This window comes from Nomascus leucogenys, chromosome 19 (assembly GCF_006542625.1).
Source record: "Nomascus leucogenys isolate Asia chromosome 19, Asia_NLE_v1, whole genome shotgun sequence".
Classification (NCBI taxonomy): domain Eukaryota; kingdom Metazoa; phylum Chordata; class Mammalia; order Primates; family Hylobatidae; genus Nomascus; species Nomascus leucogenys.
In genome coordinates this window covers 3,189,258-3,311,153 of record NC_044399.1, presented here as the reverse complement: position 1 = coordinate 3,311,153, position 121,896 = coordinate 3,189,258, and the positions used below count along the sequence as shown (strand labels likewise).

The window sequence follows — 121,896 nt, the reverse complement described above, 5'->3', positions numbered from 1 at the left end:
AATTTCTCTTCAAAGAATCAATATGTCAGTATGTTCAATTCTTTGCCTTCTACTTTTAAACTTAACTTCCTCATAAAGCAACCTCTTTTGATCACCTGCTCCACCCTGACTCATTCCGATTTCCTGCTCTGCCATAACCATTTTTCCCACCAAACCACTCACCCCATCACTCTCTTTAAATTAGCCAGTCGGAATTAGTTTAGCCTGTGCGGTCTAACCCTAGCCAATAGGGGAATGACACAGCAGCAGGGGCCACGTGCGTCAGCAATTAAGAACCCCTTCCCCTCCCTTGTCCAGGTGTGCGCTCACCATTGCTCCATCTGAGAGGGCACACTCTTCTATAGAAGTAAATGGTCTTGCCAAGAAGAAAAAAAAATTTATATTCAAGTGCTGTTTGTTTGGCAGCACCGAAACTTTATTTATAACAACAGTAAAGGCATCATCATCTCCCCAAATATTGAAAAATTTATTATCTGTGTTCTCCCAATGTCTTAGCCTATTTGTGTTGCTGTGAAGGAATGCCTGAGGCTGGACCATTCATAAAGAAAAGGGGTCTACTTGGCTTACGGTTCTGCAGGCGGTACAGAAAGCACAGTGCTAGCATATGCTTCCAGCGAGGGCCTCAGGCTGCTTCCACTCCTGGTGGGAGGTGAGGGGAGCCGCCTGCAGACACCACAGGGCAGGAGAGGAAGCATGGGAGGGATGCCAGGCTCGTCCTAACAAGCAGCTCTCACCGGACTAACAGAGCAAGAACCGTCTCACCACCTCCAGAAGCCCTTCATGAGGGATCCGCCCCCATGACCCAGACTCCTCCCACTGGGCCCCACCTCCAACACGGGGGATCAGATTTCACCATGAGGTTTGGGGGGACAAGCATCCAAACCATAGCACCCCACAACCTCAAAGGCTGTTACGTGAGAAGTCTCCCCACCCCTAAGATAAAAAAATGTGAGAAAGAAGAGAGACGTTTAAAGGTGGGCCCTCCAGGCCACAGCACAGGCCCAACCAGTGTCTGCTGTGAAAAGGGCCCTGACATTTGTCTTTCCTAAATTTCTCTCCTCAGCCACAAATCCCAAAAGTATCCACAGTGGCCTGTACTGTGCAGGGCCCCGTGGAGGTTCCGGAGAGATTCCAGGCAGCCAAGAGCTGGCGTATAAGGGGCCGTTCTCCGCCCTGGTGGAGGTCACAGCTCCAGGACTCTTGCGCCATGAGCTTGCTGAGCTCTCTGCTCACTGGTCCCTGCCGTTTCTATTGATAAAATAGCCAATGTCTAGGCAAGAAAGGAAGGAGCCACGCGACCTCGGCTGAGGCCACTAGCTCAGCAGCTCACAGTGCTCAGATGGCCTGTGGCAGCTGCTTCTGGGCCCATTGCTACAACCCCTCCCACTGCCTGCTCAAGGGAGCTCTTAAATACATTTTCTGCTGTGGCTGAGACCAGACCTAGGGTCAGCTCTGATGTTTGAGGAACATGCTAAATCTTTACCTGCAAGTTTCAACTTAATCACCGCAAATGACGAGCATTATCATGGGTTACGGCAAGGCGACGAGGCAATGACTCTCTAAAATAGAGTCATGAAATTTCAGGCAGTCAAGTGGTGCTCATACTACTTTTTTCTTTTGAGATTAGCCTTAAAATAAGAAAAGGCATGACCAGGCTACTCTAGCAAGCACAAGAAAGACAGACCTTCCTCTGACAAGCAGGGAAGGCTGTGCTGGTGGAAGAGTTACTCCCTCGTAAAGAAGAAAACCTTCAGGGGCTTTGTCATCACTGTTAATAAGTTCCGAAGAAGGCTTTGGCCAAAAGTATGAGATTTATGGTAAAATAACAGAAGCGGTTTGTTCAAGTTTGGGACAAAACTGGAGTGAGCTTGAGCAGGGACTCCGAGCAGCCCAAGGTCAACTGCACGAGACCCCTGGCTACCGGCAACTCTTGGAATATATTTACATTTAGTTCTACTTTGTGATTCTTGTTTTGAATATAGATTTAGTTCACCATGGCCTTAGTTGTTTAGATTTTTTTTTTTTTTTTTTTTTTTTTTTTTGGAGACAGGGTCTCACTCTGTCATCCAGGCTGGAGTGCAGTGGTGTGATCTTGGCTCATTGCAACCTCCACCCCAACCCCATCCCGGGCTCAAGCAATTCTCCCATGTCAGCCTCCCAAGTAGCTGGGACCACAGGCACGCACCGCCATGCCTGGCTATTTTTTTGTATTTTTGGTAGAAATGGGGTCTTGCCATGTTGTCCAGGCTGATCTCAAACTCCTCAACTCAAGCAATCCACCCACCTCAGCCTCCGAAAGTACAGGGATTACAGGCATGAGCCACCGTGCCCAGCCTCTTTAGATTTTTTTTAAAAAGGCCAAAGTCACATGATTTGAAATCAAACAGAGCAGTGACCAGAGCCCAGAAGCCTGACCCGCCTCTGGGGCCCCTCCAGGTGTTTGGGCCATGCCCGATACCAACACAGTTCAACGGCACAAAGTGGTGTCTGCCACCATCTACCCTCTGTCACCCTCCAAGTGTCGAGGGTTCGTTGCATTACTGAAATTCATCTCTGTCACCCTATTCTTTTTGCAAAGCCAACCTTAAAGATAGTAAGGTATTTATAAACCACACTCCAGCTCACCCAGGAGTCAGAAATCCAGTATTCAGAAATGGATCTCTTGCTCCCCAGAAGCCAGCCAAGGTCCCACTGTGCTTGAGTGCCAGCTCAGAGAGAATGCATAGGGGCCTGAGGTAGAGACAGAACTTTGCAGAGATTGGCTGTGCCTGTGTGATGTCACAAGTGTTGCAGAGAGACGGAAGTAAGAGGGGGAGCAGCCCCTCCCCGGAGAAGCCAAGCAGGCCCCTGCAAGACCCTCGCACAAGGCCCGAAGCCACACGTGGTCCCTGCTGGTCCCAGGGCCCTTCCCTACCCCTAACAAAGCTGCCTCCAGCCACTGGCCTGGGCCTGAAACCCCCACCTTCCTGGTCCGGCCAGTAACCTGAGTTAAAGTTTTATCTCTAGACATCACCTATTCACTAATCATTATTAATTGGGAAAACATTGAGCACACCCAGCAGTGGGTCCTGACCTACTAGAGAAGACAGGGGCCCTTGGGAGAGGTTGGCTAGGGCCCCTCAGCCCCAGAAAAAGTAAATACACACAAAATTTTCATGGAATTTAAAGAAGCCCACAGATGCTTAAGAAAGGGCACCTTGCCACGCGGATGCTAGGCCCATGGCATAAAAACAACACATGCCGCCCGCCTTTAAAGGCCCCACTGTCTGCAGAAGAACTTTCCATGCAGAAAGAAGCCGCTGAGCCCGGCTTCGAGGTGCAGTAACAGACGTTGCCTTGCTGCGCCACAGCCACCCTGCAGGGCAAGCTATCCACTCTGCAGATGAATCAGCTGGGGCCCTGAAGGCAGGCAAGCCGCCCGAGGTCACCTGCGCAGGGAGGGGCTGAGCTGGAACCAGAACCCAGCACAGCGGATGGCGCACAAAGGGGCCTTTGGGGCTCCAGAAAGACAACCTGCGTCCCGGGGAGATCCATCACCCACACGCTTCTTTTTCCTTCCTGGGTTTTCTTTCCCCAGGGCCTGACCCGGCCTTCTCCTCCTGAACTCCAGCTTTCCCAGAGGAAAGCAAAGCCATTTGAAAGGCCGGCTCAAGGCCACCTCCAACTGAGAACCCCACCCCCAACCCCAACCCGTCTCTCAGCCCCGCCATCCAGCCATAGTTAGGACGCGTCCAGCCCCTGTTGTCTGATCTCAGCTCCCCCAGCCTTCGAGTCCATATTTACACATCTGTCTCCCCATCCAGATGAAATTCTTTAAGAACAAAACCACATCCTATGCTGCCTTCCGTAGCTGACTGTATTTTAATGAATTAACGCACGTGGCTTCGTCCCTGGCAGTTCTTGTCACCCGTGACTTCCCCGCCACAGCAGCGTAGTGCCCCCGCTCGCCCCCTCGGATCAGTCACAAAGCTCACGGTGCGGAGAACAGAAGGGCCTATTTTTTTCCTTGTGGTTTCACTAAGCCTAGGCCGCAGCACAGATAAAGCCATGGAGGAAGGCATCCTGACCTCTGCCCTCCACACCCTGACCCCTGCCCTCCACACCCTGACCTCTGCCCTCCACACCAATCTGGCTCCTACAATCTAATGTGCTTCCAAATCACCTAGGAGCTGGTTGAAGTGCAGATTCTGACGCTGCAGATCTGAGATACGGCCTGAGGCTTGAGATTTCTCCAAGCTCCAGGGCGATGCTGGGGCTGCTGGGCCGTGGCAGAGGTTGAGCATGGGGCTCTGCCAGCTAGCTGCCCCATCCACATGGCAGCCACTAGCTATGCTAAATTCAGTACTTCTCTAATGCTAAAATCAATTTAATTTAGTGAAGTTGAAAGTTTGGATACTCTGTCTTATGAGCTAAGTTTCTGGTGCCCAACAGCCACATGCAGCAGTGGCGACAGGCTGGGCTGCACAGCTACAGAACTTTCCATCGTGGCACAGCAGACATCCTGTGGACCCATCTGTGGGGTGGGAGGAGAACAAGAACTGGCAGAGAGGTGGTCCCAGAGCAGTGGCCTGAGCCACACGTGAGGCTGTTCTTGGAGCTCTGTAGGGGCTTCAACACTCCTGCCTTGGTCTTGCCAAGACATGCGGATTCTCATGGAAAGGGCTGGAGCAGCCTCAGAATAATGCCGCCATCCACGGCCTCCCTGGGCTCCCAGGAGGCAAGGAGATCAGCCTGTTGTGATGGAGTGCTGGCTCCCTGGACGGGCTCCTGCAGACCCCCGTGCAGCCCCTGCCTGAAGCGGGTGTCCGCTCACTAGATGGGGACCTGATGTTGAGGAAATGTCCGCTCTTCAGGCACAACAACCTCCCACCTCTTCTTCCCCCCGCCCCATTCCAGTGGGAGCTCGCTCGCTCTGCTGACAGCAGGCCACCCACCGCCCCCGCCGGAGCGGGCGACAGGCTTGGCGGGGCTCCAGCAGAAGCACGGGGCAGCGCTCGGGGGCAGCAGAAGCACGGGGCAGCGCCCAGGGGCAGCAGAAGCACGGGGCAGCGCCCAGGGGCAGCAGAAGCACGGGGCAGCGCCCAGGGGCAGCAGAAGCACGGGGCAGCGCCCAGGGGCAGCAGAAGCACGGGGCAGCGCCCGGGGTCAGCAGAAGCACGGGGCAGCACCCAGGGGCAGCAGAAGCACGGGGCAGCGCCCAGGGGCAGCAGAAGCACGGGGCAGCGCCCATGGGCAGCAGAAGCATGGGGCAGCGCCCAGGGGCAGCAGAAGCACGGGGCAGCGCCCAGGGGCAGCAGAAGCACGGGGCAGCGCTCAGGGGCAGCAGAAGCACAGGGCAGCGCTCAGGGGCAGCAGAAGCACGGGGCAGCGCTCGGGCAGCAGAAACACCGGGCAGCGCTCAGGGCAGCAGAAGCACGGGCAGCGCTCGGGCAGCAGAAACACCGGGCAGCGCTCAAGGGCTCCAGCAGAAGCACGCGGCAGAGCTCAGGGGCAGCAGAAGCACCGGGAAGCGCTCAAGGGCTCCAGCAGAAGCACGCGGCAGAGCTCAGGGGCAATGCTCCAGGCTTGTCTTATGGCTCCAGCTGCAAGAGGCTAGTGGTTTCCTTAATGCTGTCCCTTTAATTAGGCAGATACTTAAAACTTGTCATTCTAAGGCTGGGCACAGTGGGCCATGCTTATAATCCCAGCACTTTGGGAGGCTGAGATGGGAGGATCTCTTGAGCCCAGGGGTTTGAGACCAACCTGGGCAACACAGTGAGACCCCATCTCTGAAAAAAAAATTTTTTTTAATTAGCCAAGCATGGTGACATACACCTGTAGTCCCAGCTACTTGGGAGGCTGAGGTGGGAGGATCGCTTGAGCCCAGGAGTTCAAGGTTGCAATGAGCTGTGATCGCACCACCGCTCTCCAGCCTGGGCAACAGAGTGAGACCCTGTCTCAAAAAACAAACAAACTAGTCATTCCTTTGACAGTCACATGAGCTGTGCATGTTTTCCATGTTGCCCACCCACATATCACACTCCTGGGACACATGTGCCAGCCTGGGCAGGGTGACTTCGAGGTGCTGGGCCCCCTCCACCTGCATCTGTGCCCAATTCTTCTCCCCCAATGTGGGTGGAGCCCAGTGGCTCACTTTTGGTGAACAGGACACAGCAAAGGTGATGGGTGTCACTTCCCAGGCGAGGTTCCGGAAGCCTGTGACTTACATCTTGACCCCCACCCCTGACTTTTCTCCTTTATTGCCCTGAAGGAGCAGCTGTCATGGTGCAAGCTGCCCTGCAGAGAGGACAGCAGCCAGCACGGAGCTGACCCCACCAGTGACCTGGGGAGTGCACGAGGAAGCAGGTCCTGTCCTCAGAGGGAGGAGAGCAGCCCACGGATGCCTCAACTGCAGGCTGAGAGAGGGTCCAGGGAGCGGCTCAGGCACTGACCACAGACACAGGGAGGTCACGGATGCGCTTTAAGCCTCTAATTCGTGCTAGCTTGCTGTGCCGCATTACACAGCCAATGCAAAGCCCTTCTTATCCATAGCAACCTTCGCCTGAAAACAGTCATGCAGTCTTCTTTCTGCGCCTTCCAGGCAGAGTTGCAAATGCCCTGTCTGTGACACGACCCCAGGGAAATGGGGCATGAAGTCCAGAACTGGCTGAGAATACGTTTCTTCCACTCAGCTGAATGGAAACACGCAGAAAAGATAGTCACGTTTCCTGCGCACCGGAGGGTTCACTGAGAGTCACATGCACTGACTGTGTCATCCCAGAGCTTCTGGCAGTGTCTGGCTCATGACAAGTGCTCAGGGAGTGTGTCTTGAGCTCTTCAGCTTCCATCAGACGATAACCTGAATGTGTGGGTCGGATGAACTAGCTTTTATCTAGAAAAAGCACAACCCTAAGGAACGGGCTTGGGTAGCCTCCTAGACGGCCCCAATGATCCTCACCTCCTGGCACTCACATGGTGGTAAATCCCTTCCATGCTGAGCAGGGCCACCCAGTGCAGCCAGCAGGGCCTTACAGAAATGGCAGCGTGTGATTCCGAGGCTGAGCCATCAAAGCCGCTGCAGCCATTGCTTTTCCCCCCATGTGGGGGATGCAGCCACAGTCACAGCCCACCGCCTCTCCTCACGCCCACTCCTCTTCGCAATGTGACTTTGCAGCTTCTCCCATCAAGGGCTCTTGGATCACTCACATGGAGGGAAGCCAGCTGCCTTGTCATAAGGTCATGCAGCAGCCCTCTAGAGAGGCCCACGTGGCAGGATCCGAGTCCTCCTGCCAACAGCCAGCAATAACTCGCAGGCATGTGAGCAAACCACCTTGGAAGCTGATCCTCTGGCCCAGTCAAGCCTTCAGATGAGACCGTGGCACCAGCAGATGTCTTGACTGCAATCTCCTGAGACTCCTTGAGACAGAACCACCCAGCAAAGCTGCTCCCAAGTTCCCGGGCCACAGAAACTATGCAAGCTAAGATCTTTTAATCGTGGAATAATTTGTTACACACCCATAGATGATGAACCCAGGCAGGGAAGCCTGATGGGGGATAAGGGATGAGAAAGGCTTAGAATACGACTGAGGACTGCAATGCAGGGGTAGCAGGAGTGGGAAAGATACACAGGACATGTTGGAATAGGCTTGGCCCTCACCAGAGTCTTCCCTCAGCTCTGCCACGCACCATCATGGCCCACGGGATGAGGGAAACGAGGTGACCGTGGGGTCATCAAGGATGAGCAGAGCATCTCGGTGTGGCCTGGCAGCACCCTCGTGGTAGCTGAGCCCAAGAGCAATGCCAGAAACTGTCTTCTTGACACCCACTGCTTCCACAATCTCCCAACAAACCCTGATGGAATTTTTTTAGCAAAAAGGACCTACCCCAGCTCACAGTGCCTGGCACACCTTCAGGGAAAGAGGCAAGGGCTGGATTGTAGCTGGCAGGAGGCGGGTCCACTTGGGCCACGAGGCCTTCAGTTCAACACATGCCCAGTCCTTGCCGATCACCTGGAGTGCCCTTCCCTCTCCTCCCCAAATCCTGCCACAGTGGATGTCTGTCCTGATTCTGGCCACATCTGAACTTCCTTCACACAAGTGGCAAACTGCAAACGTGGCCACAGTCTCTCACACCCCTGTGCAATGGAACTCCACAGCTTCTCCTGTCATGGGCGGAGTCTATTTCCTGACCCCTGGGCTCACCTCATGACCAACTTTGGGCACAGAAGGAGACAGAGTGATGCTCTAGCTCTGAGTGGAGGCTTCGGGGGAGCCCTGTGTGCACCCACTCTTGGTTTTGAAGCAGCGCCAAAATGCTGTTGCCACCCTGCAGACATGCTCAGGCCAATTACTTGAGGTGAAAATCTGCAGGCTGCAGACAGGCCTCCCAGCTGAGGCACTGGAGACCAGCCACCCCACCAGCTACCCAGAGACACCAGGGTGAGCCCAGCCAAGACCACAAGAACTGCCCAGCTTATCTCAGTCCAAATTGCTGACTACAGAGTTAAGATTAATGGTTAAATGGATGGTTATTATTTAAAATCACAAAGTTTTGGCCAGGCTTGGTGGCTCACGCCTGTAATCCTAGCGTTTTGGGATGCCAAGCCGGGCCGATTGCCTGAACTCAGGAGTTCAAGACCAGATTGGGCAACATGGTGAAACCCCATCTCTACTAAAACACAAAAAATTAGCCGGGTGTGTGGCACGCGCCTATAGTCCCAGCTACTTGGGAGGCTGAGGCAGGAGAATCGCTTGAACTGGGAGGTTGCAGTGAGCCGAGATCATGCCACTGCACTCCAGCCTGCCAAACAGCCAGACTCCATCTCCAATAAAAAGAAAACAAAACCAAATCACTAAGTTTTGGGGTGGTTTGTTACACAGCAAAAGCTAACTGATGTACAACGTTTGGGATATCTCCATCCTTAGGAAGCACATTTTCTTCCCACCATAGAAATGGAAAAATATGTGCTTCCCAGCCTCCTTTGTATCTAAGGCATGGACGCCTACAAAGCTTCCATGTAGAATTGTGCAGATTGTAGCTCTACGAATAGTGGCTCTGGATTTGTGCAGTGCACAACCTGTGCAGGCCCACAAAATGGCCCCGAGCTCTAGGTACCAGATAGACCGGCCCCCAGGCTCTGCATAGGAAGCTAGTGAAATGCAAACACAGCAGCACAGCCGCTTCCATAGCAACAGCGGGCAGCCTAGCAACCACCGGCATCTGCTGCCAGCAGCCGAGGGGCCCTTGCAGGCAGCATGATCCATGGGAGGGGCCCTTGCAGACCGCGGTCGGCAGCATGATCCATGGGCTTTGTTCCCTTCCACACGCACCGAGGCGGGGCTCCGGGCCTCCCAGAATTCCTGCGAGCTCCCAAAGCGCTTTCAACAAATTCCCTTTGTGCTTAAATTAGCCAGACTGCGATTTTTCTGCTTGCAACTTAGAAACGTGTGATTCTTGGTTCCGAACTGCTGAACCGAGCCGGGTTGTGTCTGGTGACCTCAGCCCTCACCGGCCACAGACCCTGATGGGCCCACAGGGGAAGCGAAGGGCACGGTTTCCATGCAGTGCCCTTGAGTTGCCTTCTACAGCGTGGGCAGAGCGCGAGAGCAGTTTCAGGCCTAAGGGAGGAGGAACATCCGGATGAATAGCTGCCCGTGAATAAGGACAATTGAGAGCCACGCGACATCTGTCAGGGACCTGGGCCTGCCCCTGACGAAACGCCGGGCATGTTTCCCGCCTCCCGGGCCGATGGAGCTTTGCGTGGGGTGGGCCCAGCCTCCACCGGGAGCTCGTCTTTGCCATCAGCGGCCAGAGTGACCTTTCTTTCTCCTGACTGCTCTTTCGGTCGTCAGGTCTATGTGGCTGCTGTCACCATAGGGGCACAATGTGGGTGTCACTGAGGATGAGAACTCATGCGGAGCGAGGCCGGGTGCTTTCTGAAGAGTCTGACACCTCGGCCTCTGCCTCCTGCTCCCGCCCGCTCTTTGTTCTTTCTATGCCTCTAACTCGTCTCCCCTCCTACCTCATGCACACACATGCACATGCACACACACGTGCATGCACACACATGCACACACACATGCACACATGCATGCACATACACACACACGTGCATGCACACACACACACACACACACGCACACACACACAGCCATCCAAAAGAATTCCTGCAAGCATCCGCGGCGTGAGCGCCCTCCTTGGCTCTGCAAACCTCCCCGTGCCTGTGTGGCGCCGCCGTCCTCGTCCTCCTTTCCCACTAGATGGCAGTATGGAGCCACGGATCCGCAGCCCCCGCCAGGCAGCCCCAGGCTGCATCTCTGCGTTCATCCATCTCAGCCCACGCTTCAGAAAGGGCTCTTTGAAATACATGCGTGCCAGCTTTCCGGTCATGCCTCAATGCAGCACCTAATAAATCCCGGCTCTCTCCTTAACCAAACCGTTTCCCTCCTACTTTGCAGATCAGACTCTGCAGTCTACACAATAGGTCCCCTCCTCGAAATTTATGGGAATTAAATCAGGGCAATGGTTCTGCCTTCACGCCCAGTGTTTACAGCCCCTCACGTTTGCTTTAAAGCAAGCATAATCCTACACTGCTGAATTAACCAGATACAAAGAAAGGCCCCGTGCGCCTTCACTGTGCCTGCTATTAACAGACTCCCCTCCATGAAGTCCGGTGGAGGGGCTGCGGGGCGGGGACTGCGTGACAGTGGGTACCCACATGCGAGGGGTAGTGTGAAGGCAGAGGTGTTTGTATCCAAGCTCCTCGCCTGTATGCGGAAGAGACTGAGCCCCAGACAGGTGCGAGGCGCCCCAGGAGCAGAGTATCTGGAAGGGAGGTGCACGCACTGCTGACCCCCACAGAACTACAGGGCAGGCGGCTCCCAGGGCCCACACGTGCTCACCGGGCCGAGGGGCTTCAAGGTGCTGCTGGGGCTGGAGCTGCAGCTGCCCGCTTGCCCAGGCCTCACCAAGCTTCCACCTGACAGTCACTGTGCTGTGCCGTTTCTCTCACCCAGTAGCCAGCAGACAGTGCTCAGCATCGGTTCTGGCAAGGCAGGGTGCCTGAGTCAACTCAGGGGCCATCGGCCTGGTGGCCGGCCACAGACAGGGAATCCTGGCTGCCGCGACAGCCCTGTGGATGCCACTCCGGCCCCCAGGAGGAGCAGTGGGCGCTCCTGCAGGAACCTGGAACAGGGCTTTGCTGTCTAATTCCCTAAAGCCCAGAACCCAGAGAGTGTTCCCTCCTCCAGGAGGTGGCCCAGCTTCCTCTGCCCTCTCAGCCAGTGCTGCCCTCTTCCCTTCCAATTGAGGGCACTGTGCAGCCAGTGCCAAATGGCTCTTGTTTTCTGCAAGAATCAGACGTAAGAGGGAAGAAAATGGTGAAGACCCACAGATGACGGCTCCATGCCTTTCAGGGCGCTAATGCATCATGTCCAGTTCATGACAGATCAAATTTGGAAAACATCTTAGATGCTGCTGAACAGCTGTAGCTAGGGAAGCTACGGGCAGCAAGTCCTCGAATTGTTTCATCCAACCTTGCTTCGTTGTAACACTGATGAGGAAAAACGCTGAGTCCCAGCCGGGGCCACCGTCTGCGGTGTCTGCTTGTTCTTCCCATGTCTGCGTGGGTTGTCTCTGGGCACTCTGGTTTCCTTCCGCGTCCACACGTGTGCACGTGAGCCCCTGGCGTGTCTGCACGGTCCTTGTGTGAGTGCAGGTGTGTTGCCCTGCGATGGGACAGCGTCCTCTCCAGGGCTGGAGCCCACCCTGCACCATGAGCTGCCAGGTCAGGCATGGGCCACCCGCACCCCTGAACCAGAATCACTGGGTAACACGGATCTTATTTCTATTAATGTTTCTTAAATGTATGTGTAGACCACATTTACTTCAGTATTTAATACTAGAAGTGTTTGGGGGCCAGGTGCGGTGGCTCACGCCTGTAATCCCAGCACTTTGGGAGGCCGAGGTGGGCGGATCACGAAGTCAGGAGATAGAGACCATCCTGGCTAACACGGTGAAACCCCATTTCTACTAAAAATACAAAAAATTAGCCAGGCATGGTGGCGGGCGCCTGTAGACCCAGCTGCTCAGGAGACTGAGGCAGGAGAATGGCGTGAACCCGGGAGGCGGAGTTTGCAGTGAGCCGAGATCATGCCACTGCACTCCAGCCTGGGCAATAAAGCGAGACATCTCAAAAAAAAAAAAAAAAAAAAAAGAAGTGTTTGGGGTCTTTTTTCAAAGTCTCGTGATGACCCTGTGACCAGAATGACACCCTAGGCACTTCAGTGTTGCTCCATCTTCTCCTGATGCCCCTGGGGGTCACTCACCCATCCTCTCCTGATGCCGCTGGGGTTCACTCAGCCATCAACGCGCCCATTGTGGAACTGGTTTCATTAGTTGCCATTTAACCTAAGCCTGCCGTTTCCAAGAACCTGTCTGTGACGTGTGTTGCCGTTTCTATGAACCCATCTATGGCGTGCCTGAGGACGTACTGTCCCGGGCTATGTTCACTGCTGCCTTGCACCCAGGCTTCTCTACGGGGCCAGGTACCCCGTACTCAACATCCAGTACTCCGCCATGCCGACCACCCTACACACATCGTGCCATGTAATCCTCACAAGACCCCAGTGGGAGGCATGAAAATCATTCACTCCACCAATGAGGAAACCGAGGCTTAGGACATTTCAGTAACTTCATGAAGATCACACTGTCACTTGAAGGCGTGTTCCAGCCTGGGACACAGAGGGTCGTGTGATGCGCTGGTGGAAGAGGCAGCTGTCTGCCTGAATGGATTTGCAGGAGGACAGGGGTTGGTGTTGGAGCAGAGAATGGGGGGCAGTGGACAGCCCACGGCCCCGTGGACACTTGGAAAAAGATGCTGCGGGCAGCCCTGTGGGAATGGAGGCCCAGCTGGCAGGACTTCCCTGTGGCCAGGAGTCCACACATGGAAGCAGGGTCTCCGCCCACTCTGTGGGCAGCACCCCAGACCCTGCAGGATCCCCAAGGCCAGCTGCACCTCCAGGACTGGTGGACCTGGGGCAGCCAGGGAGGCTTCGTGGGCAGTGGATGCCGCCGTGCAGGTGAGGAAGAGCCAGCCAGCCTCATGTGCACAGAGCTGACACCCTATGTATTCACGAGAGCTTTGCCAGTGTCAGGAGAGTCTTGGCTCCCCCAGCCTGGGCAGAGCAGCCTCGAGCATGTGAAAAAGCCTCATCAAAGACAGATGGCAAGACATGCTTTCCTGTGTGACTGGGAAACATATCAGGGAGAAGCCACTCCACATAATGAATAAGACTCATCCATTAAAATAATTACCTCTGCTCCTTAATGGGGGGAGAAATGGAAAAGAGGACAAACCTCTCTAGGCCAAAGAACTCTCCCGCTCCCATCCTGAGGGCCCAGACTCATCGGTAGCAGAGGAGTGGGAGAGGCTGGCAGGGCTGCCGGGCTCCCTGACGCTGCTGTCCCCAGGACACCCACTGCCCATTGCCCCACACCTGCCCACTGCACCATCATCAGCAGAGCCTGGTCTCTCCTCTCCTGCCTGTAACTCACAGGCCCAGACTTGGCATTGGATTGGTTATCAAATTTCTAAGTGCAGCCATTCAACCTCCAGGTCTGTTTCTCCCCTACAGATAGGGTCTCACTGGCGCACATCAAGGTGCAGTCAAGGAGCCTGACCGCAGCTGGGTTGCAAGAGTGAAGGCTGCGACAACGCTGGTGTCCATCAGGAGAGGATGTGTTAATGACCCCAGAGGGTGAAGGCTGCGACAACGCTGGTGTCCATCAGGAGAGGATGCATTAGTGACCCCCAGAGAGTGAAGGCTGGAGACGCTAGTGTCCATCAGAAGAGGATGGGTGAGTAACCCCCAGGGGCATCAGGAGAGGATGGGTGAGTAACCCCCAGGGGCATCAGGAGAGGATGGGTGAGTGACCCCCAGTGGCATCAGGAGAGGATGGGTGAGTGACCCCCAGCAGCATCAGGAGAGGATGGGTGAGTGACCCCCAGCGGCCACACTCTGGAATACTCTGCCGCAGGATGGGAGGAGTAGGCAGGCCCCATGGGCAGCATGGGAATTGCCCCAAGACAGGTTGTTGATGAAGAAGGCAGAGTGAGAAAGAATGCCCACCCTGACCCATTCTCCAGGTATGTTTTAATCGTGTGTGTGTGAGTGTGTGTGTGTGTGTGTGTGCATGCTCTTGAAAACGGCCTAGAAAGACTGACCATCAACTAGAGCAAAGTTGATTGAAGAAAAGGAGAATTTTTACTTCTTAGACGTATGTGTGTGTCGCGTTGAACATATAACAAATTACATTCACATGGTCCCTGTGTCATCACACGTGCAACCCCTGCAGCCTGTCTGGGGCCCTATATTTCAAGGCCACCTCAGTGAACCAGAGAGTTCAGAGGCAATGGGGGGATGAGGGGTGTGGGGGCTGAGGGAGTGGCTCTGCGTCCTCAGGGGGATGATGGACAGCAGGGCACAGCCTGTGAGACCAGAAGTGGGGACCACTGAGGACTTGCCCATTCAGTGAGATGACCTGCTCAGTGACAGCCCTCCCCACACACAGCCTGACCCCCCAACACACACACACAGCAGCATCCCCCAATTTCTCAGCTATACTCCAGGCATTGGTGGAACTGCCACACACACAGAAAACCATGGGTCTGACAGAGTCAGAAACAGAGAAATGTTCAAATTGACTGCTTAGTAAATGAATGCATGGGTGAGCAGATAGAGGGGTGAGTTAATGGCTGCAGTAGCTCGTAAGCACCAGAAGGATATACGCACCAGTGGGAAGACTCCATCTCTCATACACAGAGTCTGCGCCAATGAAGTGAAAGCCTGGCCGCTCTGACAGGCTCCCTTCCAGCAGGCGAGGCAGCGGCACCTGCTTCTCTGGCTGTACATCATTCCCTGGAACCCTCTCCATGAAGACAAGGTGCTCCTCTTCCCATCCAACCAAACCAGGGACTGCTCAGGTCTGGAATAAACTTGTTTGCTATGTCCTTCCAATGAGATGAGAATTAAATACAAGGAGATAACAAGAAATTCCTGTCAAGAACTGTGAAGGGTTTGAGATTTTACCCTACTTACAGCCCCAGGTTCATGGGTGCTGGCTGAAGACATGAGACCTCTGGGTCAGAGACAAAGGACTTTGTTACTTACAGCAACAGCTGTAGCCAGGGTATTGGCATTTCTGCACCAGTATCCTGGGCTCCACTCCCTTCAGGGGTTCAGGAAGAAGGCAGACAGCACCTGCACATGCAGCGGGTCCGTTACAGGGAGGACCCTTGAGCCTAGGGAACCCGGTTCTTCTCTAGCAGGTAGTACACACGCCTGCACTCTTTCCTGGAGGGAGATAGCATCTTTATTATGCTGGACAGTAACCATGCCTGCCCATTGCCACAGAACAAGACACTCTCTATTTTCCAAGGCTGCAGGCAAACCTGCCCTTTTCTCCGGTGGGGAGACGGGGAAGGGAGACACTATCTTTATCTTCCAAGGCATTTCACTGTACAAACACCCAGAACAGATAACCTAGAACAAAGGGCCGTCGGGGCCTCCCTCGCAGGATGTGCACAAATACACCCGCCCCTGGGAGCCGGCTCCACGGCTCCCTCTCGCCCCACAATACCAGCTGGGAGGGAATGTGCGTGCACGTATGTTCTATTTTAAAAATGAAGATATTTGTTATTTTTATTGGGATTCTGAAATACAAAAAAAAAAAAACCTAAGGTACTGTGGCAGGCAGCTTCTGAACCAACCCCCAGTGGTCCCCACCCCCTGGTATTCACCCCCATGTATGGGCTGCACCCGGTGCCTCGCCTCGAGCTGGTAGAGCACCGCAGAGGGAAGGCACGTGCTGTGGTTTGCTGCTGGGCCTCTCCGGATCTCATGTTGAAATGTGACCCTCATTGTGGAGATGGAGCCGAATAGGAGGTGTTTGGGTCGGGGGCAGAACCCTCATGAGTGTCTTGGGTGCCGTCCCCAGTCCTCACCCTAGTGAGCGGGTTCTCACTCTGTTAGTTCCCTGAACTGACTGATTATGCAGAACAGCCCAGCACCTCCCTCTCTCTCTCTGTGGCTTCCCTCTCCCCACGTGATCTCTGTGAGTGCCGGCTCTCCCTCCCCCTCCACTGAGGGTGGACGAAGCCTGAGGCCTCACCAGGAGCAGATGCTGGCACCACGCTTCTGGTGCTGCCTGCAGAACCGTGAGCCAAATAAACCTCTTTGTTGATCTGTTGCCCAGCCTCGGGTTTTCCTTTGTGGCAACGCAAATGGACACAGACAGCAGGATACGTCCAGGTGAGCTTAGGAAAGGCTGTGGCTCCTCTCTTCAGCTCTTCTCCTGGGCTGCTCTGAGGAAGGTGCTGTCATGTTGTGGGCCGCCCAGGGGAAGGGCCCCTGTGACAGGGAACTGCGGGAGCCTGTGACCCACAGCTGGTGGGAAACTGAGGCCCTCCATCCAACAACCTGGGAGGATCTGAGCTCTGCACAAAGCACGCGAGGAGTGACCTTGCTTCCAGCTTGGGAGAGGCCCTGAAGTAGAAGTCCGAGCTAAGCCCTGTGCCGATTCCTGATCTGGGAGGTAATTAATCTTTCTGTCTTAGGCCACTGAGTTTTGGGGTAATTTGTTAGGCAGCAATACATAACTCATACAAGCCGGGTGTGGTGGCTCCTGCCTGCAGTCTCAGCTATTCAGGAGGCCAAGGTGGGAGGATCGCTTGAGCCCAGGAGTTCAAGGCCAGCCTGGGCCACAAAGCAAGACCTCACCTCTACAAAAGTTAATTAAAATAAAAAAGATAACTAATACAGCTATTGAAAAAATTAAGAGAACAAAATAACTCCACACATTTAGTAGTAAAGTTTGGAGAATTTTGTTGTCGTTGTTTTCCTGAAATCTGGGTTTGAAGCAAAGCAACATGGATAACAGTGTGAAGGAACCTATATTTTAATGTAATTTACAGAAGCGTTGGTCAAAGTGAGTTCTTTTCCATATAGAAATTAAAAGGTAGTAATTCAAGACCCCATTGCCACTATTTGGACTTAACTACTGCACTACTTAAAGATTTTATTGTATGGCTTGGACAAAGGCAAGAGCTTTCTGGAAGAGCAATTCTGGGTAATAATTACATAATGACATTGGGCTACAATACAGGTAATGAAACTGCTTCTTCAGAAACAGCACCCCAGGAACACGTTCTCCTTCCTCTTAAGCACAGGCCATTCTCTCAGTTTAGACAACAGCCCTCTACTCGGTGAGCCTCCACCCTTCACAGAGGGACAGCTCCCCGGCTGGCACCGGGGGCTGGGCTCTGTCCCTGCCAACCCTGCGGGGACACGTGGGGCCCCCAGTGGGCAGCCCCAGCCTGAGGCTCACATGTTCTCCTTGTCGAACTCACACATGAAGTACATGGTGGTGTGGCAGGCCACGTCGTTCCAGCCGCCCGAGGCCACCATCTCCACGCAGTCCTCCTCGTCGTAGGCGTTGTTGGGCTCGCCGCTGCGCCATTTGTTGAAGGTGCGCATGGGGGAGCGGTCCGAGTACACGAAGGCGCCCTCCCTCTCCAGGTCGTTGATGCCGATGAAGACGCGGGCCAGGCCGGCTTGCGCCAGGTACGCGGCCATCAGGCCATTGGCAGCCTCGTCCTTGGGCATGCTCAGCGTGCCCCCACGGCCCTGGCAGGACAGCTGGGCGTCCGCGTAGCGCTTCTCCTCCTTCACCAGCAGGTAGATCTTGCTCTCCGTCTCGCGCACACCGGCGACAGCTGTGGGGTAAGGCAGGGTTGAAAAGCGAGCACTTGTATCTCTGCAACAAACTTAAGGCACAGCCACGCACAGCAGGGGCCGGCAGGGCAGCAGGGGCCGGCAGGGCAGGCGTGGGCACGGCAGAGCCCTTCCTGGGGGGCTTCAGACAGGGCCAGGAGGTGGGAGGGAGTGAGGGCGGCGCCGGGAGCCACATACCATTCTTGATGAACTTGAGCTCGCTGGTCAGCTGAGAGACCTGGTTGTCCATCTCCCCGATGGCCTTGCGCAGCTGGCTGCACTCACACGGGAGGCCTGTGGGGGCCAGGCCCGCGCATTACAAAGGCTGGACGAGGACTCCACCTCAGAAGAGAGGCGAGGACCCCTCCCCGGAAACACACATTTTACTCAACAAACATGCCCCATGGGCCTTTGAGGCCGCAATAACCATCTCCCATTTCATCCTAAAGGCAGGGGGAGCAGGGAAAGACCTCCACAGGAGGGGAGGGAGGGCAGACACGTGTATTTCAAACCTCGCCAGCTGTAGGGGGAAGAGAAATGGAGGTGCAGGGGGTGGGAAGCAGCCCAGGGCAGAGTTGGGACCCAGGGAAGCGGGTCTGGCTGAGAGCATGCAGTGAGAAAAGCTAGAACATCTGAGGAAGACAGTGGGGATGGCCAGCAGGCCTCCATGGCTTGGGGGCACTGCAAGGCTGAGGGGAGCTGAAGGGGGCAGCAGCATCTGTCAGGAATGGAAGAGGCATTGGGGCCATTCCATTCCTGGCTGGGCACAGGAGGTGGAATCTGCCTACACTCAGGTGCCTGCGGCACGTCCGGTGGGGAGTGGGGGCCAGGGCAGAGCTGGGCATCGTGGGCACACACAGGGCGTGAGGGACGGCTCAGGGAGGGAGGACAGGGCAGCATCACTGCAGCACCTGCAGGCCGTGGGTGAGGCCTGGGAGGAAGCGAGGAGGGCAGGCCGCACCCACAGGACAGGCGTTGCCGTGGTCTGGTGAGAAGACAGCTGGAGCAGCCCTCGGACTGACCACCTAGGGGTCAGGGGCTGTCCCAGCTGGACGATGGGGCAGGAATGCGGAGGGAGGCACAGAGGTCCGGAGTACAGAACTCTGGGGAGCTGCAGACATGCGGCTGCCAGAGAGGGGCTCTGGGGCTTTGCTTTAGGCCATTTTGCTTTAAGACAGGAATTGCTTGCATGTATTGAAACAGTGGTGAAAAGGAGCTGATAGGGAGGGAGGGATGAAGCCGGTGTCTGTCCTGACACACAAGAGGGAGCAACACACGTGGCCTGATGAGGGGGACATGGGTGGGACGCAGAGCCGTGGTGGGAAGCCACCTCCCGCACTGAAATAACAGGGAACACCTCACAGGCCTTTCTGGCAACAGATCTCATTCTCAATGAGCTCATTCCGTTCCCACACGCCTGTGACCACGTGCTGCTCCTATCCCTGCATCACATCTGACGTCACTGAGAGCCACGGGGCATGGAGAGCCTGAGATCTGGGCCCAGGCAGACAGTCTGGGCTCCAAAATCGAGTATCTGTGCCCCTGCGGCTAGGCGGGAAGTCCCTCTGATGCCTGGCAGATGGCACGGTGCCCAGAATACGGAGCTGTCCTAAGTCCTCTCTGGCTAATCAACTGAGCTACACTCTGCCCTCCCAGTTCTGCCAACCATTCCCTCAGGCTGCGAGTTTGTTCCTAGTTCCTGGACGGACCCTAGCCTTCCTCCTGTGAAGAGTGACACCTGGTCATCGCCTCCATGGTGCTGGGGCTCCCCATGGCCCAGCCACCTCTGCCTTTCCCCAGGATCGGAGCCTGGGCCTGCCCAGCACCCCACCATCCACCCCCATCTCTGTGGCGTGCTGGTGGGCTTCACGCCTTTTCCCACAGTTTCCAATGTGCAGAGTCTTAGCCCACCCTGCAGTCTGGCATATCCTGCAGAAGTTCAATCCCCTCTTCCTGGACATCGGCAATCACATAGAGCAGAGCCCAAACCACCTTCCTCGCCATCATACGTGAGACCCCCCCCACTCACACTTGCACATTTGAAACTCAATCTTTCTTGGGGTTTGCCTTGGCTTTGGGGGTTTTTTTTAATGGAAGTTTTATCTAAGATAAAATTTTTTAAATATATTTTATCTTCAAGCTCACTGAGGTTTGAGGTAATAGAGGCTTTCTGCAGAGACCCCCGTCAGGGGAAGTGGACGGATTCCTCTCCTCATTTAACCTCCAAACTCTCTGACCACGCTAGGCCTGATGATAGCAGCTCAGCCGGATGGGACGTCCCCTCTCCTTGCCCCGCCCTCACCTGCCTCCAGGTCCTTCTGTCTCCCAGAGGCTTTGTCCAGGCCCCTCAGGTTGGCTGAGGGCCTGGAGGTGCCCCGAGCAGATGGTGCTTGGCCACTCAGTGACGCTGATCTCAGCGCACTCATACTGAACAAAGTCACATGGGCAAGGACACCTTCCAAGCAGCTGTTCCTCCTCATCTCTGTGTGCTGGAGGAGCTTTTAAAACAAGGACTTTGATTCAGAAATCTAGCCCCTCTCTTTTCTTCCCAGTTTCCAAGGGTCAGATCCTCCTCAGAGAGCACCTTCTGAATGGTGCTGTGAAGCGAGTGAGATCACAGAGATACAGCGCGTCTGGGGGAGAAAGGCTGGCTCCAGCAAGCAGACGCCTGCGGAAGGGACGCTCCCCGCCACCCCATGAACACACTGGACGCACCGAATTCTCTTCCACGGTCCAGCTGTCGAGCTTCTTGGTTGAGGGAGAAGGGGAATGTTGGAGTCTGACTGAAAGAATATTCTAGTTACTTAAACACTATCTTCCACCTAAATCTAGTATCTCTTAAGCATCTTTTGTGGTCAGTAAAAAAGGACTGGAGGGCACAGAGCCCCATCAGCATGTTATTTCAGGAATTCAGCTGGAAAGCAATGAGGCCTGAATGAGGGCGGGGGTGGGGTAAGAGGGGGGCAGCCTGTGGGGGCAGCAACAACCCCCGCCTGGAGGCGCTGAAGCAGGAGAAGGAAGATTAGAGGACGCCTGACATTGTCATGGGGGATGAGTGAGCAGCTTAGGAGTTGGTGCGGGGGGGACGGGAGTATCGTGTGGAATGTGCATGGGGGTGGGCGTGCAGTGTGCGATCCACGTGGTGGGTGGGTGTCCACTGTGGGATCTATATGGCGGGTGGATGTCCACTGTGGATGTGACGGGGGTGGGCGTGCAGTGTGGATGTACATGGTGGACGAGTGTCCAGTGTGGGTAATCCAGGGTGTGAGGGAAGGGCTCCAGTGAGACAGATGGGGCCCATGAGGCCCCCAGTGGAGACGCCCACCAGACATGGGCCCTTTGGGGCTTGACCTCATGAGGGCCACTGTGTAGGGGCATGGGGGTGAGGGCTGTACCAGGGCTCAGAGGAGGTCACTGTTCTGGGTAGGGAGCTGCAGAAGAAGCTTTGGGAGGAAGAGAGCAGAGTGGGGGACATGAAGGCGGGCAGAGGGCAGGGGCAGAGGACAGGGCACGACGTGTCCTGGTGACTTGGTGGTGGGAAGCAGGTGCCCCACAGGGAAGCCACATCCACCTGGGCTGGATCCGAGCTCCCTGGGACCTCTGAGGGGAGCCGTGTCGGTGGAGCACCATTGTGGGAGTCAGATGCAAGGACGTCTGAAACCAGGGAAAGAGCCACAAAATCCAGATGTGCTTTCTGAGAAGTCTAGAGGTAAGAGGAGACCCCTAGTGCCCACAGAGGTGAAGAAGTGGAGAATGCTCACCCCAGGACGGGTGTCACTGAGCCCAGCTACGCACACAGATAGAATAACACAGTGGACAGGGAGATGACATTCCTAAGAGGTCATTAACATTCAGGTAGAAGGAAATCAAACGCTGCAGCATCTCAGAGTATCACTGACACAGGGACCACATGGCCGGCATATGCGCTCTGTTCCCCAGCCCACCGCAGTTCCATTTAACGATCTACGTTGTTTTCAAAAGTGCAATTTGTAATACATTTTATTAAAAATCCTTGGACCCTTTATGCCATACCTGGTTCTCCATTAGGACCAGGGGGTCCTATGTCACCAGAATCTCCTTTCTCACCTGAAAATGAAAAACAAGGTCCAAGTCACCAGGCAGAGGTGGACGTGTTCTATGAGTTAAAAACATCAAGACTGAAAATGTGATTTGTCTCACGGATTTCTCCCAGGCCCTCTTGTTGCTATGAAGTAGCGGAGCTCCATTTGGCAGGTAATTCCTCCTTCCGGCACTGTTTATGTGATACGAACCGTATACACGTCATGGGGTAACAGGGATTATCGGGTGATCATGCTTTAAATCAGTTCTGGAAAATCCAGGATATCTGATAGAACACTCTGCAGACATCACCTCATGAACCCCTGGTGCCATGAGTGAGTGGCCACTTCTCCCAACAGCAGCGCCCGACATCTCTCACGACAGCAGGAAAATCCAGATCGAGCATGATGTGAGCGCCGCGCAGGCCTGAGAGCTCATCTAATCCAAGAGTCGGCGCGCTCCTTCCTGCCCTGGCTCAAGGTCCTTCCTGTCCCCGCTTGCGGCAGCCTGGTGTCTCGGAGGGCCCAGACGCCAGGAGCCCTGGGCTCCATCCTGGCCTGGACCCAACCTCTGGTTAGATGGGACAAGCCACCTCACCACCCTGCCCCTCAGTTTTCCTCAACATACGAAACAAGGGGGTTGAACAAAATGATGGCAACAGGGCTTTCTAGCTGCTCTAAAATTAAGTCATGTGACTTAATAGAAATAAGTTCTAATGCATTCTCTTTATTCTCACAGAGAGGCCCCAAATGCCTCTGCAAAGACTTGTGTAGATTCAGATTCCATTCGCATAAGGAGGGAAGGAGTGACACAGTCTCCACCCACCTGATCTTTATGTTCCTTTGTCAGCATCGGGAGCTTGGAAATGAAAGTACAGTTTGACCAGAACCCAGGATGACAATCTCAGACACGAAGCAAATCAAATAAGCAAAGCCAAACAAGGCCAGCCTGGACCAGCTGCCCCTTAGGAGACGCCAGAATCTGCCCAGAGCACACACTGCATGGTAAAAGTATACACATTCCCATGTGTGAGTCAATACGCAATGTGGAGTTATTCACAAAAGGCAACAGGTGGAAAGAACCCATGTGTCCATCGACAGGTGAATGGATAACAATTGTGGTCCATCCGTACGGTGGAATATTATTCCCTAAAAAGGCAGGGGATTCTGACCCACGGTACCACACAGTAGAAAACACTACACCAAGTGAAATCAACTAGACACAGAAGGACAAACATCGTTATTCCACACATGTGAAATATCTAGAATAGGCAAATTCAGAGACAGAAAGCAGATTGGAGGTTACCGGGGCTGGGAGGAGGAGGAATGGGGAGCCATTGCTTAGTGGGAACAGAGTCTCTCTTTGGAGAGATGAAAAGGGTTTGGAAATAGTGGTAATGGCTGTACACCATTGCAAATGTACTCAATGTCCCTGAATTGTACACTTAAAATACTTAAAATGGCAAGTTTGGGGATGTAACTATTTTACCGTGATGTTATTCGGGTTTGTGAAGCCTGCGCCTCCCTCCGGATCCCGTGGTTCTCTGCGTACTCTTCACTGGATTGGCCATGGCAGGGAAGGTGCCTCTCACGGGTTTTCCAGGAGGAGGCCCGCAGCTGAGCTAGGCCCCTCCCCATCGCTCTCCTGGCCACAGAGCCCTTTCTACCAGGTACAGGCTGGGCTAGGGGGAGGTCTGTGACCGTGGATAGAACAAACCATGAGAACCCCCTCACAGCTCAAACCCCAGACCGTAGCCTCTTGGTACCTGGGCCAACCTGCTCCGAGGCAGATGAATGAGGTAGAAGAACCTGGCCCCAGAATTGGTCAGACCACAGCAGACTCCCTTCTCCGCCAGTGCTCAGGGCAGCTCAGCCGCATTGCTGCACCGTGCGGGACCCCAAGGAGACTTCATGGGTCCACACCTGCAGAGCTCAGGGACGGCCAGCTCCTTGCCCTCCCACGGCTCCGTCCCCCAGAGCCCAGCATAGACCTGGAACAAGCCAGGCGCTCCAAAGACATCCACTGACCAGCTGGCTGGCGGGGGCAGAGGAGCAGCACCTTCTGAGCAACGCTTTGGCTGTCCTGGCCTCAGTCTCTCATCATGGGAGGCACGGCTGATCTGCCCACCTTACCAAGGCTGTGCAGCCAAATGCAGCAGCGGAGACAGTGCGATTAGAACCTGCAGGTGTAGACTGAGCCTGGGTGTTGGCACCATAGTTGCTGCTCACACCTGCTGCTGCCATCCCATCCCCTTGAAATGCCTGAGACCTGAGCTGGGGGAACAGACGCCTCCAGAGCAGGGTCCGTCCGCTCCTTACGTGAGGCTCTAAGTCTGTTACCAAACTTGTTAAGGACGTTGTGGCTACACAGCCAGAGTCTTGCCCAAGCACACTAGCTGCAGCCCCTCCATCCTGGGGCGCTGTGAAAATCCCACAGAATGGGGAGCACTTTGCCACACCCTGTAAGCACAGAGCCAGCAACTAGCTCCAAGCACCCCAAAAATGGAAGCACTGCAGTAGACTTCTTATCTGCCATGCACAGAACATAAATAAGAGCACCCGACGAGACAATTCAGGCTACAGTTTTTCTCAGGGTATGCAGACACTGACCCTAGGGGCGGGGGTGGGGGGGAAATGAGGCAAGAATCACATCGCAAATACCTTTAGAGCCAATGGGACCGATTTTTCCATGGCGACCCACACTGCCTTTCTGTCCTTTGTCCCCCATGTCTCCTGTAGAAAACAATAAGAGCAAAGTTGGTTGATGCACAGGTGACACCGTGGCCTCCTCCATCACACATGTGCATGGGTGACCCGACCACCCTCCTTCCTAACATCACAGGCACATAGAAGAGACTAAGACAGCTCCAAATCTCTTCAAGGTCATGTATGTGACTGTCACAGGCAGGTAGCCTGTTGATACAGCTTCCAAAGGAAGATGCACTTCCCCCAGAAGTCATACACACTATAGAATGGAGGGGCCGAGCGGGACATCCCCAAGTTCCGAACTCAACCACGGTCCATCCCGTCCGTGCCTGTGTGAGAGGAGAGCTTGTCTTTCCTCCATCCCAGCAAGGCAGTGCCTCCCAGCTCTCACTCCTGCACCCCACCAAATCACGCACCCACAACTCTGTAAGAATGGACATAACCGGCACCATCAGGAACACGGTCTGGTGGGTGGGTGGCAGGTGGCAAAGCCCCTGGCTCCTCTCAGGTGTGTGAACTTGAGCCAGGGAGGAGGGTCCTAGGACACTTCATCAGATGCCTCCCGACTTGACCTGCTCTACAGCAGAATGCCTGATCCCCGTGACCTGCTGGCCTCTGTCCCCAGATTGGGTGTGTGCAGCGGTGGTGGGTGGTGTGTGTCCCCCACCCTTCTCTCATTCATAGCAAGAGAGACACCAAGATCCCACGGGATGTCTCTCTGATCACTGGACCAAGCCGGAAGAATGCCGCTGTCACCCAGTCCCTAAAACAAATTAAGCCAGAGGGTGGAGTTCCTCAGTGCTCCCTCCCGCAAAGTGATAAGCCCTCAGCAACTGCTCCTACCTGTCTGCTGGTGATCACCACTGACCACCAACCCAACCAGCAAACAGCAAACAAGTACACAGGGAAAAACTGGGAAAAGAAACAGGCAACCTGATTTAACTCAGTAATTCTTTTTCATGGACATGTTTACACACTATTAGGACTTCATGATCAGTTACAACCCACCGTTGCAGGAACCAAATGAAATTCAACGTGGGAAATTCAATGTGGGAAATTCAATGTGGGCAATCCGGCAAGACAGCGGGTGGTGGGAAGGGCTTTCTTTTTTTTTTTTTTTTTTTTTTTGAGATGGAGTCTTACTCTGTCACCCAGGCTGGAACGCAGTGGCGCAATCTCAGCTCACTGCAAGCTCTGCCTCCCGGGTTCACGCCATTCTCCTTCCTCAGCCTCCCGAGTAGCTGGGACTACAGGCGCCCGCCACCACGCCCAGCTAATTTTTGTATTTTTAGTAGAGACGGGGTTTCACCATGTTAGCCAGGATGGTCTCGATCTCCTGACCTCATGATCCGCCTGCCTCAGCCTCCCAAAGTGCTGGGATTACAGGCGTGAGCCACTACGCCCAGCGGTGGCGACGGGAAGGACTTTCTATTGCACTCAGATAACGCTCTGTCCCGCAGTGAGGCCACCTGCCTCCTTAGAACCAAGGACTTCCCTGCCAGGAACTCCTAGTCTTGTTTTGTGAAGTAGATGTAACGTTCCCCCAATTCAGAATAGATAGAAACCAGAGGACGGAACACAGACTTCAGTGAGCTTTGCTCACACACGCCCCTGCAGAGAGTGGCTTACATTGCAATAAAATGCAGCCTTGATTCACAAAGCACATTCACATGCATTCTCTTATCTGGCTACAAAAATGACATGGCCTGGCATGGCAGAGCCAGGACAATAGCCACACTCTGCTGCTGTGAGGCCCAGGCTGCTCTCCTGATGCTGGCACCTGGGGGCCACATCCAGCCTGGGGGACGATGCGGGGACGAGGGAGGCAGGGGGAGACCCTAATGGCACCTAGGCTGGAGCTGGACAGCCAGGACAGAGGCGACTTTGCTTTGCACACCAGGCACTGTGTGTCGCCAGCTGTGCAGGGCGCTGGCTGCAGGAGTCAGAGCTCAGGGTCTGCTGGTAAATCGGGACAGCGGTCCAGCAACTGCAGTGCATGCGAGAGGAAGGGAATAGGAAAGGGACAACGAGGACACCGCTTCCTCGTCCGTCCTCAGAGCCTAGGAAAGCATCGGAGAGGGTGTGGTGCGTGCTCCGTGCTGTGGGAGATGCGGAGGGTTGGTGAAGAGGGCGGTGAGATCAGACTTGTGTTCAGGAAGCATCTGGCAGCACTTGCTGGAAAGACTGAAAGCCGCAAAAGGAGGCCAAGGGCAGAGCAGGCCGGGGGTGAAGGGGGTCATGGCAGGCGGGGTCTGGGAGGATAAGAAAAATGCCCAGATCGGGGAGACACCCAGGAGGCAGTGTTGGCAGAACCTTGTGCATGATGGGACGTGTGGATGAGGCGCACACAGCTGGCACTGGGTGGCGAGCCCTCCCCGAGGCGGGGGCAGGGAGACACAGCTCTGAAAAGGCCAGAGGAGGATGCCACGGGGCACATGGGTGGAGGGGGACAGGCAGGGGAGAGGGGTCATCATGTGATGGTGGCATGGGCCAGGAGGGCACCTGAGAGAAGTGTCCAGTGGGAGGCAGGGGCCCACGTGAGGAAGAGGAGCTTGGGGAGGACCCCGAGGGCAGCGGGGCAGGCAGGGGCACAGCAAGGCGGTGAGAGGCACTGTCGCTGGGGGGCACCCAGTGAGGACAGGGCCCAAGACATGGGCAGGGCCGGGACCAGGTGGACAGCCAGGAGGTCTCACGGGAGGGGGCCCCGCCAGAGCGCTCAGTGTGTTGCCTTCATCGTCAGGGGGCCAGCCCTGCCCTCCTCTGAATCCCTCTCCACGGCAGCCTGTGAGTCCAGCGCCTGCTGGAGCCACCTGGCCTGCTCTTCCCGACGGCAGGTGCCAGGTACCCGTTCCTGCTGTTCTGAGTCATGACAATTTCAACCTGAAGATTTCTGTAACAGTAAAATGCCAGAGCAGGGAGAGAGAAGGGCAACTGGAACAAACAGCTTCAATCAACCAGCCAACCCATTATACATGCCCAAAACTCGCTGCAACGGAAGCAATTTGCAATTCTCCCTGGAATATGCCTGAGGGGCCGTACTGCGCTGCAGGAGGAGGCACGGTACGGTCAGTTCTCACGGCCGGAGGAGCTGGGAAGTTACCGCTCTGCTGGGTCCGCCCAGCCAGCCTGGTTTTGCACCCATAGAAATGCAAAGCTAGTTGAATTCACCTTCTTCAAGAGTCCCCCAAACATTTAAAAACTGTTATCTGTCTGAAATCTTCCCTTCACCCAGCTAGAAACCCTCAGTCCCTGCCCCGTCCTGGCTGCTTTCCCCAGGACATAACCCTGGAGTGTCTTGCTTCCTCGGAAGGATGGACACAGACACCCACACTGAGTGCCCAGTCACGGCCCGAGCACCGTCATCTCCTGCAGTGGATGGAACTGTGTCCCCCACCAAATTCCTCTGTTGAAGCCCTGGCCCCAAGGTGCCGGTATTTGGAGACAGGGCCTTTGGGAGAGAGTTAGGGCAAGATGAGTTTGTGAGGGCAGGTGTCCCTCACCGTGGTCTGAAGCTGAAAGGTGAGCCCCGTGCTTCTGCTCGGCCTCCCACAGAGGGTCCTACAGAAAAGCTCATGTTCCCTGAAAACGCACATCTGCTGTTTTGTGTTGTCCCAGGCCCTGTCTGCGCACCATAGGGAACATGTGACTTCCTCAGGCCTCCTGTACCCAGCTCTCCACCGCGCCGGTCCTGAGCTTCTGTGCTGACCTCTCCCAGCTCTCCACCGCGCCGGTCCTGAGGTTCTGTGCTGACCATGAAGAGGAAGGTCGGGGCAGCCTCGGTGTTTATGCTTCTTATTTCCCCCTCCACGTCTTCACGCTGCTCCCCCGTCGGTCAGCTGTGGTCCCCGCTCTGTCCCCTTGCGAGGAGGTTCAGGCTGCCAGATCAGGCTGGACGCACTCACAGCACCCTCACAACCGGCAAGCAGCCAGAGCAGGGGTTTCTCAGAACCCCCTACGGCAGGGACTGGGTCCCACACTTCTCCAAGGGCAGGAGCTGAGCGCTACTCACCGGAGACAGGTACCAAGTGTCAGCTATGACCTTGGATTTGCATTAACATCTGGCCGTGTGATTCAGAGATGGCTAAAGGCCAAATGCTCTCAACTCACTCTCAGGTTTTAACTTGTCTACAGCAGCAGGACGCGTGCCTCCCCCAGCTGATGGACTGAACCACTAATAAGTCTTTCTCAAAGGTGGGAGGAGCCTCCCCAAGTGCATCTGCGCCCAAGGGCTTCTCCACCGTCTCCTGGGCCTCACCATCCTGGTCTACTCGTCAGCCTAGGGGCCTGGCCTCGTCCTCCAGGGAGGAGCTGTGTGGGTGGGAAGAAGGGAAGGCGGGGTCTGTGGGCCGCTTCTCTCTCCCCATCACTGTCCTTGAACAGCTTCACATCTCATATCTCAGGGGTCTCAGGGAGAAACAGCTCCCAGGTGGGGAGGAAGCGCCTCGCGCCCGCCCCATCTTTTCCAGGTGGAAGCTTCTTAGCAAATAGTTGGCTCTTCATTCAGCTGAAGGGTCACAATCCGCCTCTGCCACGTCGCTCCCCAGCCCCTTGTGGTGTTTGAGCTTTTTCATGGGAAGGTGATGTTCCTAGGGCTGGGACTTTGGTTTTCTTTCCTGTGCTCTGACGCTGCCCCTTTCCAAGTGGGGACTCGGTGGGGGTCCCGGGATTCTGCTCATTTTTCCATCTTTCAGAAATAAATTAGAATACTCCCAGGTAGACTGTGTGCCAGGAAAGCACATCCACACGTACATGCTGATTTCAGCTTCACAACGTTCCTAGCAGCACCATCTGTTAGGGCTGAATTACAGCCTCCAAAATTCCAACGATGGAGCCCTAACCCCTGTGTAACTCCTAATAGAATCAGGGTCGTTAAAGAGGTCACACAGGTGGGCCCTGGTCCAACAGGACTGTGGCTTTACACGAAGAGAAAGAGAGGCCAGGATTGTGCATGCACGGAAGAAAGGCCGCATGAGACATAGCTGGAAGACACCGCCTGTAAGCCCCAGAGAGCAGCCTTGGGAGAAGCAGCCCTGCCGGCACCCAGATCCCTGACTTCCAGCCTCCACAGCCGGGAGGAAATCATCTCTGTCCTTGAAGCTGCCCACTGTGTTGTACTGAGAGACGGAGACACTGCCCTCCGCTCCAGAAGAGGAGTTCAGAGAGTCAGGTGACCACCACAGGTCACACAGTGAGCCAGGAAAGAACACAGTGCCCCGTGATTCAGAGCACAGCCTCTGTGATCAGACAGGCCTGGCCCCAAATCCCAGTGCTCCACCCATGAAACCCTGCACAAGTTACAGCCCTCTGTAAGCCTCAGTTTCCCTGTCTTTCAAGTGGCACCTCAGGGCATTCCGTGCCTCGGGTCACAGCGAGCATCAGGAGCAGGAGCGCACACTGATGGCGTGGATTTCACTCAGACCAAGGCCTCCTAACCCTGCACCTCCACTGTGGGCAGGCCCTAGCCTGTGGGACTTCCACCCCTGGGTACAGCCAAAGCCACCCTCCACGGGCCAGGAACTGCGGGAAGCCTGCATTTCTAAGAGCCAGGGGCTGGAGGCATGGCGCAGGTTTGTGCTCCTGTGGGAGGACAACCAGTGCCCCACTCCCAAGCCCGGGGGGTGGGAGACAGAGACCGAGAGACCGGAGTGTGCAAAGCAGCAGGCAGAGCCCTCCTAGCAGAGCCCTCCCAGCAGAGCCCCCTCCGAGCCCTTTCGCCTGTGTCAGCCGTGACCAAGCACACTGGGCTGGTGGGGAGTTGGGGTGGCTACAGGTGGCCCAAACCCTCCCGTCCCTCCTTATTCCCTTCTGCCCTAAACCCATAGCTTGGACCACCAGACCCCCCTCCACAGTCCCCTCAGCCTTGCAGGGAGGCCTTTGGGGGAAGGGCCAGGCACTGGGCACAGCTGGGCCTGGGGGTGGAGAAACACTCCCCCCACCAGATGAGCCAGTGCCAACTTTCTGTAAACACCCTGATAGCAGGCAGATGTTATTGTTCTTTGGCCCTCCAGAGAGAGAACAAGCAAAATGCCTTGAGCATCCAAAAAACCTGTTGCCGTGACCTTTGTTCTTGGCCAGTCTGCTTTGCTTTACTGTTACAATTCTTTGAAGAATGCCTCAGAATCATTTTTTAAAATTTTTTCTTAACTTTTTTTTTTGATACAGAGTCTTGCTTTGTTGCACAGGCTGGAGTGCAGTAGTGCAGTCTTGGCTCACTGCAACCTCTGCCTCCCAGGTTCAAGTGATTCTCCTGTCTCAGTCTCCTGAGTAGTTGGGATTACAGGCGTGCACCACCATGTCTGGCTAATTTTTGTATTTTTAGTAGAGACGAGGTTTCACCATGTTGGCCAGGCTGGTCTCGAACTCCTGACCTCAGGTGATTCACCCACCTCTGCCTCCCAAAGTGCTGAGATTACGGGCGTGTATTGTATTGCATTTCTTCAAAATTGTAACAGAAGATGAAACGTGGCTTTACCAGTACAATCCTAATGACAAAACAATCAAAGCAATGGCTACCAAGAGGTGGAAGTGGTCCAGGAAAGCAAAGCAGACTGGCTGAGAGCGAAGGTCATGGCAACAGGCTTTTCGGATGCTCAAGGCATTTTGCTAGTTCTCTTTGTGGAGGGCCAAAGAACAATAACATGGGCCTACTATCAGAGGGTTTTGAGAAAGTTGGCCAAAGCCTTAGCAGAAAAATGCCCAGGAAGCTTCACCAGAGCCCTTCTCACCCCAACAATGCTCCTGCCCATTCTTCTTATAAAACAAGGACAATTTTGCAAGAGTTTCTGTTGGAAATCATTAAGCATCCAACTTGCCCAGTTTGGCCCTTTCTGACTTCTTTTTGTTTCCTAATCTTAAAAAATCTGTAAAGGGCACTCATTTTTCTTCAGTAAACAATGTAAAAAAGATTACATTGACATGGTGAAATTCCCAGGACCCTCAGTTCTTTAGGGATGGACTAAATGGCTGGTATAATTACTTACAAAAGTGTCTTGAACTTCATGGTGCTCATGTTGAGAAATAAAGTTGATATATTTATTTTTATTTTTAATTCCCATTTTTCCACAAACTTTTTGAAGTCCCCTCACACATTATATACAGACATGTGCACACATACACACATACATTCATGTACACATGTACATACTACACTGATATGCATACACATACATATGCACACATACATACTATACACATGCATGCAGACATCTACATGCATACATACACACACGTGCATGCATACATACACACATGCACATGCATATACACATACAGAGATGTGCATATTCACCTCCACATACATACATGTGCATGCAAACATACACATATTAACAGAGATATGCAATATGCAAACACATAACATGCACACATAAATACACACATACATACACATATGCATGATGCATGCACATACATTCCTGCAAATATGCATGTATAAATACAACCACACATAGCATGTATCTGCACATCATATATATGTACATATAAACATACCCATATACACATACATAAAACTTACAAACCTACATACATGGATACATGTGTATACACACAAACATACATACATGAATACATATACATAGATATGTAAGAGCACTTGGAATTCAGCTTCCTCAGCGATTTTTAACAGCTGGGCTTTCTCTGGACCCATGGCCTGGCTTTGTTATCTCAAAACAGGGCATCCAGCAGCACATAGATAGACGAAGGCATACTCACATGACATACCCATGCATACTATAGGAACACACATGCTGTGTGCACATACACACAAATGTTCATATGCACATACACACATGTACATATACATATACACACGTGCAAGCAAATATATACATATATGTATGTGTCCATACATACAACTATACATGCACAAACATACATGCTATGTGCACATGTATGCATGCACACACTATATACACGTGTGTACATGAGTGCATGTACATAAGCCTACTTTTATCCTCACACAACTCAAGCTTGTACAGCTGGTCAGCACTTAGGCTTAAACTGAGAACCCCAGAAGCACCTAGGAGATCCTCACTACACCCCAACCTCAACATACCAGCCACACACACTGGAACCTATTGCTGTGAGCTGTTGTTTCTGACAGAAATATTCTATTTTGGGGTGTCTGGAGGAAGAAGAAAAGGTGCGAACCCTTAAAATCCACTGAGATTGTCAACACATTCTCTACTTCATACCACAACCTTTTTTGTAGCCGACTTGTTTCAACTTGAAGACATTTCTTGGAAACTAACCCTTGGGCAGAACAGTAGTGTGGTTACAAACCCAGAGGTTCTCTAAGGAGAGCAGATTAGAACAAGAGCCCTAACACCTTTTTCCCTCTCCCAAGGCCTCGTGCACCTCCAAGTGACAGAAAGCTTTTTGCAAGAGGCAAGCAACGCCCCCTCCCACTGGCTGCGTGAGACAACAGGAATGCACCTGATGCCCCTGGATCCCTTCCCTCTCTGCCATAGGAGCTTCTGGCTGCGGCACCCAGAGCACTGGGCACGAACGCCACAGCCCATCCCACATCTCATCACCATTGTGAGCAGTGCTGTGCCTCCCATCTGTCCTCTGGACACGCATGAGGATTGAGGGCAGCTCAAAGCAGGTGCAGAGTTCTTATTAATTTTAATGAACACACAGTCCTCTGAAGTGGAGAAGAGGCAAAAAGAGCATTTGAAATTTAGCTTCCTCGGTGATTTTTAACAGCTGGGCTTTCTCTGTGCCATGGCCTGGCTTTTTATCTCAGAACAGGCCATCCAACTGCACCACCTCCCCGAGTGGGGGGTGGGGGGGTCTCACTTTCCCAACAGGACACGCCCTCAATGCCCCCAGCGCACACTCAGCCGGCCTGTTCAGGGCAGCCCCCACTGCAGCCAGCTCCCCATGTGCAGAGCATGCACTTTGTGGAAGCAGAGGCATCTGGACCCCCACCAATGGGGACAGCCCAGGCCTGCAGCAGCAGCACCTGGGTGCTGCTAAGACCAGTGCAGGGTCTCAGGCCGCCCTCCTGGGCCAGAAGCTGCATTTAAACAAGAGCCCCTGGGGAAACCTGAAGCAGAGCCCCGCCTCCATAGACAAGCAGAGAACACAGCCCCCGCCCGGCATGGCCGGAAGCCTCGTCCCACAGACCAGCTCTCTAGAACCCGGCGGGGCAGCCACTTCACCTGGGGAAGGGAGGATGACACAGATGGGGGGCCCTTGGCCATAGACTGAGATCACCCACAGATTGCAGAGGTATTTGAAGATATGAAACCTCAGGATATTTTTCCAACAGTGGACGGAGGGCCTTCCGAACACCAGGTTTCGTGCTAGGACCTGAAGACGCAAGGATGAGAGCGGAACTGCAGACCCCAGGCCCACTCATGGCAGCAATGCCCTGTGAAGGCTGTGATTTTGATGTCAGTAGTTGAAAACAATGGTTTAGGGTGGTCACAGGCTGGGCAACAGCAGGACTGGCATGGGAGCAGGGCTGTCACACCCAGGCCCCACTCTTCCCAGGCATGCTCCTCCCCTTCAGGAGCCCCTTCAAGAAGCACTGGGACAGGTGCTGAGACCCACTTTGTCATCATGCCCAGCGTTATGCCCAGCATCATCGTGTGCAGCGTTGTGCCCAGCGTCGTCGTGCCCAGATCCACGCTGTTGTCATGCCCAGCATTGTCATGCCCAGTGTCGTCGTACCTAGATCCACCACCATCATGCCCAGCGTCGCTGTGCTCAGCGTCATCATGCCGAGTCATTGTGCCCAGATCCACCCCATCATCGTGTCCCCTGTGTTCATGTCCAGTGTCATAGTGCCCAGAGCCATCATGCCCAGATGCAGCCCATCATCATGCCCAGTATCATGCCCAGCGTTGTCGTGCCCAGATCTACCCTGTCATTATGCCCAGATCCACCCTGTCGTCATGCCCCCCATCATCATGCCCAGTGTCATTGTGCCCAGATCTACCCCATCATCATGCTCGTCGTGCCCCCCATCGTCATGCCCAGCGTTGTTGTGCCCAGCATCATCATGGCCGTCATCATGCCTAGCGTCATGCCCAGATTCACCCCACTGTCATGCCCAGCATCATCATGCCCCCATCATGCCCAGATCCACCCCATCATCACGCCCCCCATCATCATGCCCAGATCCACCCCCATCATCATGCCCCCATCATCGTGCCCAGTGTCATCGTGCACAGCATCGTGCCCAGCGTCATCATGCCCAGATCCACCCCATCGTCATGCCCCCCGTCATCATGCCCCCATCATTACGCCCAGCGTCATTGTGCCCAGGGGAAGTTGAGTTGCAGCCCCCAGTTTGCCCAGGACTGCAGTGGTTCCTAGGACCCTAGAAACCAGGAAGTCTTGGCCCCCAAGTTCCCGCAGAGGTCGCTGTTTTTCTCCAGGTGAGTCTCTGCAGCGTAATGCCATGGAAGCCACAGATGTCAGTGACCGGACATCAGGGAACTGCCACTGTGCCCCCGCTGCAATGAGCTAGAAAGCTATCCACTAGCACCCAGCTAGCAAGCCCACGAGCAGAAGAGCCAGTGGGCCAGGGGAGCTGGCAAGGCTGTGTCCCACTGGAGAGTGAGACTCCAGGGAGAGTGTGTGGAGGGTGGTGGTGGCTGAGGTCCTGGTTCCCAGCACATCTGCGCCCCCTGGGGCCCGGGCACCACCTACCACACAGGCAGAGCGCCCAGGGTGTCCTACGTCTCAGGGAGGAGATTCATTCCAGGTTGCGTATAAAAAGTCCTAAGTTTATTCCATTCTCTCTTTGACCTAATGTCCTTGTAAACATATTCCATTCTCTCTTTGACCTCATGTCCTTGAGAATAAACATTATCTAGAACAGAGCACTTATAGCTGACAGAAACAGCCAGGATTATCAGAAAGAACGTCAGTTGGTTATTGCAGAGCCCGGAAGTCATGCTCATTCCCTAGTGAGTTCCCATGAACAGAAGCACCAGGGCCCAGACTTTCTTCTGTGCAAACAGAGAATAATAGCAGCAACCACCAGGCCACCAGGCACCGGGCAACTGCCGCATCCAAGACACTGTGGGTCTATCCTTCCATTTAACCCTTCTGGGAGTGCTGGGAGGTAGATCCCCGCCCCCCACCACCCTCCATTTTACAGTTACCGAAAAAGGGGGCTTGGGAAGACGAAGTGGATTCCAGAAGCTGACATGACTGACAGATGGTGGAGCCACGATGCAGACAGGCCCAGTGTGCCCAGGACTGTCTGGCTCCGCATCTGTGGTCTCCGCACTGCTCAGCTGAGGCCAGGACCACATTGTGCCTAACAATATTCCTCCCTCCCAGCAAACCATGTCCATCTGGAGATGGGGCTTCTGCTCCAGTTCTGTCCAAGCCATGTGGCCATGGGCAGGGTGGTTGCCTATTCTCTGCATCTCAGGGTCCAACTTAAGTGTGAAGGTGGGATTTCCAGATCCATTACCCTGTGATCCCATTTCTACAAAGGACGAGGTGTGCTTCCTTTTGGAGATGTCAGAAGCTGCCACGACTGGCTGTGACTGTTGGAAAAGGTAAATACAATGTTATGACTATCCCTGCTTGACAACTCAGATAATAGAGATGTTAAATAACTTTGCAAAGTCTGCCAGGTATGGCAGCTCATGCCTGTAATCCCAGCACTTTGGGAGGCCGAGGTGGGCGGATCTCTTGAGGTCGGGAGTTCGAGACCAGCCTGGCGAAAGTGGTGAAACCCCGTCTCCACTAAAAATACAAAAATTAGCTGGACGTGGTGGCGGGTGCCTGTAATCCCAGCTACTCAGGAGGCTGAGGCAGGAGAATCACTTGAACCCGTGAGGCAGAGGTTATAGTGAGCCAAGATTATGCCACTGTACTCCAGCCTGGGCAACAGAGTGAGAGCGAGACTCTGTCTCAAAAAAAAAAAAAAGAAAAAAACTTTTCAAAATCATGAGTCCAAGCTGAGGCACAGCGTAGACCCTTGAGTGCTAAATGCCCCTCCCCTAAGCTGACTCCCTGAGATGCCAAATGCCACATCTATTTATGGGCTCCTAGCAGCCCTCCCCGTTTCCAGATTTCGGAAACCTTGAATTACCAGTAGCCTCCCGAATGCCCTCCCTAACCCCCACCCTCGGCTGGGTCCATGGCCCCACACCCACCACAAGGCAGCCAAGGACGCTGTCTCAGCAGTCGCCGTCCTGCACATCCTGCCTCAGGCTCACCCTCCATCCGTGCCCACCCCTCAGCAGGGACCTGAGCCCTGCTTGAGCATGGAAGCCTGGCCCACACCTGAACATCAGTGGGGACAGGCCTCGGAGCCTGAAAAAGCCTGCTGCCACTTCCGAGTGGGAGAAGGAAGTAAGAAAGGAGGGAGGGAGAAGGGAATTCCTCAGAGGTTTTAATAGAGAATCCTTGCAGCCTTGGATCAGCAAGCCATTGTGTTTGTGGATCCTTTTGTTAAGATTCTTTGAAAGGTAGAAATGAAAAGAGTCTATCAGAGTTTAACCCCATATCTCTGGGGTAGTAAATGTATGTTTTATGACCCTCTGTAAATCTATCAATCTAATACTTAGGAATAACTACTACGTCAGGGACTTTGAAGCACTTACTTGCAGGATGGCAGAGTGTGGTCCACAAATCCCTACCCTTGAGGAATGTATAATCTAATTAGGAAGACAAGACATGCACGCATGGGTGATGTTAGGAGGATGGCAGAAGAGAAGCTTTCTACCATAGTCCCCCCAAAGAAGCTTCCATTTTGACAACTCCCCATGAACAAGAGTGTCTTTGTAGGAGTCTGAAAGTCCAGTGGAGAAGTTCCAGCATACTGTTAGAGAAAAAAAATCCAAGAATAGATGCACTGATGAGGGTAAGAACAGTTTCATTTTACCCGTGTGACCCTTTCCCACAACTGTGAGCTGAGCAACTGTGAGCTGAGCAACACAGCTCAGTGCCCAGGGAAACCCCCTTGTCCCATGATTTTTCCCACTGGAGTAAGTGAAAGTATAGTAAGTGAGCTTCCAGCTTCCCCAGCCATGCAGGATGCTGCCCAAAAATGGCCTGCTTCTTTCTTGTCTCACCTATAATACCGAGGTGACTGACATGGAGGAGAAGTTGGGAGAGACTGGGAGCTGGGAAGAAAGGCTATGGACCCTAATAATTGCTCTGCAGATTGTATTAGGAGGCACCCCCAATAAGCCAATTGAGATGCCTTTCCTGTGAACCATCTCAACTGGACCATGGGCACCCAAATGCTCACATGCTTCACACAACACTCTGCCAACTCCCCAAAGGCACCCCCACAGATGGCAAGTGCAAGCATCTCACACAGACAGATAGCTTGACTGTGTGGGATGGGGAGGGAGAAGGCACAAGAACTTGAGCTTCAGAGCACTGCCCTAGGGGAAACTAATGAGAGGCTTGTAGCACCTAGACTGCCTTTGTGGGATCAAGAAAAGGCATATACTCTTTAAAAATTCACCCCTCTCCAAGAGAAGCAAAAGGTGTGGAGCAGGTGAATCCATAGAAATGGACTGAGAGAGCCTCAGAATCCCTAGCCAGGCTGTTTCGTAAAGAAATTTCTCCTCCAAAAAAAGTCCATAAAGACTAGAGGTGGTGACTGCTTTTGCAAATGAGAAAACAGCAATGCAAGACTTCAAGGAATATAAAGTATCAAGGAAACATGACATTACCAAACAAACACAATAATACTCTAGTAAACCAAGCCCAAAGAAATGGAGATCTACAAATTGCCTAACAAAGAACTCAGAATAATCAGTTTAAGGAAGCTCAATGAGATACAAGAGAACATAGACACACAACTCAACAAAATCAGAAAAACAATATATTAAAAATGAGGAATTCAATGAAGAGATAGAGATTTTTTTTTTAAAAAAAGGACCAAACAGAAACTCTAAAGCTGAAGAACAGAATGAATAAAATTTAAAATGCAGTAGAGAGCATCAACTGCAGAATTGATCAAACAAAAGAAAAGAAAGAATATGTGAGCTTGATGACAGGTCATTTAAAAATATCCAATCAGAGAAGAAAAGAGAAAAAAGGCATTAAAAGAAATTAAGAAAGCCTATGAGATCTAAAGGACGCCATCAAGAAAGCTAACGTTCACATTATGGAAGTTGCATGAGGAGAATATAGAGAGAAGGTAATAGAAAGCTTATTTAAAGAATTAATGCCTAAAAAACTTTCCAAACTTGGGAGTGATGTGGACATCAAGGTACACAAAGCTTAAAGTCTCCAAATAGGTTCAACCCACAGAAAACTTCAGCAAGATACATTATAATCAAACTACCATAAATCAAAGACGAGAAGAGGATTTTGAAAACAGAAAGAGAAAATAAACTCATCACATACAAGAGAACCCTTATAAGGCTATCAGCAGACTTCTCAGCAGAAAACTTGCAGACCAGGAGAAAGTGAGACCATATATTCAAAGTACTGAAAGAAAAAAACTGGCAATAAGATTATGTACTCGCAAAGCCATCCTTCAAAAATAAAGGAAACATAAACAGTCTCCCAGATGCACAAAAGCTAAAGAAGTTCCCCACCACTAGACTTCCCTTACAAGAAATGTAAAGGAAAGTTCTTCAAGCTGAAACAAAAGGATGCTAATTAGTAACATGAAAACATTTAAAAGTGTAGAGATAACTGATAAAACTATATACTTGTCTTTGTCTGTTTTCTGTTGCCATTACTGAATATCTGCAATTGGGTAATTTATAAAGAAAAGAAATTATTTTTTACAGTTCTAGAGGCTGGGAAATCCAAGGTCAAGAGGCCACATCTGATGAGGACTCTCCACAGAGTCTTGAGGTAGCACAGGGCATCACACAGTAAGGCGGCTCATGAGAGAGGCCACCTGGCTTTTATAATAGTCCCACTCTCATGATAACTAACCCACTCCTGTAATAACCCATTAATCTATTAACTCATAAAAGGAGCAATCCATTCATAATGTCAGAGAACTCATGATCCAATCACCTCCTAAAGGCTCAATCTCTCAATACTATTACATTAAAGATCAAGTTTCAACGTGAGTTTTGGAGGGGGCAAACACTCAAATGATAGCAATAGTCAAATTCAGAATACTCTGATGGTGTAATGGTTATGCATAAATCATATGTAACTCTAGTATAAAGGTTAAAAGACAAAGATATTAAAAATAACTATAGCCACAATAATTTATTGTTGTTGTTGTTTGTTTTTAGAGACAGGGTTTCACTCTCTCACCCAGGCTGGAGTGCAGTGACATCATCATAGCTCACTGCAGCCTCCAGATACTGGGCTCAAGCAATCCTCCTGCCTCAGCCGCGACTACAGGCACGTGCCATCACACCCAGCTAATCTATTCTACTTTTTTTTTTCTTGAGATGGAGTCTCACTCTGTCACCCAGGCTGGAGTGCAGTGGCACAATGTCAGCTCACTGTAAGCTCCACCTCCCGGGTTCAAGCGATTCTCCTGCCTCAGCCTCCTGGGACTACAGGCAAGCACCACCACGCCCAGCTAATTTTTGTATTTTTAGTAGAGACAAGGTTTCACCATGCTGGCCAGGCTGGTCTTGAACTCCTGACCTCGTGATACACCCACCTCAGCCTCCCAAAGTGCCAGGATTACAGGTGTGAGCCACTGCACCTGGCCCAATAATTTGTTAATAGATGTACAATAAAAAAGATGTAAATTGTGATATCAAAAACAAAAAATGGGGGGTGAGTGTAACATTGTAGAGTTTTGTGTGTGATCAAAGTTAAGTTGTTATCAGTTTAGCATAGACTGTTATAACTATAAAATGTTTTATGTAAGCCTTGTGGTAACCACAAATAAAAAACCTAGTACATACACAAAAGAAAGAACAAGGAATCAAAGCATACTACTACAGAAAATTATCAAACCGCAAAGGAAAAGAGCAAGAGAGGAAGAAACAAACAAAGGATCTACCAAGTGACCAGAAAACAATTAACAAAATGGCAATGGCAAATCCTTAACTATCAATAATTACTTTAAATGTAAATAGATTAAATTATCCAATCAAAAGACACAGAGTAGCTTAATAAAAAAGAATAAAAAGAAGACCCAACTATATACACTGCCTACAAAAGACACACTTCAGCTTTAAGATCACACATAGACTAAAAATGAAGGGATGGAAAAAGATATTCCACACAAATTGAAACCAAAACAGGAGTAGCTATATTTATTTTATATCAGACAAAATAGACTGTGTCAAAAACTGTACCCAAGAGTAAAAAAAGGTTTTTATATAATGATAAAAGGTCAATTCATCAAGAAAACGTAATCATTACAAATACATACACATTCAACATTGGAGCACCTAAATATGTAAAGCAAATATTAACAGATCTGAAGGGGAAATAGATAGAATACACTGAGTAGGGGACTTCAATACCTCACTTTCAACAATGGGAAGATCACCAGACAGAAAATCAGTAAGAAAACACTGCACATCAACCACACTTTAGACCGAATGGAGCTAACAGACATACAGAGAACATTCCATCCAACAGCAGCAGGAAACACATTCCTCTCCAGTGCACACGGAACATTCTTCGAGATAGATCATACGTTAGGCCACAAAACAAGTCTTAACAAATTCAAGGAGACTGAAATCATATCCAGCATCTCTTCTAACCACAACAGTATAAAACTAGGAATCAGCAAGAGGAGGAAAACTGGAAAATTCACAAATATGAGAAAATTAAACAACACATTCCTGAACAACCCATGAGTCAAAAAAGAAATCAAAAAATATCTTGAAACAAATGAAAATGAAAACACAACATACAAAAACTTATGGGATACAGCAAAAAGATATTCTAAGAGGAAAGTTTATAACAATAAATACCTACATGGAGGGAAAATAAAGAATACAAATAAACAATCTAACTTTACATCATAAGGGACTAGAAAAAAACAAACAAATGAAGCCCAAAGTTAGCAGAAGTAAGGAAATAACAAATATCAGAGCAGAAATAACCAAATAGAGACTAGAAAAGCTATAGCAAAGTGACAAAACTAAGAGTTACTTTTTGAAAAGGCAAAAAAAAAAAACTGACAAAACTTTAGCTAGACTAAGAAAAAAGAGATAACTCAAATAAAATCAGAAATGCAATGGAGAAATTACAACTGATACCACAGAAATATGAAGGGTCATAAGAGGGTAATATGAATAATTATACCTCAAAAATTTGAGTAACCTAGAAGAAATGGATAAATTCCTAGAAACATACAACCCACCAAGACTGAATAATGAAAAAATAATAAATTTGAACAGATCAGTAACGAGACTGATTCCATAGTCAAAAATCTCCAATCAAATAAAAGCCCAGGACCTGGTATCCTCATGCCAAACTTTACCAAAAATTTAAATAAGAATTAACACCAATCCTTCTAAAATCTTACAAAAAATTGAAGAGGAGAGAACACTTCTGAACTAGCTTTACAAAGCCAGCATTACCCTGATACCAAAGTCAGACAAAGACAGGACAAGAAAAAAAAATTATAGGCCAATATCCCTGATGAACATAGCTGCAAAAATCCTCATCACAATATCAGCAAACTAAATTTAACAGCCCATTAAAAGGATTATACACGGTCGGGCATGGTGGCTCACACCTGTAATCCCAGCACTTTGGGAGGCCGAGGCAGTGGATCACCTGAGGTCAGGAGTTCAAGACCAGCCTGGCCAACAAGGCAAAACCTCACCTCTACTAAATATACAAAAATTAGCCGGGCGTGGTGGTGCATGCCTGTAACCAGCTACTCAGGAGGCTGAGACAGGAGAATCGCTTGAACTCAGGAGGCAGAGGTTGCAGTGAGCCGAGATCACGCCATTGCACTCCAGCCTGGGCAACAGAGCGAGACTCCATCTCAAAAAAAAAAAAAAAAAGTATTACACACCATGATCAAGCAAAATTTATGCCTGGGATGATTCAACATACATAAATCAATAAATGTGATATACCACACTAACAGAATGAAGAATAAACATCATATTACCATCAGGAGATGCAGAAAGAACATTTGACAAAACTCAATGTTGTTTCATGATAAAAGTTCTCAAGAAAGCACATATACAAAGAATGCACCTAGACACAATAAAGGCCATATATGAGAAGCCCACAGCTAACATCATACTCACTGGTGAAAAGCTGAAAGCTTTACTCTAAAATCAGAAACAAGACAAGGATGCCCATCCTCACCTCTTGTATTCAATATAGTGCTGGAAGTCCTAGGCAGAACAATTAGATAAGAAAGAGAAAAGGAAAGGGGAAAGGAAAGAAAAGAAAAGGGAGAAAGAGAGAGAAAGAAAGGAAGAGAAAGGGAGAGGAAGGAAGGAAGAAAGGAAGGAAGGGAGGAAGAGGGGAGGGAGGGAGGGGCCATCCAAATTGGAAAGGGAGAGGTAAAGCTGGCTCTGTTTGCAGATGGCATAATCTTATATAAATAAAACCCTGAAGACTCTACTAAAAACTGGTTAGTACTAATAAACAAATTCAGTAAAGTTGCAGGATAAAAAATCAACATACGAAAATCAGCAGCACTTCTATACACTAACAATGAGCTACCTGAAAAAAATTAAGGAAACAGTCTCCTTGACTCTAGCACCAAACAGAATGACATATTTAGGAATAAATTTAACCAAGGAAGTGTTGTGTACCTGTACACTGAGAACTATGAAACACTGAAGACACAAATAAATGGAAAAAAATCTCACGCTCATGGATCAAAAGAATTAATATTTCAAAATGTCCATACTACCCAAAGCAATCTACAGATTCACTGCGATCCCTATCAAAATTCCAAAGGCACTTTTCACAGAAATGGAAAAAAAATCCTAAAATTCATGTGAAACCATGAAAGGTCATGTATAGCCAAAGCAGCCTTGAGCAAGAAAAACAAAGCTGAAGGCATCACACTTCCTGATGTCAAATTATATTACAGATAGATGGTAATCAAACCAGTATACTTGCTCAGACAAGCGCTGGCATAAAAACAGACACGTAGACAATAGAGCAGAATAGAAAGCACAGAAATAAGCCCATGAGTGCATATACAGTCAACTAACCTTCAACAAAGGCACAAAGAATACACAATGCTATTGGGAAAACTGAATATTCACATGCAAAAAAACAAAACTGAATCCTGTCTTATACCATACATAAAAATCAGCTCAAAATAGAAGACTTAAATGTGATACCTGAAATCACAGAACTCCTAAAAGAAAATGTAAGGGAAAAGTTCCTTGACATTGGTCTTGGCAATGATTTTTTTTGGATATGACTCCAAAAGCACAGGCAACAAAAGCAAAAATAAACAAGTGGGACTAACCTATCCAACTAACAAGTTTCTGCAGAGCAAAGAAAGCAATCAACAAAATGGAAAGGCACCTATGAAATGGAAGATAGTATTTGCAAACCATATATCTGATAAGAGGTTAATACACAAAATATATAAAGAACTTGTACAACTCAATAGCCAAAAAACAAAGAACCCAATTTAAAAATGGGCAAAGAAGCTGAATAGACATTTTTCTATAGGAGACATACAGATGTCCAACAGGTATATGGAAAGGTGCTCAACGTCATCAATCATCAGGAAAATAGAAACTAAAGCCACAGTGAGACATTACCTCACACCTGTTAGGATGGCTGGTATCAAAAAGTCACAAGAGAGTAAGCATTGGAGAAGACGTGGAGAAAGGCGAGCCCTTGGACATCGCTGGTGGGAATGGAAAACAGTACAGAGGCTCCTTGAAAAAATCAGAAGCAGAACTACCACATGATCCAGCAATGTCACTACTGGGTTCATAGCCAAAGGAATGGAATCGGATCTTGAAGAGATCCCTACAGTTTCATGCTGACTGCAGCATTATTCACAATGGCCATCACATGAAAACAACCTAAGCATCTGTTGACCAATCAGTGGATAAAGAAAACATGGCATATATATAACGGAGTATTATTCAATCTTGAAATATAAGAAAATCCTAGCATTTGTGACCTGGATGAACCTGGAGGGCATTACGCTAAGTGAAATAAGAATGTTCCAGCTCTTGCTTAGGACGAGGGTACGGGTGAGTGCAATGGTCAAAACTGATTGCATGGTAATCTCAAAATGAGAATGTCCATAAATTATACCTCAAAAACGTTTCAAAAAACAGTGCATGGGCTTAAATATGTATTTAATTATCTTTGTGTTCTTATAATAATTTTTTTAATTGGAAACAACTTAACTCTCCAATGTTAAAAGATTGGTTGGGGGGTTGGCTAACTGTAGTATATGTTCTCTTAAAATGATGTGTACATACTGAGAAAGCATTTCTAGAGACAATCTTTAATGACTTGGAAAAAAATGTATTACTTGAGGCCAGGAGTTCGAGACCAGCCTGGCCAACATGGTGAAACCTTGTCTCTACTAAAAATACCCAAAAAAAAAAAAAAATGCTGAGCGTTATAGCACATGCCAGCTACTCAACAGGTTGAGGCAGGAGAATAGCTTGAACCTAGGAGGAGGTGGTTACGGTGAGCCAAGACTGTACCACTGCACTCCAGCCTGGGCAACAGAGCAAGACTCCGTCTCAAAAAAAAAAAAAAAAAAGGAAAAGAAAAAGAAAAAAACACTTAAAAAATTTTAAGCAGTAACAAGGAGTATATAAAGATAACAGCCACCATATATTTAACCTCTGCCATGTACTGTGCAGCTACTTTACACATGATACATTTCCCTTACATGTATGATCTAGCTCCCATGAGCCTCGGCACAGTCCCACAAGGCAGGCAGAATCACGCGACTTTACGAAGGAGGAGACAGACGCAAAGTGATGAGGGTCCTATCTGTGTACCCTGCCACGCCGCCTTCATAACGACACTGACTCACTTAGCGCTCACAAATGATCTGGAAGCTGTTATTCCCGCCTTACAGATGAGGCTTAGAGGGGCCAGGAGCCTCTGCTGAGTTCCAGGACACACTTTCTTTCCTAGGGCACCACAGGTCAGCACAAGGAGCACTGTTGAAGGAGCATTCTCCCCTCCTTGCTCCCGAGCCGAGTCCCATGCCGTCTGCCTCCCTGGGACCCAGAGGGCAGGGCCTGTCCTCTCTGGAACCACCACCCCCACCTCCCCACCCGGCTCTAGCAGGAGCGGTGCCTCCATCCTCAGAGCTCTGAGGGCCGGCCCAGGGCTGCAGGTACCTTTTTCTCCCGTGGGGCCGACTCTTCCAGGCCGTCCTGGGGCGCCTTTGTCTCCCTTCTCTCCCGCATCCCCTGTGGAAGAAGTCACATCCATTTAGCAGCTCGTCTGGCCAGCACAGCGTCCCAGAGTGATTTGTGGAGGAAGAACAGTTAGAAGGGCTCTCCCCGGGTCCCTGCAGGTGGCCAAGCCCCTTCTCTCCCCACCTCCCTCCCTGCCTGCAGCCCAGCCCCTACCCTGGGTGCCCCTGATTCTGCTTTTAGGGCTATTTCTCTCCCATCCCTATCTTCTGTCTTAGAAAGGGCCTGTGTTTCTCTCACCAGTTACCCCTCTTGGTGGTCTCCTAGTCTGTCCCTGGGCACACAGTGCCTCATCTAAATGCTGGCTCTCCCCAACCCTAACACCAACGAGAAGGGCAGCACCATTTCCAGGCGCCCCCCATGGGAAGCGTCACCCCGACCTCTCCCTGAGCTTCATCTGCTTGGTACTCAGGGAAGGATGAAATATGTCAGCATCCCCCTGGCCCCATCAGTGTGAGCCCCCCAGGGCACAGGCTCCTGCTCAGCCAGGGCCTCCACCATGGGGGCTGCCTGTGACCAGGTGGGCACATCCACCCGCTTCCAGGGCTCAGCAGGTGCAGGAGACAGAGGGTGAATCACTGGTGGAGACACCCTACAAGGCACAGTTCAGAGATGTGTGCAGTGAGGCCAGGGGCCTCAGGAAGGCCTGTGGACACCAACACCTCCACTCCAGTCTGCTCCCCCCACTCTAATCCACACCAAAATGATTGTCCTGAAACAAATGGAATTCTATTATGTCTCTAGATTCAGCCATAAATGACATCCAGTACTTGGGTCTCTCCTCAGTGTGGTCTCTACATCGGACCCCGGTCTTTCCCTACTCTGTGCCCTCTGCCCAGCCTGCCTGGTCAGCGGGCTCCTGTCCAGGGTCTGCCTTCTCACCTGGTTCTCTGGGAGGCTCTTCCGGATTCTCTCAACAGGGCCACTCTGCTGGCTGGGACTCGGCTCTGTAGTCATTTTTATAAGGCCACATTTCTTACCTGTTGCACTATCCCTCCTCTGAATGGTTGCAGAGAGGGAGTGTGTGTGCATGTGTGTGCATGTGTGCATGTGTGCGTGTGTGTGCGTGTGCATAGGTGTGCATGTGTGTACATGTGCATGTGTGTGCGTGCGTCCGCATGTGCATAGGTGTGCATGTGTGTGTGTGCATGTGTGTGCGTGTGTGTGCACTGATATGCTACAAGTTCACCTTCCCTCTCTGCACAATCATGCCCACATTCACGTAAACTTTAGTTCTCTATAACTGTCCATTTGCACCTTTGTGGGCGGCAAGCCATCCAGTTGCCGAGGCAAGAGACCGAGGGCACGAGCTGTTCCAGTATAATAAAATATATAAAACAACTCTATATATATAGAGAGAGTATATATACTCTAGTATAACTCTTGTTGTTTTATATATTTTATTATACTGGAACAGCTCGTGCCCTCGGTCTCTTGCCTTGGCACCTGGATGGCTTGCCGCCCACACACCTTGTCTTGGAGAGAGGCTCAGTTGAGATTACAGATCCCTCCACAAAATCCCCAAAGCTGATTATCTGGCCTCACAGAGGGGACATTCCATTTAAATCCAAGTAACAAAGAGAAAAGCACAGCGACGGCAGCGGGCCCATCCCCACATCACCCCCGTGCCCCAGCCCCAGCCCCGCAGGGCCACCTGCTGAAAAGCCTGTGGGCTGCCCCTGGGCTGACCCACGGTTCACACTCACATGCTGCTCTGAGGCTCCAGGTAGTTCTCAAGTTTGCTTTCCTATCTTGTAAGAAGAAAGGAGAAGTATTGACAGTTTAGCAAGAAATATCCACTAACAAGATAAACTCAGCATTAAGAATCCCCAGAGGTTTCAAGGGGCACCAGCATGGTGCAGAAGAAAGAACAGAGAAGACGGAACGGTGAAGCAGCTGGACGCTGACTGTGCAATCAGTGAACTCAGGTCCTCATGACATGGGAGAGGCCAGTCCGTGAACAACAGCGCACTGCAGCGGAAAGAGCCGAGCAGAGACGCTGTGCGGGAGCCACTCGGCAGAAAGGTCAGTCCCCAGTGGCCAAGGGTGAAGAGGCCTCGTGGAGCCAAGGGTGAGGAGGAAGCATTGTTCACAGGGCAGCACTAATAGGAAATGCAGGCTTTGTTTGTTTGTTTTGAAGTTATGAAGTTGAGAGTTGAAGGAAAAACTCACAAATGCCAATGCCTGTCTTACAGCAGTTCTGGAAAGAGAGGAACAAAACCTCCATGGCTGTGCAGATTTAGTAGCTGCCATTTCCCAGTACTAAGGAAAGCCATGAAAGAACTCTGTGAAAGGGTCTGCGGAGAACCACACAGGGAAAATCAGAGAAAAGTAACTCAGACATGACAGAGCGACACCGCAGAACACCAAGAATAAAGAGAAAATGCCGTCAGCTACCCAGGAGGGAAAAACAGTTTTAAAGACTGCATACCTGTGAATGAGAATCAGACTGACATAAGAATTCTCATTAGCAACACCGGACGCAAGAATAAAATGAGGCGATAACCTCAACAAAGGAGCCATAATTTAGACGGCAAGATCTGAAAAGTCCCTCTGAGGGGTGGTTCTCAGGCTGAGCTTCTGAGCAGGGGTAGCCAGGCATAGAGTAAGAAGTGTTCTGAGGACAGGGTCAGCAGGTGCACAGACAAGGGGGAAGGGCTGGAGGGGATGACGGGAAGCCAGGTGGTTGGGCAGAGCAAGCCACGAGCCTGAGGCAGCAGACAGCCCAGGGACTTCATGCCTGGAGCTCATGGGGATAACCTGACCACCCATGCCGCGGTCCAGGCCAACAGTGATCGTGGCTGAGATGAGGGCAGAAGAATGCTTCCTTCATAAAGCATTTCACGCCACCTACATGACAGCAGTCTGCTCTTTCTCCCACGGGCTGAAAGCTCTGAGAAGACACAGCTCCATCTCACCCAACCCTCGGTCCCTCAGAGCACCAGGAAGAAGGCGGGTGCTGCATCAGTACTCGTAAAGAATTAACACTAAGCAGGTCTGCCAGCTCTTCTCATACTGCTTAAGAAAGCTCCTGGAGTTTGTACATGGCATACTTATTTGCATAATAATTTCACCTCTCCCCCTGCGTGGGGCGGGCACTATGTCCACTCTACAGGTGAAGACACAGCGACAAGAATAAAGTGACATGTCCAAGCTGGGATGTGCTGGCACACCAGTGTGTCTTTACCACGCCTTGCTCAGGCTTCAAAACCTCAGAGCGAGACTCACTAACCAGCAGGACTACTCACCCTCATCTCCTCTCCTCCTAAAGAGAAAGCAGTAAGGACAGGTTTGTCATGACAGCTTCTGACCAACCTCCACCTGCATCCATCTGCCTGTCTCTAATCTGACTTTTAAAAACTGGTTGGCCAGGTGCAGTGGCTCATGCCTGTGATCCCCGGCACTTTGGGAGGCCAAGGCAGGAGGATCATTTAAAGGCAGGAGTTTGAGAACAGCCTGGGCAACATAGCAAGACCCCATCTCTACAAAAAAATTAGCAAGGGCTGGGCGTGGTGGCTCACACCTGTAATCCCAGAACTTTGGGAAGCCAAGGCGGGTGGATCACCTGAGGTCAAGAGTTCGAGACCAGCCTGGTCAACATGGGGAAACCCCGTCTCTACTAAAAATACAAAAATTAGCCAGGCATGTAGCGGATGCCTATAATCTCAGCTACTCTGGAGGCTGAGGCAGGAGAATCGCTTGAACCCAGGAGGCAGAGGTTGCAATGAGCCAAGATCACACTATTGCACTCCGGCCTGGGCAACAAGAGCAAAACTCCATTTCAAAAAAAAAAAAAAAATAGCAGGATGTGTTGCTGTGCACCTGTAGTCCCAGCCATTCAGGAAGCTGATGTGGGAGGAGCTCTTCGGCCCAGGAGTTGGAGGCTGCAGTTAGCTATAATTGCACCACTGCCCTCCAGCCTGAGTGACAGAGCAAGATCCTGTCTCCAAAAAAAAAAAAAAAAAAAAAAAAAAAAAAAAAAAAAATCAAAGAAAAGCAAAATAGTTCATAGTAACAACTGGAGGCACGGAAAGACCCTGAAAAGCACCACACATTTCACTGTGTCCCACAAACTCTCGTTACTAAAGCAGGAGAGAAAGAATAATAAGTCATTAAAAACAGCAAGACTTTCTAAAGAAGAGGATTTAACATAGGTTTTCTCTATATCTCTCAGCTAATCACAAAATCCACTTACACGCCATCTCCCAAGGGCTCTGCTTAATGGGCCTGTGTCTGTAGTTGTACAGGGCCAGGCGCATTTCAGACAGCGCTGGGCAGCAGGTACCCCAAATACCTCATGGCTGTGCCTGCAGTGTGGGGAACCCGAACCTGGAGTCAGAGACTGCTTTCCTCCCCGTGCAAAACCCAGCGTAAGCCCTCCCAGCCTGGTCCTCCTCAGCTCTGATGAGGATTGAACAAAATATGCCCTGGAAGACACCGTGCTGGTTGTCACGAGAAAAAGTATTTTAATCCCTGGTTCAGGACCAGCAGCGCTGAAGACCAGAGAGTACAGAGGCCCATCCACGGCGGGGCTGCCCTGGTTTCTCTGCGGTCCCCGTCGCCTCTGCCTTGTAGACTTGCCCTGTCCATGCATCTTAAGAACCAAGGCTGTTTTCAAGCACTGTTCACAGTTTGGCAGGGTTGTTTTTTGTTTTCCAGAGATGGGGTCTTACTATGTTGCCCTGGGTAGTCTCAAACTCCTGGGCTCAAGTCATCCTCCCACCTCGGCTTCCCAAAGTGCCGGGATCACAGGCGTGACCCGCTGCACCTGGCCAATTAGGCAAGGTTTGAAGTGTTCATTGTGCACTGGTCCCAGGGGTCATAAAGATGCACGTCCCTGCAGGTAATGACTGCAGAGCGGGGTTTCTATACACCTCCCCGCTCAACTCTCCATGCATTTTGTAATGTAGACCCAGCGAGCACAATGACATTTTTCCCACATCCTTTTCATTTTCAGGATGATTGACTACATAAAGTTCTAATGACAAGTTATTCTCTACCAGGAGAGGCTAACATTTCAACTGCTGGCTCACTTCCACCATCGTCACAACACAGCTCTCTCCTCGCTCAAAGAAACAAAACGTGGCTGGCATTTACTATTTGCTTGGCTTCCCCGCAAATCATGTACAAATCTACAAACAAAAATCTTTTACCTTGATTGCATTTGGGGTCATTTCCAACCCAGCTAGGAAGGCGCATGTCAGTTATTTTATTGAGAACCTAAGATACTTCGACATATTTATAGCCAGTTGAGGAAGATCGGTGGACAGTGCTTGACGGTCATGCCACCTGCTTAGAAGCTGAACAAACTCGCGTGCCAGCGACTTCACATCCCTGCTTGCCACAGCAAGTGCCACAGCACCCCAGGGCCATGGGAAGTCAGAGAGGAGAAAGCCAGGACCTCAGCCTGCCTGGTTTGTTCTACACAAGGGAGACGGCACAGACAGGCCGTCAGGTGCCAGAAGAGCAAACCTCCCACGGCTCATGTTATTCAGGCCCCATTACTGGTTTTATCAATGTTGTTTTAAAGAATGGCAGTAAATGATCTTAAAATTAATTTGATAGGCCAGGCGTGGTGGCTCACACCTGTAATCCCAGCACTTTGGGAGGCCGAAGCGGGTAGATTACCTGAGGTCAGGAGTTCGAGAACAGCCTGGACAACATGGTGAAACCCCGTCTCTACTAAAAATACAAAAATTACCAGGGCGTGATGGTGCATGCCTATAGTCCCAGCTGCTTGGGAGGCTGAGGCAGGAGAATCGCTTGAACCTGAGAGGCGGAGGTTGCAGTGAGCCAAGGTCGCATCATTGCACTCCAGCCTGGGCAACAAGAGAGAAACTCCATCTCAAAAAAATAAAAAATTAATTTGATAAAGCCTTCAAGAAGAACTATGACCTTTCATATTTCTGGGAAACACATTTGTTAATACAGATAAATGTTTTCTCACCTACAGCCATTTTTTTAACCATTAAAAAAAGACATTTTTCCCATTAAAAGAAGTTGTCATTCTCTCTAAATGTAAAGATAATATATTATTCTCTCTAAATGTAAAGATAATATATTATCATTATCTGGAATGGCAAATAAATGTCATCTCAAACACCACCAGCAGTCAGCAGCAGCCTGGCACGTGTGCCCAGGAAGATTCTTCAGCCAAATGTGGAGTTGGCAGAGGTTTCAGGATCCAAAACACAAGGGGTTGTGGGGGTTGGGGGGTGGTGCGTGCCGTGTTTCGCAGACCAGATGCCACTCCATGTCCGGGGCTGAACGGCGGGACTGTGAGGAGACAGGCCGTGGCTTCTTCATCCCAGCCCTGAGCCTGCCTGGTAGATTCTCAAAGGGCATTTGTCTAATGAATGAATGGTGACTGCGTGTGTGTCTGTTTCCTTAGAAGCTGGCACTGTGCTGCACGCTGCCTCTCCTCTTTGACCTCCAGCGACCCTGGGGTGCTCTGGCACATGCTGTGGCCGGCAGGGATGAAGTCTGCTGGCACACACCATTTTCTCTATTGAGTAACCCAATTCCTGACATGCTGGGTATCCTGAATCCTTTTAAACCGTTCCTTGCCCCTGGTGCTCGCCTCTCGCTTGCGGACTCGCGGGGCGTGTGCTGGACGGACACCTGACCTGCTCCCTGGTCGGGCTTGCTGCCTGCACAGGGTTAGTGCTTTGTAAGTCACTGTCCCAGAGCCGGGAGCAGGGGCTGGGTCCCCCGTCACTCTGTGCCCACTCCTGGTGCCACCACTGTATCCCCACAGAGCCCAAAGCTGGCATCGCCTTCCCAACCTCACGGACCAGGAGGCCGAGGCTTGGGAGGACAGGTGACCCGTCACGCAGCACGGCTGACCCACAGCACACTCAGACCTGCCCTACTTCCCAGCCTGCGAAGGTTGGGAAGGGACCCTACCCATGTGGGAAATGACAGCACATCCAGGGGACCCAGGACGTGAACGGCTAGGAAGGACCCTCCCAACAGCACCTGGGAAAAGCAGCATCCAGAAAGGACCCTGGAGCCCACTCCACGGCCCCCACCAGTGCGGGCCACAGACCTGGCAGGGCGCAGGGAAGAGAACGGTAGGGACTCAGAGGCACCCACCACATCGGGCAGGGACGTGACCTCCACAGCCAGAAGTCCAGCCCTCCACAGCCACGGTTTCGGACCTAAAGCTAGAGGTTCCACTCACAAACCCACACACGCCACCACAAAGTCAAGGCCAAAGGCACTTTCACCAACACTTCTAAGAAAGCCCTACGCGTCCAACAGTTTAAGTTGCTTCCAACAGAATTAAACATTTTCTAAAGCAGGCACATTTATCAGAATTAAAAGCACAAAGGCCACTGGGCTTGTCTGGGCTGCAGGACGGTCCACTTGGTTTCCAACACCGGGGTGAACATAGCCGGAAAAGAGACCCCGCCAGAGCTGCGCAGCCTGGCAGGGTGGCCCCGAGCTATCCGTACCCTGTGCCCCGGGAGAGGGCTGATCTTTTCATTTTGTCCAAGACGGGCCAGCAGGGTTTGTCTTTCGTGGTGACTGTTTTGATCATGGGTTTGAATCCACTTTTCTCTAATGTTTCAATAAAAAGAGCTGCAGACGCTCCACAAGAGAAGCTGAAGGTCCAAGCAGCCCGCGAGGGGATGAGGAGGGGGTGGACCTGATTCAGGTTGCAGAACGTCAATATGCCCCCCCAGTACCCACGTGACTCCCCCTCCCCATCCTCAGCACCCACGTGACTCCTCCTCCCCCTCCTCAACACCCACGTGACTCCCCCTCCTCAGCACCCACGTGACTCCCCTCTCTCCTCAGCACCCCCGTGATTCCCCCTCTCCCTCCTCAGCACCCACGTGACTCCCCCTCAGCACCCATGTGACTCCCCTCCCCCTCCTCAGCACCCACCTGACTCCCCCCCAGCACCCACGTGACTCCCCCTCCCTCCTCAGCACCCACGTGACTCCCCCCCCCAGCACCCACGTGACTCCCCCTCTCCCTCCTCAGCACCCAAGTGACTCCCCCACCCCCTCCTCAGCACCCACGTGACTCCCCCTCCTCAGCACCCACGTGACTCCCCTCCCCCTCCTCAGCACCCACGTGACCCCCCTCCTCAGCACCCACGTGACTCCCCTCTCCCTCCTCAGCACCCACGTGACTCCCCCTCCCCCTCCTCGGCACCCACGTGACTCCCCCTCTCCCTCCTTAGCACCCACATGACTCCCCCTCCCCCTCCTCGGCACCCACGTGACTCCCCTCAGCAGTGGCCTGGACTCTGCTGCCGCCAGTGCTGCCCCGGCCCTGCCACCTGACACTGGCACACACTCTGCTGTCCCTTCTTGGGTTCTGTAATTTTGAACAAGGGGCCCACATTTTCATTTCACGCCGGGATCCCCCAGGCTTGGTGTGGGGACCTGTTGCCTCTGCTTTGTAGAAGCTGGTGATTTTCTTACTTGAAGATGCTGCTGGGGAGGCTTCAGATACCACAGCCTCAGGGACTTTCTCACCCAGGCCTGACCTGCAGAACTCTCTCTATCCGGGAGATTACAGGGCAAAGCAACAAGAACAAAAAGTTTCTTTTTTTTTCCCCTAACCACTAGACTACCAGGGATTTTTTAATTTTTAAAATATAATATTAAGAGCTCTCAGGAAGCAACGTAGAAGCACACTTTGGGAACTTACACAAGTTGCAAATTTTCTCTGACCCTCAAATTTCCTTATCTGTAAAATGGTCCACATGAGATCATCTCATGGGGAGGATCACACGAGGCCATGTGTGCAGAGTCTGACGCAAAGCCAGGTGCCTTGCAGCAAGGTCCCCCTGGAGAGGGCTGAGTTGCAAATAAATTGCTATCTTCAGAATCAGGAATTCCATGGCCAAAGACAGTTTAGACATCATGTCGCCCAGCCCTTGATTTCCAGATGGGGAAACTGAGACCCAATGGGGTGAGCAGATTTGCTCGGGCTTTGTGCTTCTCTGTGGAACGGCCCAGTTGCATGGGAGTCTCTCAGCTGGCCTGGAGGCCACTGCCCAGCAGCCCAGAGTCCAGGGAGCAGTTACCTTTGAGGCCAGGGACGAGGATCTGCACAGAGCAGGCATCATCGCCAGCCGGCTGAGGATGTCCAGATGGCAGCAGTGACAGGAAGGCCAGGCTGATTAGAACGCCCACCAGGGCCAGATCCCCCCTCATCCTGAGCGCAGGCAGGACACCAACTCCTACACAGAGGAAGGAATAAACAGTGATGGGAACTGCAACAGCCAGGCAGCCAGTGACAGTGAGCAGGCCTCGGAGGAAAGGGGTGTAGCCCTCCTGGTGTCTGGAAGGGCTGTCTGGGCCCCCATGGCGGGTGCTCCTCACTCACTCAAGCACCAGTCATGAGCCTCCACTGAGAAGCTTCCACAGCAGCCCCAGGGTCAGCACCAGGCACCAAGTGCGTGCCAGCCCCGGTCAGTAAGCCTTGATTGAAGGCCTATGGCTCGCCCACCCCAAGGAGTTCCATCTGATCTCGGGGACAAACGATTCCTACACAGAGTGGAGTAGGGGTCTCCACACAGCATAGCCAGCCACAGACATGGAGCCTCTGCAGAGCTGGGCACAGTGGAGGGAGGCTGAGATACAGCTAAAGGAAACAGCCAAGGCGCCTGAGGAGCCCCAAGCTTAGCAGCTCCATTCACAGACAAGGAATCCACGCCCCACATCGCCTTAGGTGGCAGGAGACAGGCACCTGGACTTCCTCGGTGAGATCAGTAAGGAGAGAGGAGCCCCGGCCTTAGGAACCCAGGTGCCTGCGGAGGTGGGGGCCGAGCCCACAGGAAGAGGGGTGGCATGGACCTCTGACCATCCCAGGAGGGGCGGGTATATGCTGACCTCTTTGTTTCTTCATCGTGAAGGGCATTAAAACTTGGAAAACAAGGCCAGGCGCAGTGGCTCACACCTGTAATCCCAGCACTTTGGGAGGCCGAGGTGGGCAGATTACCTAAGGTCGGGAGTTCAAGACCAGCCTGGACAACATGGTGAAACCCCATATGTTCTAAAAATACAAAAATTAGCCAGGTGTGGTAGTGGGCACCTGTAATCCCAGCTACTTGGGAGGATGAGGCAGGAGAACTGCTTGAACCCAGGAGGCGGAGGTTGCAGTGACCTGAGATCATGCCACTACACTCCAGCCTGCATGACCGCGAGACTCCGTCCCCCCAAAAAATAAAATATAATAAATAAATAAAACTCGGAAAACAAAGAGGGCAATGGAAACTACTAAACTTGAAGGGAGAGGCCCAGGAAACAGAGGGAGAGGGACGGGAGGGGAGAGAGGGACAGGCCAGAAGAGCAGAGTGCAGACGGAAGCCCCGGAGCACAGCCGATAAAGAGCCATGGCGAGCTGGGACTGGGGCTCCGCAGAGCATCGATGCCACAAGAGCATCTGTCCATCCCAAAGGCCATGCTTCCGGATACTTCCCGGCAGCCTTTCGTTTGGTTAATCATTCGTTCAAAAACATCTGTGGATGCCGACCAAATGTCAGGCACAGCTCTAGGCGCCAGGAGTAGAGCAAAAACATTTATGTTTTTATTCCTACTGGAAGAGACAGACAGACAGACAGAGACAGACAAAGCAGGGGTAAGCGCCGTGGGGAAGAGTGAGGCAGAGTACGGTGGCCGGGACACATGCTGCTGTTTAGGATGGTTGCCAGGGAAGCCTCGCTGACAGGTGGGTGAGGGCAGCTCAGAGAAAGCCCTGAGGCAGTGCACGCTGGACAGTGCGGGGAGAGGTGGGCTGGCCTGGTGGGCACAGAGGAAGCAGAGAGCAGGAGACAGGAGCCGGCACCCAGAAGCTTTGGGGGTTGCTCTCTATGAGACAGAGGGTCTGGATCAGGGAGCGGCTTTACAAAAGGGTCACCCTGCTCTTGAGACGGGACTTAGAGGAACAGCAACAGAAGCAAGGAGACCAAGCAAGGGTAATCACAACAGCACAGTGGGCGAGGACGGCAGCTGGACCCCCACGCGTGGGTGGAGGTGATGACAGAGGTCTGGGATGCAGTCTGGCAGCAAAGCTGACAGGTTTTGCTGATCAGTTATGTGGGAAATGACAGAGAGAAGTCAAAGATTAAAGCTTTTGTTCTGAGCAGCCAGGTGAACAGTGCAGCCAGCTGCTGAGAAACAGAACTGAGGAGGTGAGGTGAAGTCAGGGGCTCAGGTTCAACTTTCCGAGTCTGAGACACCTATAGACTCCTGTGTGACCCGGTGGGTGGAGCAGTGGTTCGGTTTGCAAGGCTTGGGGGTCAGGGCACCCTGCATTTTCTCTCCCTCAATTCCAGGCCAGCTGGCCCTCTCAGGCACAAAATGAAGGTTACCTTAGCTGCTAGAGAAAGGCCATCTGTGGTGGGGGGATTCCCACATCAATAGCCCCATGAGAGCCCTGCTACAAAAGCCAGGGGAGGGTGGTCCGGACAGATCCCGAAAGCCAGGGCCCCATGGAGTCTACAGCGTCCCCGCCTCTGGCTGGAGAGAGGCCACCTTTACCACCTGACATCCTGCTGCACGAGGAGTTCTCCCAGAAATGTGTGGAGGTCAAGATGCCCAAGACAGCCCTGCAGCTTGAAGGGAAGTCATTTGAAATCCTTCTCCCAAATCTGAAAAAAGTCCCCGCTAATGGTAACAGACAAAAAGAAGTGGAGACGGCTAGCGTTACTGCCATGAACATTCCATGTTAAATGTCCATTTCCACTGAGGCAAGGGTTGATGGAGGGGCGGGGTGGGAAGGGAGAGAGGGTTAGAGTTAGGGCAGAGTCATAGCTTGGGCTTGTGGGTGGGAGAGCTTCACTTGCCGAAGATGACAAAACTTAAATCCTACCTCTGTGAAAACCTACAGACCTTAAAGCTGAAGCCGCCTCTCATCCCAGATGTCCAAGAATGGCTCGGGAAAAAAGGTACTATAAAGCTCAATGTCACGGTGGCTCACACCTGTAATCCCAGCACTTTGGAAGGCAGAGACCAGCAGATTGCTTGAGTCCAGGAGTTTGAGATCAGCCTGGGCAACATGGCTAAACCCCATCTCTACAGAAAATTAGCCAGGTGCAGTGACACGCACCTGTAGTCCCAGCTACCGGAGAGGCTGAAGGGGGAGCATCACCTGAGCCCGGGAGGTTGAGGCTGCAGAGAGCCGTGATCGCACCACTGCACCCCAACCTGGGCAGTCAGAGTGAGACCCCGTCTCAAAAAAAAAAAAAGAAAAAGAAAAAACAAAAAGCTCAAAGTTACAAAAAGTAAACCCATGAGCTTCAGCTACATCACGACGGCCTATGTAGTCGACACGCCGCCCTGTCCACAGAGACCCTACTCAAACCCCGGCTCCACTCCCACCACTCCGGGGCCCCCTGCCCTTGTGGGAAGGGTGGTGGAAAAGGGGGTTAATTCAGGAACTGCCCACACCCCTTTCTTCAAACATCCTGCAAGAATCCATGAGGAATCAGAAGTAGAGGTGACTTAACAAAGCATAGAAGTGGGAAGGCCAGGAGGAAAGTGGGGGCTCCCGGCTCTGCTGAGAAGGGGCATGGATGGGAGCATCCCGCCCCGTGCAGTGACGCAGCCATCATGGGGCCCGGCATTGTCCTGCTGAGGCTCTCATCATTATTAACATTTATGATGGAAAATGTCAGATACACACAAAACCAGTACTATGAACTTCCACGTACCCGTTGCCCAGCTTCAACAATTATTAATATCTCGAAGTGTCATTTTTGATGTCCACTTTCTAGTTCATTAGGAGTTAACGTGTGTATTCAACTACACGATGACGAGGTCTAACCACACAGCAGACACTGGTGAGCGCACCTGCCTCGCCAGCCCCGAAGCCCCAGCCCCACTCCCATCCACGCGCCCTCCCCTGGGGGACACCATCCCGAATGTGAACTTCTCCTCTGGCGGGGTTTAAGCAGCATTGCTACACATCATGCGTTCTTACACCATATTCTGTCACGTTTTGCTTGTTTTTGGTTTTGGGACAGGACTGGAGTGCAGTGGTGCCATCTTGGTTCACTGCAGCCTCAGTTTCCTGGGCTCAGGGGATCCTCCCACCTCAGCCTCCCTGGTAGCTGAGACTACAGGCATGTAGCACCATGCCTGGCCAATTTTTGTCTTTTTTGGAGAGATGGGTTCTCGCCATGTTGCCCAGGCTGGTCTCAAACTCCTGGGCCAAAGTGATCTGCTCGTCTCGGCCTCCCAAGGTGCTGGGATTACAGGCGTGAGCCACTGTGCCCAGCCTTGGTTGCTTTTTTTTTTTTTTTTTTGAGACAGAGTCTCACACTGTTGCCCAGGCTGGAGTGCAGTGGCGTGATCTCAGCTCACTGCAAGCTCCGTCTCCTGGATTCACGCCATTCTCCTGCCTCAGTTTTGCAAGTAGCTGGAACTACAGGTGCCCGCCACCACGCCTGGCTAATTTTGTGTATTTTTAGTAGAGAAGGGGTTTCACCGTGTTAGCCAGGATAGTCTCAATCTCCTGACCTCATGATCCACCCACCTCGGCCTCCCAAAGTGCTGGGATTATAAGCATGAGCCACCGTGCCCGGCCACTTTTGAGTTTTAGAAGCTATCACAGCACAGTATCCATAGTCCTCAGTGTCTTTATAGCCAACTGTATGTAGTTGTAGCTTATGGATTATCTAATCTTATTAAGGCAGACTGCATGCCACTGACGAGTGCTGGGAGAGGAAAGGCACAGCTGGTGGCGTGGAGCTCACCCTCATGACTGTGGGGCCCGTAGGCCAGTGCTTGCCTCCCTGGGCCATGGCACTGCTCAGAGACCTCCCAGGAGTTGGCATCCTGAGGGCAGTGGGTGAGGGACAGCTACAAATCCGCTGAACCACTTACCAGCACCTTGGCCACACCACATGCCCTTTGCGAGCCCCTGCCCTTCTCTTAATATGGAAATAGGCTGTTTGAAGGGATAACAGAGGTAATTAATGCGTGTGGCACCGTGACCCAGTGTGGCATATAGCGAATGCTCACCAAATGGCAGCTCCTGATCCTACTGTGATCACATGCGTGGGCTCCCAGTCCAGGGAAAGGGCTAGAAGCCAGGGTTCCTCATCTGAGAATGCCTGTCCCCCGCAGAGTGCCTCTGCGTCAGTCAATGCTCCCACAGAATGGGTACAGGGAAACCCGCTTCCATTCAGTGCCATCCTGCAGCGTGGGTCATCATGCACCAAATGAAGACCTGGCTTCTTCCTGCAGAGCCCCTTGCAGAAATGACTTTGTAAAGGACAGGGGTGCAGAATGTCCACTGGGTTGGAGGAAAATAACTCCCATACACTGCACAGAGATCAGCACCATCACGCACTCGTCACAGATGAGGAAGCCAAAGAAAAGAAAAATGAAGAACATTGCCCAGCATCGCGCAACCAGTGTGTGGCGAGGGTGGGACTGGAATCCAGGGCTGCCCAGCATCACGCAACCAGCATGTGGCGACAGTGGGACTGGAATCCAGGGCTGCCCAGCACTGTTGGCTGCTTTCCTCTTTCTGCCCAACTACCCTCTCCCCATTCATCAAAGGAAGGGCTCACCTTCCTCCTTCAGTCGTGATGTAAGGGATTTTTAAAAATAGGTTTTTGATGGAGAGAACAAGGAGCCAATATACATTGTATACCAAATTTGGACACATACCTGATTTAATTCCCAAAACAACCTGGTACATTATTACAGTTCCTCACGCTAAAGCCAATGCAATATGGAGAGTTGAACAATCGGCGCCAACTCCACCACCAGGCCATGCAGCTGCGCACTCCGCCTCCAGCCGCCTCTCCACACCCCACACCCACTGCCCGCCTCCAGCCTCCTCTCCACACCCCACACCCACTGCCCGCCTCCAGCCTCCTCTCCACACCCCACACCCACTGCCCGCCTCCAGCCTCCTCTCCACACCCCCGCACACATAGTCTGCCTCCAGCCTCCTCTCCACACCCCGCACCCGCTGCCTGCCTCCAGCCTCCCTCCCCCCCCCCCCCCCCCCCCCCCCCCCCCCCCCCCCCCCCCCCCCCCCCCTCCAGCCTCCTCTCCGCACCCCGCACCCACTGCCCACCTCCAGCCTCCTCTCCACACCCCGCACCACAGCCGCCTCAGCCTCCTCTCCACACCCTCACCCACGGCCCGCCTGCAGCCTCCTCTCCACACCCCGCACACACAGTCTGCCTCCAGCCTCCTCTCCACACCCTCACCCATGGCCTGCCTGCAGCCTCCTCTCCACACCCCGCACCCGCTGCCTCTGCCCACACCCTTCTCCCCTGCGCTCACGTGGATATTAGAACAATAAGGGCAACTGAAAAGCGGAAACCCAGGACCCCAGCAGCTGACTTCACTTCTCCCACCTTCCTTGTTCCCTGCAGGCTTGGGTCCACGTGCGAGTGATCTGTGCAAACTACAGCTTCGTAAAGGTCTCTGGGCACGCAGAAGCCTGCATATTAGCAGGCACCAAACCGAGTGAACAAATGAATGAGTAAATAAAGGAGCAAACAACAGAATGAAAGTTCACAATTGCATCACAAATAGAGCCTTCTGCTCTTCTCCTCGTGGTGTTTCCATGTTTCCAAATCTTTATTATATCTAATGTCTATGCAGTATTTCCAGGGCAGGCAGTCTGCAGACATGGGTTACTGCCCTGCTGTCATTGTCCTGAAATTCCTAATAATGTTGAAATGGGCCAAACACAGTGGCTCACGTTTGTAATCCCACCACTTTGGGAGGCCGAGGCGGGTGGATCACCTGAGGTCAGGAGTTCAAGACCAGCCTGGCCAACATGGTGAAACCCCATCTCTGCTAAAAATACAAAAGTTAGCCGGGCGTGGTGGCGGGTGCCTGGAATTCCAGCTACTCGGGAGGCTGAGGCAGGAGAATCGCTTGAACCCGGGAGGTGGAGGTTGCAGTGAGCCGAGATCACACCACTGCCCTCTAGCCTGAGCGATAGAGTGACAGTCTCAAAAAAATGAAATAAATAAAATAAAATTAAAATTAAAAAATACAAAAATAATGTCAAAACAAGGGGCACCACAAGGTTTGTAGCCAGACGTGCTGGTCCACTGGGCTCATAGCCATAGTCTCCCTGGCTGCTGCCTGAGCAGCAGTATTTTGGCTCCTTCTGATATGTGGCTTCTGAAAGCAGTAATAAACTCTTGCTCCCCACCCACTCAGTGCGCAAGTCGAACCTCACTTCTCAGTGTTTGTTGGATGCAAACTGGGTTTAGATTTTCTTTTTTTTTAATGTCTCAGGAATCAAAGGCTGACATGGGAATTTCCTCTCTAGCTAGAAATGATTCTGTTCAGGTATAACCAGGTGTTCAGCAAGGCTTTTACTGCCCTCACTCCGCAGATGTCCCAAGAGTGGCTTCAACAAAGATCAGCCTCCATCTCCCAAGAAAAGGGGTGAGTAGTGAGCAGAGAAACCCAGAGCAGCCCGGGGGGATTTCTCGTGCCTTCACTCACTCCACTAACTCACTGACCCGGGAGCAGCCCAGGAGGGATTTCTCGTGCCTTCATTCCATTCATTCACTGACCCCGGAGCAGCCCAGGCGGGATTTCTCATGCCTTCCCTCACGTCACTCATCCACTAATCCCTGGAGCAGCCCAGGCCGGCATTTCTCATGCCTTCACTCACTCCACTCATTCACTGACCCCGCTGCCCATTCACAGAGTTTCTGTCCACTTTCCTGCGACAGGTCCTATCTAGGCCTGTGGGCACAGAGGAGGCACAGGCCCTGCATCGGGGCACTCTCAGACGCACAGCAGGAACCAGGGCAGGTAGGCACAGGGTGAGGGCACCCAGGCCCCCGAAGGAGTCTGCTTCCTAGAGGTCTCGCCCTCTGACTGCCTTCTTAGAAGAGGAATTCCATTTTGTAAACGGAGAAGCCACAGCTACCCCCAGGACCTCTTTAAGAACAACATCCTTACCTCCCAGCCAGGGCCCAAGACGGTTAGGGCCCTCCCATCAATGGAAGGGGCAGACTTGACAAGCAGGGGAGAGGAAACAATGGGGCCAGGCCCGGTGGCTCATGCCTATAATCCTAGCACTTTGGGAGGCCAAGGTGGGCAGATCAACTGGTTAGGAGTTTGAGACCAGCCTGGCCAATATGGTGAAACCCCCTCTCCACTAAAAAATACAAAAATTAGCTGGGCGCCGTGATGCACACCTGTAGTCCCAGCTACTCAGGAGGCTGAGGCGGGATAATCGCTTGAACTTGGGAGGCGGAGGTTGCAGTGAGCCAAGATGGTGCCATTGCACTCCAGCCTGGGTGACACAGCCAGACTCCAACTCAAAAAAAAAAAAAAAAAATGAATGAAATAGACAATGAGAAAAAATCATGGCTTCAGTTGCCAAACATGCTATTCTGCTTTTTCATTAAGTATTTACAGCAATGCCCAGCATCTTACAGGCACCGCAAATGCCTCCTGAGAACCACATACCTGAAGCATGAGGAGGCTCCTCTCACTGGCGGCTGCCCCAACCCTGCCTTACCGTTTCCCTCCCTACAGTGACAGGGCACCTTCTGGGGCGGCTTGGATTCCACCCCACAACAGCACACGCTCCTCTGAGCTTCTTACCAAGAGCACAGAGTAAGAAGGGACCTCTCCCCTCTTTTCTTCCCCCAGCAGTCAGCACATTACCGGGGTGCTCTCTTCTCCGGCACATGGATTTTTCAAAATTGTAAACAAAATCGAACAGCTGTGAAAGATTGGGGCAGTGCTCTCCTACCACAGGCAAAGTGCTTCTCATCAAACCAAAATTCCAGCTATGCACGTGCGATGGCTTTAAACGTTCATCTTTAAATTGAGAAGGACCACATCACCTCAGCTCTAAAAAGACCGCCAGTTCCTAGCGCAAGGCATCCAGGTAGGAGGCAGCGGCCCTAGGAAACTTTCCTCCTTTCCACTTCTGGAGACAAGATGACCCCACGTGGTTTTAGACGACCCCATCTGAACTCAAAGTCTCTCCCTTGAAAGTTGCCAATGCAAGGCCCACCTTTCCCCCAGCTCTCTGATCCCCGTTCCTGAGCCCAACACAGAGCCGCTGGTCCCTGGGAGCAGTCGTGGCTGCTGTCCGCCTGGCCCCTCAGACGCTGCTCAGCTCAGAAACAATCTTCAGGTTGTGCGACCAGGTACTGCAGTGCGGTTTGGAATTAGCAAAGACTGTTTCGCCCTCTGGGCCTTGGGCCGTTTGAAATCTGCCACCCAAGAGGGTGACTTCATCAGCCAGCAACTCTCATGGGTCTGAACCCATCTCATCAATAGAATTAGTTCATGACGAATTTCCGCCATGAACTAATCAAACTTTGGAACTCTGGTGCCAGATTTATTGAGACTCAATCTTTTGCCTGGATCTAGGGACAGATTCCCATCCTCCTCGCTCAGCCGGAGCCCACCTCGCGCCCCCACCTCGCGCCCCGTTTGGAACCCTGCCTGCCTCCCCTCTCCACTGTCTTAGCCGCCGTCAAACCCTCAGGGGCAGCCCGGGGCAGCGTCTCCTACCTGAGCACGCGCGAGGCGGACGGGGCGTCCTGCCCTGCCCGTCGCTGGCCGGCGAGGACACTGCCCCCAGGCGCCTCATGGCTGCTATTTAGAGAGGCGGCCGCAGTCCCAGGCGCAGGGAGAAGCCTCGGCCTGGGCCATCAGACAGCCCAGCAAATCAGGCCGCCCGGCCGCAGCGTTATCTCGGGCAGCTTCCTGTCTGCGCTGCGCCCACCGTCCTGCATGGGGAGTGTGGGAACGCCTGGAACTCCCTGAGGCCGGCTTTGGGGTGGGGGGCAGGACCCTCCCCCCGGAGATGCCCCTGCTAACTCTCCAACCCCAACACCCCAATTTTGTTTCTTCTTTGGCTTTCTCTTCTTTCTTTTTGTTTTTTGAAAAAATAAGCATGACTACTGAGGACATTCAGAAGAGCATAAAGAGGAGGGACGCTCATCACCTGGCTCCAATCAGACAGAAACCAGGGCAGCTGACTGATCTCCTTTCCTTTGTTCATATGGGATTTCGCTTCAAAAGTCAGCAAGAGCTTGACCACGGCCTGTGGAGACCTGGCCACACGTGAGTCCCGAAACTCACTCCACGCATTTAAGTTTCATTTAAAGGCAAGTTTCATTTAATGCCAGAAACAAATCTTAGTCAGGGGCTAGACAGACCCAGCTTCTGTGCAGCCTGAATCTTGCATGTTTTGGGGAATAGAGGAACATTCTTTAAGAAAAAGATACATATAAAATTACAATCGTAAGAAGCTAGGATCAAAAGTGAATATTTATTTAGACTCAAAAATCATAAAATAAAAATGTAACAACAGACGAATTTCATACACATAATAAAATTCAGGAAAAATAACGGATTATTTAAAACGTATTATTGAAGTTATACATAAATTTGACAACTTAGACAAAATGAACCACTTCTTGAAAACACAAACTACAACATGCCCAGCATGAAACAGATAATTCAACAGCCCTATACCAAGGAAGAGAATTGAACTTGCAATTTAAACACTCCCCAGAAAGACATTTCAGGGCCAGATGGTTTCACAGGAGAGTCTACAAAACGTTTAAAGAAAAATTAACACCAATTCTACACATCCTCTTCCAGAAAATAGAAGAGGAGGGAATATTTACCAATTCATTTGATAAAGTTGATTATTACCCTGATACCAAAACCAGACAAAGCACAAAAAAACTATAGACCAATAACCCTCATGAATATAGATGAGAAAATCCTTAATAAAATATTAACAGACAGAATTCAGCAATATAGAAAAAGATTTATCAACTATGACCAAATGGGGTTTCATCCAGGAATGTGAGGCTATGTCAATATTCAAAGCTCCTTTGATAAAAACCCATTAACAAGCTAACAAAGAAAATCAAATGAATATGTCAATTTATATAGAAACAGCATTTGGCATAAACCAACACCTTTCATGATAAAAACTCTCAGAAAAATAGGTGCAGGGGACCTTCCTCAACTTGATAAAGAGCATCTTTTAGGCCCGGCGCAGTGGCTCACGCCTGTAATCCCAGCACTTTGGGAGGCCGAGGTGGGTGGATCACGAGGTCCGGAGATCGAGACCACAGTGAAACCCTGTCTCTACTAAAAATACAAAAAATTAGCCGGGCGCGGTGGCGGGCGCCTGTAGTCCCAGCTACTCCGGAGGCTGAGGCAGGAGAATGGCATGACCCCGGGAGGCAGAGCTTGCAGTGAGCCAAGATCGCGCCACTGCACTCCAGCCTGGGTGACAGAGCGAGACTCCGTCTCAAAAAAAAAAAAAAAAAAAAAAAAGAGCATCTTTTAAAGGCAAAGCCACAGCTAACATCATACTTCATGGGCAAAAATGGAATGTTTCCTTCCTGAGATCAAGACAAGGCAAGGGTGTCCACTCTTACCTCTTACTCAATGCAGTGCTAAAGTTCTAGGCACACCAGCAGGGCACGAAAAGGAAATAAACAGCGTGTAGATTCGAAAAATAAATTAACTGTGTCCCTTGTTGCAGATGACATGGTTGTCTACTTAGAAAATCCCAGAGTGTACAAAAGAGCTCCTGGAAACTATTAAATCAGTGCAACAGGTGACAGGATACAAGGCAAACATTTAAAAAACCAAGTAGGCCAGGCATGGTGGCTCACACTTGTAATCCCAGCACTTTGGGAGGCCAAGGTGGGAGGATCACCTGAGGTCAGGAGTTCGGGACCAGCCTGGCCAACAAGGCAAAACCCCGTCTCTACTAAAAATACAAAAATCAGCCGGGCATGGTGGTACATGCCTGCAATCCCAGCTACTCGGAAGGCTGAGGCAGGAGAATCGCTTGACTCCGGGAGGCAGAGGGTGCAGTGAGCTGAGGTTGTGCCATTGCACTCCAGCCTGGGTGACAGAGCGAGACTCTGTCTCAAAAAAATAATAAAAATAAACTATGAAAAACCAAGCAGATTTCTATAAAATAACAATGAACTCATAGACACCAAAATTCAAAATAATATCATTTACAATCGCTTTAAAAAAGGAATACTTAGGTGTAAATCTAACAAAACATATATAGAACTTACATGCTGAAAATTACAAAATGCTGCTGAAAACCTCAAAAAAGATCTGAATAAACAAAGAAACACATTGTCTTTATAGATTAGGAGACTCACCCAAGCACGGTGGCTCATGCCTGTAATCCCAGCATTTTGCGGGGCTGAAGTGGGAGGATCACTTGAGTCCAGTAGTTCAAGACCAGCTTGGGAAACATGGTGAAACCCTGTCTCTAACAAAAACAATACAAAAATTAGCCAGGCATAGTAGCATGGTCCCAGCTACTCAGGAGGCTGAGGTGGAAGGATCACTTGAGCCTGGGAGGTGGATGTTGCAGTTAGCTGAGATTGCACCACTGCACCCCAGCCTGGGTGACAGAGTGGGACCCTGTTTCAAAAATAATAAAATAAAAATTAAAAAGTATAGATTGGGAGACTCAACAGAGTAAAAATGTCAATTCTCCCCCAAGTTAATACACAGTACAAGCATAACACAATTTCTATCAAAATCGTAACAATAATTTTTGTAGATATAGACAAGGCTATTCTAAAATGTATATGAAAAGAGAAAGGAACTAGAATAGCTAAAACAATTTTGAAAAAGAATAAAATAGGAGGAATCAATCTACCCAATTCTAAGACATTATACAATGGAACAGAACAGAGAACCCGAAACTAGATCTACACCGATACACTCAACTGCTTTCTCACAAAAGTACAAAAGCAATTCAGTGGAGGGAAGACAGCATGTGCCATGAACAGTGTGCAGCAACAGGACGTCCATAGGCAAAAAAGATGAACCCCAGTATAAGCCCCACACCTCATACAAAAACTATCTCAAAATAGATCATGGGCTTCAATGTAAAATGTAAACTTGCAAAACTTTTCGAAAAAACGGAAGAAAATCTTCAGGATCTAAGGCTAGGCAAATCATTCTTTGAAATTCTAACATCAAAGTACAATCTATAAAAGCAATAACTGATCAATGCAACTTCACCAAAATTAAAACCTTTTGCTCTGCAGAAGACCCCGTGAAGAAGATGCAAAGACAAGCTACAGGATGGGAGGAAGCATCTGTCAGCCACAAATCCAGCAAAGGAGAGTGTCGGGAATACAGAAAGAACTCTCCAAACTTAACAGGAAAATAACAAACTGCCCAAGTAGAAATGGGCAAAAACATGAAGAGACATTTCACCAAAGAGGATACACAGTTGGCAAATAAGCACATGAAAAGATGTTCAACGCCATTAGCCATTAGAGAAATGCAAACAAAACCCACAGTGAACTATCATGACATGTCTATCGAGGTGGCTAAAACAAAATCCCAACACCAACTGCTGGCATGAGGGGAAACGGGGCAATGGGAAATGGTGCAGCCAGCTGGGTGTGGTCGCTCAGGCCTGTGATCCCAGCACTCTGGGAGGCCGAGGCGGGCGGATCACGAGGGCAAGAGATAGAGACAATCCTGGCCAACATGGTGAAGCCCCATCTCTACTAAAAATAAAAAATTAGCCAGTTGTGGTGGCGCATACCTGTAATCCCAGCTACTCCAGAGGCTGAGGCAGGAGAATCGCTTGAGCCCAGGAGGCGGAGGTTGCAGTGAGCCGAGATCACACCACTGCACTCCAGCCTGGACGACAGAGTGAGACTCTGTCTCAAAAAAAAAAAAGAAAAGAAAAAAGAAATGGTGCAGCCATGCTGGAAAAGTCTGGGGGTGCCTCTAAAAGCTAAACGTACAACCACACTACCACTCAGCAGCTGCACTCCAGGAATTATTCCAGAGAAGTGGAAAGCTGTGTTCACATGCACCAGGGCTGTCCAGTCTTTTGGCTTCCCTGGGCCACATTGCAAGAAGAATTGCCTTGGACCACACATAAAACACACTAACAATAGCTGATGAGCCAAAAAAAAAAAAAAAAAAAAAAATGCAAAAAAATCTCACGATGTTTTAAGAAAGCTTACGAATTTGTGTAGGGCCACATTCAAGTCATCCTGGGCCACATGCAGCCCCCGGGCTGCAGGTTGGACAGGCTTGCTGTACACCAAGCAGCTTTATTTGTAATGTCCGAAAACAGGAATCAGCCTGGACATCCTTCAACAGGTGAATGGTTAAACAGACTGTAGCACATGCCCGCCATGGTACGCGACTTAGTCGCAAAGAGGAACCCACCATGGACCCACGTAGCACCTTGTGGGAACTAGGGACTCTACTCACTGAAAAATACCAGCCCCAAAAGGCTCCTTACTGTGTGATTGTCTTTATACAACTCTCTTGAGATGGCCGAACTACAGAAACTGAGAAGAGACTCACGGCTGCCAGGGATTCAGGAGGAAGCGGGGCAGAGGGAAGGGAGTGCTGTAGGAGGGCGCCGTGCGGGGTCCCTGTGGTGACTGCAGTGAGACACGTCCCTGTATCTGGCTAGGAGATTGTCCTGCAGTTTCACAAGGTGCTGCCCTCGGGGAAATTAAGTACACAGCTTCTCTGTTACAACTGCATGTGAACCTATAATTATCTCTAGATATTAATAAAAGTTTAGTTTTTAAAAAGCTGCCTGACAGCCCTTATGTTTTTGTTTATGTTTTTTTTTTTGGGGGGGGGTCATGGGTTTGTTTGTTTTTTTTTGAGATGGATTCTCGCTCCATTGCCCAGGCTGGAGTGCAATGGGGCGATCTCAGCTCACTGCAAGCTCTGCCTCCCGGGTTCAAGCGATTCTCCTGTCTCAGCCTCCTGGTAGCTGGGACTACAGGCACCCGCCACCAGGCCTGGCTAATTTTTTGTATTTTAGTAGAGACGGGGTTTCACCATGTTAGCCAGGATGGTCTCGATCTTCTGACTTCATTATCCACCCACCTCGGCCTCCCCAAGTGCTGGGAGTACAGGTGTGAGCCACCGCGCCCGGCCCAGCCCTTATGTTTCTATATTATTTGGCTGTATATTCTTTCATTGCCTGCTCCCATGAACACAAATTTCTATAGAAAGAACAGAAGATGACTCAGTATTTGCTCTATCTTGCATGGTTATTTAAACTTATTATTGGTAGCTTCAAAACAGTTTACTTCAGCTCCACAAGCCTTTATCAGTAACGTCATGAACATTTCTTGGATGGTTGTCAAGTCTGGGGAAACCTCTGTCAGTTTTCTTTCATTTACTAGGTGTTTGATTTCAGGCATTTCAATGATTGGGTTTTGGTTTGTTTTGGGCAGAGTCATCCTGGTCCTTGAAATGACCACACTGCTGACCAATTTGTAGCTCATGACCTCCTCCTACACCATGAACCACCGAGCATATCCAGCTGAAATCCAAAATGATATAACCCCAACTCAACTTCAGTTTGCTCTCCCCACTCCTCGGGCTCAGGGACATTTGACAATGTGTGGGAAACATTTTTAGTTGTCACAATTGGGGACATGGTACTGGCTTCTAGTGGGAGAGGCCAGGGATGCTGCTAAACATCCTACAATGCATGAGATGGCCCCACAGCACAGAGCTCTCCAGCCCTAAAAGCTAACAGTGCCGAAGTGGGGAAACCCTCAGTGGGATGCAAAGATGCCTGGGCTGCATCGGCACCACTCAGCAGGAGGCTGTGACGGAGGAACCAGATGGCGGTCTTCACTCATTGTGCTTACTTTATTTATTTATTTATTTTTGAGACGGAGTCTCGCTCTGTCACCCAGGCTGGAGTGCAGTGGCGCGATCTCGGCTCACTGCAAGCTCCGCCTCCTGGGTTTACGTCATTCTCCTGCCTCAGCCTCCCAAGTAGCTGGGACTACAGGCACCCGCCACCACGCCCGGCTAATTTTTTGTATTTTTAGTAGAGATGGGGTTTCACCGTGTTAGCCAGGATGGTCTCCATCTCCTGACCTCGTGATCCACCCGCCTCGGCCTCCCAAAGTGCTGGGATCACAGCGCCTGGCCCATTGTGCTTAATATTTTATTTGTGCTAATCTTATAAAAATATATGACCACAGAACTCAATGCTAAGGCCTCTCCAGCCGGATCTTTATTGGCCTCATGGTGAATCTGCCTCTATTGTCTGAAGTGGGGTGCGTAGCACAGTGTCCCAGGTCAGGCCCATCACATCACGTCCTTTGGGCAGCCATCCCCTCTGCCTGTGCAGGACGCAAACTGGGGTGAAGAGAACGGAACCATGTGTAGAATCTGGTGCCAGCTAGGATCATTCACGACCACTCATTAATGGAGGCTTCACAGATACCCTCAGAGCAAGGAGTTGTCACCCCCGTTTCAGAGTTCAAGAATGAGAGACCTTGCCCAAGATCACAGTTCACAAAGAACGTGCCAGTCAGAGTCTGGGCCCGGCGCACTAAAGCTGCACTTGTCACAGAGCAAGCCAGCAAGGCCCACAGGACCCCCCAAGACCCAACTGCCCAGCTTCTATTTCACAGCTGACGCGGGTGTTTTCCATTTGTTTTTGTGTTCCTGAAACATTAAGGGCTTTATAAAAAAAAAAAAAATGCCAATAAGCTGATAATTACTCTGTTACATAAATAAGTGATCATTTAACTTCCTATTTCGAGTACACTATATTGGAAGCACAGTTAGGCTATAAACCGTGTTCACACCTGCACTGGGAACAGAAGGGCCAGGAGGCCTTCCCCCTCCTTTTTCCTCTCCTCCTCGCAGCTTTTTCTTGAAAGTGTTTAAGTCGTGGCTGCTGGGAACAGCCTTTTGCCTCGTGAACCCTGACCCTCTCATGGAGCGGGTCCACGCCACAGGGCCAGGAAAAGACTCTGGCGCAAATCTCAAATAGTATTTACATTTCTCAGAGATAACTCAGGAATCTAGACAGCAGGAGCCGGATGAAAAGCCTGCTTGTCTCTGGATGGGAATTCTCACTGGGGTCACACAGTGCGTGCTGCCAAATCTCTGGGACATTGTCCATGAGGACATTAACGGCAGCCACCTCTCCCCGTCCTTGAGTTCCCTGACAGAGTGGAGCCCCGCTGGCCTCCCGCCTCAGCAGTGTGGGGTTGGGCCTCCGTCTTCTCCCGGGCGCTTCCCTCTGACCGTGCCAGTCCGGCAGCGCACAGCTGTCCAGGAGCACAGGCATGAGATCCAGGAGCACAAGCATGAGATCAGGAGCACAGACGTGAGATCCAGGAGCACAGCCTCCCTGCCTGGGCGCATGAGGGCGGGGCCCCACCGCTGTATCATCAGAGACTATTAGGGATTCAACTATCAGAGGTCCTCAAACTTGAGCTTGCATCAGAATCGACTGGAAAACTTCTTAAAACACATGGCTGGGCCCCACCCTAAAGCTGCTGATGTGATGCGCTGCTGGTGGGACCTCAGTGTTCTTGTTTTTAAAACTTTCCGAGCGTTGGAAACCACTGCCTACCTCCCAGGGTCCTTGTAAGGATTTGAGCTAATCCTTCAAGAGTCTACCCCGGTGTCTGACCCACATGGACTGACACTCAGTGAAGACATAGGAGCTGTCCTGGTGTCCCCAAACACCATCCTACTCACCCCCAACTGTCTGCCACACTAGATGCTCCTGCTCCAGCACAGGCCTTAAAACTGAAAATCAAGTTAACCCCAGGCCAGGCATGCTGGCTCATGCCTGTAATTCCAGCACTTTGGGAGGCCAAGGAGGGAGGCTCACTTGAACCCAGGAGTTCAAAATCAGCCTGGGCAACCTAGCAAGACCCCCATCTTTACAAAAAAAAATTTTTTTTTAATTAGCTGGGTGTGCGCCCATAGTACCAGCTACTCAGGAGGCTGAGGCAGGAGGATCGCTTGAGCTGGGGAGTTTGAGGCTGCAGTGAGCCATGATCACACCTCTGCATTCCAGCCTGGGTGACAGAGCAAGACTCTTGTCTTAAAAAAATAAAATCTGTAACTGGTTTGGTTTTCTTTTTTTGTTTTTTTTTGTTTTGAGACAGAGTCTCGCTCTGTCACCCAGGCTGGAGTGCAGTGGTGCGATCTCGGCTCACTGCAAGCTCCGCCTCCCGGGTTCATGCCATTCTCCTGCCTCAGCCTCTCCGAGTAGCTGGGACTACAGGCGCCCGTCACCACACCCGGCTAATTTTTTGTATTTTTAGTAGAGACGGGGTTTCACCGTGGTTTCGATCTCCTGACCTCGTGATCCGCCCACCTCAGCCTCCCAAAGTGCTGGGATTACAAGCGTGAGCCACCACGCCCGGCCACTGGTTTGGTTTTCAAGGACAGGAAAACACATTCATTCATCTTTACTAAGTGCCAAATACTCTGAAAACTTGTCTATATTTACTGATTCTTTAAACTTGTATTACTTAAAGTCAGTGACTTTTAGAATTAGAGGGACCGTCAGACTCAGCTAGCCCAGGCTAACCCTTTCATTTCCCAGTGGGAAACCTGAGGTCCACGAAGGAATGATGAAGCTCATCTTCAGGCCACCAAACACAGGGAGTGACTCCCCACCCAACACATCAAACTCCCCAAGAGCTTTAGGCGAAGTCTTAGCCATGTCAGGTTAAGACGTGGTCAGCGCTGCTTTCAGGGCCCGTGAGTGGAACGGTCAGGTACTATCACAAGCGCGCAGCATGCCAGACATCACAGTTGGGAATAAAACTGGCAGAATGCAAAGGGAGCTCTGTCGGATAATGATTTAAAAGCTGAGTAAGGAGTGATTTGCTCTACTTTCAAGAGGAAGCTTAGGCCATTTCAGATCCAGACAATTAACAGCACGCTGACTTTAACGGTGGCCTCGTTAAGTATTACAGAGCACGGCCCTGATTTTATCTGTATAGCATTTTGAGTAAAATGTGATTGCTAGAGGCATTCAGACTAAACTTCATTACAGTCACTCACCCACTGTTGCCGCCATTGATTATAGTGAGAAAATTCAATGGAGTTAAAGCATTTCCAACAGCTCATCTAGCAATAACAGGAATCTTAGGAACCAGGCCCATCTCCAGTCATTGAAATGTCTCTTTCACTAGGCTGTGGTTGCATTGTCCTGTTATAAATTTTAATAAATATCAAGTCTAATACCTGCTTTACAGGTCTAGTATCATCTCAGTGCCTGAAAACATTCAAGATGCTGTACTAGGGCCAGGCGCGGTGGCTCACGCTTGTAATCCCAACACTTTGGGAGGCCAAGGTGGGCGGATCACGAGGTCAGGAGATCGAGACCACGGTGAAACCCCATCTCTACTAAAAATACAAAAAATTAGCCGGGCGTGGTGACGGGCGCCTGTAGTCCCAGCTACTCGGAGAGGCTGAGGCAGGAGAATGGCGTGAACTCGGGAGGCAGAGCTTGCAGTGAGCCGAGATCGCGCCACTGCACTCCAGCCTGGGTGACAGAGCCAGACTCCGTCTCAAAAAAAAAAAAAAAAAAAAAAAAAAAGATGCTGTACTAAAACTGTGTGACTTTGTGTACCTTCACTGGTTCCTTTACTATGTTGTATGAATCACGGAGAAAAGGCTGCATTAACTAGAAGGGAAAAGGATTTTTTAAAATCACCATTACTTCCCATAGCAAATGCATACATTCATGCCTGCAGGTTTACTGTCTAATCTTTGTTCAACACAATCATGAAAAAGTTTATATTTACCTTTCAAAAATATTTGATATATTTAAGCTTTCTTGACAAAAAAAGATATACTTAAGCTTACTTGACAAAGTTTACCGATGAAAATTGTGCGTGTTTAGCACACTAGGCCCCAAACTCTTCTATTGTGCACTCCAAGTAAAATTTTTGAGCACCTCCAATGCGTAGTTAATACAGAATGCACCACAGCACTAACAGGTTATGTAGGTTATAAAAACACACAAGTTTTAAATGAGTAACAATAGTAATAATATCTAAATCTTTTTGTTCACCAAGGTATTAATTTTAGTGAAAGCAATGATTGTTATACTTTGATATAACAATAATTATCACAGCTAAAAGGTTCCTAAATGATATGTTTAGAATTTGCTTCAAAAATCTCCAGCAAAAAAAGGGTGAGAATAGATTAAACAAGATTAGCAACGTATCAGTACTTGCTCAAGCTGGGTGTTGGGACAGAGGCCCACTACTGATTCTGTTATACTTTTGAGTATGACACAAAACTTCCATTATGAGGGTTTTTTTTTTTAAGACCCCTTACAAAGACAGATGCAGACAGAAGCCTATCTTTGGCTATGCTTCCCATTTGGCAAAGGTGAAGTTTTTGTTGAAAAATCAACCAAAATGTTCCATCTTTCTTGGTATTCTGGTCATCTTTGTTCTTGCCAAGTAATCAGAAGGGATTATTAACAAATAGATTCAAAGCCAACTGAGACTCTTCATAAGCATCTTAAATAGGTAAGAATATTTCTGAGTTTTTATGTTATTGATACCTTACAGGTCAATGTAGCTTTCCCCTAAAAGGGAAGCCTTTCCCAATGGACATCTTAATATAAGCTCATTCTTTATACTAATTTCAAAAAACAATTGTTTTCTCACATAATGTTAAAGTTTCTTCTTTTCCTGGAGATGCGTTCTTTAATGTCTACTAGGTATGCTACTGATAGCCACTGGCATCATAGGAAAATCAAGAAATTCAGAACTTTTTTTTTTTTGATACAGAGTCTCGCTCTTATCGCCCATGCTGGAGTGCAGTGGCGACATCTTGGCTCACTGCAAACTCCACCTCCTGGGCTCAAGCAATTCTCCTCCTCAGCCTCCCCAGTAATTTTTGTATTTTTAATAGAGACGGGGTTTTACCATGTTGGCCAGGCTGGTCTCAAACTCCTGACCTCAGCTGATCTGCCTGCCTCGGCCTCCCCAAGTGCTGGGATTACAGGGATGAGTGAACCACCACGCCCGGCCCATAACATTTTTTAAAAGGAAAATGCATAACATTCTAGGACAGCCTGTGTAAATCTTGTTTCCCAAACCAGTGAATCTGTGAATTCCAATACACTAAATGTTTGAGATGACAGAGATGAAGCCTCCCAAAAAGCCACTAAACACAGATCACCAGGAAACGGGGGGATGGGGGGAGAAGGGTACTTCATGCTGGAGAAGAGTGAGAATAGGTTTGCAGCACCCCGGGCCTAAGTGAATACCTCATTCCAGAGAAACCAGGGCGACCCCGACAGGGACAGCGCAGAGACAGCAGAAATGGGGAAGGGACCCATGGACTACTGAGGATAAAGGGCCAGCCCTGGTAACTGACTGCTTAACAGGCATCTCCCTCACTACCCACTCATCTACAAAGGCGTCAGCCAAGTATGATCAAGAGCACTTGCCAAAGCTTTGAAAACATCCTGTGTGCCTGCACCACCACGTGAATTCGGCCTGGACAACAGCCTCAGGAGCCTGACAGTTCTACTCCTAAGAGGCCTGACCCTCATCTGCAAAATGGGAAAATACTATTGGTGTCGCCTCAGAGGCTTCCTGGAATGAGTCTACCTGTGGGAATAATTTGATGTAAAACATGTTATCTGGGGGGTTGTTCACTGATTGTCTCTTCACCCTATAGAAGCAGGAAGGTAAACTTTACAAGGTCATTTTAAGGCTTATCAATACCTGAAAGCAATCTGGCACAAAGCCAAAACTGAGGAAATAATTCTCTAGTAAGACATCTGCTCCACTCTACAAAGACCTGGTCCAACTAGTCACCTGACACCACACCAGGGTCCTCACTTCAGAGCTTTCATTTCACCCAGGGCCTTCGTTTGATGAACTGGAAAACTAAGGAAGTGGGGAATTGGAATACCCAAGTTTACACACCACTTAGCATCTACTAAAATCTATTAATCAGACTCTGACATTTAACTTGTGAAAGTCCATTTAACACCTAACATGAATTTACGTATAAAAAAATTCAAGAAATCTGACGGAATGAGAAGTGGAGGTGTTGGTTTAATGGGTAATTTCAGTTCTACAACATGAATAAAAAAGTTCCAGAGTTCTGCTTCCCAACTTTGTAGATATACTTAAGGCTACTGAGCTGTAAAGTTAAAAATGGGTAATACGGTAAATTTCACGTATATCACAATAAAAAAATACCTGGTATATTTTTAGTTTGAACCATGCAAAAGTGCCAATATTCAGTTATTTCTGCAGCATCATGTGATGACACTTGTACCCCTGAATACAAGCAGAACCTCACAGGCATCAAGCTTTCTGGCACAGACACCCCTCCTGGTGAAATCCTCTGGCCCACAGGACGCCACTGATAATGAAGACAGCTGCATATCCGTGAGTTTGGAATTTTGAAAAACATAACTGAAACAGAGTACTGTGAATATATATTTTTTATTTAGTCATTTTTGTTTACAACTGAAACTCTGGGAATTCAAAATTAACATCCTTGCCCGTGAGCTTCTTATAGACACCAGAAAAAGTTTCAACCTACAAGAAAAGAAGGAATTCATCACAAAACTTTGAAATACACACTCAGCTTAAAACCTAATAGCTTCGTGAAATTATTTCGTGCCCTGTATGGTTTTTCTCCTCAGCAACTAAGTACTGAGAAGATAAGGCGCACACACAACATGTCCGCAGCAGTCTTGTGACCGGGGACAAGCTCCTCTCCAATGTTGTGGGACAGGACTGTACACTACGGCACCGGGGAAGCCATCAGGGGACCCCAGCAGTCACCCACATGGTTATGTCCTCCCAAGACACTGATGCCATCACCACCCACCCCTAACTCACCAAGAATATACAGCCTAACTAAAAGTCAGACCACAGAATGAGTCTACTTCCAAAAGGTACAGAGAATTTCAAGTGTTCAATTCTTGAAACATCTCCATTTAACACCTGACACATAATCCAAAGGAGAGCGGGCTGAAGTGCAGGTAAAAGAACTAGTCGAGTTTACTATCGTCATTGCTATGGTGGCGCATGGAGACTGGTTACACTAAAATCCACTCTCACTGTGGCTGAACCTGTCCATGATAAAATGTTGACCTATTACCTTGTGTTCCACATTGTTCTGCTGTGCTTTGTCCAAATGAACCTTTATGAGCCGGCTGCCATCTAGTTTGACGCGGATTCTCTTGCCCACAATTTCGCTTGGGAAGACCAAGTCCTCAAGGATGGCATCGTGCACAGCTGTCAGAGTACGGCTAAAAGAATAGTTAAAAAGGTAAGCAACCTAGCAATGCCTGCCCTCTGGTGAACTCCAGAGGGCACCTCTTTAAGTCAAAATGAAAATGCAAATCCCAGGTTCCTGAAGTCAAATTAACACTCATTTTCAAATAAGCTTGTTATATTTCACATACCAAACTAAAGCGTACCTAGAATAGGGTAATAGGGTAATAGCTTTTACCTACCTAGAATAGGGTAATAGCTTATTGATTTATTTCAAAAGCTCAGTCAATTTTAAATGTTACTCTGGGGTAAACTGCAAACTCACCAAGGCAATGAGTGACCATCTCTAGAGAATGTGAGATTAGTGAGGACTCTTACACATCTTTATTTTCACTTGTATCATTTCTCAACTAAATCACTACAATAACGTTTAATACTCTTGCTCATCTCCAAAACCACCCCCCTTCCAATGTCGAGATAATCTTTCTAAAAAACTGATATGATCACATAATTTACTTATAAAAGACCTTCAAGAGCTCTCCTAGACCTCCCAGATATCATCCAAACTCCTTGTTCTCTAAGATCAAATGAGGCAATCTTCCACCCCAAGGCACTGTTCTATCACCAGCTCTAGGATAGCTGCCCCTCCCCACACATGTGGGTCTTTGATTTCCAACCCATCAGTGTCACAAAAACTGCCACTGCAATCTCGCTCCTCTCATCTGAATATCACTAGCAAGTTCAAAACCTACCTACCTGCCACCTAACAAATGAGAAGTTTCAATTAACTGCAAGCTTTTGGGGCAGCTACCACGTACCACAAGACATCAGGATTAAGTCAAGAAACGGTTCTTTGTTTCAGCATTTACGGAGCTGCCTTACATATGGTTATCTGTCTAGGTCTCACCCCACGGTAGCTAACAATAACACTACAGTCTACTCATTTGGATTTCCTATCTGGCAGCGCCCATATACACAGTTAACATCTTCTGGTGGCTCTCAATTTTACTGCCAACATCTTAATATGCCACAGCCACAAAGGGCAAAAGCCGGAAGAAAGTCCATTTCCCAAAACCCTCATCACCTTTCAGAAAGCAAATCAAGACAAATGCATTATTCATTGCGACTCATTAATTAAGCATATTCTTACAATACTAGGAAAGCACCCAAATACGGAAATTAGATTCCAATGTCATCTATAATCTTTTAAAATGGAAAGCAATGGCACCACAACTCAATCATCACAAACCACAGGGACTGCAGCGCTTCAGAGGAAAAACCCTGCTATACCCAAAAACTATCCATTTCAGCATTTCACCTGAGTTAGATAAAGATAGCTCTACTGAATAGGGAAGATAAATCTGAAAGCAGGAAGCCAGATTGGAAAAGTGATAGAATCACTATGACCTACCAGCTAGGCTTAGTGTGAAGGAGGGAAGGCTTTCAATGTACAAACTAACTAGGTCCCACCAGAAACACTGTGAAGCCACTGTCTGAGAAAATTTGGAAAACAGAGGTTTGTACTGAGGGGAACTAAAGCTATGGGTTTGAGGGACAGTCCTTTTGCTGTGTAGAAAGCACAGGGACTGTTCTTATGTCCTAACTCAGGTTCTCAGAACTGAGTTTCCAAAACCCTCTTCAAGTGTCATGATTTAGGGAAAAAATAAAAAATCCTAAGTTCTTATGCCACTCTGCCTATAAAAGTTTTTCAAAGTACTAAGCCACAGAATTCAAGCTCTAGAAAACCTGGCACCTACCTTTCCACATACCACAGTTCGATACAATAACACATTACTAGATTCCCACACTATTTTCTAGCAGTTTTCAGAACAAGACTGAGTTGAAAAAAAAAAAAAATTCTTAGCATTACTAGTATTAGTTGCAATGAGCAAGTTATCCCAGCCTTAGATCAGTTTTCTCATCCACTGAGGATAACAATACAAATTATACATGTTATAGGGTACAGGCATAACTAGAATTTTTTTTTTTCTTAAACTCATCCCTAGGGAAAAGTCCACAGGGATTTAATAATTCTCATTTGTAAAACAACATACTAATCAGAGACTAACAAAATACCAAAATATCTAGTTCAAGAAGACAACTACCAATATTTGAGTTTATGCGATAACCTGTAAGTCAATCAAGTTCATGAATCATTTTCCATCAGCATCTTCAACTGCAGTGATTTTAACCTGTAATGTTATCACCAAAATCCTACATTTTTTTTAACTCCAACCCACAGCAAAAATAAACATACGAGATAAATCCAAGCCCACGTCAACTATGTCTAGCATGCTATATCACTTTTCCTTCTCCTCATTCCTAGCCTGTGCACAAATAATCGGAGGAAATCATCTCATCTTGTGACAGCACTGACCTAATAGACACACAATGGCTACTTGAATACATGTATGTTTTACATCTAGAATTCTAAAACATATCATGTGCAACTATACAGGAAACCATTTAAATGCTGCTACTCAAAAAATCTCACTTGAACATCTGTTTTCATAAACTACAACTTACACAAATTAAGAGTTGTTAATAAGAGGGGTACACACACTTCTGAAACTACTAAAATACTCACCTCCTGGGACGTTTTTGCTTATTTTTTGTACGGCTTTTTCGAGTTGGCTTAGGCAGGATTCTCCTCTGTAAGGTAAAAATTAACATGCAACAAAATGAAAAAAGACCTTAAATTGACAAAAAGCTCTACCATACTGCTTTAAAAGCAAGGATAAGTTCAAAGTTCGAGAAGGCTAAACAACTTAGACCAACAATTGACTGAGGGAACCGTTCTATGGAGTTACTTCCTGATTCTTGAATAACTCATTCAGAATCCACAGCCTCTACTAATACGCCAGTGGGAAAAAATCTCCCAGATACGCCTTTCCCCATGCCTATGACCCAGAATACTACTTTTATCCTGGAACTTCATTCCCCAGACTTCAGTTCGCACCAATCCCCGATCTGAACTGTAACAGGTTTCTTTTTTTTTTTTTGAGATGGAGTCTCGCTCTGTCGCCCAGGCTGAAGTTCAGTGGGCTATCTCGGCTCACTGCAAGCTCCGCCTTGCTGGTTCAGGCCATTCTCCAGCCTCAGCCTCCCGAGTAGCTGGGACTACAGGCGCGTGCCACCACACCCGGCTAATTTTTGGTATTTTTTCATAGAGACAGGTTTTCACCGTGTTAGCCAGGATGGTGTCGATTTCCTGACCTCGTGATCCGCCTGCCTCAGCCTCCCAACGTGCTGGGATTACAGGCATGAGCCACCGCGCCCGGCCTGTAACAGATTTCTTAGTTTGATCATCTCTGTAAGCAACCCACTAGACTTGTGGAAATTTAAATATGCGAAATCATTTTCATAATTCAAAACACAGCAGTCTGTCACTTTACAGATTTGTTTCAACTCCTAAAGAGTGTACTTTGTCTTTCTTTTTAAAATTTATTTTTCTATTTTTTGTAGACAGGGTCTAACCACGTTGCCCAGGCTGGTCTCTAAAGTGATCCACCCGCCTCCACCTCCCGTGCTGGGATTACAGGCCTAAGCCACCGCGTTCCACCTGTACTTTATCTTTCTACCCAATTGGATTCATAAAAGGATTGTTTTCATGATTCCAACTATTAATTCAGTCTAAATACAAGCAATTTTAGCAAAATTCACCAACAGAAACGTGCTGCAACAGAACACATACCTGAGCGATAAAGACGACATGCTTCCCACTGAACTTTTTCTCCAATTCGCGTACTAGCCGGACTTGGATTTTCTGGAAAGATTTCAGTTGAGGAACGGGAACAAAGATTATGATAGCTTTCCGACCACCACCAACTTCAATTTCCTAAAGAAAAAAACAAAAATCCACTTTGTTAACTGCTTCAGAAAGTGAAAGTAAACGTTGTGGTCAAATTAGAGGATAAGACCTTATCACTAACACCGTAGCTGCATTACAAACGAATACTAGTTTTGAGTTAATGATAAATGCACCCTTCGGAGATGTTCTCATCTCTCTCCAACCTTCACATTTCCTTATTCCAGGAAGGGAGACTGTCCAGGCCAGGAGGCCAATCACTGCCACTTCTGCACCCCCGCCTGCGGCAACTCCGGGCTAAGTGTAGAAAGTCTCATTCTGGGCTCCCCATAGCTCTTTGCTGTATCTATAACTAAGTAAGGGCAAATAAGGTCCGAAAACCGGCCCAGGCCCTCCCTACTCCACGTCTCTCCACCGCCCGCACGTGGACAGCTTAAGCTGCAGGGTACCTGCAACCCCACTCCCTGCACCTGGGCGGCATCACTCCCAAACAACACGGCCGAACCTGAGTTCAGGTTAGGCGGCCAGGCGGCAAGTCATCATCAACCGTAACCCAGGTCATCTAACAACCCTCCCAGGCACTGAGCGGGGAGACGCGCCGCAACCTCCCTCCCAGCCGAGGGAGCGCCAGCTTACCTTGGCTGCCGTAATATTCAGCTCCCTGAGCTGAGCCTTGAGGTCCGAGTTCATCTCCAGCTCCAGAAGAGCCTAAGAAGCAACGAACAGCAGGGCCGACCCTCAGCGCGCGTCCGAGCATCCCGGGCCCAGCACACCCGCGGCCGCCTTCCCTCCCGAGCGGGGCGCCTCCCCCCATCCCAGACCCCAGGGAAACCCTCTCACCTGGGAGATGCCGGACTCGAACTCGTCCGGCTTCTCGCCATTGGGCTTCACGATCTTGGCGCTCGAACTGAACATGGCCTTCTCCTGGGAGAACTAAAGGCACAGCGGTCAGCGTTACGCGGCCGGGGCTGCAGGCGCCGCCGGCTCGCCCTCCCGCCCGCACCCCCCGGCCAGGCCCCGCTCGCCCCGCAGACCCGCAGAAGCCATCGGAGGGCACAGGGCGGGTAATCGGTTGTATCCCCACCAGGTGAGCAAGGCCCGCCGCTCCAGCGCCTGACTCCAAAAGGCGTTTTCCTCAACCCAATAAGAAAAGTTCCGTCCGAGAGCAGGCCGCCAACCTACCTTGCCGAGCGCCGGCTTAGGAAGAGACCCAAATCTCGCGAGAGCACGTCAAAATCCGGCGGCCGAAGGGAAGAAGCGGAAACAGCGCGAGGAGGAGGGCGGAAACCGGAACATCACCGAGAAGCGGTAGGCGGCTAGAGAGTCCCAGGAAGCGGCTCTGGGGACGAGTGTCTTGGTAACGCTTTTCCGCCCTAGGATGCGTACTTTGGTGCCGTTTCCGAGCGTTTCGGTACCGGCTTCCAAGGTTCCTGTCTTCAGTGCAGGTTGCAGGCGGGAACCGGCCTCGTCCCAGCCCTGGGCTTGGGCGAGAGAAGGAGGCCGAAGAAAACCAACTTCGGCAACCTCCAGAGACAGGACGTTTAAAAAAGGCTAACTTGGCTGGGCGCTGAGGCTCACGCTTGTAATCCCAGCACTTTGGGAGGCCGAGGCAGGAGGATCACTTGAGCTCAGGAACCAGCCTGGGCAACATGGCGAGACCCCATGTCTACAAAAAAAAAAAAAAAAAAAAATTAGCCAGTCATGGTGGCGCGCGCCTGCAGTCCCAGCTACCCCGGAGGCCGACGCGGGAGGATCGCTGCAGCCGAAAGATCGAGGCTGCCGTGAGCGGAGGTTGCACCACTGCACTCCAGCCTGGGCGACAGCGCAAGACCCTGTCTAAAAATAAATTTTAAAAAAATTGTGAGGCCTTCATTCTATGCTAGTACTGTACTAGGTGCTAATTACTAAGTAAAACCGACTGAACTCTTGCCCTCACGGAGCTTACCGTTTAGTGGAGAAGACATTACCTAAACAGTGTGACTAAATATATAATGACATATTGTAATAACTTACATAACAGTAAAATGAGAGGTTGGGGAGGGATTATTTATGCTTCAAGAAGTCGGGAATCTTGGAACGGAATGGCATTAGACTGAGACACGGAAAAGCCGCAGGATCTATCTCTGGGGAAGAGCATTCCAGACAGGGAGGAACTCCTGCCGAGTGATCCCGCTGTGGACAGGTAATTTAATCTGAGCTTCAGTTTCCTCGTCTGTCAAATGTCATGCAAAAGTTACTTTCAGCCGTGGGCCAGGCACTGTGAAAAATGCAGAAGCCACACTAGGTGCCCTCTCTCAGGATTCCCAACCACCTTTACTAAGCAGAGATGGTATTCATCTCACATTTTTAATGCTAGATATGCTCCTGCCCGGTGCTTCTCTAATAATGTTTTTTAAAGGGCAAGTGACTGTCTCCTTGGAAAATTAAGGATAACTTGAAGTTTCTTCCAAATAGAAAGTAAACTACAGCGGCGTCTACAATCTCATATGGGCAGTCGTTCTGAGCCCCATTGTCGAACTAGGTCCATTTCCTTACTCCATATGCACTTTTCGACCTGGCTTTTATCTCTGCTGCTCTATAAAAGTAGTAATCTAAAAGTTCATCCAGTAAAGCTTTTTCTCTGTGAACCTATCACTTGAGAAAAAAAATTAAATTTATTTCTGGTTTCCAGTCCTTTGTTGAATAGGAGTGGTGAGCAAGGACATCCGTGCATTGTTCTCCATCTTAGGGGAAAACCATTCAGTCTTTCACCATTAAGTATAATATTAGCTCTAGGATTTTGCAGATATTTTTAATCAAATTCAGGAAGTTCCCTCTATTTCTATTTCTGAGGGGTTTTTTAAAAATCATGAATGGATGTTGGAGTATGTCACATGCATTGTTTCTATGAACTAATATGATTATGTGAGTTTTTCTTCTTAGCCTGTTAATGTGCTGTTAATATACATAAATGCTTTTCTTTTCTACTTCTTTAGCTTTAAGCCTCATGAGATCCTAAGAAATTTGATTTTTAAAACTTAGAACCTGATAGAAGATAGAGATTGCACATGTATTTTTAATAGGTAGTTTCAGGATCATAATTACAACTTAGAGGATCATTCTGCTAATTTTATGTTAGGAAATGCCTACTAATCATTACATTAGATTTTTTTTCCTAGTTTTACTAGTACTAGCTTCTTTATTATTTAACCATACAATAAGTGAGTCGATAATACCAACATGATTGACAACGAACGGAAATATCATCTATCCAATCCACTTACTTTTAGAACACTTTGTTAACTCTTTTATGTATCATTATGGACATGTGACATTTCAGATTTGCTGTACATCAGTCAGTCTCAGCCAGCATTCTCCTTTGATCCTCACATTGTCTCAATTGTGACCAGGAGGGGCCCCTCTTAGATAAGTAACCGAGTCTTGCTTGTCATCTCCATGAATGTCTGAACATCTTCTTGTTTTCTGGCACAAGATATTCCAAGCTCCTCTTGTAATTTTCTGCCTGAGACATAGAATAAGCTGATACTTTTTTTTTTTTGGAAAAATCGTACTGGAGACCAGAATTTTGGCAGCAGGAAGCATCGTGGGGATCCTCATAAGCGGTTTCAGCAGACAGAGCTTAAAAAGATGCATTTAAAATAATTTTTCATAAAAGATACAAGTTCACATTGACATTCTCAATCCACTTCTAACAGAACAATTCCTTCTGAAATCCTCGATTCTATCATAGCATCTCCTTTTCTCCTGTAATAAAAACCTTGATTCCTAAACACAAAAATACAATTACTTGCTTTATCTGACACTATGAGAGAATACATTCAACATAACAATTCAGGCGGGCTGCAGTGGCTCACACCTGTAATCCCAGCACTTTGGGATGATCCACTCAGGGTGGGTGGATCACTTAGGTCAGGAGATCAGCCTGGCCAACACAGTGAAGCCCTGTCTCTACTAAAAATACAAAAATTAGCCAGGCCTGGTGGTGGGCGCCTGTAATCCCAGCTACTTGGGAAGCTGAGGCATGAGAATCGCTTGAACCCGGGAGGCAGAGGTTGCGGTGAGTGGGGATGGCACCACTGCACTCCAGTCTGGGCAACAGAGCAAGACTTTGTCTCAAAAAAAAAAAAAAATCAATATATATACTTTCTGGGACAGTCTTGCTCTGTTGCCCAGGCTGGAGGGCAGTGGCATGATCGCTGCTCACTGTGGCCTCAACCTCCCCAGGCTCAGGCGATCCTCCCATCCCAGCCTCCCAAGTAGCTGGGATTACAGGTGTGTGCCGTGAGGCTCAGCTAATCTTCTGTATTTTTTGTGGAGTGGGGTTTCACCCTATTGCCCAGGCTGGTCTCGAACTCCTAAGCTCAAGCTATCCACCCACCTCAGCCTCTCAAAGTGCTGGGATTACAGGCATGAGCCACCACACCCAGCCTAACAATTCAACATTAATATAACCCATACCATTACTTAATAAAATTTGAAACTTTCTAGTGAGATCTGCAGTCTGTTTGCATTTTCCACAGTTTAGTCATCATCTCTCACTCTGCTGTCTGTTGGTTCTCTGATAGTCTGGGTCAAGAGTTCAGCTCGTTTTCAGTTTGAGGATTAAGTTTGCGAAAGCGGATGGCTTTCAGCTACTAGAAGAGAGAAGGTGCTATTCTACCTTTCGATGATGGAAAGACTCAATAGCTCAATCTCCAAAATTATTTAAATGGATTCATTTGGCTACCATCTGGAGTTAACCATCCACAATAACCCAGTACATAGCCGCACAAGAGCCACAGAAATAACTGCTAGCTGAACAGCTCACTGCCTCCTGCTTTTACATTTCTAGGATGATCAGAACTCAGGTATTTCATATATTCATAAAAATCTCTAAATATCCTAATTCCTGTTTTGATCTTTCAAGCTTTATAGTTTTCTTGATGTTCGTATAAGCTACAAATTGTCTTTCACTTTATACCATACAATGTTCCTTTCCAGTCTAACATACATGGTCGTACCAAGATCTGCAGTGTGCCAGCCAAATGATTCGCCTAATGTTTTGATCTTGATAATTCCAAACTCCACCGTGGACACACCTGTAATTGAGCAAGGTACTCATTGTAGGGAGGAAAACACACCCTGAGCAGCCACGGGGTGTCTGCTACGGAGGTGTTAGGAAACACGAATAGGATTCGGTTTTGTGTCAGGAATTTGGGGGAGGGCCTGAGGAAGGGGGACTTTGCTTAGCATTGGATGCTGTCACAAAGCTGGAGTAATTCTGTGGTTGGGTGTCTTAAGTTTCATTTCTAGTGGGAGCAGACGAGCGCCAGTCCTCAGCTGCAGTTGCTAAGGAAGCAGCCGTCACTCCTGCTAACCGGGAGAGTAGGATGTTTGGTGTTTTTGTGGCCTCGTCAGTGTTCATATTTTGCCTGGATTCAGATGTGATTTCGCAGTGGTCTTGTTTTTGTCTTCATCAGTCATGGGTTAATGTAGCCTTATCTGATTTTGACCTTTTTTTTTTTTTTAAGATGGAGTCTCACACTGTCGCCTGGGCTGGGGTGCAGTGGCGCCATCTCGGCTCACTGCAACCTTCACCTCCCGGGTTCAAGAGATTCTCCTGCCTCAGTCTCCCGAGTAGCTGGGATTACAGGCACCCGCCACTACGTCTGGCTAAGTTTTTTGTATTTTTGGTAGAGACGGTGTTTCACTATGTTGGCCAGGCTTGTCTCCAACTCCTGACCTTGTGATCCGCCCGCCTCGGCCTCCCAAAGTGCTGGGATTACAGGCGTGAGCCACCACACCCGGTCTCAAAACATGTTTTTTTTTAAATTATACAGGAGGCGCACACCTGTAACACCAGCTATTTTGGAGGTTGAGGTGGAAAGATGACTTGAGCCCAGGAGGTTGAGGCTGCAGTGCGCTATGATTGCGCCAATGCACTCCAGCCTCGGTGACAGAGCAAGACCCCCTCACGACAACAAAAAATGAGGAAATGGACATTTATGGCAAACTACTTCTGCCCCGAGATTTCCTGTGGGTTCTGCGTGATTGGCTCTCAGGGTATGGGCAGCTAAGGTTCCAAACTGTACCGTTTAATCCTAGCACAGCACAAATGGCTTGCAGGAGATAAGGCAGAATCTAATCAGCACATCAGGGTAAGCAACCAGCTATAATGGGCTAGACCCATGGAGAAGAAGCCGTGCTCTGGGAACCCCCCTCCTCCTTCACTAGAGGCAGTGAAATGAAGCACTAGCTCCTGCTCTGACCTTACTATTCCCAGAGTCCTTGTGGGTACCAGTTACAGCCTCAGACTAAAAGCCAGAAGATCTGCCATTGAAGTTTCAGTTCCAAAACTAATGCGATGACTTTGGGTATGTCATAAAAACCTCAAGGCTCAGTTTCTTCATCTGTTAAATAAAATCAACATCTGCCCTGCCAGCCTCACAGGGTTGTTGTAAGAAGGAGATGGAATAACAGAAATGAAGGAGGGAGGCCGGCTGCCACGGGGCAGGGACCATCACCCACTGTGGCCTCCAACCTGATGGTGCATCAGAGTCAGCTGGGGCTGCCCGAAGACAAACCGCTGGGCTCCACCCCCAGGGATTCCCATGCTAAGGTCCGGGTTGAAGCCCAGAATTTCCATGTCTAATGAGTGCCCAGGTGGTGCTTTTGCTGCTGGTCCAAGGACCACACTTTGAAAACCATGACTTAGGTTTAGGAGGACGGGCTCCGGAGGCAGGTTTGAGTCCTGGCTGTACCACTTCCTGTCTACATGTCTGAGGGCAAGTTACTTGATCTTTACATTTCAGCTTTCTCAGCTATAGACAATATAATCTTGGGAGTGCAAATTAGTTCAACCATTGCGGAAAGCAGCATAGTGATTCTGCAAAGAACTTAAAACAGAACTACCATTCAACCCAGCAATCCCATGACTGGGTATATACCCAGAGGAATCTAAATCGTTCTCATAAAGACATATGCAGGTATATGTTCACCGCAGCACTATTCATGATAGCAAAGACGTGGAATCAACATAAATGCCCATCCACAGTAGACTTGATAAAGCAAATGTGGTACATATACATCGTGGAATACCATGAAGCCATAAAAAGGAATGAGATCATGTCCTTTGCAGCACCATGGATAGAGCTGGAGGCAAACTAAGGCAGAAACAGAAAACCAAACACCGCGTGTTCTCACTTATACGTGGGAGCTCCACAGCGAGAACACAGGGCTACTAGGAGGGGAACGGTGGGCACTGGGGCCTACCTAAGGGTAGAGGATGGGAGGAGGGAGAAGATCCGAAAAAACACCCGTCAGGTACTAGGCTTATTACTGGGTGATGAAATTATCTGTAAATCCATCCCCCATGACACGAGTTTACTCATAAACCTGCACATGGACCCTCAAACCTCTCAAATCTAAAATAAAAGTTAACAAAAAATTTTCCTGACCAACCTCTTCAGGAAGAGGGGCAATTCTCGGTGTCACACGCAATGCCAATAAAGAACAGGAATGCCACCTTTTTCAACTCCTGGGAGATGAATCCAACGCCTGACCCTGCATTGCATGCACTCTCGCCCATGTCGGCTCTCATCCCCACACTCCTCGTTCCCGTCACCGGCCTATGCTTAAACACCCTAGCAGTCACAGTCAGTCACTTATCTGTCTTATGGGTCTATTATTTCATTCTCTGTCCTGCAACCGAAGCTCTGCGTTGTCTTACCCATGTTTAGAACAGCTCCGTTCAATGATGAGTCACACAAGCCATTTAAACTTTTCTGGTGGTCACATTTGAAAAGTAAAACAGCAACAAATAATTTTATTATTATTATTAAGATGGAGTTTCACTCTGTCACCCAGGCTAGAGTGCAGTGGCATGATCTCGGCTCACTGTAACCTCCGCCTCCCGGGTTCAAGCGATTCTCCTGCCTCAGCCTCCCGAGTAGTTGGGATTACAGGCACCCACCACCACCCCCAGCTGATATTTGTATTTTTAGTAGAAATGGGCTTTCACCATGTTGGCCAGGCTCATCTCGAACTCCTGACCTCAGGTGATCCACCCGTCTCAGCCTCCCAAAGTGCTGGGATTACAGGCATGAGCCACTGTGCCCAGCCACTAATTTTAAATGTATTTCTTTAACCCAATATATTCAAAATATTATCAGTTCAACCTGTAATCAGTATACAAAATTAAAAATGTGTTTTAATTTTTTTTGGCAGTAATGAATGCCATGTTGGCTTTTATTATTACTTTTTTTCTAATTTTAAGTTCCAGGATACAAGTGTAGAACATGTAGGTGTTATATAAACGTGTTATGGTGGTTTGCTGCACCCATCAACCTGTTGTTTAGGTTTTAAGCCCTGCATGCATTAGCTATTTGTCCTACTGCTCTGCCTCCCCTCGACCCCCACCCCTCTTAAAATTCGTTTTATTTTTCACACTGAGTCTTCAAAGTCCGGTGTATATCATACAGCACATCTCAATAGCCACATGCAGGCAGGGCGCGGTGGCTCACGCCTGTAATCCTGACACTTTGGGAGGCTGAGGTGGGCATTGGATGATGCAGGTCTGGACAAGTGCCTGGTATATTGTGGGCACAATTCTTGAATGGACCCTGAGAAATAAGCAGAAATGGTTTTGTTATTCCTAATTTACAGAGTGTAACAGATAATGGCAATAGCGACTTTTATTTGAGTTTATGTCGTGTCAGGAATAGGCTATGCATACATTTATTATTTCATCTAAAATCTCATCCTCAAAACAAAAGCCTTTTGCAGTGGGAATTATCATTCCCATTTTTTTTTTTAGTAGAGAAAATTAAGTTTCAAAGGAGCTAAGTGACTGAGACCACATATACACTCATCTTCTGATTTCTTTTTTTTTTTTTTTTTTTTTTTGAGATGGAGTCTCGCTCTGTTGCCCAGGCTGGAGTGCAGTGGCGCAATCTCGGCTCACTGCAAGCTCTGCCTCCCGGGTTCACGCCATTCTCCCGCCTCAGCCTCTCCGAGCAGCTGGGACTACAGGCGCCCGCCACCATGCCCGGCTAATTTTTTTGTATTTTTAGTAGAGACGGGGTTTCACCATGGTCTCGATCTCCTGACCTCGTGATCCGCCCGCCTCGGCCTCCCAAAGTGCTGGGATTACAAGCGTGAGCCACCGTGCCCAACCTTCATCTTCTGATTTCTGATCCAGTGTTTGCTCAGGATAAGAAATGTCCTATATTTCTTTGAGCCAGAGATTAAGATAAAAAAAGATTTTCAGGAGTAACCAGTCAATGAAAAGTCAAAATAAATAGTTTTGGCAGCCGGGTGTGGTGGCTCATGCCTGTAATCCCAAGACTTTGGGAGGCCGAGGTGGGCACATCACTTGAGGTCAAGGAGTTCAAGACCAGCCCGGCCAACATGGTGAAACCTTGTCTGTAAAAATACAAAAATTAGCTGGGCGTGGTGGCGTATGCCTGTAATCCCAGCTACTCGGGAGGCTGAGGCAGGAGAATCGCTTGAACCCAGGAGGCAGAGGTTGCAGTGAGCCAAGATCACGCCACTGCACTCTAGCCTGGGCGTTGTAGTAGGACCCTGAAAGAAAAGAAAGGAAGAAGAAAAGGAAAGAAAAGAAAGAAGGGAAAGAAGAAAAGAAAGAAAAGGAAAGAAAGGAGAAAGAAAAGAGAACAAAGGAAGAAAAGAGAAGGAAAGACGGAAGGAAGGAGAAGGAAGAGAGAGGGTTTTGGCACTATGGAAAGTCATGTGGATGATCCTGCAAACGTCCTCAGGTAATTCCAACCTAGGACTTCTCAGGGAAGATGAGTCCTTGTGATACAGGACCAGCCAGTGGGCACAGAAAAGCAAGCCCTCGGTAGGTCAACCCCCAGATATGCTGGCGAGGTGGGGCAGCTGTCAGGTCATCCTGAGAGCCTTCCCGAGCATCTCTGGGCTTCCTCAGATATCTACACAAGGGTAGGATGATCAGTCATCAATGGACTTTAGGGACAGCTGTCTGTGTCTTTTTATTTTAAAATAAGAATCCGTCTTGAAGTGCAATAGGTAGGAATGAGGAATGAAAGCTATGGCCAATTTAAATTAAAATTAGGAAAGCTGAAATGTTTAAAATTGATGTTCTTTGGCCAGGCACAGTGGCTAATGCCTGTAATCTTAGCACTTTGGGAGGCTGAGACAGGTGGATCACTGGAGGTCAGGAGTTCGAAAGCAGCCTGCCCAACATGGTGAAACTCTGTCTCTACTAAAAATACATAAAAATTAGCCAGGCGTGGTGGCGGGTGCCTGTAATCCCAGCTACTTGGGAGGCTGAGGCAGGAGAAATACTTGAACCCGGGAGGTGGAGGTTGCAGTGAGCCCCAACCGTGCATCGTGCCACTGCACTCCAGCCTGGGCGACACAGCAAGACTCTGTTTAAAAAAAAAAAAAAAAAACAAAAAACATGTTCTTTGATTTCACAGAGGAACACAACTGACCACGCCAATGTACGCGTTGCTTTTGCCTGGGCCGTTCCTTCTTCCTAGAATGTCCTGCTTCTTTCTGTCTAATTCGTGTGAATGAACTTTTTAAAAAATTAGTTTCCTTCAAAACTGTATTTGCTCAGGGGTTCTGATGTGAGGCCCTCCTGACCCTCCAGGTGCGGTTGCTTCTCTGCTCTGTGTCTCTGCCTCCTCCAACAGCTTGTTCTGCCTGCGCACTATTTGCTGATGTGTTATCTCCGGGGATTCTCGACTTTCTCACTTTCATCCCCAGGGCCTGACAAACTACATGGCAGGTGTTCAAAAGGCTTGTTAGAAGACCTTAAGAAAATTAAAGTGGTTTAAAAATAATTCTAATAACAATGTTTGCCAATGGAGACTTTTTTTTTTTGAGACGGACTCTCGCTCTGTCGCCCAGATGCAACCTCCACCTCTCGAGTTCAAGCGCTTCTCCTGCTTCAGCCTCCTGAGTAGCTGGGATTACAGGCGCAGGCGACCACGCCCGGCTAATTTTGGTATTTTTAGTAGAGACAGGGTTTCATCATATTGGCCAGGATGGTCTCGATCTCCTGACCTGGTGATCCACCCGCCTTGGCCTCCCAAAGTGCTGAGATTACAGGCGTAAGCCACCGCGCCCCTCCAACCCATAGAGACTTTTAAAATAACTTGATTTGCTTACAGAGCAAAAGGTCAAATAGGGAGAATTCTAAAAGTTGCTTTCTCGACTCAGTTTTCTCCCGGGTCGTGGTGCTTGAGGCACTGGACATCCCCTGGTTAAACACCCACGTGCAGTGGAGCCGGGAGGGGACGCGCCCCTTCGGGGGTGGGCGCCCAAGGCAAGGGGAGGAATGCGGCTTCTACGGCCTCCCCTCTCGCCCTCCTTTGTGCTTATTCTAACTCATGAATCCTAACATCTTTCTGCCCACTAAAAAATGTGCATTCATTCATTTGGCCACAGCCGTTACTGTAGATCCGCATCCCTGGAGCTCTCGAGGAGCCGCGGTTACCGCACGTGGGTGCCGGGCGCCAGGGGGTTCGAGGGCTTCCCGAGATGACCCGAGCACGCCGGGCGGTGGCCCCCGAACTGCGGCCTGGGGGCAGGGAGAGAAGGGGCCCCACACGGCCCACCTCGACCTTCCTCTGCCAGGCCCAGGGCTTCCGCCCGGCCAGGTACGCCTAAGGCCCCTCTCCCATAGGCCCCACCCCATCCCAAACCTCGCCCGCCTTCGGGACCTCAGCCCTGGCTCCGCTTCTTCAAGTACCGACAGGAAGTTGACGAACTCGGGCTCGTCAGGGGCCGGGCTCCGGGCTCCGCCCTACGACCCCGCCCCTCGTTAGGTCCGTGCCCTCATCAGGACTCCGTCCAGACGTGCGTCATCTTCCCGCGCCGGGGACGGAAGTGCGGTGGTGACCGCTGGCGGGTCGCGCCCACGCTGGGCCGGGAGTCGAAATGCTTCCCGGTGCCGGGAGTGAGTGATGAGCTGGCTTCTGTTCCTGGCCCACAGAGTCGCCTTGGCCGCCGTGCCCTGCCGCCGCGGCACTCGCGGGTTCGGGATGTTCTATGCCGTGAGGAGGGGCCGCAAGACCGGGGTCTTTCTGACCTGGTGAGTGGCCCGCCCGCCGAGGCGCCTCCCTGCCGGCATCGGGGTCGAGGGAGGCCGGAGCTCGGCTAACCCCGGCGGCGGGAGCCTGGCGGTCCGAGTCTGTGCCGCGAGCTGTGGCTGTGGGTGGTCGGGGGACCGCCTCGTTTTCCTGCTCGGCCGGCGGGGTTCCAGGAGGCTCACGGCCGGGGACTGGACTGCGCCGAAGACTTGTTTGAAATACCAGAAACGTCGAGTAAAGGTTAGGGGTGGCCTAATAAGCCCCAAGTTTAATCCTTCATCTTTGTTGCAGTTAAAGTGCAACAAAAAGTAACACGTAATCAGAACTAACCCCCATTACCAGAAGATTTTCCGTACCAGCTAAATTGGGACTAGAACTCAGTACCTAATCTAATCTTCCCTTTTTAAAAAGGTAAATTCTACTAAGCCAGTATTGCAGTTGGATCCTTGTAACAACCCTTGGAGGTGAGAGGGATTATTCTCACTTTCAGGTGTTGTTCCTGTGGTCAGGAAGTTCCCAGGGCACGTAACTGACAGAGAAAGGACTTGAGCCCAGCTGTTCTGACTCTACCACCAGAATTCTTCCACTACAAGATCCCAAAGTTCGTTACCTGTGTTTCCCCATGCACGGCAGCTATAGTATTGAGGAAGAAGCATCTCAGAAGTTGACCTTTTTGTTGTAATGAAATGGTTAATATTTTTTTCAAAGACCCCAGTATTTTGTTATGCTTTGAGTTTGACGAAAGCCTTATGGTGCTGGTGTGCTGGCTGGCTGGCATACGGTAGAACACAGGTGTAGAGTCTGACGTGCAGGATAAAACTATAAGGTGCGACTCTGCCCTTTTCACGCTAAAATTGGTCCTCCATATCCAGTTTGCATGTTCAGTTTCAGCTAACCATAGATCAAAAATATTTGGAAAAAATTACAATAGAATACAGTTTTAAAATACACATACAAAGACAATACAACAACTACATACATTGTATTAGGTATTATAAACTAGAGATGATTTAAAGCATACAAGAAGGTGTGTAGGTTATGTGCAGATACACCATTTTATACAAAGGACTTAAGCATCATCTGATGTTGGTATCTGTGATGGGGGTGGAGGACTTCCTGGAATTAGTTTCCCTCAGATACCAAGGGACAACTGTATTTCCAACCTTAAGAATCGTACTAAAGGGATAGGTTAGAGAGGGAAGAAGGAAATAACATTGCACATCTTTTCCAGGACTGAGTGCAAAGCACAGGTGGACCGGTTTCCTGCTGCCAGATTTAAGAAGTTTGCCACAGAGGATGAGGCCTGGGCCTTTGTCAGGAAATCTGCAAGCCCGGAAGTTTCAGAAGGTAGTCACCTCTCATGTCAGTGTGACATTTTAACCTATTCAAAGGCTTTCATATGCCAAATGGCATTTGATCTGTGTAGCTACCCTCTAGGCATGTAGAGAACCTTGTGTGATTGTTTTCATTTTACAAGTTAAGGAACAGGCTGAAAGCAGTTACAAATAGTGGTTCATATTACTTACAGTATTAGGGATAAGCCAGGACTCAGCTCTCCTGTTCCATTCAGCCTTTTATGCCATAATTCCCTGTCTTTTAAAAAAAAATGCTTGTCCAGCCTGGCCAACATGATGAAACTCCGTCTCTACTAAAATACAAAAATTAGCTGGGCGTGGTGGTGCACGCCTGTAATCCCAGCTACTTGGGAGGCTGAGGCGGGAGAACTGCTTGAGCCTGGGAAGTGGAGGTTGCAGTGAGCCGAGATTGCACCACTGCACTCCAGCTTGGGTGACAGGGCAAGACTCGTCAAAAAAAAATAAAAATAAAAAAATACTTGCATAGTTATTGGACTGAATGGGCTACAGTTTACAGGAATGAGTGTGGTTCTTTCCATGGCATGCCCCTTTGTGGTGTTTCCTTTTTATTGAGGACAGAGTCACACAATCTGAATTTCTTCTTCTTTTTTTTTTTTTCCTTGAGACAGAGTCTCTGTTGCCCAGGCTGGAGTGCAGTGGCACAATCTTGGCTCACTGCAATCTCTGCCTCCTGGGTTCAAGCGATTCTCGTGCTTCAGCTTCCTGAGTAGCTGGGGTTACAGGTGCATGCCACCATACCCGGCTAATTTTTGTATTTTTTTTTAGTACAGATGGGATTTCACCATATTGGCCAGGCTGGTCTTGAACTCCTGACCTCAAATGATTCACCTGCCTTGGCCTCCCAAAGTGTTAGGATTCCAGGCATGAGCCACCACGCCTGGCCAATTTCTTCCAATTGTATGTGTTATAGAAAGTATGGTTATTCAAAGTTTAAAGCCCAATATAAGATTAATGCCCAATATAATTTGAAGTTTAAAGCCCATTATGCAGACTCAGATGAGCAGGGACAACTTTAGAGCACAAGATTTTACACATATTTCCGGATCTACACTGAGGAGGTGATCTTACATAAATGTTACTTACAGACTTTTTACTACAGCAAATTAAGACTGAGCAGAGCATAGTTTTAATTACCGTATCTTGAACAGCCTCTCTAGAGGCCATTGAGATGCTTGAACCTGAACAACTGCTCCTTTGAATCATCGTAACAATCCTGGACAAAGCGCAATTTAGAGCAAGGCAGGTGGTGTCCAGAATGGAGCCCTGAAGAGTTAGTTTGCAAAGCAGGGTCGACCCTCACTCAGTGCATCTGCTTCACCCTCTCTCTCTTCAATAGCTTTTAAAGGAGGTTCTGTTTCAGAATGAGGACACATGAAAAAGGCTCATCGATGTGACAGTTCTTACTGCTTACTGCATGACAGCCAATAAGCTGAGAGACAAGGTGTTGGGGCAAGGAAGGCGACTTTTTTCCGAGAGCCAACAAGCCAAGAAGATGGTGGACTAATGTCCTGAAGAACCATCTTAAGTTAATAGAACTTGAGACTTCTTTTATGTTAAGGGAAGGGGAAAGAAAGGCGGAGGTGAGATCAGGAGGTGACCGATGAGCACAGACATCTGGATGGCAGTGAGGGTCCAAGGGGATTGTGAAACTTCTCTGTCCTTGGTCAGGCCATGATGCTCCTCCTATAAGTCTTCAACATAACACTGTTACTTGCGTGTACTCCCTCTTTATCTCCTTGGGGGTTAGTTTTGGGAACAGACCACTGTCATCCTTGCTTTAAACTATAAATTCTTCCCATAGTTCACTCGGCCTATACGATACCACTACGGGGATGTTAGGGGAGAATGGAGGCAGTAATGCTGAGCCGCCTCCTCACTGTTACAGCTGTTCGTTTTTCTACCCAGGTGGAAAAATCAGTTTGAGACAGAAAGCAGGTTTGAAAATATGGCTCTTTCCTTCTTTGCTGGGTTCTTGATACTTCCTTTTCATAATTTTCCTTTTCACAAATTTTTTGTTTTTAATCAATCAGTAATTTATTTGTATCTCAATTCTTCCAATGTAAGTATGTTTCTGTTTTTATTAAGTACTCTAAATCTTAAAGCAAGCTAGTTCTTTGTGAATCTACTTCTTTAAACTTTAGAGACCTCCTAGTCAGTGACTTACTTCTATAAATCGAGATTTAATGCCTTTAATGATTCAGATCTGTATCAAAGAAAAAGTGTTAGCCCCCTTTACAGTTTTTTGTTTTTTAATATTACATTTATCCTTATTTTAGAATTATTGAGGCCGGGCGCGGTGGCTCACGCTTGTAATCCCAGCACTTTGGGAGGCCGAGGCGGGCGGATCATGAGGTCAGGAGATCGAGACCACGGTGAAACTCCGTCTCTACTAAAAATACAAAAAATTAGCTGGGCGTGGTGGCGGGCGCCTGTAGTCCCAGCTACTCGGCGAGGCTGAGGCAGGAGAATGGCGTGAACCCGGGAGGCGGAGCTTGCAGTGAGCGGAGATCGCGCCACTGCACTCCAGCCTGGGTGACAGAGCAAGACTCCGTCTCATAAAAAAAAAACAAAACAAAAACAACAACAACAAAAAGAATTATTGAGCTATTTACTGGTTCTTATGGTTTATATAAGCTGATTTAAGGTTAATTTACTTAAAAACCACAATTTTGTGAAGTAAACCTTTTTTTTTTTTGAGACGGAGTCTTGCTCTGTCGCCCAGGCTGGAGTGCAGTGGCGCGATCTCGGCTCACTGCAAGCTCCGCCTCCCGGGTTCACGCCATTCTCCTGCCTCAGCCTCCCGAGTAGCTGGGACTACAGGCACCCGCCACCATGCCCGGCTAATTTTTTGTATTTTTAGTAGAGACGGGTTTTCACTGTGTTAGCCAGGATGGTCTCGATCTCCTGACCTCGTGATCCGCCCGCCTCGGCCTCCCAAAGTGCTGGGATTACAGGCTTGAGCCACCGCGCCTGGCCATGAAGTAAACCTTAACTGACAAGTGTGGTTTTTTCCTCCTTCCAAGTCTTATCTGTTCTGTAAAAAGTGTCCATCTCTGTTATAGTAAGTAAAACCAATATTTATATCAGTGTTAAGGTTCTACAAAATGACACTTTAACCTGGACCAGAGTATTTGCATTTACTTCAGTAGAGTACCTAGAGGAACGTTTTGGAGATGAGTGTGTGAAAACAAAATCTGGCCATGGAAACGCCAGCCGTTGCTGACGTCATGCTGATCAATCAGTCAAGTGTTGCCCGGCTCCCTTAGCGTTCCGAGAGGTGTGGGTTGAGAAGCTCCAGAGATTTTCTTGTTCCTTTCTAGTAGGTGTTCTGTGACGTTCGTGCCCCATTTCTCCATCCCTGGTTTAGGAGTTGAGAGCTGGAGGTGAATCCTGTAATGTTGGGTTAGGGTTGTTAGTTTGCAGGTAGTTGGTTGCTCCTGTGTCCTTATTTTCACTCCATAAAATGACAGTTTAAGGAAAAGTCGTTTCAGATCATTTAGCCCAGGGCCTCATTTTACAGAAGCCCAGAGGGTTTAATTCAGTTGATGGAGTTCGCAGCTGATAAAAGGTATAGCACAAATTGAAACTCTGGTTTTTTGAGCCCTGGTCTAATTTAGCTGTTCTACTTCAGCTGCCGTAATATTACCCAGTGAGTGAGATATGGGCCCTTCCCAGATAACTCTGAGATGATATTAAGAATCTCCTTGGGGCCGGGCGCAGTGGCTCACGCCTGTGATCCCAGCACTGTGGGAGGCCAAGGCGGGTGGATCACGAGGTCAGGAGTTCAAGACCAGCCTGGCCAAGATGGTGAAACCCCATCTCTACTAAAAATACAAAAAAATAGCCGGGTGTGGTGGTGGGTGCCTGTAATCCCAGCTACTTGGGAGGCTGCGGCAGAGAACTGCTTGAACCAGGGAGGCGGAAGTTGCAGTGAGCCGTGATTGCGCCACTGTACTCCAGCCTGGGCACAGAGCGAGACTCTGTCTCAAAAAAAAAAAAAAAAAATCTATTTGGGATTAACCTTGAGTTCCCCCTGAAGACAAACTTCGTTGCAAAAGAAAAACTGCAAGAGTACTGCCCCTGAAGGGGCCCAGTTGCTCCGTTTTAGTTTCTGGTTTCTGTTTCCTTTTGTTTTTTTTTTTTTTTTTGAGACGGAGTCTCGCTGTCGCCCAGGCTGGAGTGCAGTGTGGCACGATCTCTGCTCACTGCAAGCTCCGCTTCCTGGGTTCACGCCATTCTCCTGCCTCAGCCTCCCGAGTAGCTGGGATTACAGGCACCCGCCACCACGCCTGGCTAATTTTTGTATTTTTAGTAGAGACAAGGTTTCACCATGTTGACCAGGCTGGTCTTGAACTCCTGAGCTCAAATGATTTGCCCGCCTCGGCTTCCCAGCCCTGTTTCCCTTTCTTAATATGTCCCATTATCTGTTTATTCAAGCTAGACTAACCTGCACCCTCTAAGCCCTCCTAGGGCTTCTTAACTTAGTGTCCATGTAGTTGTATTTGAGGCAGGGAGGGGCTGAACCATGTACACAACTCATTTTTTTTTAGATTTATTTATTTTTAAGCAAAGGGGTCTTGCTATGTTGGCCAGGTTGGATTCAAACCCGGGCTCAAGTGATACTCGTATGTCAGCCTCCTGAGTAGCAGGAACTATAGATACGCATCACTGCACCCAGCAACACCACTGATGTTATATACACAATTTTGGGCCATGTTTTTCCTGGAGAAAGAACCCCTTTGATTTCAAACTGTCCATGATCCCTAAAGGGTCACAAACTGTTGGTATCATTATCTCCATCAGCACCACATTTTACTTTCTTTTTTTTTTTTTTCTTTTTTTTCTTTGAAACGGAGTTTCACTCTTGTTGCCCAGGCTGGAGTGTGATGGCACGATATTGGCTCACCACAACGTCTGCCTCCCAGGTTCAAGCGATTCTCCTGCCTCAGCCTCCCAAGTAGCTGGAACTACAGGCATGCGCCACCACTCCCAGCTAATTTTGTATTTTTAGTAGAGACGGGGTTTCTCCATATTGGTCAGGCTGGTCTCGAACTCCCAACCTCAGGTGATCCACACACCTTGGCCTCCCAAAGTGCTTGGATTATAGGCGTGAGCCACTGCGCCCGGCCAACCAGATTTTACTTTCAACAGAAGTCTTGCTATTGTCTTCACATTGTCTTTATCAAACTTATCTTGAAAAATTTAGAATTATTTCACAGAGTATCAGAGTCTGAGATGGTGTGGATGGGGTCATTCCCTTGTAAGTCTGAGATGGTGTGGATGGGTTGAGGTGGTGTGGAGGGGGTCGAGGTGGCGTGGAGGGGTCGAGGTGGCGTGGAGGGGTCGAGACGGCTGGATGGGGTCGAGACGGCGTGGATGGGGTCGAGACGGCGTGGATGGGGTCGAGACGGCGTGGATGGGGTCGAGACGGCGTGGAGGGGGTCGAGACGGCGTGGAGGGGGTCGAGACGGCGTGGAGGGGGTCGAGACGGCGTGGAGGGGGTCGAGACGGCGTGGAGGGGGTCGAGACGGCGTGGAGGGGGTCGAGACGGCGTGGAGGGGGTCGAGACGGCGTGGAGGGGGTCGAGACGGCGTGGAGGGGGTCGAGACGGCGTGGAGGGGGTGAGACGGCGTGGAGGGGTGAGACGGCGTGGATGGGGTCGAGACGGCGTGGAGGGGTAGAGACGGCGTGGAGGGGTGAGACGGCGTGGAGGGGGTAGAGACGGCGTGGAGGGGGTAGAGACGGCGTGGAGGGGTAGAGACGGCGTGGATGCGGTTGAGGTGGCGTGGATGCGGTTGAGGTGGCGTGGAGGGGTAGAGGTGGCGTGGAGGGGTTGAGGTGGCGTGGAGGGGGTTGAGGTGGCGTGGAGGGGGTAGGGTGGCGTGGAGGGGGTTGAGGTGGCGTGGAGGGGGTTGAGGTGGCGTGGAGGGGGTTGAGGTGGCGTGGAGGGGGTTGAGGTGGCGTGGAGGGGGTAGAGGTGGCGTGGAGGGGTGAGGTGGCGTGGAGGGGTAGATGGCGTGGAGGGGGTTGAGTGGCGTGGAGGGGGTTGAGATGGCGTGGAGGGAGTCATTCCCTCATTTCCCTCATTGTAGGGCCACATGCAGAGGGTGTTTTTAAGTCTGATTTAATAATACTAAATAATTTACTGAATGTCTTCATTCTCTAGCATTTCGTGTTATGTTCACTGTTTCCAGCTCACGAGTGGACTCTCTTTCAGGGCAGGAAAATCAACATGGACAAGAATCGGAGACGAAAGCCAGCAAGCGACTCCGTGAGCCACTGGATGGAGATGGAGATGGAGATGAAAGCGCAGAGCCATATGCAAAGCACATGAAGCCGAGCGTGGAGCCGGCGCCTCCAGTTAGCAGAGACACGTTTTCCTACATGGGTACATCTTCCTTGGGGTTTCAGATTTTAATACAACCGTCATGAAAATGTTATGTGTAAAAGGTTTTTCCCACTTAATGGGGGGAGTTTGAGCTGGTGTTTATCATCTTCATTCTTATGTGTAAAGATTATTTAGAAATCACTAAGGCCATTATTTATAATCAAGTGGTGCAGAATTAAACTTGGATGATCTTAGGAAAACCCTTACATGTAAATGAACAACTGCAATCTTTTGACATACCAGTATTCCCTATGTATACAGTACTTAAGATAAAATGTGAAGACTCCAGCTTTTTCAAATAAGAAACACCTCACGCAGCTGCCTGTTATAATTGATTAGCACCAGCATTTTAACCTTTCATACTCAGTCTTTGGAAAACAGGAGATTCTATTTTATCCTGAGAAGCAAGGTAGTAGTGAACTTTTCTGCTACCTTTCTCCAGGAATCAGTTGTATGTATTGAATGACTCACAGAATAGAAGTCTCCTTTGTGTCTTTTACACATATGAGCAGAAAATAGAAATAAGTAGCATTAAAAAATATAAATCAGTATATTTATAGGTTCTAATTTAATTCAAGGGAAACCAGTAGAAAATGTTTTGCCAAGCTGTATTATTTATAGATACGTTTTGCAGTTATGTAAAAAAAGATCAAACAAGTATTCTTTATTTGGTGATTTACTAGTAGGAATTGAAGCAAAGATTTGTGGAGTCACAGGGAGATGAGCCGTTTCCAGACACTGACCGTTGCTGGAGGCTTGGTGGCGTGGAACATGGCGGATAGCAGGTGCTGGCTCCTGAGACAGTTCAGTGGCTGGGCGGGAACTTTGTAGTCATGCTGATACAGTCAAGTTCCAGCCGAACTGAGGAGCCTTGCCCGACACCCACACTCCCCTTGGCTCTCGGGCCCGTTCCTGTGAGGAGCACATCCCCATCTCTGCCCCTTTGCTGCCGCTGAGCTCAGTCCGCCGTCCTTCGGACAAGTACTTCCACGTCCTGCGCATACCACCTCTATTTGCCCTCTCGCCCAGCTCTTTTAACACTTTGCAACCTGACCTCTGCTCCCACCACACTACTGAAGTGTCCTGGTCACCAGTGGCCTGAGAGTGCCCCCATCAGTCCTTTTTTTACCTTGTTCTTTATAGCCTTGGTGTGTCAATCACACCCTGTATCTAGAGAGAAAGAAGCAAAGACGGGAACCACACTTAACTAGCAGCAAATATGCCAGGGAAGAAATGAGACCAGCACTGGTCAGGAGACTGGGCCCTCTGGCAGGCAGGGTCACCGTCATGCTGAGGCACTGCTTGTCTCTGGGCAGACAGCTCCCTGGGAGTGAAGGTGACCCTGCCATGGAGACAGAGTCATTGTCCTTTGAACCCTCAGTGTGGGCTGTGAACAGTAGTTCTTACTGCAGCAGGCTCTAGTTTTACAAAGTGACTGCCTTCACCTTGAACTTGCCTGGCCTATGAGATCAAAATGTAAGTAGATTCCAAGCATAAACGTTAGGTGCCCCCTTGTAAGGAATTGAGCATGTTTTCCTAGAGAGAAAACGTCTGCAGCATTGTAAAATACCCTCTCGGTTTAAAATGCTATGTCGACCTAGTGGACTTTTGAGGTGAATTTCAGTTTTTAGTAAGGTCAGCCCAGCAGCGTTTACTTCCCCTTTCCCACAGGAGACTTCGTTGTCGTCTACACTGATGGCTGCTGCTCCAGTAATGGGCGTAGAAGGCCACGAGCAGGAATCGGCGTTTACTGGGGGCCGGGCCATCCTTTGTAAGTAAACAAAGGAAGCTGAGTTTTACTGAATCATGTTCCACAACTTGTGAAAAGATGAGGTGGGATCTGCTTATTGGTTGATTATTGGGAAAACCTGCAGGTAAGTAGCTCTGCCAGGGGGTAGCAGAGGAGCAGCTTCGGTTCATGTTGGGGCTAAGCGGCATTGCTTTTCAGAACGTCAGGTGCTTCAGCTTTACTTCCTTTGCTTTTTTTTTTTTTTTTAAGACAGGGTCTCACACTGTTGCCCAGGATGGAGTGCAGTGGCACAAACACAGCTCACTGCAGCCTTGACCTTCTGGGCTCAAGCGATCCTCCCACCTTGGCCTCCCAAAGTGTTGGGATTATGGGTGTGAGCTACCGCACCTGGCTTTGGTGTTTCTTTCTTGCCCTGGGGAGGAGTCTTTTTTTTTTTTTTTTCCTGAGACGGAGTCTCTCTCTGTCGCCCAGGCTGGAGTGCAGTGGTGTGATCTCGGCTCACTGCAAGCTCCACTTCCCAGGTTCACGCCATTCTGCTTCCTCAGCCTCCCGAGTAGCTGGGACTACAGGTGCCCGCCACCAGGCCCGGCTAATTTTTTGTATTTTTAGTAGAGACGGGGTTTCACCGTGTTAGCCAGGATGGTCTCGATCTTCTGACCTCGTGATCCGCCCACCTCGGCCTCCCAAGAGGAGTCTTTTTTTCAGTAGAGTTGAAGTCTCACTACGTTGCCCAGGCTGGGCTCAAATTTCTGGGCTCACGCGATCCTCCCACCTTGTCCTCCCAAAGTGCCGAGATCACAGGTATGAGCCACCACCCCTGGCCCAAAAATTGCTCATTCTTTTAGGAAACTCTGGATCTCCTGGTGACCCCAGATTTTAAATAACTTGTCTGAGGGTTTTTTTGGTTCCTTGATTTCATTTTCCTCCTTTACTTCCTGGAGGATTTTGGTAGTTTCAGTCTGAAGTCTCACTCTGTCCATTCTTCTTCCTGAGTTTTCTCCTGGGATTCTTCCACTGCAGCCATAGGGCCGAACTCAGGGTCCTCAGAGAACTAGCTTTTACTTCCTCTGCCCTAGTGGAACCCAGGAGAGTCAGAAGGTGCCCGAGTGTGGAAACCTGTGTGCTCCTCTCTGCTTCTGGGAGTCTCTCCGTTAGTTTGATTTTTATATGATGCTTTTATATTTCAAATAAGAATACACACTAGTTTATCGTTATCCATTAAGAAGAATCACTTTGAGAATTCACTTTATACTTTTATTTTCTTTTGTACTGTTTTGAAACAGAAATGTAGGCATTAGACTTCCTGGGCGGCAGACAAACCAAAGAGCAGAAATTCATGTAAGTTATCAGATACGTTTAAGCCTCTCATTTTTGAGCATTGAGTATGAAATTATCAAATAAACTGCTTCTTTTTTTTTCTACCTATACATATAAGATATTTGAAGAAGAGACTTGGGTTTAATAACAATTTTGAAAAATAGGAATTTTGTAGAAAAATTCTAAAAACTTATTTCAAATACATGTCTACACAGGAGAATTGTATGTATAGTGATGTTTCCTACAGAGAATATAATCATCACAGTACAGAGGGGATGTTTCAATTTCAAAGTACTTTTGAACTTCAGTAATGTCAAAGTTGAACATTTTCTGCAGCATGACTATCGACTTGTCTTTTCAAGGCAGCCTGCAAAGCCATTGAACAAGCAAAGACTCAAAACATCAATAAACTGGTTCTGTATACAGACAGTATGTTTACAATAAATGGTAAGCTTTCACATTTGATTTCTTCTGTTTTTCCAGTAACTGTGAAGGGAAATTGGTAGGAGGTGTTGTAACAGGGCAGGACCCAAATGGGAACAGGGAAGGTGACATTGGTTTGTCAGGTACTAAGCAAAGAGTGAGGATTTCGGAGTCTCCCTTCTGCTGCTCCGATGTTTTCCACCTGCTTATTTCTTTGCCAGGCACTGGAGATGCAGTCAGAAGTGGAAGTGGCTCTGCTCTAGTGTTACTTCTAGTCTGTGTGTGTCTAAGTCACTTAAGATGGCGTGTTGACTGCTTCTTTGGGAAATGCCCTGAATAGGAGCATGTAGGGGATGCTTACGAGGCTGGGGAAGGCTCCTGGGAGAAATGACATCTTAAGCTGACAGCTGTAGGTAGAATACAAGTTAGGGGAAAGGGAAGAGAAGGGGCTATTTCAGGCTGTGCCAAAGGCCAAAGCAACTAAGGCCAGCTAAGGAAGTGAATAGTCAAGGATGGTGACTCAGAATACAAGTGGGATCAATTATAAGAGGTAAGACGAAGGAGGTGAAAAAGGCAGGACACTCAAGATTGACTCACCAGTGATCATGCATTTTTGTAGGTATAACTAACTGGGTTCAAGGTTGGAAGAAAAATGGGTGGAAGACAAGTGCAGGGAAAGAGGTGATCAACAAAGAGGACTTTGTGGCACTGGAGAGGCTGACCCAGGGGATGGACATTCAGTGGGTGAGTATCTTAAATGTTCATGTCCTATGGCTACTATGACCAAATAAGCTAAGTTTACTAGAGATTAATGGTTTATGTAAGTGGTTTAATGACATAACAATTTCCATGAAATTAATATCATAATGTATATTAAAACATACTTGAGGCTGGGCGCGGTGGCTCACGCCTGTAATCCCAGCGCTTTGGGAGGCTGAGGTGGGTGGACCACGAGGTCAGGAGTTCAAGACCAGCCTGGCCAGTATGGTGAAACCCCATCTCTATTAAAAAATACAAAAATTAGCCGGGCATGGGGGTGTGTGCCTGTAGTCCCAGCTACTCAGGAGGTTGAGGCGGAAGAATCACTTGAACCCAGGAGGCGGAAGTTGCAGTGAGCTGAGATCGCACCACTGCACTCCAGCCTGAGCAATGATGTGAGACTCCAAGACCCCGTCTCAAAAAAAAAAAAAACAAAAAACATATTTGAGCCTGGGCTCAGTGGTTCACATCTGTAACCCACTTTAGGAGGCCCAAAGGGGCTACTTGAGCTGAGAAGTTCGAGACCAGCCTGGATAACATGGTGAGACTCTGTTTCTAGAAAAAATAAAAAATTAGCCAGGTGTAGTGGCGCATGCCTGTAGTCTAGTTACTCAGGACGCTGAGGTGAGAGGATAACTTGAGCTGAGGAGGTCGAGGTTGCAGTGAGCCAAGATTGCACCACTGCACTGTAGCCTGGGCGACAGAGCGAGACCCTGTCTCAACAAAACAAAACAAACCCACCCACATACACACATTTGATTCTTTTCCTTATCATACAAGTAATACAGTTTTTTGGTTTGGTTTGGTTTGGTTTTTGAGATAGGTCTCACTCTGTCACCCCATGCTATGGTGTCATCTCATTGCAACCTCTGCCTTCTGGGTTCAAGTGATTCTCGTGCCTCAGCCTCCCAAGTATCTGGAATTACAGGCATATGCCACCACACCTGGCTAATTTTTGTACTTTTAGTAGCGATGGGGTTTTGTCATGTTACCCAGGCTGGTCTTGAACTCGACCTCAAACAATCCACCTGCCTTGGCCTCTCAAAGTGCTGGGATTACATTTGTTTTGTGTCACTTCCTACATGTTTTTGTTTTATGATAAAAAGGTTTACAACTAAATAAGTAATCATGTCAAACTTTTATTTATTGTTTTGAGACGGAGTCTCGCACTGTTGCCCAGGCTGGAGTGCCGTGGCGCAATCTTGGCTCACTGCAACCACAAGTAATACAATTTTAGTGAGAGTATCACTAGGCATGGAATACACAGGCAGTGTGGTTTGTGGGATGTTCTATGATCCTTATATTTTGTTAAGAACACAAAGTAAGGCCGGGTGCGGTGGCTCACGCTTGTAATCCCAGCACTTTGGGAGGCCGAGGCGGGTGGATCGCGAGGTCAGGAGATCGAGACCACGGTGAAACCCCGTCTCTACTAAAAATACAAAAAATTAGCTGGGCGCGGCGGCGGGCGCCTGTAGTCCCAGCTACTTGGAGAGGCTGAGGCAGGAGAATGGCGTGAACCCGGGAGGCGGAGCTTGCAGTGAGCCGAGATTGCGCCACTGCACTCCAGCCTGGGGACAGGGGAGACTCTGTCTCAAAAAAAAAAAAAAAAAAAAAAACACGAAGTAACACCCAACCTGGGCACGTGGCATTACTATGACAGCTGTATGTCACCCTGTTCATTTCTTTGGAATGCATCATAATGTTAAATAAAACTATCAGTGTATTTTGTTTTAAACAATAGTAAGGTTGTGTGATAAAGCCTTGGTAATAGAACTTTTATTCCAAGATGGACCATTTTTTAAAATCATAGATCATCTTTATTAAAAAGTTTTTTTCAAGCAATACAGAACAAATTAAACTGCAACCATTGTCTCAACCCTGCCTTGTTCTGCCTTCCCAGAACCACTGATAACAGTTTGGTAGCCTGATGTGTAAATTTGCTTTGGCAACATAAATGTAGACAGTGGTTAAATAAGTACATTATTCATTCTGACAGCACTGCAACGGAAGCGTGTGTGTGTGTTGCATACATATCCGTCCACCCATCTGCACATACATGTGTTTTGCCTGGAAAGCTTATCAAGTGCCATTGATAAGTGGGTAGGAAATAGCAATATGAATGGTAAAATCCAATTTGTGGAAAAACAAAATGGAATGTTTGTAAATACATCCATTGCGTAAACGCATGAAGAATCGACAGCGTGCTGTTGAGGATCATGTTTGGGGAGAGGAGCGTTGAAGTTGAGCTTATGCTATGCAGTCTGTTCTGAATGGTTTTTTATGATGAGAATATAGTCATGTGTTGCTTATGTAAAGATGAGTAAAAATAAAAGGAAAACACTTATCTTAACAGATGCATGTTCCTGGTCATTCGGGATTTATAGGCAATGAAGAAGCTGATAGATTGGCCAGAGAAGGAGCTAAACAATCGGAAGACTGAGCCATGTGACTTTAGTCCTTGGGAGAACTTGAGCCAGTGGCGGTCTTGCTACTTGTACTTACTGGTGTGGAAAATAGCCTGCAGGTAGGACCATTGCAGTGATGGGCAGATGCGTCTTTCACACGGAATCAGGCACAGTGGCCTTCTGTGACACGTTTTTATAAAAAATGGTTAAGTATATAATGAATTCAACATCTTTGAGACTGGAGAATTATGTGAGATTTCCGCATTATGTTTACTGGGTTCATTACTGTCCTTGCTTGTTTTATTGCAGGCAAGCAAGGCAAATGGCCTAAAATGCTGTGGCTTATATTTTGATAAGAAATTAAAAAACCATTGGTTAAAAGATGCAACTCAGAAGTCTGGAAGTATTCTGAAAGCATCCATTTACCGTCCAGTCGACAGAATTGAGTCTCCTGCTTGTGTAGTTGACTTGTGCCCGTGGGTACATTAGAGAAACATGCTGCCCAGGGCCTGGGCAGGCAGCTCAGTGGGCAGGATGTGTGCTGGGTCTCAGCCCCATGTGCCTGCTTGCTGGGCACTTAGTATAGGGCAAAGCCTGCCTGCGGCGACCCTGGCTGCCAGGCCATTCTCTGGGAACATCTCTTGTAAAGACCAAGATGCATACATGAACTTTCAAAAATTTATGTGGCTCCTTTGTTAAAAACTGCGCAAATTAAAAAAAAAAAAAAAAAAAGAATGACACCAGCTGGGCACGGTGGCTCACTTCTGCAATCCCAGCACTTTGGGAGGCCAAGGGGGGCGGATCACTTGAGGTCAGGAGTTTGAGACCAGCTTGGCCAACATGACGAAACCCTGTCTCTACTAAAAATACAAAAATTATCCAGGTGTGGTGGCACGGGCTTGTAGTCCCAGCTACTTGGGAGGCTGAGGCACAAGAATCACTTGAACCCAGGAGGCGGAGGTTGCAGTGAGCCGAGATTGCGCCAGTACACTCCAGCCTGGGCAACAGAGTGAGACTCTGTCTCAAAAAAAATAAAAGTAATAAAAGTTTGACATGATTATTTATTTAGTTTTAAACCTTTTTATCATAAAAACATACAGGAAGTGACACAAAACAAATGTATAGCTTATTGAATGATTATGATTGTAAGGTGAATAACCTTTGTGTCCACCACCTGGGGAAGAAATAGTACTTTGCCAGATACCCCAGAAGGCTCTCCAAGTGCCCTGCAGCTGCAGCCTCCTTCTTCTCCCCCTCCTTGCCCCTAGAAGTAATCCTGACTTTTACAGAAATGACTTTCTTGGTTTTTTGGTGGCAGTTTAGTCTTGTCTGCTTTTTTAACTACTTCAGTGTCCATTTGCAGTCCCATCTGCCTCACTGTTTTCCCTGCCGTTTATCTGTTGAAGAGCCTGGCCTGTTTGTCCTATGGCTTCCCACAGTGTAGATTTTGCTGACCACGTGGTCATGGTGTAGTTCAGCATGGCCCTCTATGTTTCCTGCACATTGGCAGCTGGGTCCAGAGGCTTGATGAGCCTCAAATTTGATCCCTTTGGCAGGAGAATAGGTGGTTAGGAGCTTTCCTCAGGAAAGTACCATGTTGACAGCAGCTGATGCTCAGTGCCAAGATCCATTAATTATTTGGGGTTGCAAAATGGTGGTATTCTCATTCTGTCATTTTGCTTGCCTTTATTAGCTGGAATGGTTTTCTAAGAAAGTGTTTTCTTTTTTATACTTATTTGGTTACCCAGTGGTACAGTTCATATAGGAAGGGCAGGATAAATGCTTGATTCTTTGCTCTTGTACACTAAGTTTTTAAGATAATGCATTAGTTGTCTGTCAAGGAAGGCGAGTGGTGAAGGGTTTTTACGTATATACAAGAATTCATGGGCTGGGCATGGTGGCTTATGCCTGTAATCCCAGCACTTTGGGAGGCTGAGGCTGGAGGATCACGTGAACCCAGGAGTTTGAGACTAGCCTGGGCAACGTAGCGATACCCTGTCTCTACAGAAAATTACAATAAAATCAGGTGGGTGTGGTAGTGCCTGCCTGTTGTCCCAGCTATTCTGGACAATCCTCTGAGATGGGAGGATCCTCTGAGATGGGAGGATCTCCTGGGCCCAGGAGGTCGAGGATGCATGAGCTGTGACCGTGCCACCGCACTCCAGCCTGGGCGACAGCAAGTCCTTGTCTTAAAAAAAAAAAAAAAGAATTTGTGGAGTTAAGCATATTTGGTGGGTTTCAATCCGTTGTGATTTTTATCTTTCTTTAGCTCAGACTAGCTTACTCGGTCAGTGAGAGGGAGCCTCTTCAGCTTGGCTCTTGATTTCTTTTGATAAGTGTGCACACGTGTGCATACATGTGTGCACAGACCACATGCACAGTCACTGATAGCTCCCTGCAGCCTGGCATGTCAAGATGCTCTAGGCCCATTTTATACAGCTTCTGCTCCAAACCTGTCTTAAAAGAAAAACTTTAGACAAGTTAGCAGTTTAATTGAGCAGAAAATCGTTTCTTCAGCTGGGTAGCACTCAGGACCAAAAGTGGTTCAGAACGCTCCCCTGTGCGTTGTGTGCAGGCTGTATTTATTTATAGCCACAGGAAGGGAAAGACACACATACATGGCCAGACTGACTGCAGGTCAGCCTCCACCTCACATAGGTATGTTTTGGCAGCCTTCAGCCTGTGATTGGCGAGACTCTGCTGCTTGTTACAGAAGTGTACTCTCAAGTCACGTCCCAGTTCGTTTATACATTAAGTGAGGTTGTAAGTCACTATGTACAGAGGCAGTTTTAGGCCAAACTTAATTCTGTTTAACACTTGGAATCCATTATTTTTCCCAGAGTCTCTGGTAGAGATGGTATTTCAGATCCAGTTTAGGATGCTCATTGCTGTCGGGTTGGTCATTGTTTCTAGATTTTTGGACAGAGCTTTAAAAATCATTGCACACACACATTTAAAGGAAAAATATTTTCTGAGCCTATATTGATATTCCCAATACAAATTCAGGGTCCCGGGGCCTTTACGTAGCCTCTTCTATATGATGTCTGTGTCTCCTGCACTCGGAATCCTGCTTCTCAAGACACAGGACGATGGCATGGAATATCCCGTAATCACTCACTTGTTTTATTCCTCTTTAGCATTTAGCATTTAAAAAAAATACTAATACCGTAGCATTAATTGTGATGATGAAAACAGCGCTGTGTCTACATTGTCAGAAAAATCACTCCCTTTTACTGCCATTGACTCATTTCTGTGTGTTCAGTTCTCATAACCGGTCTATAGTCAGTGTCATCTTGGGGACAGTATTCCTTGAGTTTCTGATGTTGAATTCAGTTTTGCTGGATATGAAATTCTTGGCCCAGATTTTCTTTGAGTATCTTGTTTTATTCTGTTTTCTTCCAGCATAAAGTGATGCATGAAAAGCCTGATGAATCTTATTTTCTTCCCGACAGTCATATGCTGTTTTTTCTTAGATGCCCAAAGGATTTTTTCCTTTTTCTGTCAAGTCGGCAGTTTTATTTGAACGTGTCATGTGTGGGTATTGGTTGTCCTGGTCCATATCTGCAAGTGTATGGTGTGCTCTTTCTGTGTGTGCTTCACATCTGTTATTTTAAGAAGATTTGCTTGAACTGGAGTTTAGTGTTATATTTTTCTTGCTTTGGCTTTTTTCTGTGGGGATCCCTGTTCTCTGTATGTTGAAATCTAAATTGCCTGTTTTCAGTGTTTGCCACTGTCTCTTGAATCTCTTTTATCTCTTTCTTTGTTCCTTTTTGAGTTTTAAAAGTTGTTATTGTACCACTTTTGTTTTGTTTTGTTATTTGAAATAGGAACAGTGTCTCACTCTGTTGCCCAGGCTGGTCTTAAACTCCTGGCCTCCAGTGATCCTCCTTCCTTAGCCTCCCAAAGTGCTGGGATTACAGGTGTGAGCCACCAAACCCAGCCCCACCTTGCTTTTTAAAACAGCTCTATTGAAGTGTAACTGACAGATAATGAATTGCACATACGTAAAGTGACCGATGCATTTGCCTGTGAAGCTATGGCCAGAACATGTGCATCACCACCAACAGCATTTTCACACCCCTTTGTAAACCGTCCCTCGTGTCCCCCATGCTCAGGCAACCACTAGTCTGCTCTCTCTCACTAAAGGTTAATTTATATATTCTAGAATTTTATCTGAGTGGAATCGCAGAGCAAGTACTGTGGGGGGAGGTGCTGCTTTTACTCAGCATAATTATTTTGGCACTCACCCATTTTGTGTACATCAATAATCCACATTCTGTGTTGCATGGATATACCACAGTTTATTTACCTGTTGACCGATATTTCGATTATTTCCCATTTCTAAATAAAAATAAAGCAAATAAAGCTGCCGTGAACATTTATATCCTCATCTTTGTCTTCTATTTCTCTTGGGTAAATGCCTTGGAATGGAATGCCTGGGTCATATGGCAGGTGTGTGCTCTTTTTTCTTTTTTTTTTTTTTTTTTTTTTTTTTTGGAGACGGAGCCTCACTCTTGTCACCCAGGCTGGAGTGCAGTGGCCTGATCTCGGCTCACTGCAAGCTTTGCCTCCCGGGTTCACACCATTCTCCTGCTTCAGCCTCCCAAGTAGCTGGGACTACAGGTGCCTGCCACTACACCCGGCTAATTTTTTCGTATTTTTAGTAGAGACGGGGTTTCACCGTGTTAGCCAGGATGGTCTCGATCTCCTGACCTCGTGATCCACCTGCCTCAGCCTCCCAAAGTGCTGGGATTACAGGTGTGAGCCACCGTGCCCAGCCAGCAGGTGTGTGCTTTTTAAGAAACTATGAAACTTTTCCAAGTGTGAACTTCACATTTTACATTCCCTCCAGCCAGGCAGGAGAGTTCCAGTTCACTGCACATCCTTGTCAACACTTGTCGCCTCACTCTGTTACAAATGTCCGTAAGTTTTTTGGTTTTGCTCTTTAGTACTGTTTTTAGGTGGGGATTTGAGAAGATTCAAAAAGCATGTTGTGCTGCCTCTGTCTTCTGAGAATCTGATTTAAAAAAAAAAAATTGAACCAGAATTGGAAATAGATGAAAAGTTGTGCCTCTAGAAACTTTACGGTCTGTGGGATTTTTACAATACAAATGATGTTGGCTGGGCGCAGTGGCTCACGCCTGTAATCCCAGCACTTTGGGAAGCTGAAGCAAGTGGATCATGAGGTCAGGAGTTTAAGACCAGCCTGACCAAGATGGTAAAACCCCATCTCTACTAAAAATACGAAAATTACCCAGGCGCTTTGGCAGGTGCCTGTAATCCCAGCTACTCGGGAGGCTGAGGCAGGAGAATCGCTTGAACCCGGGAGGTGAAGGTTGCGGTGAGTTGAGATCGCACCATTGCACTCCAGCTTGGCCAACAAGAGCGAAATTCTGTCTTGAAGCAATTTTTTTTTTTTTAAGATAGCATACAGGCTGGGCAGTGGCTCATACCTGTAATCCCAGCACTTTGGGAGGCCAAGGCGGGTGGATCACATGAGGTCAGGAGTTCGAGACCAGCCTGGCCAACATGGTGAAACCCTGCCTCTACTAAAAATACAAAAAAAGTAGCTGGGCGTGGTGTTGGGCACCTTAGTGCAGTGCCTCCCAGCCTTTATAATGTCAGGGCATGGCTAGAAAATATGATTTCTACAGCACATCGGGGCCAAGTGGAGGGTGTTGTTGGGTGCATCTCTTTGGGTCTCAATGAACACTTTCACTAAATTCTTTACATGCAATCATGCACTGCATAGCAACATTTCTGTCAATGATGCACTGCATATTCAACAGTGGCCTCATCAGATGATAATACCGTGTTTTTGCTGTAACTTTCCTATGCTTAGACACACAAATCCTTACCATTGTGTGACAGTTGCCTGCAGGATTCAGAGCAGTGACCTGCTGTACAGGTTTATAGCCCAGAAGCCATAGGCTGTACCACGTGGCCCGGGTGTGTAGTGGGCTATACCATGTAGGGGTGTGAAATCACCTAAGGACAGCTTCCTTAGAACCTATCCCCGTCAAGGGATGCGAGGCTGAGTAACGGGGCCCCTTGGGAGTTCAGCACTCAGCATGTTTCAGTGAGTGACTAAAATAATGAACGTTCTGATCGGGCCCTCTCTGGCTGGCACCTGTGAACCACTCGCTTTGTACCCATTATTGCTGTTCCCACAACATCATTATAAACTGCTGATCTACTGTTTCTTTGTCAAACGGGAGGAGATAACGTCAGGGTCATGAGAAATGTTTGCAGACGGAGCAAATGCCTTGAAAGTGCTGCGACCGGGTGCTGACACCGGAGGTCTGGCTGCTGGAAGGGTTAGCCGACATGGAAGGCACACGGACTTTCCCTCCGTTCCCTGAAACGCCCCCTCCCTGGCTCGTCAGCTGCATAAAAACCCTCTCTATCTCTTCGTCAAGGGGATTTGAGAAATCTTCCTGTCTTGTCTTCTTGCTTTGGCCAAATGGAATAAACCTTTCTCTGTCTCCAGACACCTGTATCGCAGTGTTTGGCCTCAGCTACACAGCAGGTACATGAACCTGGTATTTGGGCTTCTACAACAACTGTACTTATAACACAAAGTACAAAGTGTTAGGGAAGACCAAAGACCGTAGGCAGAAAACTTGTATACAACTTCCAGATAAACACTCTTCAAAACATTTAATGAGCAGCTTCTGGAAACATAACTTTTTCCTATCAGGTTTATAATTAAAATAGCTGTAAACTTCCCAACCACAGCTTTTTAATGATGATCTCTTGAAATCCTTTTTGGCCTCACGTTGTCATCCAGGCTGGAGTGCAGGGGAGCAATCATAGCTCACTGCAGCCTTGAACTCCTGGGCCCAAGCAATCCTCCCACCTCAGCCTCTTGAGTAGCTGGAGCTACAGGTGTGTACCACCACGCCTAGCTAATTTTTAAATGTTTTGTAAAGACAGGGTCTCTCTATGTTGCCCAGGCTGGTCCTAACACCTGGGCTCACGCAATCCTCCTGCCTTGGCCTCCCAAAGCACTGGTATTACAGGTGTGAGCAACCCGCCCAGCCTCTTCAAATTCTTTTCTTCTTTTTGAGACAGGGTTTCACTCTTGCTGCCCAGGTGCAATGGCGCCATCTCAGCTCACTGCAGCCTCTACTTCCTGGGTTCAAGCGATTCTCCTGCCTCAGCCTCCTGAGTCGTTGGGGTTACAGGCATGCGCCAACATGCTCAGCTGATTTTGTATTTTTAGTAGAGACAGGGTTTCTCCATATTGGTCAGGCTGGTCTCGAACTCCAGACCCTAGGTGATCCACTTTGGCCTCCCAAAGTGCTGAGATTACAGGCATGAGCCATCGTGCCTGGCCCAAATTCTTGATAGTCACCATTGATAAGAAACTTTGTATGCAAAAATAGATGAAAATGTTAAACAGCCCTTCCTTTCTTTTTATGGACAAATGTAAAGTTGAAATTAGATTTTATATCCACTCAAACATTTCCATATCAAGAATTTTCCCATAGCATCAAAGCTCTCCATTGCAAAACACACATACATTATTAGTCACTCACCCTGCAACTCCTTTACGAGTCTCTAAAAGGGCATATTAGCCTCGAACAGTCTCCAAAACACAGCTTTTGGGCTACTGCCTGGAGCTGAGCCCCAGAGACCCACCAAGCCATCTCCCAAAGCCCCCCATCTGAGCTGTCCTCCTCCTCCTCCTCCCCCTTCCTTGACCTCCAGCTCCCAGCAGCCCCAGGCCCTGGTCCCAAAGGTGCTTCATGGTCTGGGGCCAGCTGCTGAAATTGGGTGTGGCCAGCACCCTTGGCCACGTGAGGATGCACGTGCGTCAGGATGCCGTGGCTGGCTGTTTCCCAACGTGCGCATCTTCAGTGACCGTCTGTCCTGCTTAGCTCCCTCTCGGGAGTCTTGAGCAGAGTTACTCCTGGTTCAGGGGCTCAGGCCACCTCGGGCCCTGTGCGGCTGCCTGGAGGGCCAAGGGATCAGTATTCCAAGGCATATCTGCCAAAGGCTGGACACTGTCTAGTGCGGGTTTGAGTGGCACTGGTGATGGCCCAGTGCTTCCACCCTGAGAAAGCAACGCACCTGTTTACAAAGGGATCCAGTCACCTTTCTCCGCATTGGTTTGTTCTAGGATTGTAAATAACTTTATTCAATTTGTAATTTTCTAAAACACTATCAGGGGCTTTATTTCTTCATGCGCTAATTCATCTCTAATTCAACATTATTGTCAAATTGTTCTTTGCAAAAGAAGCTCACTCGTTTCTAGAGTCACAGAAGATTATATGACTTTCTAAAAGGACAGAACATTGCAATATGAATTTCAGTTCTCATTTCTCACTTACCAACCTCACACGCACCTTCAGCAGAAGCCTGCCACCGTCCCGTGTGTCTGAGGATCTGCCTGCAGGTGTGAGTTCGTCACTTTCCATTGTAAGAAGTTTTCCTGTTGTTCTTTTTAGAGTCTACTGGGCAGGTATTGGATTGAGATTACTGGTAACAAGAGAATGAATCACAACAGGAAAGAATGTGAAAGGTGACCTGGTTCCCTCCACAACATATCCTACAACACAGCGCCCTAAGTTTTTTCTAAAAGGCTCTGGGGAAGATTCTTGGACCATTCAACCATAGCTCCTTGGCTGCCACATTGTCATGATTCAGTGTGGCACGTGTGAAAACATGGCAGTGTTGTTGACCCCTCAGAAGGGCTTCTGCGAGGGGCTCATTGGTAGCAACGACCTTGGTGGGACTCACCCAGCACCTCTCTGTGATGCCATGGGGTAGCTTGCAGTGGGAGTCCTGCATCCCCTTCCTGCCACCTCCCCTGTGCATTTGTCCTCCAAACCTACCTGAAGACCTGCAGGAGGAAGGCCTGCGATGCTCTCATCTTGGGGTGGGAGTGAGAAAACATGTCTTCTACAAGGAGACAGTGCAAGAGGACCAGTTGTCATGGAATCTGCCCTAAGCTTTGACCAAGATGGAGGGAAGGACCCCTACTTAGATGTCCTTGAGATCCCAGGAGAGGGATAGAGAGGAATTGCTGGGTCGTATATACCCATTACTGTTACTGCCCCATTGTGGAGCTGCTTTTGCCCTTCCTAAGGGCACCCAGAGTGATTGTGTATGCTGGGGCCGGTGGGATCCTAGATCCTAGTGTACACTACTCGATCCAAAGACGATGCATTAGGCATGGGGAGCTAGAAAATCCTGCCCTTGGAAGCGTGTCCCTGAGTTTTGCAGGGACTGACAGTAAAATGAACAGAGCCGCTGTATCCAAATTTCTGCAAATGCTGGAAGCACAGGGTGGCAGCAAAGTTTTGGGGCACATTAAGTTTGTTCCAAGTTAATTTGCTTTTAAATGCAATTATTAAGGCTGTTAGAAACTGTTCTTGTTTATACAGAAAAGTCACTGTCTTTTGTAAGAATACCTGCTTACTCTCCTACTGTGTCTTAACACTTCAGTTAATTTCCTTGAGTTTTCCAGGTATGCAATCCCATCATCTGCTAATAATAATACTCTCATTCCTTCTTCTCCATCCTACTACTAATACTCTCATTCCTTCTTCTCCGTCCTACTACTAATACTCTCATTCCTTCTTCCCTGCACTACTACTACTAATACCCTTATTCCTTCTTCCCTGTACTACTACTACTAATACTCTCATTCCTTCTTCCCCGCACTACTACTACTAATACCCTTATTCCTTCTTCCCCGCACTACTACTACTAATACTCTCATTCCTTCTTCCCCGCACTACTACTACTAATACTCTCATTCCTTCTTCCCCGTACTACTACTACTACTACTCTTATTCCTTCTTCCCCGTACTACTACTACTAATACTCTCATTCCTTCTTCCCCATACTACTACTACTAATACTCTCATTCCTTCTTCCCTGTACTACTACTACTAATACTCTCATTCCTTCTTCCCTGCACTACTACTACTAATACCCTTATTCCTTCTTCCCTGTACTACTACTACTAATACTCTCATTCCTTCTTCCCCGTACTACTACTACTAATACTCTCATTCCTTCTTCCCCGTACTACTACTACTATTACTAATACCCTCATTCCTTCTTCCCCGCACTACTACTACTAATACTCTCATTCCTTCTTCCCCGCACTACTACTACTAATACCCTCATTCTTCTTCCCCGTACTACTACTAACTAATACTTCTCATTCCTTCTTCCCCGCTACTACTACTACTTTTTTACTAAATTACCCTCATTCCTTCTTCCCCGCACTACTACTACTAATACCCTCATTCCTTCTTCCCCGCACTACTACTACATAATACCTCATTCCCTTCTTCCCCGCACTACTACTACTAATACCCTCATTCCTTCTTCCCCGCACTACTACTACTAATACCCTCATTCCTTCTTCCCCGCACTACTACTACTAATAACTCTCATTCCTTCTTCCCCGCACTACTACTACTAATACCTCTCTTCATTCCTTCTTCCCCGCACTACTACTACTAATACCCTCATTCCTTCTTCCCCGCACTACTACTACTAATACCCTCATTCCTCTTCCCCGCACTACTACTACTAATACCCTCATTCCTTCTTCCCCGCACTACTACTACTAATATCCTTCTTCATTACCTAATACCCTCCTTCTTCCCCCGCACTACTACTACTAATACCCTCATTCCTTCTTCCCCGCACTACTACTACTAATACCCCATTCCTCTTCCCCGCACTACTCTACTAATACCCTCATTCCTTCTTCCCCGCACTAACTAACTAATACCTCATTTTCTTCCCCGCACTACTACTACTTAATACTCCCCGTCATTCCCCTTCTTCTCCCCCTACTACTACTAATACCCTCATTCCTTCTCCCCGCACTACTACCTAATACCCCATTCCTTCTTCCCCGCACTACTACTACTAATACTCTCATTCCTTCTTCCCCGCACTACTACTACTAATACTCTCATTCCTTCTTCCCCGCACTACTACTACTAATACTCTCATTCCTTCTCCCGCACTATACTACTAATACTCTCATTCCTTCTTCCCCGCACTACTACTACTAATACTCTCATTCTTCTTCCCCGCACTACTACTACTAATACTCTCATTCCTCTTCCCCGCATACTACTACTAATACCTCATTCCTTCTTCCCCGATACTACTACTAATACTCTCATTCCTTCTTCCCCGACTACTACTACTAATACTCTCATTCCTTCTTCCCCGCACTACACTAATACTCTCATTCCTTCTTCCCCGCAACTACTACTACTAATACTCTCATTCCTTCTTCCCCGCACTAACTACTACTAATACTCTCATTCCTTCTTCCCCGCACTACTACTACTAATACTCTCATTCCTTCTTCCCCGCACTACTACTACTAATACTCCTCATTCCTTCTTCCCCGCACTACTACTACTAATACTCTCATTCCTTCTTCCCCGCACTACTACTACTAATACTCTCATTCTTCTTCCCCGCACTATACTACTAACCCTCATCCTTCTTCCGTACTACACTTAATACCTCATTCCTTCTTCCCCGCACTACTACTACTAATACCCTCATTCCTTCTTCCCCGCCTACTACTACTACTAATACCCCCTCTACTACATACTAATACCCTCTTCCTTCTTCCCCGCACTACTACTACTAATACCCTCATTCCTTCTTCCCCGCACTACTACTACTAATACCCTCATTCCTTCTTCCCCGCACTACTACTACTAAACTATACTTTTCCCCTCCACTTCCCTCTTTTCCCCGCCACTACTTATACAATACTCTCTTCCTTCTTCCCTGCACTACTACTACTAATACCCTTATTCCTTCTTCCCCCGTACTTACTACTACTAATACTCTCATTCCTTCTTCCCCGTACTACTACTACTAATACTCTCATTCCTTCTTCCCCGTACTACTACTACTAATACCCTCATTCCTTCTTCCCCGCACTACTACTACTAATACTCTCATTCCTTCTTCCCCGCACTACTACTACTAATACCCTCATTCCTTCTTCCCCGTACTACTACTACTAATACTCTCATTCCTTCTTCCCCGCACTACTGCTACTAATACCCTCATTCCTTCTTCCCCGCACTACTACTACTAATACCCTCATTCCTTCTTCCCCGCACTACTGCTACTAATACCCTCATTCCTTCTTCCCCGCACTACTACTACCTAACTAATACCCTCATTCCTTCTTCCCCGCACTACTACTACTATATACCCTTCATTCCTTTCTTCCCCGCACTACTACTACTAATACCCTCACTTCCTTCTTCCCCCGCACTACTACTACTAATACCTCTTTCATTCCTTCTTCCCCGCTTACTGACTACTAATCCTCATTCCTTTCCCGCAACTACTACTAATACCCTCATTCCTTCTTCCCCGCACTACTACTACTAATACCTCATTCCTTCTTCCCCGCACTACTACTACTAATACCCTCATTCCTTCTTCCCTCGCACTACTACTACTAATACCCTCATTCCTTCTTCCCCGCCATACTACTACTAATACCCTCATTCTCTTCCCCCACTATACTATAATACCTCATTCCTTCTCCGCACTACTACTACTAATACCCTCATTCCTTCTTCCCGCACTACTATACTAATACCCTCATTCCTTCTTCCCCGCCTACTACTACTATACCTCATTCCTCTCCCCCGCACTCACCTATACTCTCCCTCCCCCCCCATTCCTTCTTCTTCCCCGCACTACTACTACTAATACCTCATTCCTTCTTCCCCGCACTACTACTACTATACCCTCATTCCTCTTCCCCCACTACTACTACTAATACCCTCATTCCTCTTCCCCCACTATACTAATACCTCATTCCTTCTTCCCGTCACTACTACTACTAATACCCTCATTCCTTCTTCCCCGCTACTACTACTAATACTCTCATTTCCTCCCCCCCCACTCTACTATACCCTCATCCTACTAACTATAATACCCTTATTCCTTCTTCCGCATACTATTTTTTTTCTATACTAATACTCTCATTCCTTCTTCCCCGCACTTCTATACTAATACCTCCCTCATACTCTCTTCCCTTCTTCCCCGCACACTACTCTAATACTCTCATTCCTTCTTCCCCGCACTACTACTACTAATACTCTCATTCCTTCTTCCCCGCACTACTACTAACCTATTATACTCTCATTCCTTCTTTCCCCTCTACTGTACTACTCTACTGATACTCTCTTCCTATTCCTTCCCCCTACTATCTTACTCTCAACTACTCTCATTCCTTCTTCCCCGCTAACTACTCCCCCCCCTACTACACTAATACTATTCTCTTTCCCCTTCCTACTCCTGTAATACTCCTCATTTCCTTCTTCCCTGACTACTACTACTAATACTTCTCATTCCTTCTCCCCGTACTACTACTACTAATACTCTCATTCCTTCTTCCCCGTACTACTACTAATACCCTCATTCCTTTCTTCCCTCCCACTACTACTACTAATACTCTCATTCCTTCTTCCCCGTACTACTACTAATACCCTCATTCCTTCTTCCCGCACTACTACTACAACCTATTCCTCTTCCCGACTATAACTAAACTCATCCCCTCCCCACTACTATTACTAAACTCTCATTCCTTCTTCCCCGCACTACACTACTAATACCCTCATTCCTTCTCCCCGCACTACTACTACTAATACCCTCATTTTCCTTTCTTCTCCCGCACTACTACTACTAATACCCTCATTCCTTCTTCCCCGGCACTACTACTACTAATACTCTCATTCCTTCTTCTTCCCGCACTACTACTACTAATACTCTCATTC

The 121,896-nt window shown here is 49.0% G+C and overlaps 3 protein-coding genes across 12 annotated transcripts; 1 reads left to right on the top strand and 2 right to left on the bottom strand.

The window, feature by feature from the left end:
• Positions 1–17,023: 17,023 nt before the first annotated feature.
• On the bottom strand, positions 17,024–64,625 carry COLEC11 (collectin subfamily member 11). Of its 9 annotated transcripts, none has more exons than XM_030799646.1 (8): positions 64,281–64,347; positions 54,833–54,988; positions 45,709–45,780; positions 24,470–24,541; positions 21,783–21,836; positions 20,057–20,248; positions 17,949–18,044; positions 17,024–17,752 (listed from the first exon to the last, which is right to left on the bottom strand). In XM_030799646.1, the coding sequence occupies exons 2-8, from the start codon at positions 54,960–54,962 to the stop codon at positions 17,361–17,363; spliced, it is 1,008 nt and encodes a 335-aa protein (XP_030655506.1). In that variant the 5' UTR covers positions 54,963–54,988; positions 64,281–64,347; the 3' UTR covers positions 17,024–17,360. The 9 variants fall into 9 exon arrangements, with proteins under 9 accessions (XP_030655506.1, XP_030655508.1, XP_030655513.1 ...); XM_030799648.1 differs by lacking the exons at positions 20,057–20,248; positions 64,281–64,347 and adding exons at positions 55,641–55,749; positions 57,285–57,402; XM_030799653.1 differs by lacking the exons at positions 20,057–20,248; positions 64,281–64,347 and adding exons at positions 35,955–36,030; positions 43,486–43,488 and having other exon boundaries at positions 54,833–54,874.
• Positions 64,626–77,010: 12,385 nt separating this feature from the next.
• RPS7 (ribosomal protein S7) lies at positions 77,011–82,940 on the bottom strand. The gene is made up of 7 exons (XM_003276538.4): positions 82,800–82,940; positions 82,458–82,550; positions 82,254–82,325; positions 81,504–81,647; positions 80,397–80,461; positions 77,694–77,844; positions 77,011–77,125 (listed from the first exon to the last, which is right to left on the bottom strand). The coding sequence occupies exons 2-7, from the start codon at positions 82,530–82,532 to the stop codon at positions 77,048–77,050; spliced, it is 585 nt and encodes a 194-aa protein (XP_003276586.1). The 5' UTR covers positions 82,533–82,550; positions 82,800–82,940; the 3' UTR covers positions 77,011–77,047.
• Positions 82,941–93,174: 10,234 nt separating this feature from the next.
• RNASEH1 (ribonuclease H1) lies at positions 93,175–111,235 on the top strand. 2 transcript variants are annotated; one of them, XM_030799272.1, is made up of 8 exons: positions 93,440–93,678; positions 94,908–95,023; positions 101,270–101,440; positions 103,112–103,211; positions 104,474–104,528; positions 104,870–104,954; positions 105,550–105,674; positions 108,043–111,235. In XM_030799272.1, the coding sequence occupies exons 1-8, from the start codon at positions 93,551–93,553 to the stop codon at positions 108,127–108,129; spliced, it is 867 nt and encodes a 288-aa protein (XP_030655132.1). In that variant the 5' UTR covers positions 93,440–93,550; the 3' UTR covers positions 108,130–111,235. The 2 variants fall into 2 exon arrangements, with proteins under 2 accessions (NP_001272958.1, XP_030655132.1); NM_001286029.1 differs by lacking the exon at positions 105,550–105,674 and having other exon boundaries at positions 93,175–93,678; positions 104,870–104,989; positions 108,043–108,129.
• Positions 111,236–121,896: the final 10,661 nt, after the last annotated feature.

Coding starts and splice junctions, on each gene's coding strand:
- COLEC11 (XM_030799646.1), bottom strand. CDS start 54,962: ATGAGGGGGGATCTGGCCCTGGTGGGCGTTCTAATCAGCCTGGCCTTC. Junction 45,781..54,832: donor CCTCGTCCCTGGCCTCAAAG/GTAACTGCTCCC, acceptor CTTCTTCCACAG/GGGATGCGGGAGAGAAGGGA. Junction 17,753..17,948: donor GCTCAAGTTCATCAAGAATG/GTATGTGGCTCC, acceptor CTTACCCCACAG/CTGTCGCCGGTGTGCGCGAG.
- RPS7 (XM_003276538.4), bottom strand. CDS start 82,532: ATGTTCAGTTCGAGCGCCAAGATCGTGAAGCCCAATGGCGAGAAGCCG. Junction 82,326..82,457: donor TCGAGTCCGGCATCTCCCAG/GTGAGAGGGTTT, acceptor GTTGCTTCTTAG/GCTCTTCTGGAGCTGGAGAT. Junction 81,648..82,253: donor TGAATATTACGGCAGCCAAG/GTAAGCTGGCGC, acceptor TTTTTTCTTTAG/GAAATTGAAGTTGGTGGTGG.
- RNASEH1 (XM_030799272.1), top strand. CDS start 93,551: ATGAGCTGGCTTCTGTTCCTGGCCCACAGAGTCGCCTTGGCCGCCGTG. Junction 93,679..94,907: donor ACCGGGGTCTTTCTGACCTG/GTGAGTGGCCCG, acceptor CATCTTTTCCAG/GACTGAGTGCAAAGCACAGG. Junction 104,955..105,549: donor CAGTATGTTTACAATAAATG/GTAAGCTTTCAC, acceptor GCATTTTTGTAG/GTATAACTAACTGGGTTCAA.